The 141,094-nt window shown below is 48.0% G+C and overlaps 6 protein-coding genes, 1 non-coding gene and 1 pseudogene across 7 annotated transcripts; 3 read left to right on the top strand and 5 right to left on the bottom strand.

Moving 5' to 3' along the window:
* Window positions 1–3,225: 3,225 nt before the first annotated feature.
* LOC132571582 (zinc finger protein OZF-like) lies at window positions 3,226–7,450 on the bottom strand. Its single transcript, XM_060238379.1, has 2 exons — window positions 7,408–7,450; window positions 3,226–4,650 (listed from the first exon to the last, which is right to left on the bottom strand). The coding sequence occupies exons 1-2, from the start codon at window positions 7,448–7,450 to the stop codon at window positions 3,329–3,331; spliced, it is 1,365 nt and encodes a 454-aa protein (XP_060094362.1). The 3' UTR covers window positions 3,226–3,328.
* A 4,995-nt stretch (window positions 7,451–12,445) lies between these two features.
* On the bottom strand, window positions 12,446–17,352 carry LOC132572144 (zinc finger protein 232-like). Its single transcript, XM_060238947.1, has 3 exons — window positions 17,286–17,352; window positions 13,151–13,650; window positions 12,446–12,874 (listed from the first exon to the last, which is right to left on the bottom strand). Exons 2-3 carry the CDS (start codon window positions 13,571–13,573, stop codon window positions 12,704–12,706), a joined length of 594 nt encoding a protein of 197 aa, XP_060094930.1. The 5' UTR covers window positions 13,574–13,650; window positions 17,286–17,352; the 3' UTR covers window positions 12,446–12,703.
* A 4,800-nt stretch (window positions 17,353–22,152) lies between these two features.
* On the bottom strand, window positions 22,153–33,640 carry LOC132572121 (zinc finger protein OZF-like; annotated as a pseudogene).
* Window positions 33,641–44,483: 10,843 nt separating this feature from the next.
* Window positions 44,484–61,481, bottom strand: LOC132572110 (oocyte zinc finger protein XlCOF6-like). Its single transcript, XM_060238908.1, has 6 exons — window positions 61,422–61,481; window positions 54,299–54,800; window positions 53,919–54,033; window positions 50,047–50,117; window positions 49,666–49,792; window positions 44,484–46,125 (listed from the first exon to the last, which is right to left on the bottom strand). Exons 2-6 carry the CDS (start codon window positions 54,593–54,595, stop codon window positions 44,537–44,539), a joined length of 2,199 nt encoding a protein of 732 aa, XP_060094891.1. The 5' UTR covers window positions 54,596–54,800; window positions 61,422–61,481; the 3' UTR covers window positions 44,484–44,536.
* A 13,424-nt stretch (window positions 61,482–74,905) lies between these two features.
* LOC132572104 (zinc finger protein 345-like) lies at window positions 74,906–87,804 on the top strand. Its single transcript, XM_060238900.1, has 5 exons — window positions 74,906–75,034; window positions 77,409–77,537; window positions 77,862–78,055; window positions 79,617–79,746; window positions 85,693–87,804. The coding sequence occupies exons 2-5, from the start codon at window positions 77,417–77,419 to the stop codon at window positions 87,570–87,572; spliced, it is 2,325 nt and encodes a 774-aa protein (XP_060094883.1). The 5' UTR covers window positions 74,906–75,034; window positions 77,409–77,416; the 3' UTR covers window positions 87,573–87,804.
* Window positions 87,805–94,020: 6,216 nt separating this feature from the next.
* Window positions 94,021–94,090, bottom strand: TRNAT-GGU (transfer RNA threonine (anticodon GGU)). Its single transcript has one exon. It is a non-coding gene; the product is annotated as a tRNA-Thr (tRNA).
* A 3,975-nt stretch (window positions 94,091–98,065) lies between these two features.
* Window positions 98,066–111,440, top strand: LOC132571581 (zinc finger protein 665-like). The gene is made up of 5 exons (XM_060238378.1): window positions 98,066–98,224; window positions 102,431–102,560; window positions 103,128–103,321; window positions 104,423–104,552; window positions 109,639–111,440. Exons 1-5 carry the CDS (start codon window positions 98,066–98,068, stop codon window positions 111,438–111,440), a joined length of 2,415 nt encoding a protein of 804 aa, XP_060094361.1.
* Window positions 111,441–121,613: 10,173 nt separating this feature from the next.
* LOC132572119 (zinc finger protein 722-like) lies at window positions 121,614–134,122 on the top strand. The gene is made up of 6 exons (XM_060238923.1): window positions 121,614–122,025; window positions 123,041–123,149; window positions 127,147–127,229; window positions 128,248–128,374; window positions 128,477–128,686; window positions 131,684–134,122. The coding sequence occupies exons 1-6, from the start codon at window positions 121,618–121,620 to the stop codon at window positions 132,532–132,534; spliced, it is 1,788 nt and encodes a 595-aa protein (XP_060094906.1). The 5' UTR covers window positions 121,614–121,617; the 3' UTR covers window positions 132,535–134,122.
* The last annotated feature ends 6,972 nt before the right edge of the window (window positions 134,123–141,094 follow it).

Genomic DNA, 141,094 nt, shown 5'->3' with positions numbered 1-141,094 from the left:
AACCCTCAGGAGAAAAGAGAACACTGGACACCAAGTTCACAATTTTATGAACATTTATTAATACAGGATCTTTAACAAAGATTTCCTCTCTTTAGTCACATCCAGACTTCTCAAACCCATCCTTTGCTCCATATTTTTATCCAATCCCCTCTTGAAGCTGGCTATGCTTGTAGCCACCGCCACCTCCTGTAGCAGTGAATTCCACATGTTAATCACCCTTTGGGTGAATAAGTACTTCCTTCTATCCGTTTTGACCTGACTGCTCAGCAATTTCATTGACTTCTCAGCAATTTCATCCTTTTTGAGGTGTGGTGACCAGAACTATACACAGTATTCCAAATGTGACCTCACAATCGATTTATACAGGGGCATTATGATACTGGCTGATTTGTTTTCAATTCCCTTCCTAATAATTCCCAGCATGGCGTTGACCTTTTTTATTGCAATCGCACACTGTCTTGACGTTTTCAGTGAGTTATCTACCATGACCCCAAGAGCTCTCTCTTGGTCAGTCTCTGCCAGTTCACACCCCATCAACTTGTATTTGTAGCTGGGATTTTTGGCCCCAATGTGCATTACTTTGCACTTGGCCACACTGAACCTCATCTGCCACATTGACGCCCACTCACCCAGCCTCAAGAGATCCCTTTGGAGTTCCTCACAATCCTCTCTGGTTCTCACCACCCTGAAAATTTAGTGTCATCTGCAAACTTGGCCACTTCACTGCTCACTCCCAACTCCAAATCATTACTCCCAACTCCAAATCATCTCATCTTGGCTTCCACTGGGTTTCCCCTCTACTTTTAGACACTTTTTGGTGTGTCTGCCCTCCTCTTCTGTCCAACCGGAATCTTTCCAGCCCTCTTGAATTCCTACCAACCTTTTTTTTGGAAAAAAAGTTCATCAATAATTGGGATTTGTGTGAGACCTCCACGCATGTGCCCTGTTCATGCATCTTTGTCAAGGACTCCTTGTCTGGCCATTCTCTTGACTTATTCCAGGAATCTTTTCCAAAACTTGACTTCTCTCAACACCATCTCCTGACATGCATTTTAGATCCAGGCATCCAATGAGTCCACATTAGCTTCTACAGAGCCAGTTTGATGTAGTGGTTAAGTGCATGGACTCTAATCTGGGAAAACCTCCTTCTGCAGCTGGTGGGATGGCCTTGGGTCATCCATAGCTATTGCAGGAGTTGCTCTAGAAAGGGCAGCTGCTGTGAGAGCCCTCTCAGCCCCACCCACCTCACAGGGTGTCTGTTGTGGAGGAGGAAGGGAAAGGAGATTGTGAGCCACTCTGAGTCTCTGATTCAGAGAGAAAGGCAGGGTATAAATCTGCAGTTCTTTTTCTGCCCCACTCCCTAGCTATCTACCATGGCCCAGCCTGTACTATGCAGGCCATAAAAGATGGGGTGGTCTCTAGCTAATGGTTTTCTATCCCCAAAGCACAATAGAGATCTCTCTCATTTCTAGCAGCATAGAATTCACTGAACTGTAAGCGCAGTTCAAAATGTTACTAAACTGCAAGCGTATACTAGAAGCATCAGTATAAAATGGCATTAAATTCTTCAGCCTAGTTCCTATTACTGATAAAATATTTCACTATGAATACCACATGATAAGCCTCCTTTCTAGCAGCAATGTGAGTTCACTGAAATCTAATTGTGCTTCTGTAGGCCTTCACATGTGCTTCTATAGAGCTGATGTCCAGTTGGGTAGATTTTCAAGTTAACAAAAACTCCCTTTCAAAGTTCATTTCTAAAATAAGCCAGGAATAGTCAATTGCCTATTATCCAATCAGGCTCTTCTGGTAGCGCTGATTTCTCTTCCACAGTCCTCTTATATGAGCACCACCTGCCAGGAGTATATAAAAATCTTTTAAGTACATTTTTATATTCCCCAAATTCAGACTTCTCTTCTCAATTAATCTCACCAAAAGATTCTGGCAACAATGCTTGTTTTTTACATATCTGGCAGTGATTACCACAGACAAAGCTGTGATCATTAATTACTAACCACAAAGTTCATATTTCAAGGTCTCGCCAAGAGGTCTTGGATCCTAGAGAAAGTCCCTTACTCCAGGGATGAGAACTGAACCAGGCAACATCTGTCCCAGCTGCATCCAGCTGTTAATTCTGCCAACGTGGAGGGTCACCATGACACAACACTGCTTTCCTCTGTGTTCTTGTCTCAGCACAGAGACAGGCTTTTCTGTCTCTTCAGGTAGAAAAGGCCTAGAGTGAGGCCTCACAATGAAGTCAAAACAATTCAGGCCTTTCAGATGTCTAACACTCCCTTGTGTGGAATTCTCCGAGCTAAAGGAGATGTGAGCTGATCTTAGATCTACTTCAGCTGACAGAGCACTGATTTATTCTTCCTGGGATCTATCTGAGGGCTTCAGACACGTCTAAGGTTCCTTCTGTAGGCTGAGTATTTGCAACATTTTTTCTTGGTTAGGGTAAGATGTCCACGTAGATTAAAGCTTTATACAAGAGTTTATACTGCTTTGATGGTTTTCATAGTCTGTGGTTGTTTTTTACTTGTGAAATAAGTGAAGTGCTCTTTTCCCAGCCTAAGGAGCTACATGGTTTCTCCTCGTGTCAGTTCTCAGGTGTTTTCAAAAAGTGCTACTCCAACTTCATCCCTTTGCACACTCTAAAGACTCAAAAGTTTTCTCCCCAGTGTGGGTTCTCTGATGCCTTTGAAGAGTACCACGGCAACTGAATCTCTTTCCACACTCTGTGCATTCAAAAGGTTTGCCTCCTGTGTGGGTTCTCTGATGCTGTTGAAGACTGACACTCTGACTGAATCTCTTCCACACGCTGAGCATGCAAAAGGTTTCTCTCCTGTGTAGGTTCTCTGATGTTTTTGAAGAGTGCCACTGTGACTGAATCTCTTTCCACACTCTGAGCATGCAAAAGGTTTCTCCCTTATGTGGGTTCTCTGATGCTTTTGAAGATGGCTGCTGCGACTGAATCTCTTTCCACATTCGGATCATGCAAAAGGTTTCTCTCCTGTGTGGGTTCTCTGATGCTTTTGAAGAGTGCTACTGTAACTGAATCTCTTTCCACACTCTGTGCATTCAAAAGGTTTGCCTCCTGTGTGGGTTCTCTGATGCTGTTGAAGACTGACACTCTGACTGAATCTCTTCCACACGCTGAGCATGCAAAAGGTTTCTCTCCTGTGTAGGTTCTCTGATGTTTTTGAAGAGTGCCACTGTGACTTAATCTCTTTCCACACTCTGAGCATGCAAAAGGTTTCTCCCCTATGTGGGTTCTCTGATGCTTTTGAAGATTGCTGCTGCGACTGAATCTCTTTCCACATTCGGATCATTCAAAAGGTTTCTCTCCTGTGTGGGTTCTCTGATGCTTTTGAAGAGTACTACTGTAACTGAATCTCTTTCCACATTCTGAGCATTCAAAAGGTTTCTCTCCTGTGTGGGTCCTCTGATGCAATTCAACGCTGCCAATCCGACTGAATCTCTTTCCACACTCTGTGCATGCAAAAGGTTTCTCCCCTGTGTGGGTTCTCTGATGGGTTTGAAGATTGCTGCTGTGACTGAATCTCTTTCCACATTCTGAGCATTCAAAAGGTTTCTCTCCTGTGTGGGACCTCTGATGCAATTGAAGGCTGCCAATCTGACTGAATCTCTTTCCACACTCTGTGCATACAAAAGGTTTCTCTCCTGTGTGGGTTCTCTGATGGATTTGAAGATTGCTGCTGCGACTGAATCTCTTTCCACATTCTGAGCATTCAAAAGGTTTCTCTCCTGTGTGAGTTCTCTGATGCTTTTGAAGAGCGCTACTGTAACTGAATCTCTTTCCACATTCTGAGCATTCAAAAGGTTTCTCTCCTGTGTGGGTCCTCTGATGCAATTGAACGCTGCCAATCCGACTGAATCTCTTTCCACACTCTGTGCATGCAAAAGGTTTCTCCCCTGTGTGGGTTCTCTGATGGGTTTGAAGATTGCTGCTGTGACTGAATCTCTTTCCACATTCTGAGCATTCAAAAGGTTTCTCTCCTGTGTGGGTTCTCTGATGCTTTTGAAGAGCGCTACTGTAACTGAATCTCTTTCCACATTCTGAGCATTCAAAAGGTTTCTCTCCTGTGTGGGTTCTCTGATGCTTTTGAAGATGGTCACTCTGATTGAATCTCTTTCCACACTCTGTGCATTCAAAAGGTTTCTCCCCTGTGTGGGTTCTCTGATGCTTTTGAAGATGGCCACTCCGACTGAATCTCTTTCCGCACACTGAGCATGCAAAAGGTTTCTCCCCTGTGTGAGTTCTTTGGTGGATTTTAAGACGGCCACTCTGACTGAATCTCTTTCCACATGCTGAGCATGCAAAAGGTTTCTCTCCTGTGTGGGTTCTCTGATGCTGTTGAAAACTGTCACTCCAACTGAATTTCTTTCCACACTCTGTGCATCTGATGTCCTTTCCATACTTAATGAACTGACTCATCTCCATTCTATTGTGCTTGGGAAAATGTTCATTACGCTTTCTTCCATTTCTCTTCTTAACAAAATGGCTGTCCTTCGTTCTCTTGGGTCTGCCTTGATTCCTTACATTTCCTTTCGAGTCTTTATTAATAACTTCATCTGGCAAACGCAGCTGTAGTTCCTCACCCTCCTCATTCATCTGATCATCCTTTGCTGGAAAAAAAATGGAAGCATTAGTACCTGGGAGGGCAGGTAAGGGCCATCTGTGTGACAGACCCTTGGCCTCGTTACGCTTGACTAACCTTAACCAACCCCCACCTTTCTCCAGAAACTTCCGGATGTAAGGATATCTTTCAAGAGCCACAGCTGAGCTCTTTCCCATAAGGAGCTGCTGACCTTTCAAATTCCAGGCCCCAGAAGGCCTCCTTCCCACCTTGTCAAGTGGGGTTTATAATTCTACCAAACTAAGAGTTGTTTAAAAATGACGCAGAAAAGTCCCATGGGCGTTTCTTGCTTGTTGTCTTGAAATAACCATGAAGGATACGGACTTTCTACCAGCTCACTTGAGAAGGGAATGCTCTCTTGAGATCCTCCTGAGGGACAAAAAGATCTATTGTCCATCCCTGGACCAAAGGAGGCTAGATTGCGTTCGATGCGAGCTAGGGCCTTCTCTGTGGCAGCACCAGAATTGTGGAATGCACTCACAGAGGCCATAAGGGCCCTGAGGGATCTCTCTACTTTCCGCAGGGCCTGTAAGACCGAATTGTTCCGACAGGCCTTTGATATCTAACCGGGAGAGAACTGCCACCCGACATCATATAGAGTACTCAGTGATCACAATCAAAAAAGAAGAACTGGCTTATATTGTAGAGATACACCACCACAAAATGGTTTGTAAAATTTTAAATTGTAATTATGCTTTATTGCTTTTTATTGGTTTTAGCTTGTGAATATGAATGTTGTCAGCCGCCCTGAGTCCGCTTGCTGAGAGGGCGGGATAGAAATTTAAAGTAAATAAATAAAACTCTCCAGCCTTTCTTTAGATGTGAGCCTGTTGTCTGTCTCCACCATAGGCTCTGTGGTAGAATTGTGGATTAATGAAGCCTCGGCCATTTATGTATGTTGAATAAATGTCAGCAAAAGGAGAGCCAGTTTGGTGTAGTGGTGAATTGTGCAGACTCTTATCTGGGAGAACCGGGTTTGATCCCCCACTCCTTCACTTGCACCTGCTGGAATGGCCTTGGGTCAGCCATAGTTCTCTTATCTGGGAGAACTGGGTTGTATTCCCCACTCCTCCACCTGCAGCTGCTGGAATGGCCTTTCGTCAGCCATAGCTCTCTTATCTGGGAGAACCGGGTTGGATTCCCCACTCTCCACTTGCAGCTGCTGGAATGGCTTTAGGTCAGCCATAGCTCTCTTATCTGGGAGAACCGGGTTTGATTCCTCACTCCTCCACTTGCACCTGTTGAATAGCTTTGGGTCAGCCAGAGATCTCTTATCTGGGAGAACCGGGTTTGATTCCCCACTCCTTCACTTGCAGCTGCTGGAATGGCCTTGGGTCAGCCATAGATCTCTTATCTGGGAGAACCGGGTTGTATTCCCCACTCCTCCACTTGCAACTGCTGGAATGGCCTTGCGTCAGCCATAGCTCTCTTATCTGGGAGAACTGGGTTTGATTCCCCACTCCTTCACTTGCAGCTGCTGGAATGGCCTTGCGTCAGCCATAGCTTTCTTTGCAAAAGAAAGTATAGCTATTGTCAACGTTCCATTGTACGGTTCTCAAGAGAATTCTCTTTTCTGACTTTGGTTAAGCAGCGGACGCTGCGTTTAAGTTCTATGCTCCGACCTTTTTTGGAGGGACGGTGGCTCAGTGATAGAGCATCTGCTTGGTAAGCAGAAGGTCCCAGTTTCAATCCCCGGCATCTCCATCTCAAAAGGCTCCAGGCAAGTAGGTGTGAAAAACCTCAGCTTGAGACCCTGGAGAGCCGCTGCCAGTCTGAGTAGACAATACTGACTTTGATGGACCGCGGGTCTGATTCAGTATAAGGCAGCTTCATATGTTCATATGTTATTTTGCTGAAAGTTCAATAAAATACATTAGGGCCTGCTTATGTCTTCTTCTCTTCCTACCAAAACTTGGCTCTAGCCAGATCCCATCCAGGAGTAAACTCAAGCGAGGCAGTACTCCAAGTAAAAGCCTGCTGACCTGGTAACAATTTTTTTCTGCAGAGACAGACAATGACCATTCTTATAGGGGAAGGACAGAACCCAAGCAAGAATAAAAGAATAACTTACCCCACATTTCCCCACTTCCCTTCCAAAAAGCTGCCTTCTCAACATACCTGGCTTCCTTCTATCTTTCTCACCCATCCCAGACCCCTCCAAGGCCACAACACACGCAGCAAACTTTTTGCACCCTTTGCATTTCTCCCCACAACGGGCCTTATTCCAAGTAAAAGAATAAAAGGTCAAAATCAAAGCACACAATCCCAACCAGTGTATGGGGGGATCGATCATTTCCAGATCACAGCCAGCGGCTGTTGTTTGCAACCCCATCTGTGGGAAGGGAGTGTTGTAAAAGCAGGCAACAAAGAAATGAGGATCTGGACCAGGGGTCGGGAACGTTGGCTCTCCAGTCGTTTTTTTGCCTACGACTCCCATCAGCCCCAGCCATTGGCCATGCTGGCTGGGGCTGGTGGGAGTTGTATGGAAAAAACATCTGGAGAGCCAACATTCCTGACCCCTGATCTGGACCCTTCTGGAGTCTTTCTGAGGGCCTCTCATCCCACCTTTACCTCAGTCCAGGACCCCTTCTCTAGCTTGGGTGCCAACTACACCACCAGGCAACGTTGCCTTTGGGCAAGGAACGCGACAGGGAGTCAAAACAGCATATTGCTATTCAGTGTTTTGATTCATGCCTCATCACAATGGCAGCAATTCACACCTTTCGCGCCTAGAAAAGACCCTTACCCAGAGACGCCACATTCCTATAGATCTCCAGCATGACTTCCATGTACAGAGCTCTTTGTCCCGGATCCAGCAGGGCCCACTCTGCCTCCGTGAAAGAGACGGACACCTCCTCAAACAAAAAGGGACCCTGGAAGAAAAAGCAGATCCCCTCCTCATCAGAGGTCAGGCCAGGCAGAGATTGCACACTGGACGGGAGTAGCCTGGAAGGGTACAGGATGTAAGGCTGGGGGGAATGGCATGCAGACCCTCTCTTGCCTGGAAACCTTACAGAAACTGCAGGAGCAAAAGCCCCACTGAGAAAAGAGGAGGGATCCAGACTGTCCCCTGTTCAGTTCCCTCACCTGGACTGTAGACGCAGCAGCCGTTTCCACACTTCTGAAAAGACAACGATTCAACAGCATCTCTTCACTGCCTGCGAGACAAAGGAGGAATGAGGAGTGTTTTCAGGGACTTGCTATTCCATGGGCTTGTTTGTAGAAAGAATGGATGTGATTACTAAGAGCCAGCATGGTTTTCTCAAGAACAAGTCATGTCAGACTAACCTGATCTCTTTTTCTGAGAAAGTGACTACCTTGCTGGATCAGGGGAATGCTGTAGACTTCGTTTCTCTTGATTTCACTAAGGCTTTTGATAAAGTTCCACATACTATCTTGTTGACAAGTTGGTAAATGGCTGAGAGGTGATATGATCACCCTCTTAAAGGACTTGAAGGGCTGTCCTATAGAGGATGGTGCGGAATTGTTTTCTGTGGCCCCGGAAGGTAGGACCAGAACCAATGGGTTGAAATTAAATCAAAAGAGTTTCTGGCTCAACATTAGGAAGAACTTCCTGACCATTAGAGCAGTTCCTCAGTGGAACAGGCTTCCTCCTTGAGAGGTGGTGGGCTCTCCTTCCTTGGAGGTTTTTAAACACAGGCTAGATGGCCATCCAACAGCAATGAAGATCCTGTGAATTTAGCGGGGAGGTGTTTGTGAGTTTCCTGCATTGTGCAGGGGTTTGGACTAGATGACCCTAGAGGTCCCTTCCAACTCCAGGATTCTATGATTCTACCTTGCTTTGTGCGACCCCTTCCCAGAGATGTGATGCTCTCTCTACACTCACCTAATTTTTAATGAAAAATGAGCTGTGTTTCTTGAAACTTTATGCTAAAATAAAACCTGTTAGTCTTAACGGTGCTACTGGACTCTTTACACATTTTAAAATACTTTATACTAAATTCTGGGACCTGAAAGCCTCAAGCATTACAAAGGCTGCTGATGCTCTGCCCTGGTAAGACCTCACCTGGAGTATTGTGTTCAGTTTGGGGCACCACATTTTAAGAAGGATATAGACAAGCTGGAACGGGTCCAGAGGAGGGTGACGAAGATGGTGAGGGATCGGAGACCAAGTCCTATGAGGAAAGGCTGAAGGAACTGGGAATGTTTCGCCTGGAGAGGAGGCGGCTGAGAGGTGATAAGATCACCATCTTCAAGGATTTTAAGGGCTGTCCTATAGAGGAGGGTGTGGAATTGTTTTCTGTGGCCCTGGAAGGTAGGACCAGAACTAATGGGTTGAAATTAAATCAAAAGAGTTTCTGTCTCAACACTAGGAAGAACTTCCTGACCATTAGAGCAGTTCCTCAGTGGAACAGGCTTCCTCCTCGGGAGGTGGTGGGCTCTCCTTCCTTGGGGTTTTTGAAACAGAGGCTAGAGGGCCATCTGACAGCAATGAAGATCCTGTGGATTTTAAGGGAGGTATTTGTGAGTTGCTTGCATTGTGCAGGGGGGTGCGTTGCCTTCGCACCATCCTCAACATCCACTGGAGTGTCTTTGTGACCAACACTGAAGTTCTCAAGCGGGCGGAGGTTACCAGCATCGAGGCACTGCTGTTGAAGACGCAGCTGCGCTGGGCAGGGCATATTTCTAGGATGGAAAACACCGCCTTCGCAAGATTGCCCTGTATGGCGAACTCTCCATCGGCCATCGAAATAGAGGGGCACCAAAGAAGAGGTACAAGGACTCCTTGAAGAAATCCCTTGGCACCTGTCGCATCAACCATCACCAGTGGTCTGACCTAGCCTCAGATCGCAAAGCATGGAGGCACACCATCCACCAGGCTGTCTCTTCTTTTGAGAACGCACGCATAGCTGGTCTTGAGGACAAAAGGAGATTGAGGAAGAATCACACTGCTACAGCACCAACCCTAAATCAGACTTTTCCCTGCAGCCACTGTGGCCGGACCTGCCTGTCCCGCATTGGTCTTGTCAGCCACCAGCGAGCCTGCAGCAGACGTGGACTATTGCACCCTTCTTAAATCTTCGTTCGCGAAGCCAAGCTGAGAGAGAGAGAGAGAGAGAGAGAGCAGGGGTTGGACTAGATGACCCTGGAGGTCCCTTCCAACTCTTGGATTATATGTATTTCAGAGGGGGTGAAAATGACGTGGTGTGACACATCACTGTTCCATTGGTCCACAAGTGACTTGAGATAGGAGGGGCTGAGAGAGCTCTGACAGAAACCGCTCTTGAGAGAACAGCTCCTGAGAGGTGCCAGTTCACACCCTGCTATTCCTCTTCCAGCATCCTGTTTCCCACAGCGGCCTACGAGATGCCCCATAAGCACAGGTACAGAAGCCAAATCCTCCCATCCTTATTGGCCCCCCAAAGTGTTTTTCAGAGCTCTGGTGTCCCAGAAGGAGGAGGAGGGTGAGACCGGAATATTTTAATTACTGTAAGAACTGCCTTCCATGAGCGAGGAATAAATGGAACAACTAAGATGCCTGAGTCGTGGAAAGAGGCGTTAATCTCATTATTACATAAAGAAGGGACTGACCCAGTTGACATTAAAAACTATAGACCGATTTTTTTTGTTAAATGCTGACTATAAAATTTTTGCAACTATACTAACGAATAGACTTAAAAAAATTATTCCAAATATTATACATGAAGATCAGTCGGGTTTTATACCTGGAAGAGTAATGAGGCAAAATTTAAGAGTGCTTATGAATATTTTAGAATACTACAAAGAACATCCGGATAAGCAGTTTGCGGCAATCACATTAGATGCGGAAAAAGCCTTCGATAATGTTAATTGGAGTTTCATCTTTAAAACTTTGACATCAATTGGCTGTGGAGAAAATGTTGTAAAATTGGTTAAGTCAATTTATACAAGTCAAAAAGCGAGAATTAACGTCAACGGATCCCTGACAGACTTAATAAAAATCGGGCAAGGTACTAGGCCAGGATGCCCGTTGTCTCCTACTCTCTTTGTGTTAGCATTGGAACCGTTATTACAAATGATTAGAGAAGATCCGGAGATTAAAGGTGTGAAGATCAAGAGAGAAATTTATAAAACACAAGCCTTTGCCGATGATATATTAGTTACTTTGGAAGATCCAAACTGTTCAATCGGAAAGCTGATGAAGTGTTTAAAACAGTAGGGTGAAGTGGCAGGCTTCAAGGTTAATTACCAAAAAACAAAGTTTCTATCCAAAAATATGACGAAAGAACAAATATCTGAACTGGAAGTTAAATCAGGATTTCATTATGAAAAAAAGTAAAATATTTAGGTATAAACGTAACGACAGAATTGAAAACTTTGGGAAGAGATAATTATGAAAAAATACTAAAAGAGATTAAAGCAGACTTAGAACGGTGGGGTGACTTGCAGATCTCCTTATTGGGGAGAATTGCAACAGTTAAAATGAATGTGCTCCCGAGAGTACTGTTCTTGTTTCAAATGATACCGATTATACTTCCTAAAAAAATGTTTAAGCAACTAAATAAAATCGTGGCAAGATTTATTTGGCAAAACAAAAAACCCAGGATCAAGTTGAAAGTTCTACAAGATAATGAAGAGAGGGCTGGGTTTGCCCTACCAGATTGGCAAATCTATCACAAAGCATGTGTCTTGACCTGGGCTAAGGATTGGCTGTTATTAGGAAACAAAAGACTTTTAATACTGGAAGGAGCTGATTTGGTAAAAGGGTGGCACTCATATATGTGGTATGAGGATCCAACAAAAGGAAGTATTTTCTTCAGACACGAAGTAAGAAAATTGTTGTTTAAGACATGGTCTGAAGTTAAAAAACAAGTGTATAGGTATACTCCTAAATGGCTTTCTCCCGTTGAAGCATCGGTACATCCTAATCTTTTTAGCTGGGGAAATAACTATACTTATGAGTGCCTACTAAATGCCAAACATGAATTGAATATTGATGGAAATACCAGTATGGATTGGTGGCTTAAAATGCAAGTTAAATCAAGGTACAAAATGGACAAGGGGATAGGATTCTCTAAAAAATTGAATGAATTCGACCGTATTATATTGGAAACAGATCGGAAACTTATCTCAAAAATTTATAATTGGCTGTTGGATTTGAAAATGCAGGATGAAAGTGTTAAAGAAAATTGGGTTAAATGGATGCAGGATTTTGGCTATACTATTGAACTAAGTGAATGGGAGAAAATATGGAAGGAGAATCTGAAATTGACAAGATCCTCCCAGTTTAAAGAAAATTTATATTAAATGGCCCACCGATGGTATTTTACCCCGGAAAAGCTTTCCAGAGCCTTTCCGAATACTTCTGATAAATGTTGGAAATGTGGCAAAGTGAAAGGTTCTTTATTCCATATGTGGTGGAATTGTGATCTAGCCAAAAAATATTGGGTACAAGTATCGCTTTGGTGCCAAAAGATATTAAAATTGAGAATCCCCCATGTACCAGAACTATATTTATTAAATATATGTAAAGCCTCCTTACCTAAAACAATGAAAAAGTTATTACTCCACATTATTACTATAGCAAGGATTTTATACACTAAATATTGGAAAATGTCCCAAATACCGACTAAAAGGGAATTCATGTTTAAACTGCTCGACGCAGCAGAAATGGATATGCTAACTTACAGGTTGAAAGATGGTAATGTAGAAGAGTGCAAGAAAACTTGGTATCCGATGTATGTATGGGCTAAACAATTGGGATTTGAATGGATAGAATAACGTTATTTGTATTAGTTTCAGTAAATTCGCTCCATTAGATAATGTATATAGGTTTAATAATGTTTCTTTTTCTTTTTGCTGTTTATTTGTTGTTTTTGTTGTTTCTGTTGTTTATTTGTTGTTTATTTGTTCTCTTGTCTTTTGATGTTGTTAATAAAATTTTTAAACCATGAAAAAAAAAAGAACTGCCTTCCATGAACTTGTCTAATCCCCTTTGAGAGGAATCACAATTAATGGACAATGAGTGCCACAGATTCTGTGCTGTATGAAAAGGTGTTTAAATTCAACACACACCCACACACACACCCCGCCACAACTCTCTATGCAACAAATTCACTGAGTGCCCCAATGATATCTAGGCACAAAAAGTCTTTACCACGGGAAAGACCATCTTGGACACGCTCCACAGCCTGCGCCTTCTGCCCTTGCTCCAAAGAAGCTCCTTCCGCCTCAGGGAATGTAGCTTCTTTCTTCCTGTATGGGGCCCACATCTGAAACAGCAGCAAGGGAAGGGGGGTAAGAGATGGAATGGAAAAGCCACCAAGGAATGGATCGTGCCCCACTCCCCCACTCTGCACCCTTCTCTCAGCAGACCTGGAGAGTTACTTGGAGGGATCAGAAGTCCTCTAGAAAAAGAGGCTGCTAAAAGAGGGTATAAACATTCCCATTTGGATGATTAACGCTTGAACAAATATCTCTCAGGGACGTCTTAGGACAAGGCCAGATATAATTCCTTGAATTAGACAAACAGGAGAGAATCCCCTCACCTGTCCTGCCTGCCTCTTCTCCTCTGCCTGACTCAGGAGGAGACCTTCGGCCAGGGCCACCGCCTGGGAACTGGTCTCCGGCCCACATCCTCTGACCCAGCCCTGCATTTCCTGGGGCAGGAGAGTCAGGAACTGCTCCAGGATCACCTGGTCCAGGATCTGCTTCTTGGTGTGCCTCTCCGGCTTCAGCCACTGGCTGCAAAGTCCATGGAGCTGGCTGCAAACCTCTCGAGGCCCATCGGACTCGTGGTAGAGGAACTGCTGGAACTGTTGACAATGCACATCTGAGGTCACGGTGTCTTTAGGTGGAATCTCTGTCCCAGCCCTTTCCCAGAATTCAACACCATTCCCAGCGTGGAGGAGAAAGGGGCCTTTGCTTGCCCTCTTGCCAGTTCCAGGTCCTTCTGGGTCCTGCTCTTCCATCTCCTGCCCCTTCTATTGAGTCGCTTCCATCTGTGAAAAGATCCCTTTGTTCACTTGCCGTGAAGAGAGGCTGCTCTCTGGGGGGAAGGAGAGACACAGATAGCAAGCATGTCATAAGGGGAAAGGAGAAAAAGAATTGCAGATTTATACCCCGCCCTTCTCTCTGAATCACAGAGCGGCTCACAATCTCCATTCAGCACGAAGGAGTCATCCCATCTGGTCTAACCACGAAAAGGTGAGTTTTGTGCCTCAATCAGGGCCCTTGTCAGATTCCCATAGGGTTGCCAATCCCCAGGAGGGGGCAGGGGATCCCCCAGTTTGGAGGCCCTCCCCCCGCTTCAGGGTCATCAGGAATCAGGGGTGGGGGTGGGAAGAGGGAAATATCTGCTGGGAATTCTATTATTCCGTATGGAGACTTATTCCCATAGGAAATAATGGAGAATCGATCTGCAGGTATCTGAGACTCTGGGGGGGGGGCTGTTTTGTGAGGTAGAGGCACCAAATTTTCCGTATAGCATCCAGTGCCTCTTCCCAAAATACCCCCCAAGTTTCAAAATAATTGGACCAGGGGGTCCAATTCTATGAGCCTCAAAAGAAGGTGCCCCTCTCCTTCGTTATTTCCTAGGGAAGGAAGGCGTTTAAAAAGGTGCTCTGTCCCTTTAAATGTAATGGCCAGAACTCCCTTTGGAATTCAGCTGTGCTTGTCACCACCTTGTTTCTGGCTCCACCCCCAATGTCTCCTGGCTCCACCCCCAAAGTCCCCAGATATGTCTTGACTTGGACATGGCAACTCTAGATTCCCACCCTCTCCCAAATGGCCAGGAACTTTACAGGAGTTGGAAGCCCTGCCTGGGAATGATCCTCCCCCCCCCCCCGCCTCCCTCCCACAATCTCAAAGCCCCCAGGCCTTCCTTCTTCTGAGGAGACCTTCCTAAGGGTTTCTCCCTATGCATTGCAGCCCCCCCCAGAAGGAGGAGCCAGAGGGGACCCGCCCCCCAAGCCAGCCGACCAGAGAGCAGGACTGGATCAACATTTTTTTTGAGGGGGGGGGCAAACTTAAAAAATGGTGCCCCCTTTTGGGCCATTCTATCTTATGGTCCCATAGAACACAACGGACTCCATACCCAATTTGAACCCCGCCGGATTCAATTCGGGCTCTACTCGAGAGCAAGAGTCGAGACCTCCAAAGGCGGGGGTGGGGGGACTCTCCTGCCTTGATAGAGGTTTACAAGATTATGCGTGGGATGGAGAAAGTAGAGAAAGAAGTCCTTTTCTCCCTTTCTCACAATACGAAAACGCGTGGGCATTCGATGAAACTGCTGACTAGTTGGGTTAGAACAGATAAAAGGAAGCCCTTCTTCACCCAAAGGCTGATGAACACGTGGAATTCACTGCCACAGGAAGTGGTGGCAGCTACAATCATAGACAGCTTCAAGAGGGGATTGGAAAAGCTTATGGAGCAGAGGTTCATCAGGGAGGGACTGTGACTCAGTGTTAGAGCATCTGCTTGGGAAGCAGAAGGTCCCAGGTTCAATCCCTGGCATCTCCAAAAAAGGGTCCAGGCAAATATGTGTGAAAAACCTCAGCTTGAGACCCTGGAGAGCCGCTGCCAGTCTGAGGAGACAATACTGACATTGATGGACCGAGGGTCTGATTCAGTATAAGGCAGCTTCATATGTTCATATGTGATGCTTTGTATTCTTGGTGTTTTGGGGGGGGGGCAAAGTGGAAGGGCTTTTAGCCCCACTTGTGAACCTCCTGAAGGCACTTGCGATTTTTTTGGCCACTGTTGACAAAGGGTGTTGGACTGGATGGGCCATTGGCCTGATCCAGCATGGCTTCTCTTATGTTCTTATGTGACACAGAGTGTTGGACTGGATGGGCCACTGGCCTGATCCAACAGGGCTTCTCTTATGTTCTTATGTGACACAGAGTGTTGGACTGGATAAGCCACTGGCCTGATCCAACAGGGCTTCTCTTATGTTCTTATGTGACACAGAGTGTTGGACTGGAGGGGCCACTGGCCTGATCCAACAGGGCTTCTCTTATGTTCTTATGTGACACAGAGTGTTGGACGGGATGGGCCACTGGCCTGATCCAACAGGGCTTCTCTTATGTTCTTATGTGACACAGAGTGTTGGACTGAATGGGCCACTGGCCTGATCCAACAGGGCTTCTCTTATGTTCTTATGTGACTCAGAGTGTTGGACTGGATGGGCCACTGTCCTGATCCAACAGGGCTTCTCTTATGTTCTTATGTGACACAGAGTGTTGGACTGGATGGGCCATTGGCCTGATCCAACAGGGCTTCTCTTATGTTCTTATGTGACACAGAGTGTTGGACTGGATGGGCCACTGGCCTGATCCAGCATGGCTTCTCTTATGTTCTTATGTGACACAGAGTGTTGGACTGGATAAGCCACTGGCCTGATCCAACAGGGCTTCTCTTATGTTCTTATGTGACACAGAGTGTTGGACTGGAGGGGCCACTGGCCTGATCCAACAGGGCTTCTCTTATGTTCTTATGTGACACAGAGTGTTGGACTGAATGGGCCACTGGCCTGATCCAACAGGGCTTCTCTTATGTTCTTATGTGACTCAGAGTGTTGGACTGGATGGGCCACTGGCCTGATCCAACAGGGCTTCTCTTATGTTCTTATGTGACTCAGAGTGTTGGACTGGATGGGCCATTGGCCTGATCCAATATGGCTTCTCTTATGTTCTTATGTGACTCAGAGTGTTGGACTGGAGGGGCCACTGGCCTGATCCAACAGGGCTTCTCTTATGTTCTTATGTGACTCAGAGTGTTGGACTGGATGGGCCACTGGCCTGATCCAACAGGGCTTCTCTTATGTTCTTATGTGACTCAGAGTGTTGGACTGGATGGGCCACTGGCCTGATCCAACAGGGCTTCTCTTATGTTCCTATGTGACTCAGAGTGTTGGACTGGATGGGCCACTGGCCTGATCCAACAGGGCTTCTCTTATGTGACTCAGAGTGTTGGACTGGATGGGCCACTGGCCTGACCCAACAGGGCTTCTCTTATGTTCTTATGATTGACCCTTCTGGGCCCAAAGGCCTCTCCAACGAGCCGGAAGGAGCACTGCACCAGGACGACTCCAGCCTTCCCCTCCCCAGTTCATAGCCCAACTGCCCCCCTTCTGATCTCCTTTTGCAGCCTTCCACGCCCGCCCTCCCTCCCCTTCCCCCCCTGCTGCCCCAGAGACCCCCCCCCCCCAAAGCATTTCCAGCTCACCCGGTCCAGTCCTGCGGTGTGTGTGTGTGGGGGGGGGCTGACAGCAGAAGAGGCAGGGAAGGAACTGCGGGAGGGGGCACTGGGGAACCAGGACCGACCTCCCCCCGCTCCCTCTCCCGGCTGCCAGCTCTGTAGATCCACACACCCCCCCCGCCCCGTTTGCAGAAAGTGGACTTGGATTCTGGGTGCAGAAATGCAGCGGGGGGGGGGGGTGTGTGGAAGGGAAAGGCAATCTCAAGGGGGGGGGTCGCCCGGGGCAGCCTGCAAAAAAAAGCAAGAGCCCCCCCGCTCCCGTCCACAGCGAGAGCAGCCAGCTAAGGGGTGGGGGCAACAAAAGAACCCCGCCCGGACCAGAGGGGCCGCCCCTGCACGTGTGCGGAAGAAGCTGAGCCCGGGGAAGCCCCCCTCCCCTTCCCCCCCCCCCCCCGTCTTGCCCCAATCCTCCGCGCTGCTCACCTGTCCTGCTGCTGCACAGGTGCAAAGGCCGGATCCTGCCCCAGCAGCCGGGGAAAGGTGGGGAGAGGGGGGCGCTGCAGGACCCCCCCTTTTCCTCCCCCCGACCCCTGGAGGAGGCGGGGTTGACCTCCCTGGGACTTGCACGGCCTGCTGGGAAATGTAGTCCCCTGCAACCCCCCCCCCCCGCCCTTGGAGGGAGCTTCACTGCCCCAGATAGAGAGGCCCATCAATATGCTGTGGCTAAGAGCCACTGATGGACCTCTGCTCCAGATGTTTCACCGTTCCCACCTGGAAGCTTTCTATACTTGTAGCCACCACCTCCTGTGGCAGGGAATTCCACATGTTAATCACCCTTTGGGGGAAGAAGGGCTTCCTTTTATCCGTTCGAACCCGACTCCTCAGCTATTTCCGAATCCCCACGGGTTCTTGCAATGTGAGAAAGGGAGAAAAGTACCTTTCTCTTTCTAATGTATGGCCCTTTTCTGCACTTTTTCTAATACTACAATCTCTATTTTGAAATGCGGTGACCCGAATTCTACACAGTACTCCAAATGAGGCCGCACCATCGATTTATACCGGGGCATTACGATACTGGCTGATTTGTTTTCAATGCCCTTCCTAATAATCCCCAGCATAGTGTTGGCCTTGTTTGTTGCAGTCGCACACTGACTTGACATTTTCAGCGAGTTCTCTACCAGGACTCCAAGATCTCCCTCTTAGAAGCTCTCTCTCATTAAAAGCAGCAAAAAAAGGACTCTTAGCCTATCCTTTGCCAGTCTGGCTCCAGGGTATTGCATCTTCTTTCCCCCTATGAAGGAGAGCCATGCTTTTCAAGCTGAGGGCCTATTTATGGGGAGGGCTGGTTTTAATTCCCAGGGCTTTTTTGTTGAAGAAAAACCCAGGAGGAACTCATTTGCATATTAGGCCACACTCCTTAGTGGCAATCCTGCCAGAACTGCGTTTCTGTAGGTTCCTGCTTTTTGGAAAAAGCCCTCCTCCTTCACCTGCGGTAAGAGTGTTTGTGTGGCGTCTGCCCCAGTTGCATGTAGCAGGGCAAGTATTGCAGGAACATCCAAGAAACAATACAAGAGAAATTGGGATTATAAAAAATGAGCAGAACATGTGGTTGGGAGAAAGAGCTGGAACCAAGCAAAAGCATCTACATGTCACAGAAGGCTCTTGCTTATGGCAGTACAGACCACACTCCCTGTTCCCTTGACCGAAACAGCTTCCTGAAACATTTCATTGCATGAATTGCAGAGAGCCATGATAAAGGCGGCCTCTCTGGCCTCCTCGTGCAGGCTGTTCATGCAGGCTCCTCCCCCAGGCTTTGGGTACAACAAAGGACGCACATGAAGAGGCAACTGTTGATTTGGCCCATCTGAAGGGGGCCACCTGCAGAAGGCCCTGCTCAGGGGCGCCCCAGCTGTCTTCAGTGTAGCAGAGTGGGAAAGACGGTCTTGCAGGCAAGAGGGATCCAGGCTGTGCTGGGCTTATTATGGGATAGCCAATCATTTCAATTAAGCCTGATCAGAACACCCTGCAGAATTAGCCACTCGGGTTTAACTGAGCAAACTTTCTGAAAGACTGGGTCCTTCCAGTTCAGTGAAACATTCAAGGCCAGATTTCAGATCATGTGTCGAAAGAAGAAAAAGTTAACTTCTTAGAGATGACGATTTCATTTAAACTGAAACATGCTCTTTTATTAATTAAGGATTGGATGAAAAGATGAAAGTTAATCATACAAGTAACAGAAAAATGCGAATAACTAAAATCAGATCTACAAACATTCCTCAGACTAGCTAAATACACAAGCATTACAGTTCTCTAAGATTTATGCAAGTTGGGGGGAGGGTTGTATTGTGTGTTTGTGTGTGTGTGTCTGCCCCAGGAAGTCATGGCAACCTCTGGTGACTGACCTTTACTGGGAGCCTGGAGGATATTCAGAGAGGTGGCTGAATAAAGTCCACCCCCTGTCCTCCCGAGGGCTGGTATTTCAAGGATGTCTCCCGCCCAAGTACTAACTAGAATCGACTCCGCTTAGCTTCCGAGATCTGACTAGATCAGGCTTGTTTCAGGTCAGGGCAGGAAATCAGTTTTTAACGAGGTAGGCACGATGCAAAGGCCAGCACACCTGATATGCTCATCCAATAGAAGGTCTTTTCTGACGGGAAACCACCTGTAGGATGCCTGATTAGACCTCCCTTATGTCGCTTTTGATAAGAGGTTGCAGAGGAAGAGAAATAAAACTTTTGGACTTGAAGATGCAATTGTCTCCAGACCCCTCACCATCTTTGTCACCCTCCTCTGGACCTGTTCCAGCTTGTCTATATCCTTCTTAAAATGTTTTGCCCAAAACTGAACTCAATACTCCAGGTGAGGTCTTACCAGAGCCGAGTAAAGCAATACCATCACATCATGTGACCTGGACACTATACTTCTGTTGATAAGCCCAAAATTGCATTTGCCTTTTTAGCTACTGCATCACATTGTTGACTCATGTTCAGCGCATGATCCACTAAGACCCCTAGATCCTTTTCGCACATATTACTGCTAAGACAAGTCTCCACCAACCTATAACCATGCATTGGATTTTTCCTACCTAAGTGCAGAACTTCACATTCATCTTTGTTAAAATTAAATTTATTGATTTTAGCCCAGTTTCCCAGCCTGTCAAGGTCATCCTGTATCCTATTTCTGTCTTCTTCTGTTTGCAACCCCTCCAAATTTAGTATCATCTGCAAATTTAATAAGCATTTTCTCTATTCCTTCATCCAAATCAATGATACAGATGTTGAACAAAACAGGTCCCAGGACAGATCCTTGAGGCACTCCACTTTTCACTCCTCTCCAAGAGGACGAGGGACCATTCACAAGCACTCTTTGGGTGCAATCTGTCAACCAGTTACAGATCCACCTAACGGTAACAGGATCCAAACCACATTTTACCAACTTGTCAACAAGGATAGTATGTGGAACTTTATCAAAAGCCTTATTAAAATCAAGATGTATACAGCATTCCCATGATTCAGCAAGGTAGTCACTTTCTCAAAAAAAAGAGATCAGGTTAGTCTGACATGACTTGTTCTTGAGAAAACCATGCTGGCTCTTAGTAATCACATTCATTCTTCTAAATGTTCCAGGACCGACTGTTTGATGATTTGTTCTAAAACTTTTCCAGGTATAGACGTCAAGCTGATGGGTCAGTAATTACCCGGAGCATCTTTTTTCCTCTTCTTGAAGATGGGGACAACATTCGCCCACCTCCAGTTTTCCGGCACCTCTCCTGTTCTCCAAGAATTCTCAAAAATAATAGCCAGAGGCTCAGAAATTACATCCGCAAGCTCTTTTAGAACCCTTGGATGCAATTCATCTGGCCCTGAGGACTTAGTTTCATTTAAAGAAACGAGGTATTTATGTACTACCTCATGCTGATCCTAGGTTGGAACTTCATACCCTCCTGACATGTTGTTTTTGCCATGTTGAGTACCGTTTCCCTCAGAAGAGAAGACTGAGGAAAAGTAGGAATTGAGCAGTTCTGCCCTGTTTCATCACCTGTTACAATTTCACTTTCTTGCCCTCTCAATGGGCCTACCGTGTCCTTGCTATTTTTCTTACTCTGAACATAAGAAAAGAACTCCTTTTTGTTGTTTTTAGGATCTTTGGCCAGCCTAAGCTCATACTGAGCTTTAGCTTTCCTAACTTCTTCTCCCCTAAGTGAATTCTTCAATGGGAAGTAAGGATGCTACTGTGACCAAATTTTCCCCACACTCCATGGATTTGTAGTTTCTCCAGTCTGTGAATGCATGTGTGTTCAGTAGCCGCCTTTCCAGTAGTCAGCCTCTCTTTGGCAGACCCTGGGCAAGCGACCCCCCTCCCCCCGGCCCCTGTAAATACAGCCCTGATGGCCAGTAAAATGTGCACACTGAAGCTTTTCCCACCCTCCAAGCATTTATATGGTTTCTCCTCTGTGTGAATTTTCAAAGGGACACTGAGGTGCGTACTCCAGCTGAAGCCATACCCACAATCTAGGCATTTATAGGGTTCCTCCCCTGTGTGACTTCTTCGGTGGGAACTTAGACTGGACCCGTCAGTTATGTTTTTCCACATTCCAGGCATTTCTGTGTTCTTTTCTTCCATGTGAATTTTCTGATGAATACTAAGTGTGACCTGTGACTGAAGCCATTCCTGACATTTGTAAGGTTTCTCCCCTATGTGAATCTTTTAGTGGTAAGCATGGAGATTATTCCAATAGAAGTTTTTTCCTACACTCTGGACATTTTTATTTCTTCCCCACCGTGTGTCTCCTTTGGTGGGAAGTAAACTGTGTATTCTGACTGAATCTTTTCCCACACTGCAAGCATTTGTATGGTTTCTCCCCAGTGTGAATTCTTCCATGGCAAGTAAGAGGAGTTCTGTAACGAAAGCTTTTCCCACAATCCAGGCATTTATATGGTTTCTCCCCAGTGTGAATTCTTTGATGAACACCAAGTTGTGATCTCCGAATGAAGCTTCTCCCACACTCAAGACATTTGTATGGTTCTTCCCCGTGTGAATTCTTTGATGTGAAATAAGACTGTTTTTTACAGAGAAGCTTTCTCCACACTCGAAGCATTTTTATGAATTCTCCCCTGCATGGTTTTTCTTATGGAAGATGAGGCTATCTTTTCTTCCAAATCTTTTCCCACACTCCTGGCATTCATATGGTTTCTCCCCTGTGTGAATTATTTGGTGGGAAATAAGGCGTGCTTTCTGTCTGAAACTTTTCCCACACTCCAGGCATTTATATGGTTTCTCTCCAGTATGAATGTTTTGATGAACACAAAGCTGTGATCTCTGATTGAAGCTTTTCCCACATTCCAGGCAGTTATATGGTTTCTTCCCAGTATGAATGTTTTGATGAATACAAAGCAGTGATTTCCGACTGAAGCTTTTCCCACATTCAACACATTTGTATGGTTTCTCTCCTGTGTGAATTCTTTGATGGCGAGTGAGACTGGTATTTACAGTGAAGCTTTTCCCACATTCCAAGCATTTGTATGGTTTCTCCCCTGTGTGATTTCTTCGATGGTAGATGAGGCCATCTCTTTGTCCAAAACATTTCCCACACTCCTGGCATTCATATGGTTTCTCCCCTGTGTGAATTCTTTGATGGGAAGTAAGGCATACTCTCTGTCTGAAACTTTTCCCACACTCCAGGCATTTATATGGTTTCTCCCCAGTGTGAATTGTTTGATGGTTACAAAGGTATGATCTCCGACTAAAGCTTTTCCCACATTCCAAGCATTTGTATGGTTTCTCCCCTGTGTGAATTCTCTGATGGGAGATGAGGAAATCTTTTCTTCCAAAACTTTTCCCACACTCCTGGCATTCATAAGGTTTATTCCCTGTGTGAATTCTTCGATGGGAGGTAAGAGCAGTTCTGTAACGAAAGCTTTTCCCACACTCCAGGCATTTATATGGTTTCTCCCCAGTGTGAATTCTTTGATGGTGAGTAAGAGCAGTTCTGTAACGAAAGCTTTTCCCACAATCCAGGCATTTATATGGTTTCTCCCCAGTGTGAATTCTTTGATGAACGCCAAGTTGTGATCTCCGACTGAAGCTTCTCCCACACTCAAGACATTTGTATGGTTCCTCCCCTGTGTGAATTCTTTGATGTGAAATAAGACTGGTTTTTACAGAGAAGCTTTCTCCACACTCGAAGCATTTGTATGATTTCTCCCCTGCATGGTTTTTCTTATGGGAGATGAGGCTATCTTTTCTTCCAAATCTTTTCCCACACTCCTGGCATTCATATGGTTTCTCCCCTGTGTGAATTCTTTGGTGGGAAGTAAGGTGTGCTTTCTGTCTGAAACTTTTCCCACACTCCAGGCATTTATATGGTTTCTCCCCTGTGTGAATTCTTTGGTGGGAAGTAAGATGTGCTTTCTTTATGAAACTTTTCCCACACTCCAGGCATTTATATGGTTTCTCCCCTGTGTGAATTCTTTGGTGGGAAGTAAGGCGTGCTCTCTGCCTGACACTTTTTCCACACTCCAGGCATGTATATATTTTCTTTATGTTACACACCCTTTCTTGAATACGAATAACTGATATTTCAGTGAAATTTTCCCTGCTTGCAGTGCACTCCTTTCTGCTGTCTCTTTTACATGGATTTTGCTGTAGAGTGTCACCCCCCTGTAAAAGACCAGGATTATTTCTCCCTTTTGCTGGGTGTTTTTCTTCCTCCTTCCTTCGTGCATCCAAATATTCCAGCTTCTCTGTCACACTGGAATATGTATCCTCTTTTCCCATCCATCGGTGTTCTTCTGCTTCTTTCGCTGACTTCCACACGTCTCCTGCTGAAAGAAATACCTGATGTGATTATATGACATTTCTACAAATACTGAATTTTGAGCCTAGAGACTAACAAGATTTTCCAGGTGTAAGTTTTTTAGAGCCAATGCTCCCTTTGTCCTATTTGATTCAGAATGGAGATCTCTCAGTCTTTAAACCCCAGTAGAGAGTAGGGGTTGGGGGTGCAGCAAAAAAGAACTCAGGATGCAGAGATACCATGCCCATTGTAATTAGCTTGGGGCAGAGTATTAGTATCTGTGAGATAAGAAACCTTTGTCCCTGTTCAGCCCTGGGGGGGGAGGTCCATTGTTCCGAATTTGTGAATACACATTAAAAAAAGTTTAGCAATCATGCGTTTTAACTTCTCCTTGAAGCTTCTCTGTTTAAGGACTGCCCCCCCTACGTCCGTTGGTTTTTTTGTGTAGGGACTGACCTGTTTATCTGATAGAGTGGAAGGCCATCGCTGCTGTTTACTAGGATATCCCACCTTGGAAATAACAAGTGAATGCAACTCAAACGGTACAGCTGGTGTTGCTAGGCAATGTTTCCTGTAAGCTGCAGAGTGCCGTGAGCCAGCCTACCCTTTAGCTTGCAAATTACGTAGTTCCCTTACAAGATTAATACCCTAACCCTGTTAAATCCCAGAATGCATCCCTTTAATGTTTTTATGTATTTTAAATAATTTATTGTAATTAATGTTTAAATTGTTATGTTTTATGAATCACGGGACTCCCATGTCTATTATTGTTTAATGTGAATCATGAGACTCCCGTGTCTGTTAGCCGCCCTGAGCCCGCCTAGCGGGGAGGGCGGGATATAAAAATAAAATATTATTATTATTATTATTATTATTATTATTATTATTATTATTATTATTATTATTATTATTATTATTAAACTATATTTGAAGAATGTTTTAAGTATGAATGAAAACAGGATCGAAAGAAATTTCATTACAGGAAATGTTTTAATTTAACTTCTCTCTTTTCCTTTTCTGCGTTTTTCAGAAATTGTAAACGCCGTTAAATATTATTCCATTTAGGCATATGCAGTTTAATTCTCATTAAATTCTCCAGGTGATCCATATCGATCCAATTTCTAATCTTGGTTTTTAAGGCCATTCATCAAAATGAATCCTCTCTTGCAATCAGCTGTTGAGGGATGAAAATTTCCACAAACTTGAGAGAAGATTTCGTTCACTTGCGAAGTACGCACTCTACAAAGGGAATTCACTTCCCCAAAACAGGATCAGACTAACTGGGTTTGCATTTTGTAACTGAGAATTCTCTTCCAAGATGCAAACATAAAAATATTTTGCACAAAGAACACCTTCCTAAGCTTTTAATAAACGATTACACTTCCTGAAGAGAAGGCCTTCCAGCCCCACCCACCCTTAAACTAGCATATGCACGCACAAAATTTATATTTTGGGGGGTTGGATATGTTGGACCTGAAAAACATTCCTATTTCCCAATGTTCCCAAATCCCAATATCGGTATAGTATTGGGATTCAGAAAATAATTGAGATTGCCAAATTTATTCAGCTCCGTTATACTCTATGGTGAAGGAAAGGTCAACCGTCTGGCAAACCAACCTTGTCCTGAATTCAACTATAGACTTAGAAGGCAGGCTTAAGCCTTTCTGTACTTTGCTCTATGCAAGAATGCTGAGGGCCTTGGAATGTTCTGCCCTTTCCCCTCCTTCCTGGAATACACATTTGGGGCAGACAGCTAAGGTAAACATTTGTTTCCTTACTCTGTATACTTCTAGTAAATGATTGAGTAGAGCAGAATGTATAAAAATAAAGCAACGCAACCACTGTCACACAAACAGAGGCGGACTGATGCGAGATCCTCAACCCTGAGTCGTTTGACATTCCTAAACTATGGGATCAGTGAAACTGGATAGTTTAAATGGGAGGAAGATATTAAACACCTCTGTTTCGACCCCCCCCCCCACTTTGGAGTGGGTGTGGATTTAAACGGAGCACTCCATTTTGCTCCCCTCCCCATGTAGTCCCATTTAAACAAAACTCCCGAAAGGCGGAAACTCCACGCCGATTGGTTTAAACGGGAGGAAGCCATTACACCCCTCTGTTTTGCTCCCACCTGCCTTGGAGTGGGGAAAGCAAAACACTGCAGTTGCGAGGAAAGAAAAGAAGACCTATAATCGCTGTTTCCCCCCCACCCTTGAGCAAGGGGATTTACTGTCTAGGCCTCCCTTGCTAAGACCCCCCTCCTGCACATTTTCTGGGGTATGTAAACCGCTTCCTGGTGGGCAGATCCAGACAACATGCCAATCCTGACTAGGGTTTAAACCAAACCTGGGGAAAAGCCAGAACTTCCTCTGGAAAACGCTGGACTGCCGGAGTGGACAAAACTGGGCTAGACTTGGCATAAGGGCACAAGACTAGGGAGAACTGTGTCTTCTCCTGGGTTGAAGAGCTACAAGCGTCTACAATCCATCCAAGCTCTTTCCTTGGAGGTTCTTCAACAGAGGCTAGATGGCCATCTGACAGCGATGAAGATCCTGTGAATTTAGGGGGGGGCGTTTGTGGGTTTCCTGCGTTGTGCAGGGGGTTGGACTAGATGACCCTGGAGGTCCCTTCCAGTTCTATGATTCTAAGCTCTTTTCAGGGCAGACTGTGGGGTTAAATAAGACCACAGGAATTCACCAGCCTGCGGAAGGAAGCGCAGGCAACACACAGTCCCAAGACAGACCTCTTCAGCCCCTACCTGCTGATCCCTTCTCTTCATCGCAACCCAGGAAAAACAGCCCTTCCTCTTCTTCCAGCCGGGATATGAGGTCAGGTTTGGAGATGAGAGGCCCTGTTGATAAGGAGAGGAAAATCACAAAATTAGACCTCTTCTGTGTGCCCATGCATCCAGCCATTCCAGACTAGCAGAACATGGCACGATTCCAGGAACACCTTAAAGTGCAAACGAAACAATAGGGAAAACTGTGCCCCCAGCCCCCCCCCCCCCTCCCCACACACTGTTTCTTTGGGATTCAACAGCTCTCACTTCTGACTCTACTCAGGAGCATATGGGACAATGCAGGTCACAAAGGCACTAACAAATTCTGCGGCAGGGATAAGGTTTCCAGGGCCGGCTCCCCCACTATGCAAACTAGGTGACTGCCTAGGGTGCTGGCCTTCTGGGGGCACCAAATTGGGCACCCTCATGTGACTCAGTGACGTTATCAGTGCAGGGAAGAGGTGCAAGAAGTTAGCTTTACCTAGAGCTTCTAGTGTCCTGGCCCCACTAGTGGACCTCCTGATGGCACTTGTTTTTTTGGCCATTGTGTGACTCAGAGTGTTGGACTGGATGGGCCATTGGCCTGATCCAACATGGCTTCTCTTATGTTCGTATGTGACTTAAGAGTATTGGACTGGAGGGGCCATTGGCCTGATCCAACATGGCTTCTCTTATGTTCTTATGTGACTCAGAGTGTTGGACTGGATAGGCCATTGGCCTGATCCAACATGGCTTCTCTTATGTTCTTATGTGACTTAAGAGTATTGGACTGGATGGGCCATTGGCCTGATCCAACATGGCTTCTCTTATGTTCTTATGTGACTCAGAGTGTTGGACTGGATGGGCCATTGGCCTGATCCAACATGGCTCCTCTTATGTTCTTATGTGACTTAGAGTATTGGACTAGAGGGGCCATTGGCCTGATCCAACATGGCTTCTCTTATGTGACTCAGAGTGTTGGACTGGATGGGCCATTGGCCTAATCCAACATGGCTTCTCTTATGTTCTTATGTGACACAGAGTGTTGGACTGGATGGGCCATTGGCCTGATCCAACAGGGCTCCTCTTATGTTCTTATGTGACACAGAGTGTTGGACTGGATGGGCCATTGGCCTGATCCAACAGGGCTCCTCTTATGTTCTTATGTGACACAGAGTGTTGGACTGGATGGGCCATTGGCCTGATCCAACATGGCTCCTCTTATGTTCTTATGTGACTTAGAGTATTGGACTAGAGGGGCCATTGGCCTGATCCAACAGGGCTCCTCTTATGTTCTTATGTGACACAGAGTGTTGGACTGGATGGGCCATTGGCCTGATCCAACATGGCTTCTCTTATGTTCGTATGTGACTTAAGAGTATTGGACTGGAGGGGCCATTGGCCTGATCCAACATGGCTTCTCTTATGTTCTTATGTGACTCAGAGTGTTGGACTGGATAGGCCATTGGCCTGATCCAACATGGCTTCTCTTATGTTCTTATGTGACTTAAGAGTATTGGACTGGATGGGCCATTGGCCTGATCCAACATGGCTTCTCTTATGTTCTTATGTGACTCAGAGTGTTGGACTGGATGGGCCATTGGCCTGATCCAACATGGCTCCTCTTATGTTCTTATGTGACTTAGAGTATTGGACTAGAGGGGCCATTGGCCTGATCCAACATGGCTTCTCTTATGTGACTCAGAGTGTTGGACTGGATGGGCCATTGGCCTAATCCAACATGGCTTCTCTTATGTTCTTATGTGACACAGAGTGTTGGACTGGATGGGCCATTGGCCTGATCCAACAGGGCTCCTCTTATGTTCTTATGTGACACAGAGTGTTGGACTGGATGGGCCATTGGCCTGATCCAACATGGCTTCTCTTATGTTCTTATGTGACTCAGAGTGTTGGACTGGATGGGCCATTGGCCTGATCCAACATGGCTCCTCTTATGTTCTTATGTGACTTAGAGTATTGGACTAGAGGGGCCATTGGCCTGATCCAACATGGCTTCTCTTATGTGACTCAGAGTGTTGGACTGGATGGGCCATTGGCCTAATCCAACATGGCTTCTCTTATGTTCTTATGTGACACAGAGTGTTGGACTGGATGGGCCATTGGCCTGATCCAACAGGGCTCCTCTTATGTTCTTATGTGACACAGAGTGTTGGACTGGATGGGCCATTGGCCTGATCCAACAGGGCTCCTCTTATGTTCTTATGTGACACAGAGTGTTGGACTGGATGGGCCATTGGCCTGATCCAACATGGCTCCTCTTATGTTCTTATGTGACTTAGAGTATTGGACTAGAGGGGCCATTGGCCTGATCCAACATGGCTTCTCTTATGTGACTCAGAGTGTTGGACTGGATGGGCCATTGGCCTAATCCAACATGGCTTCTCTTATGTTCTTATGTGACACAGAGTGTTGGACTGGATGGGCCATTGGCCTGATCCAACAGGGCTCCTCTTATGTTCTTATGTGACACAGAGTGTTGGACTGGATGGGCCATTGGCCTGATCCAACAGGGCTCCTCTTATGTTCTTATGTGACACAGAGTGTTGGACTGGATGGGCCATTGGCCTGATCCAACAGGGCTCCTCTTATGTTCTTATGTGACTCAGTCACAGCTCCCACTTATTCCAGAAAGCATCCCAGTGCCTAACAAACTTAAACCCTTCCACCCTACACCATTGTCTCATCCACACATTAAGACTTCTAATTTGTGCCTGTTTCTCCTGCCCTGCACATGGAACAGGTAGCACTTCTGAGAAGGCTACCTTGGAGGTCCTGGCCTTAAGTCTCCCGCCTAGCAGCCTGAATTTTTCCTCCAGGACCTCACGACTGCATTTCCCCACATCGTTGGTGCCAACATGCACCACGACCACAGGCTCCTCCTCAGCACTGTCTATCAGCCTATCTACTACACGCGTAATGTCCGCTACCTTCGCACCAGGCAGGCAAGTCACCATACGGTCAGTACGCGGCTTTGCCACCCAGCTGTCTAGTCTAAGGATCGAATCACCAACTACCAAGACCCCTCCTCACTCCCTGGCCAGGGATGGTTCCTTGGTGCGAAAGGATTCCCGCTCACCAACTGAAGAAGAGGTCTTCTTCAGGGAGGGATAGTGGCTCAGTGGTAGAGCATCTGCTTGGGAAGCAGAGGGTCCCAGGTTCAATCCCTGGCATCTCCAAAAAAGGGTCCAGGCAAATAGGTGTGAAAAACCTCAGCTTGAGACCCTGGAGAGCCACTGCCAGTCTGAGTAGACAATACTGACTTTGATGGACCAAAGGTCTGATTCAGTATAAGGCAGCTTCATATGTCCATGTCCATACGTCCCTTCTGAGGGCGCATTCCCCTTATCCTCAGCACGGTGCCTTGTTCCCCCTCGACCCTCATGCTCCCTGGCAGCAACGGGGCTGCCACGTTCAGAGTAGGGCTCATCTAATACTCCCCCAAGAGTCTTCCCCAAGTGCCTAACTGACTGTCTCTGCTTCTCCATGTCAGTCACCTCTGCCTCAAGGGTGAGAACTCGTTCCCTGAGGACCAGGAGCTCCTTGCATCAAACACACACCCAAGACTTCTGTGCTGTGGGCAGATAGTCATACATGTGACACTCAATGCAAAACACTGGAAAGCCCCCACCCCCCTGCTGGCATTCTACCTTCATGATAGCTTTTAAAAAATATACAGTCCCCTTTGAAATCCTGTTTGTTTATGTGGCCCCCCTTCTGGAGGACAACTTACCTTATTGGGAACACAAGGAAATTAGGCATCTGGGTTTCTGGTCCTTACAGAGCCCCCAGGCAAAGAGCCACAGGCCAAAAGCCCTTTAGCTCTCTGGCAAGGCGCAGCTTAACAATGCAAAGAGGGTGGGGAGCACAGCCACTCTTAATCAATCAGCAACAATCACCTTCGCCTTCAGCCCACTCAACCAAACAAACAGCAGTTCCCCAGCAACCACAAACTCAGAATTTTCAGCAGTCACACAAACTCAGAAATTCTCAGCAACTTCCCCAGCTGCTCACCCTTAAATCAGTTATTCTCTGCTCTTTCCCAGAACTCTCTGAATTCTTAATCGTTTGGATGATTAAAGTGCCCAGTCATGTCTCATTCAATATCATCATCATCATCAAATCAATCGAATATCTACAGGGGTGGCCAATTGGTAGCTCTCCAGATTTTTTTTTGCCTACAACTCCCATCAGCCCCAGCCATTGGCCATGCTGGCTGGGGCTGATGGGAGTTGTAGGGGGAAAAACATCTGGAGAGCTACCATTGGCCACCCCTGCGATATCATCATCACCATGGCCAATCCATGAGAGAGTTGTAGGGTTGTGTGTGTGGGTCTCCCTGAAGAACGTGAGAGAAGGAAAGCTGGACAAGAGAGGGGAAGGGAATAAAACACAGAGGAGACCTGGGGATTCAAGGAGAGGAAGAGTTATGTTGGCCAAAAAGGGGGCAGAGAGGAGCCAGGGAACCAGGAGATACGGAGAGAGAGAGACAGGGAAGCTGCCCAGCAGAAACCAGAAGCCGCATCAGAGTAATGGGGAGAAATACTTTGGTGACCGTGAAATGTGGTGAGACAAAGAGGGAGAGAAGAAGGAAGTGGGAGAAAGCGGATCAGAAAGCAGTCCAAAGCGTGTGTCTTTCTCCTTAGGGGAATAGTAGGCTAGATGGAAGAACTTGACCCGGAATGTATGGCTGATTTCCAGAGCTTAGATGAAGATCCTGTGAATTTAGGGGGAGGTGTTTGTGAGTTTCCTGCATTGTGAAGGGGGTTGGACTAGATGACCCTGGAGGTCCCTTCTAACTCTAGGATTCTATGAGGGAGGTGGTGGGCTCTCCTTCCTTGGAGGTTTTTCAACAGAGGCTGGATGGCCATCCGACAGCGATGAAGATCCTGTGAATTTGTGGTAGGTATTTGTGGGTTTCCTGCATTGTGCAGAGGGTTGGACTAGATGATCTTAGAGGTCCCTTCCAACTCTATGATTCTATGAGGGAGAACTTCCTGACCATTAGAGCGATACCTCAGTGGAACAGGCTTCCTCCTTGGGAGGTGGTGGGTTCTCCTTCCTTGGAGGTTTTTAAAGAGAGGCTAGATGGCCATCTGACAGCAATGAAGATCCTGTGAATTTAGGGGCAGGTGTTTGTGAGTTTCCTGCATTGTGCAGGGGGTTGGACTAGATGACCCTGGAGGTCCCTTCCAACTCTAGGATTCTTTGGGAGGTGGTGGGCTCTCCTTCCTTGGAGGTTTCTCAACAGAGGCTAGATGTATATAACAAATGTTTAGATTTTTAACTGTAAATTATGAAATGTTAATTTTAATGCTTAATCTTAGATTTTAGAAGATGAAGAAGAAGATGATATTGGATTTATATCCCACCCTCCACTCCGAAGAGTCTCAGAGCGGCTCACAATCTCCTTTCCCTTCCTCCCCCACAACAGACACCCTGTGAGGTGGGTGGGGCTGGAGAGGGCTCTCACAGCAACTGCCCTTTCAAGGACAACCTCTGCCAGGGCTATGGCTGACCCAAGGCCATTCCAGCAGGTGCAAGTGGAGGAGTGGGGAATCAAACCCGGTTCTCCCAGATAAGAGTCCGCACACTTAACCACTACACCAAACTGGCTCTCATTTTATGTTAGTTTTATATGTTGTAAGCCGCCCTGAGCCACCTAGTGGGAAGGGCGGTATATAAAACTTAGATAGATAGATAGATAGATAGATAGATAGATAGATAGATAGATAGATAGATAGATAGATAGATAGATAGATAGATAGATAGATAGATAGATAGATAGATAAATAAATAAAATGGCCACCTGACAGCGATGAAGATCCTGTGAACTTTGGGGGAGGTGTTTGTGAGTTACTCCTCACAGTGTGTCTGTTGTGGAGATTTTGAGCCACGCTGGGTTTCAGAGTGAAGGGTGGGATATAAATCCAGTATATTCCTCTTCTACCATCCACAGACCAGGCCTCCCTTGGCCTCTATCCTGATGCCCTCTCACTTGGCCCGGGCCCAGAAGTGCCAGGCAGGGGCTCCCTCTCTGCAAGGAGAGCCCAAAACCCCTCCCCACATCAGAGGAAGGAGAGTGGAGAGAAGCGGAGACCAGCCACTGGGACCAAGGCAGACAGACTGACCATCTCCTTCCGTCTGAAGGGCTGACTTATACTCACTCCTCACTGCAAGAAGGAGCAAAAGATCCTCACCCAGAGAGGCCACGTTCCCATAATTCTCCAGCATGACTTCCTTGTAGAGAGCTCTCTGGGCCGGGCGCAGCAGGGTCCACTCCCCCAGGGTGAAATGTACGGCCACCTCCTCAAAGGACGCCCCCGCCTGCAAGAAGAAGGAGGAAGGTTTTCTTTACACCACTGGAAACAGCAGCACAAAGAGCAGGCAAGAAGAGCCCATGGAGACATTTCCCTCGAGAGCCAGTTTGGTGTAGTGGTTAAGTGCGTGGACTCTTTATCTGGGAGAACCGGGTTTGATTCCCCACTCCTCCACCTGCACCTGCTGGAATGGCCTTGGGTCAGCCATAGCTCTGGCAGAGGTTGTCCTTGAAAGGGCAGCTGCTGTGAGAGCCCTCTCCAGCCCCACCCACCTCACAGGGTGTCTGTTGTGGGGGGAGAAGATATAGGAGATTGTAAACCGCTCTGATTCAGAGAGAAGGGCGGGGTATAAATCTGCAATTCTTCTTTTTCTTCTTCTTTGGGAGCATTTTGGAACTCAAGGGGCTGTCCGAAGCCACCCTGGGAAAGGGGCCAGAGGTGTCCAGGTGATAAAGGACCAGATAGTTTTCTGGGAGGAAATCCAGTATTGGTATGGAAATTCTGTATCGTTAAAGACATTTGGAGGTGTGGTGAATTAGAATTAACAATCCATTTGTCCTGCTCTTCTGCAGAACCCATCCTAGACAGGGGGGTGACCATTTTTCTGCCTCCCCGTGGGGAATGCTAGAATTAATGGGAAGGAGCCCGATCCTCTGTGCATCACTGCAAAGAAGGAAGCACACTTACTGTCTGCCCAACATTTCCCCCGTGATTCTCCTCCCCCCAGTACCTGAGCGGGCTGCATGGCGGCTGTTTTCCCTTCAGCGCACAGAGGAGATGGTGGAGGAGGAATTCAGAGGGTCCTTCCACTCCTATCTGGGAGGGAGAGAAAGAAAGAGGGTGGGAAACCCTTTTTGTTCTCCGCACATTTTCTGCGCCAATTCCTGGAATGAAACTCTCTCCAGATTGGATTCAGGGCACAATTCAAGATCCTGGATTTCATCCACCAAGGCTCAGGAGAGCTTGGCCCCACATCTCTCCCCTTAACTGACCATTCTCTATAGGGGGCTGTCTCACCTTCCCTAAGTCACCCATTCCCCTCCTCTCCTGGAAATGATTCCTCGCAAGCTGTGCCCACCCCTTCCAGGGAGAGAGGAGTCCCTTTTCCTTCCTGAAGCCACACCCCTTCCTCCTGCCTGCCCCCCCCCCCCGCTTTTTAGGAGAATGTGGGGGGAATGAGGCGGGAGGGCTCTAATGGGATGGGATGCTGTGCCTGACAGCAGGGGAGAGGTGCCGGCTTGGAATTCAATTCTCCCCGCACTCAGAAAGCTAGCCCTGCAGGGGAAAGGGTTTCAAGCCCCCTGCCTGAGCTGGCTGTGGAAACGTCTGCTGGCTTTGCAAAATTCAACTTCACCCCCCCAAAACAACTTGGGGCAAGATGGCGGAAAAGGCAGGGGACGCTCTGGGAGGGGTCCAAGCGCTCCAGGGGGGGAAATGAATTCCCAAGAGCATCCAACCCAGAGCAGGTCAGCTGTGGGGAGAAGCGCGGACCCTCCGGCTTGGCTTCCGTTCCCCCAAAAGAAAGGGGCACCGCGTGGATGCTGAGCGAGGAGGAAGATTTTTCTGCAAAACAACAACAAAACAAAACCCTCTGCACTTCTCAGACTGTGTTACTTTTGAGTCTTCTGAGGGTCCAGTGAGTCCCTGTGCCCCCCTTAACACCTCTTTCCAACTCCCCCAGCCTTTCCTTCAACCCCTCCCCCCTGCCTCCCAAACATTTCCCCCTCAGCCCCCCCCACTCCTTCCCCTCCCCTTCATCTGGTTCCCTCCTTCTCCCTCCCCAAATTTTACTTTGCGCCCCCCCCCCCCCACACCTTTCTAAATATGCCTCTGGAAACCACTCCAACTTCCTCCAAACTCCGATGAGGCACTGGATTCAGATTCTGCGCTCAAGTCTCTTGGTTCTACACAAAGGGGACAACAAGCAGCTCTAAATGGGGCAGGAACGGAGGAGAGGGGGGGCAAAGGGGAAGGAAGAGGAAAACCTGGTGGGGCTCTCTTTCACTCCCCCACTACATCCCCCCCCCGCCTTGATCTTTGCTTTGGGTCTTGCATTGCAGCCCCCCACCCCATATACCCCCCATGGCTTCTTGGAGCTCACCAGATTCCCTCCCAAGCCCTTCAAGCAGAAGTCTCCGAGATCCAGAGGCGCTTCCTTGCAAGGGGTGGTGGGGGAGGAGGAGGAAATGGCTCCCCCACCTTGCAGCCCCTCCCCAAGTGCCTCTCTAGGACTGCCAGTCCCCCCCTCTCTCTAACTCTTCCAGAGAGAAGTTGCACCTTTAAGACCAACCAAGTTTTATTCAGAACGTCAGCTTTCGTGTGCTGCTAAAAACGCACTTCTTCAGAGGAGCAAATCAGGTAGGGTGGGCAGAAATAGATGCAAAAAACCAACAAAACAAGACCCCCTGTGCATTTTTCAGACTGTGTTACTTGTGAGACTTCTAAGGGTCCAGTGAGTCCCTGTGTCCCCCTTAACACCCCTTTCCAACTCCCCCAGCCTTTCCTTCAACCCCTCCCCCCTGCCCCCCCAAAGATCTCCCCCCACCCCTTCCCCTCCCCTTCATCGGCTCCTTCCTTCTCCACCGCCCCAAATCTCGCTCTCCGCCCCCCACCCCCTTCCTAAACGTGCCTCTGGAACCCGCTTGCACTTCCTCCAGTCTCCAAAGGTGCTGGATTCAGATTCTGCGCTTCAACCGTCTGCGGGAGGAGTGGCCAACGGTAGCTCTCCAGATGTTTTTTTTTGCCTACAACTCCCATCAGCCCCAGCCATTGGCCATGCTGGCTGGGGCTGATGGGAGCTGTAGGCAAAAACATCTGGAGAGCTACCGTTGGCCACCCCTGCAGTCTGCGAGAAACACCTGGCTCTCTGCACAAAGGCGGCTCTCGTAGGAAAGAGGGGCGGGGAAGGGAACCAAACTGGGGGGGGGGGTGCTGCTTTCTTTCACCCCTTGCAGTATTACTCCCCCCCCCCCTTGCTTTTTGCTTTGGGTTTTGCAACGCAGCCCATATTCCCGCCCTTCTAAAGCCTTTTGGGGCTCACCAGATTCCCGCTGAATCGTTCAAGCAGAAGTCTCCGAGATTCAGAGGCGCTTTCTTGCAAGGGGAGGAGGAGGAGGAGGAAATGGCTTAACCCCCCACCCTCCACACACCTCTCTAGGACTGCTCCTCTCTTTAACCCTTCCTGACACTGCTCGTCTGAAGACGTGTGCATGAACACGAAAGCTGACATTCTGGATTTTGCATTGACCTACTCAAACAAGGGATATTGGCTGTTCATCTCATTACATATACTAAACCCATCTTCCACTATATTTGAATGTATTTCCCCCCCCAATGGCAACCTAGAACGATGTATATATTTATGTTGCATGTTAAAAGGTGAATTGGTTGAACAGGAACAGCTTCTGGGAAAGAAATGCCTTCTTTTTGACCCAGGTTTATTATCAATAGTGTGGTCCCGTGGCACAGAGTGGTAAAGCAGCTCTACTGCAGTACTGTGGTCTGAACTCTCTGCCCACGACCTGAGTTCGATCCCAGCGGAAGCAGAATTCAGGTAGCCGGCCCGAGGTTGACTCAGCCTTCCATCCTTCCGAGGTCGGTAAAACGAGTCCCCAGCTTGCTGGGGAGGAAGTGAAAAAGACTGGGGAAGGCAATGGCAAACCACCCCGTAAAAAAGTCTGCTGTGAAAACGTGAAAGCAACGTCACCCCAGAGTCGGAAACAACTGGTGCTTGTACAGGGGGTTACCTTTACCTTTAAAGGGCCCCATGGCACAGAGTGGTAAAGCTGCAGTATTGCAGTCAGAGCCCTCTGCTCAGGACCTGAGTTCGATCCCGGCAGAAGCTGGGTTCCGGTAGCCAGCTCCAGGTTGACTCAGCCTTCCATCCTTCCGAGGTCGGTAAAATGAGTCCCCAGCTTGCTGGGGGGAAAGTGTAAAAGACTGTGGAAGGCAATGGCAAACCACCCCGTAAAAAAGTCTGCCGTGAAAACGTTGTGAAAGCGATGTCACCCCAGAGTCAGAAACGACTGGTGCTTGCACAGGGGACCTTTCCTTTCCTATTAGCAATAGAATAACTAACAGGCATTCCCACATTCTGACATGTTCCTGTTTAATGGTTTCCCACGCTCATGCAACCCAGATCAAAGGTTTTCTGAATGTTAATTTTACTATTCCGCTATTGGTTTTTAACTTCGTACCCCTTGGCATTCCAAACCCTACCAGCTCTATGTGTCTCTGCTTACTGTACCTCATTCCTCGTCTGAAGAAGTGGGCATGCCCACGAAAGCTTGCATTCTGAATAAAGCGACGTTGGTCTTAAAGGTGCAACTGGACTCCTGGTTTGACCTTCCTGACACTGCTTATTGTGTAAAAGAAAAGAAAAAAAGGAAAGGTGGCAGTACTCATATACAGACCACATTTGGGGCAGGAGCTCACAAGAATGAAACCTCTAAATTTTACTGTGCTCTTTCTTGCTGCCCCCCCTCCCAAAATACTTGCTTCTGGCTCCCATTGCCAAACTCTTAAGACTGGACAAACTTTCTAATATTTTCCCCCACAACAAATGGGAAAATAACCAAAACATATAAAGCAGACAGAAGGAAATCTTCCTTATGCCACTGCCCCCCCCCCCCCCCCCGAATACTTGCTTCTGGGTTCCATTGCTCAAACCCCTGGGAGAATTTTGCTAAACTCTAAGATTTGACAAATTTTCTGATATTTTCCCCCACAAGAAAAAATGGAGAAAGAACCAAAACATATAAAGCAGAGAGATGGAAATCATCATCATGCCATTGTGGCCACATAGGAGAAAGTAATTTTAAAAGTATGACGGGAGTAAGGTTTTATTATGACAATCAAGGTTCATTTCACAGGATAAAGCTCTTTTGTACCTAAGACGAAATGATGGTGATAATAAATAGGATAGCACCGTAGTCTGCAAAGCATGATTATTTATTTTATTTCATTCGATTTATATCCCGCCCTACCCCGCCGAAGCGGGATTATAAAGGGATAGGGAGTTGACTTTACAATGGCGACGTCTGCCAGGGATACAAAAATGTAACTGGAAAACGTAAGGCCTTTTGCAAGAATTTTGCGTTTCAGTTGCTAAGGTAGAAAAATAATTGTGTGTTGTCTAAGCACAACTCACAACTCAAGTTGTTTGGTTTCCCCGCCCATTCAAGAGCCTGTTTGGTGTTGTGGTTCAGTGTAGGGCTTTTTTTGTATAAAAATCCCAGCAGGGACTCGTTTGCATATTAGGCCACCCCCCCTGACATTACCATTGTTTTGCAGGAACTCATTTGCATATTAGGCCACACCACCTGACATCAAGCCAGCCGGGACTGCGTCCCTGTGCATTTCTGCTAAAAAAAAAAAATGCTCTGGAGAGCTCCCTCAGCCCCACCTCCCAACCATGGAGAAATGAGGTAAGCCATTGAAGGGCCACACCACAAACTCCCATGTCAGTTGTCCCCAACCATGGAGAAATGAGGTAAGCCACTGAAGGGCCACTCTACAAACTCCCATGTCAGTTGTCCCCAACCATAGAGAAATGAGGTAAGCCACTGAAGGGCCACTCTACAAACTCCCATGTCAGTTGTCCCCAACCATGGAGAAATGAGGTAAGCCACTGAAGGGCCACTCCACAAATACCCATATCAGTTGTCCCCAGCCATGGAGAAATGAGGTAAGCCACTGAAGGGCAACTCCACAAACTCCCATGTCAGTTGACCTCAACCATGGAGAAATGAGGTAAGCCACTGAAGGGCAACTCCACAAACTCCCATGTCAGTTGACCTCAACCATGGAGAAATGAGGTAAGCCACTGAAGGGCCACTCTACAAACTCCCATGTCAGTTATCCTCAACCATGGAGAAATGAGGTAAGCCACTGAAGGGCAACTCCACAAACTCCCATGTCAGTTGTCCCCAACCATGGAGAAATGAGGTAAGCCACTGAAGGGCCACTCTACAAACTCCCATATCAGTTGTCCCCAGCCATGGAGAAATGAGGTAAGCCACTGAAGGGCAACACAAACTCCCATATCAGTTGTCCCCAACCATGGAGAAATGAGGTAAGCCATTGAAGGACCTCTCCACAAACTCCCATATCAGTTGTCCCCAACCATGGAGAAATGAGGTAAGCCATTGAAGGACCTCTCCACAAACTCCCATATCAGTTGTCCCCAACCATGGAGAAATGAGGTAAACCACTGAAGGGCAACTCCACAAACTCCCATGTCAGTTGTCCCCAAACATGGAGAAATGAGGTAAGCCACTGAAGGGCCACTCTACAAACTCCCATGTCAGTTATCCTCAACCATGGAGAAATGAGGTAAGCCACTGAAGGGCAACTCCACAAACTCCCATGTCAGTTGTCCCCAAACATGGAGAAATGAGGTAAGCCACTGAAGGGCCACTCTACAAACTCCCATATCAGTTGTCCCCAGCCATGGAGAAATGAGGTAAGCCACTGAAGGGCAACACAAACTCCCATATCAGTTGTCCCCAACCATGGAGAAATGAGGTAAGCCATTGAAGGACCTCTCCACAAACTCCCATATCAGTTGTCCCCAACCATGGAGAAATGAGGTAAGCCATTGAAGGACCTCTCCACAAACTCCCATATCAGTTGTCCCCAACCATGGAGAAATGAGGTAAACCACTGAAGGGCAACTCCACAAACTCCCATGTCAGTTGTCCCCAAACATGGAGAAATGAGGTAAGCCACTGAAGGGCAACTCCACAAACTCACATGTCAGTTGTCCCCAACCATGGAGAAATGAGGTAACCCAATGAAGAGCCACTCTACAAACTCTCATAGCAGGTGTCCCCAGCTATGGAGAAATGAGGTAAGCCACTGAAGGGCCACTCTACAAACTCTCATATCAGTTGTCCCCAGCCATGGTGAAATGAGGTAAGCCACTGAAGGGCCACTCTACAAACTCTCATATCAGTTGTCCCCAGCCATGGTGAAATGAGGTAAGCCACTAGAGGGCAACTCCATAAACTCCCATATCAGTTGTCCCCAACCATGGAGAAATGAGGTAACCCAATGAAGGGCCACTCCACAAACACCCATATCAGTTGTCCCCAGCCATGGAGAAATGAGGTAAGCCACTGAAGGGCCACTCTACAAACTCTCATATCAGTTGTCCCCAGCCATGGTGAAATGAGGTAAGCCACTGAAGGGCAACTCCACAAACTCCCATGTCAGTTGTCCCCAACCATGGAGAAATGAGGTAAGCCATTGAAGTGAAAGTGCTGAGCTGTTGGGCTAGATCAGATAAAAGGAAGTCCTTCTTCACCCAAAGGGTGATTAACACGTGGAATTCACTGCCACAGGTGGTGGTGGCGGCTACAAGCATAGACAGCTTCAAGAGGATTGGATAAACATCTGGAGCAGAAATCCATTAGTTGGGTATTAGATACAGTATATAGATAGAACTCTCTGCCTGGGGCAACGATGCTCTGAATTCTTGGTGCTTGGTGGGGGGTGGGGCAACAGTGGGAAGGTTTCTAGTGTCCTGGCTGCACTGGTGGACCTCCTGATGGCACTTGTTTTTTTGGGTTTTTGGCCAGTGTGACAGCCCTGAGAGGCAGAGGTACAATATGGCAGCCCCAAGGACAGACTAAGGGCAAGAGGTATGAGCAGAGATGGATAGCAAGAGTTTGTGAGTACAACATAGGAACCTGCAGGGACACAGATGTGTTTCTCCTTGGAAAAGAGGTTGAGGATAGGTGGGGGAACAACAAAGAACAGAGGAATTATCACCAGATTTTTCTTTCTTTAATGCTGCACAAATGAACAGCTGCACAACGCACTCAGAACTCCATTCAGATGGCCCTCTTTTGAAAGAAAGCCCAGGAGACACCATCTGGCTTTGGTATGCACTGAAAATCGGCACTGTATGTCTCAGTGATGGGAACACAAGAGTCAGTGTGGATCCTTTAAGCCAGGCGTGTCAAACATGCAGTTCGGAGGCCCCCGGAGAGCTCCTATCAGGCCCCCGAGCAACTGGCTGTCATCTGCTTTCTTCTCCCTCTCTCTTGCTTCCTTCTGCATCACAGCGTGCTTTGCCAGGCTCTCAATTGCAAAGCAGAGCTACTGAGACAAGCCTCTCTTCCTTCTATTGGCTAAGGCTCCCCCCGCCCCCCCCCCCCGTCCACTAGGACAGTGGTCCCCATGTCGATTATAATCAAAGCCACTCAGTTTCTATGCACATGCTGGAAAGTGAAAGTAACAGAACTGCCAGGTAGATCATCTAAGTGACAGAAGGTGGCTGGTTGCCAGATTGCATCAGCCTGGACAATGTCGGCATGACTCAGCAGCAAGCTGATTGGTTTCCTGGGTGGATGATGTGTATAAAGGTACAAAGACACTTTACTAGGTGTGGGATATGTATGGTGGAGTTGCAGCGGAGCATTCTGTCGGTTTGGAGAGTGGAGGTGTAAATAAATTGTATATAGTGGTTTTATCACTGTTGTGTGCAAGCCTTCATTCTTTGCGTCACTAAAGACCACCCTCACTAAGCACAGGCGCATCAACACCCCAACCCCCGGGCTGTGGACCAGAACCGGGCCGTGGCCTGTTAGCAACCGGGCTTGTATAATTATTTCATTATATTACAATGCAGTAATACCAATAAGAAGACATTGCATTTTTATCAGAATTTCAGTCTCAGAGCAGCTCACAATCTCCTTTACGTTCCTCTCCCACACTCTATGAGGTCGATGGGGCTGAGAGAGCTCCCACAGAAGCTGCCCTTTAAAGGACAACTCCTATGAGAGCTATGGCTGACCCACGGCCATGCCAGCAGGTGCAAGTGGAGCAGTGGGGAATCAAACCCGATTCTCCCAGATAAGAGAGCTATGGGCTGACCCAAGGCCATTCCAACAGCTGCAAGTGGAGGAGTGGGGAATCCAACTCAGTTCTGCAAGGAAAGAGAGCTATGGCTGACCCAAGGCCATTCCAGCAGATGCAAGTGGAGGAGTGGGAAATCAAACTCGCTCCCCCCAGATAAGAGAGCTCTGGCTGACCCAAGGCCATTCCAGCAGCTACAAGTGGAGGAGTGGGGAATCAAACCGCGTTCTTCTAGATAAGAGTCAGTGCACTTAACCACACCAAACTAATAGAAATAAAGTGCACAATTGTATCATCCCGAAACTATTGCCCCCCCCCCCAAACGGTCCATGGAAAAATTGTTTTCCACAAACTGGTCCTTGGTGCCAAAAAGGTCGGGGAACGCTGCCCTAGGGAAGGAAAGAAAGAGCCAGAGCTTCCTTTGCCAGTTCCCTGGATCCCCTGGGAGAAATACAAAGAAAGCATCTTTAAGACCAACAAGTGCTAACGTTTTAAGCATGTTTTAAGTTTTTAAAATATATATTTTGTGTGTGTGTTCTTTATAAAATTTATCTCTCTGCTAAAGGTAATGGTAGCCCCCTGTGCAAGCACCAGTCGTTTTCGACTCTGGGGTGACGTTGTTTTCGTAACGTTTTCACGGCAGACTTTTTTACGGGGTGGTTTGCCATTGCCTTCCCCAGTCCTCTACGCTTTCCCCCCAGCAAGCTGGGATTCCTTTGACCGATCTCGGAAGGATGGAAGGCTGAGTCAACCTCGAGCCGGGGCAGAACCCAGCTGGAGCTTCGGAACTGATTTTGAGGGAAGACAAGTGTGCAGTGCAGCAACAGTTGGGTCCAGTGGCCCCTTGAAAATTGTTCTATTATGGGTTTAAGCTTAAGTGTGCAAACACACTTCAGAAGTTTGCTTGCACACAAAAGCTTATAACCAGAATAACACTTTGTTGGTCTTAAAGGTGCCACGGGACTCACACGGTGCCCTGCTGCTTCAGACCAGCACAAAAAGGAAGAAGAGCTGGTTTTTTATTCCCTGCTCTTCACAGACTGAAGAGCGGCTTACAATCACCGTCCCTTGCTCTTTCCTGTGGGGTAGGCAGACCTGAGAGAGTTCCGAGAGTACTGTGACTGACCCAAGGTCACCCAGCTGGCTTCATGTGGAGAAATCAAAACCCTTTTTCCAGATTAGAGTCTGCCGCTCTCAACTGTTGCACCAAACTGGCCCTAGAGAGAAGGAAACGTGAAGAGAAGGTGCCGGGAGGTCCTTCAGGAAAGGAAAATATGAAATAGTGGGAGAGGGAGAACGAAGAGAAGAAAAGAAAATATAATCCACCATAGCAGCTTGATAGAGAAAGGATAGAAATAAAGTAAAGCAGAAGCTCCATCAGCAGTGCACTGTCCTCCTGCCTCTGCTGTATCATGCTAGAAACCGGAGCTCTGCCCACTATTGGAACGGAAGCTACAGTCCTTTAAGATTCACTGTAATCGGTTAACTGAATGAAACAGTATAGGACCGGAATAAAAACGAACTAATTGAAATGAAACATAAATAGGGATTAAAAGAGATAAACCAGCAAGGGAGGTAAATAGGAAGATGGAGTTGAGGTTAAAGCGATGCAGATAAGCTTTCGAGAAACACAACCGTGTTATGCGACTATAAAATCTGTTAGTCTTAAAGGCGTTACTGGACTCTCGACCGTTTTACAGCAACAGACTAATATGGCTAACTCCTCTGGATCAGATAAGATTAAAAACTTCCATACCTCAGTAAATGTAAATAGGAACAGCAGAGAAATGAAGCAAAGAAAGAAGATATATCCCCTTCAATAGGAGCGTAAAAGGAAAAAGGATTTTTTAAAAAAAGCCGAGTAGAGCCTTGAGCCACTGGGATCTCACACCAGGAACCAGAACACAACCTACTTGGTGACCAAATTTCTGCCAAATATATGTTCCCTTACTAAATAATGTCTTATTCTTTTAGTCATTGCTCAAGATCACTTGACCCCAGGAGCTCTGGAAAGTAAAGTAAGTAAGCTCTGCTAGCCAGAAAATGTGACAGGCTAAAGGACATCCAAACAGCTTCTAGGCCTACTGTAGATTTCAACCCAAATCCACCACCTCATAACTCAACACTCTTGGACTTAACAGGATCCACCATGAATGGGGGCAAACTGGGCTGGGTTCATTCATGAACATCATGTGTGAGTCTCATATGTTTGGAACAGGGTTTTTTTTAAAAAAAGAACTTTATAGACAATTATTACTATTATTTACTAGATTATAAACCTCAGGGCTCTAGGTGATGCACAACCGCATTAAAGACATCTCCTAATTCAAACAAAGAACAAAATAGAAATACACAATAAAAACAAATGGTGGATAATTATCCCAATTTGCAGACTGCCAGCCACTCCAAGGGCGTGGGAGAAGGGAGTGAAGCAAGCATGAAAAAGCATTGAAAAAGACACGCCACGCCAATCTTCAATGAATTTAATAAAGCTCAACTCACTAAAAACTTCTACAATAAAAACAACAAAACCGCACTGCTTTAACTGAAACAAAGAATGATCTTTCATGTGCTATGACCCCTCTTTTCTCTGGTTGATAAAGAAATCCTTAATTGAGGGTTGCCCAACTGCCGGGGGGGGGGGAGTGTGGTGCCCCTTATAACACCATGTGGGGTGGTGGGATGTATTTGAAGGTTTCAATCATGGCCAAAGATCCTTCAGTAGTCTGAACATGGAACATTTCTTCCTAGTTAGATAAGGTTCCTGTGTAGATTCAAGCTTTCTACAAGAGTTTATATAGCATCGATGCTTTAAATGGTTTGTAGTCGTCTTTTAGATGTGAAATAAAAGAAAAACTATTTTAACAGATTAAGCAGTAACTTGGTTTCACCTTGAGTGTGTTTTTTAGATGCTGCTGAAGATGGCCAATCTCTTTCCACACTGTGAGCATTCAAAAGGTTTCTCCCCTGTGTGGGTTCTTTAGTGCTGTTGAAGAGTGCCACTTTGACTGAATCTCTTTCCACACTCTGAACATTCATGAGGTTTCTCCCCTGTGCGGGTTTTTTGATGCCATTGAAGAGTGCCACTCCGACTGAATCTCTTTCTACACTCAGAGCATTCAAAAGGTTTTTCTCCAGTGTGGGTTCGTTGGTGCCGTTGAAGATTTGCACTCTGACTGAATCTCTTTCCACACTCAGAACATTCAAAAGGTTTTTCCCCGGTATGGGTTCTTTGGTGCCGATGAAGATAGCTACTATGACTGAATCTCTTTCCACACTCAGAGCATTCAAAAGGTTTTTCCCCTGTGTGGGTTCTTTGGTGAATTTGAAGTTTGCCACTCTGACTGAATCTCTTTCCACACTCAGAACATTCAAAAGGTTTCTCCCCTGTGTAGGTTCTTTGGTGCTGCTGAAGATTGTTACGCGTACTGAATCTCTTTCCACACTCAGAGCATTCAAAACGTTTCTTCCCTGTGTGGGTCATTTGGTGCCGTTGAAGATTGCCGCATGTTCTGAATCTCTTTCCACATTCCGAGCATTCAAAAGGCTTCTCCCCTGTGTGGGTTTTTTGATGCTCATGAAGATTGCTGCTGTAACTGAATCTCTTTCCACACTCAGAGCATTCAAAACGTTTCTTCCCTGTGTGGGTCATTTGGTGCCGTTGAAGATTGCTGCATGTTCTGAATCTCTTTCCACACTCAAAGCATTCAAAAGGCTTCTCCCCTGTGTGGGTTTTTTGATGCTCATGAAGATTGCTGCTGTAACTGAATCTCTTTCCACACTCTGAGCATTCAAAAGGTTTCTCCCCTGTGTGAGTTCTATGATGACGTTGAAGACTGCCACTCCCACTGAATCTCTTTCCACACTCTGAGCATTCAAAAGGTTTCTCCCCTGTGTGAGTTCTATGATGACGTCGAAGACTGCCACTCCCACTGAATCTCTTTCCACACTCTGAGCATTCAAAAGGTTTCTCCCCTGTGTGAGTTCTATGATGACGTTGAAGACTGCCACTCCGACTGAATCTCTTTCCACACTCAGAGCATTCAAAAGATTTTCCCCTAGTGCGAGTTCTTTGGTGCCGTTGAAGATCACTACTTTGACTGAATCTCTTTCCACGCTCAGAGCATTCAAAAGATTTTCCCCTAGTGCGAGTTCTTTGGTGCCGTTGAAGATCGCTACTTTGACTGAATCTCTTTCCACGCTCAGAGCATTCAAAAGGGTTTCCCCCAGTGCGGGTTCTTTGGTGCTGTTGAAGATCACTACTTTGACTGAATCTCTTTCCACGCTCAGAGCATTCAAAAGGTTTTCCCCCTGTGTGGGTTCTTTGGTGCCGTTGAAGATCGCTACTTTGACTGAATCTCTTTCCACATACTTGACATTTGAGCAGTTTTGCCCTTCTGTGTATTCTGTGGTGCAGAAGGAGCTGCCATCTATTTTTTAAATACTTTTCACATTGATTGGATGTACTTGCCTGGATCCAGATGTTTTGTTTTAAGTCTTCATTTTTAACTCTACCTGGCAATGGCTGATAAAGTGCTTGTCCCTCATGATTCTTCTGTACATCCTCTGCTGGAATAAAAAGAGAGATCCCATTAACATCTGGGAGGGCAGGTAAAGTCCAAAGCCACGTACATGACTGCAGGAAGAAGATATCGGATTTATATCCCGCCCTCCACTCTGAATCTCAGAGTCTCAGAGCAGCTCACAATCTCCTTTATCTTCCTCCCCCACAACAGACACCCTGTGAGGTGGGTGGGGCTGAGAGAGCTCTGACGGAAGCTGCCCTTTCAAGGACAACTCCTGTGATAGCTATGGCTAACCCAAGGCCATTCCAGCAGGTGCAAGTGGAGGAGTGGGGAATCAAACCCGGTTCTCCCATATAAGAATCCGCACACTTAACCACTACACGAAACTGGAGGAGAGGACATGGCCCTTTGGCCTCTTCCAGCTTGCCTGATCTTAACCACTTCTCTTCCGCCTTTCCCCAGAATATCTCGTATGTAAGGATACCTCATCGCCTTGAGAGCCACAGCTGAGCTCTTATTCAGAAGCTCCTGACCCTCCAATGCCAAATTCCTAGAATACCTAAGTTGCCTGAGAGCCGTGACTTCTTAAAAACCCCCACCCTGAACTCTCTGTAACTCTGGTTAGACCTCACGTAGAGTTGTTTTGGGCACCACAATTTAAGAAGGATATAGACATGCTGGAACTTGTCCAAAGGAGGGCAAGGAAGATGATGAGGGGTCTGGAGACCTATGAGGACAGACTGAAGGAGCTCAGTATGCTTAGCATGGAGAGGAGATGACTGAGAGGTGATAGGATCACCATCTTTAAGTACCTGAGGGGCTGTCATATAGAGCAGGGGTCCCCAACCACCGGGCCGCGGACCAGTACCAGTCCCTGGCCTGCTAGCAATGGGGCCGCGGAGTGGGGCAAAGCAGCCCTGCTGCCCCTTCTGCCCACCTGGGACCTGGGCAGACAAAAGAGGCAGTGCAACCTTGCTCTGAAGCTACGACACTCACTGCCTCTTTCGTCTGCCCGGGTCTCAGGCCGGTGGAAGGGGCAGCACTGCTTTAAATGGGAGGGGGAGGCAGACTGGCCTTCTGCCACCTGGCTACCTAGCGGGGAGGCAGCAGAAACAGCCCCCGTCTCCCCCCTCCATTTAAAGACTCCCATGGGGGGCAGCCTGGGGTGGCAAAAACCCCAGCAGTGGCCCCCCTCCATCGGTCTGTGGTAAAACTGTCTCCCACAAAACTGGTCCCTGCTGCCAAAAAAGGGTGGGAGCCACTGATATAGAGGATGGTAAGGAGTCGTTTTCTGTTCCCCCAAAAGGTCAGACCAGAACCAAGGGGTTAAAATTAAATCAAGAGTGCTCAACTTAACATTAGGGAAAACTTCCTGACAGTCGCAGCGCTTTCTCCGTGGAACAGGCTTCCTCAGGAGGTGGTGGGCTCCTTTTTCAGAGGTGCTTTAAGCAGAGGCTGGATGGCCATCTGACAGCAATGCTGATTCAGAGCATGAGAAGGAAGGCAGGAAGGGCTGCATCCGTGCTTAGTTCTCGTGGCCCCTTCTTGCACACCCAGGGAAATGCTGACCTTGGGGTCAGGGAGTAATTTTTGTCAAGTCCAGTTTGGCAAGGGATCCTGGAGGTTCCCCCTATCTTCTGGGCACGCAGCAGGGCTCACTGGGGATGTGTGGGGAAAGGTATCAGTGAGGTTCCTGCATTGTGCAGAGGGTTGGACCGGATGACCCTGGAGATACCTTAGAATACTTTTCGAGACCATTGGGAAACGGTGTGAAATTTATTCTCATGCTAGGCTAGCGCGCTTTGATATTTTCATGCTCCATTGTGATGAATTGTTCTATGCAGACTAAATTGGGCTGCAGCTGGGACACGTACGTTGCAACATGAGGTGTCCTCTAATACCAAGTAATTCATGTATTAGCCAGAACAGTTAGCTTTTCACGTTTTTCTGCTGCTGAACTGCAGAAGCTGCTGCAGAACTCTCTGTCTGGGGCACTGATGCTCTGTATTCTTGGTGTTGGGGGGGAGGGACACAGTGGGAGGGCTTCGAATGTCCTGGCCCCGCTGATGCACTTCTCGACAACGCCTGGTTTTCTGGGTCGCTGTGTGACACAAAGTTTGGACTGGATGGGCCATTGGCCTGATCCAACATGGCTTCTCTCGTGTTCTTATGTGACACAGAGTGTTGGACTGGATGGGCCTTTGGCCTAATCCAACATGGCTTCTCTCGTGTTCTTATGTGACACAGAGTGTTGGACTGGATGGGCCATTGGCCTGATCCGACATGGGTTCTCTCGTGTTCTTATGTGACACAGAGTGTTGGACTGGATGGGCCATTGGCCTGATCCGACATGGGTTCTCTCGTGTTCTTACGTGACACAGAGTGTTGGACTGGATGGGCCATTGGCCTGATCCAACATGGCTTCTCTTATGTTCTTACGTGACACAGAGTGTTGGACTGGATGGGCCATTGGCCTGATCTGACATGGCTTCTCTCATGTTCTTATGTGACACAGAGTGTTGGACTGGATGGGCCATTGGCCTGATCCGACATGGCTTCTCTCGTGTTCTTATGTGACACAGAGTGTTGGACTGGATGGGCCATTGGCCTGATCCGACATGGCTTCTCTCGTGTTCTTATGTGACACAGTGTGTTGGACTGGATGGGCCATTGGCCTGATCCGACATGGGTTCTCTCGTGTTCTTATGTGACACAGAGTGTTGGACTGGATGGGCCATTGGCCTGATCCGACATGGATTCTCTCGTGTTCTTATGTGACACAGAGTGTTGGACTGGATGGGCCATTGGCCTGATCCGACATGGGTTCTCTCGTGTTCTTACGTGACACAGAGTGTTGGACTGGATGGGCCATTGGCCTGATCCAACATGGCTTCTCTTATGTTCTTATGTGACACAGAGTGTTGGACTGGATGGGCCATTGGCCTGATCCGACATGGCTTCTCTCGTGTTCTTATGTGACACAGAGTGTTGGACTGGATGGGCCATTGGCCTGATCCAACATGGCTTCTCTTATGTCCTTATGTGACTCAGAGTGTTGGGCTGGATGGGCCATTGGCCTGATCCGACATGGCTTCTCTTATGTTCTTATGTGAAACAGAGTGTTGGACTGGATAGGCCATTGGCCCGATCCGACATGGCTTCTCTCATGTTCTTATGTGACACAGAGTGTTGGACTGGATGGGCCATTGGCCTGATCTGACATGGCTTCTCTTATGTTCTTATGAAACACTGGCTTGCCTACATGACAGGATCATTTCCAGACCATTGTTAAAGTGGATGTTTATAATCCCATCCAGGGGGAAGTGTAAGCTGTAAATTTTAGCAACAGAGAAATGAGGATCTGGCCCCTTCCAGAATCTTTTTGAGGGTCTCTCATCCCCACCTTTGCCTCAGGTCAGGACTCCTTCTCAGGCTTGGGTGATGGCCACAACAGTGGCCTCAGTTGCCGCTGCGTAACTCGCCAGAAAGGCCTCAGAAGAGTGCACTGCTGTTCAATAGTTCGATTCATGCATCATCGCATGGGTAGCAATTCACACCTTTGGGACTTGTGAAAGATCCTTACCCAGAGAGATGACATTCTCATAGATCTCCAGCGTGACATCTGTGCAGAGAGTTCTCTGGTCCAGATCCAACAGGGCCCATTCTTCTGCGGTGAAAGAGACAGACACCTCCTCCAAGGAAAAGGGACACTGAAAGAAAAAGCAGATGCCCTCATCAGAGATCATGCCAGGCAGAAACCGCACACTGGGAGGGTGTATTATTATTATTAACAATAAATTGGAGTAGTCTGGGATGGGACAAGATGTATGGCTTGACATGGGTAAAGGGAGCGGTGTTGAGGGCCTATCTCCCCTGGACACTTTGTAGAAACTGCAAGAGCAAAAGCGCCCCCCTTCCAAAAAAAGGAAGGGGACATAGGCTGTCCCCAGTTCATCTCCCCTACCTGGACTGGAGGTAAAGCAGCTGTTTCCACACCTCCGAAAAGACTACGGCTGAACAGCATTTCTTCACTGCCTGTTAGTAAGAGAAGGGAGGGAGGGAGGGCTTATGTTCTTATGAAACACTGGCTTGGCCTACACGGCAGGATCATTTCCAGACCATTGTTAAAGTGGATGTTTATAATCCCACCAAGGGAGAAGTGTAAGCTGTAGGCAAGCCAGTGTTCCATAAGAACATATCATGACTTCCTATTCCATTTGCTTGTTTGCAACACCTTCCCAGGAGTTTGAAAACTTGCCCTGTGTACATCAACACATTCTCCCCGCCCCAACCCGGTACCCATTTCATTGTATAATAATAATGTTAAAAATCAAATAAGAAAAACCACACATTTCTTTCATACTTTTTTGCTAAATTACTGGAGGAGCACTCATGAACCTTGGAGTGATAAATGCTGCCAAAATATTTCCGGCTTCTGTGAGAACTGAAATGTTCCTTGTGAACTCTGGAGCTCCGAAGGTTACAGCATCCCTGGTGGATCAAGCCAAAAGCCCAGAATCCCATTCTCCTGCCAGCTGGGGCCTTGTGGGGGGTTTTTTTTGGGGGGGGGGAGGAGGAAGAAAGCTGTAGAAATGATGCCACGTGACACTTCGTGACTTCCTGTTCCATTTGGGAGCCAGTTTGGTGTTGTGGTTAAGGGCGTGGACCTTCATCTGGGAGAACCAGGGTTCATTCTCCCACTCCTCCACCTGCAGCTGCTGAGTGAGCCTGGGTCAGTCACAGTTCTTGAAAGAGCTGCTTTCTCACAAGCAGTTCTCGAAAGGGCTCTGTCAGCCCCACATACTTCACAGGGTGTCTGTTGTGGGGAGGGGACGGAGACTGTAAGCCACTCTGAGGCTATGAAGAAGAAGATGATGATATTGGATTTATATCCCGCCCTCCACTCCGAAGAGTCACAGAGCGGCCTTCGATCTCCTTTCCCTTCCTCCCCCACGACAGACACCCTGTGAGGTGGGTGGGGCAGAGAGGGCTCTCACAGCAGCTGCCCTTTCGAGGACAGGCTCAGAGTGGCCTACAATCTCCTTTCCCTTCCTCCCCCACGACAGACTCCCTGTGAGGTGGGTGGGGCTGAGAGGGCTCTCACAGCAGCTGCCCTTTCAAGGACAGAATCTCAGAGCAGCCTACAATCTCCTTTCCCTTCCTCCCCCACAACAGACTCCCTGTGAGGTGGGTGGGGCTGAGAGGGCTCTCCCAGCAGCTGCCCTTTTAAGGACAGAGGCTCAGAGTGGCCTACAATCTCCTTTCCCTTCCTCCCCCACGACAGACTCCCTGTGAGGTGGGTGGGGCTGAGAGGGCTCTCACAGCAGCTGCCCTTTCAAGGACAGAATCTCAGAGCGGCCTACAATCTCCTTTCCCTTCCTCCCCGACAACAGATGCCCTGTGCGGTGGGTGGGGCTGAGAGGGCTCTCACAGCAGCTGCTCTTTCAAAAATAACCTCTGCCAGAGCTATGACGGACCCAAGGCCATTCCAGCAAGTGCAAGTGAAGGAGTGGGGACTCAAACCCGGTTCTCCCAGATGAGAGCGCTATGGCTGACCCAAGGCCACTCCAACAGGTGCAAGTGGAGGAGTGGGGACTCAAACCCGGTTCTCCCAGATAAGACAGCTATGGCTGACCCAAGGCCACTCCAGCAGGTGCAAGTGGAGGAGTGGGGACTCAAACCCGGTTCTCCCAGATAAGACAGCTATGGCTGACTCAAGGCCACTCCAGCAGGTGCAAGTGGAGGAGTGGGGACTCAAACCCGGTTCTCCCAGATAAGACAGCTATGGCTGACCCAAGGCCACTCCAACAGGTGCAAGTGGAGGAGTGGGGACTCAAACCCGGTTCTCCCAGATAAGACAGCTATGGCTGACCCAAGGCCACTCCAGCAAGTGCAAGTGAAGGAGTGGGGACTCAAACCCGGTTCTCCCAGATAAGAGAGCTACGGCTGACCCAAGGCCACTCCAACAGGTGCAAGTGGAGGAGTGGAGACTCAAACCCGGTTCTCCCAGATAAGAGAGTTATGGCTGACCCAAGGCCATTCCAGCAGCTGCAAGTGGAGGAGTGGGGAATCAAACCTGGTTCTCCCAGATAAGAGAGCTATGGCTGACCCAAGGCCATTGCAGCAGGTGCAAGTGGAGGAGTGGGGAATGAAACCCGGTTCTCCCAGACAGGAGTCCTCACACTTATCCACTACACGAAACTGGCTCTGAGTGAAGGGCAAGGTATAACTCCAGTCTCATCTTTCTCCTTTTCTTCTTTCTACTAGGCCTTCCTGTCAAGGATATATAAGAGACAAGAATGGGAAAGTCCTGTGTTGGCAGCTCAAAAAACAAAAGAAATCTAAGTCTGGTTGACTCACAGGGCATGGGCACCACACACAAACACCCACTCCAGCACTCCTTTGTACAGCTCATGAATTATCCCTGAATGTCCTTCACACAAAGAGCCTATCACCCATGCATAAACAAACACTGAAAAGTTCAGGACAATCGTCTTGCTCTTTGACCACACTGGCCACAGTGTGCGAAAACAGTATTGCAAGTAAGTCAAAATAGCCTATCAAAACCTTTCCTAACCTCGCCCTGACCTGGATAGCCCAGACAAGCCCAATCTTGTGAGATCTCAGAAGCCAAGCAAGGCTCAACTCGGGCAAGTACTTGGACGGGAGACCTCCTTGGAATACCAGGACCGGAAGGCAGAGGCAGGCTGGCGCGTGGGAGTCGGCGAGGTACGCAGCTGTTTGGGGCACCACTTCACCACAGGGTCGGGAGTGTGCGCCCCCCCTGCCCTGCTCACGCAGAGGGAGTTCACTTCAGAGGGAGCTGGTTGGACGGCAGCCGCCCACGCTCATGGCCACTGTCCAGTCAGCTCCCTCTGAAAAGGCAGAGGGCTGGGTGAGGGGTGGGCTAAGTGATGATGTCACTTTGACGTCATCATGCCACATGCGCAAACTGCGTGCGGTTAGCATCCTGGGGGTGCGTGGGGCAGCAGAACCCCTAGCCCAGGACCTGCACAACACATTATTTCATACTTTTTTATTAAATTCTGGGAGAAGCAGAAGGGAAGCACTCACAAGCCCGGGGGGGGGGGCAGGCCTTTTTCTGTAGAAAGAGCACAGAAGGAAATCATTTGCATATTAGGCCACACCCCCTGATGCCAAGCCAGCCGGAACTGTGTTCCTGTGCATTCCTGCTAAAATAAACAAAAAGCCCTGCCTGGGGGTGATAAATGCTGCCTACATCTTTCAGGCTTCTGTGAGACTTGACATGCCCTGCGAATTCTAGAGCTCTAAAGGTTACATCATCCCTGCTGGATAGGGGAGGGACGGTTGCTCAGTGGTAGAGCATCTGCTTGGTAAGCAGAAGGTTCCAGGTTCAATCCCCGGCATCTCCCACTAAAAAGGGTCCAGGCAAGTAGGCATGAAAAACCTCCGCTTGAGACCCTGGAGAGCCACTGCTGGTCAAGGGAGGGATGATGGCTCAGTGGTAGAGCCTCTGCTTGGTAAGCAGAAAGTTCCAGGTTCAATCCCCGGCATCTCCAACTAAAAAGGGTCCAGGCAAGTAGGTGTGAAAAACCTCAGCTGGACACCCTGGAGAGCTGCTGCCAGTCTGCGTAGACAATACTGACTTTGATGGACCGAGGGTCTGATTCAGTAGAAGGCAGCTTCATATGGTCATATGATCAGACCAAAAGCCCAAAAATCCCATTTTTTAGTTGGCTGGGCTCTTGTATTGGTGGGGAGAGAGAGTTGAAAATGACACCACAAGACACCTACCATCACATTTGGCCCCAAACCCAGACATCCCAATCGTATCCAGGCAAAAGGAGCCCTTACCACCGGAGACGGCATCTTGGGTACTCTCCTGGGCTTGCGCCCTCCATGCCTCCTCCAAGGAAGTCCGTTCAGCCTCAGCGAAGGAAGTCTCTGTCTTCCTGGATGGTGCCCGCATCTGAAACGGCAGTGAAAGAGAAAGGTAAGAGATGGGATGGGAAAGAGGCCAAGGAATGGGTCCTGCCTGATTCCCAGACCCTGAACCCTTCCATCGCTCCCTAGTGAGCTATCTGGAGGGAGAAGAAATTCTCTCGTAGAAGAGGCTGCTGAAGGAGCCTCTCGTTTGGATAATCAACACTTGGATAGATGTCAGGCAGAGAAACTTTAGGATAAGACCAGATATCATGGCTTGAATTAGTCACACCTGAAGGAAACCCCCTCACCTGTTCTGCCTGCCTCTTCTCCTCTGCCTGGCTCAGGAGGAAACCTTCGGCCAGGGCCACCGCCTGGGAACTGGTCTCTGGCTTGCACCCTCTCACCCAGCACTGCATTTCCTGGGGCAGCAGAGTCAGGAACTGCTCCAGGACCACCCGGTCCACGATTTGTTTCTTGGTGCTCCTCTCTGGCTCCAGCCAATGGCTGCAAAGTTGATGTAGCCGGCTGCAAACCTCTCGAGGCCCACCAGCCTCATGGTACTGGAATTGCCGGAAGAGTCGACAATGTGCATCTGAGATCGCCATGACCAGATAATGGATCTCTGGCACTGGGCTACCAGAATTCAACCCCACTCCCACTTTGGGTGGGATGGAGGCCTTTGCTTGCTGTCTTGCCAGTTCCTGGTCTTTCTGGCTCCTTCTCCTCCACTTCCTTCCTCTTCTCTTGGGACACCTCAACTCCGACTGGAAAGACGCTTTTAGTCCCTTGGCTATGAAGAGAGGCTTCTCCCTGGGGGGGGGGGGGAGGAGAGACGGACAGGGACATGTCACAAGGAAAAACCTCCAAAGGAAGTTTAGAGCCAAAGGCTAAAAACATCCACAGTTGTAGACAAAAGTACACATGTCCATTACAATCATATAAAAACCTTGTAAGGGCCCAAATGAAGCCTCATAAAATCCTTGAAGTGACAAATGCACAGGAAAGATACATGTATAACCTGTTGCATTTCAGCCTGCAAAGGCCTTCTTCGGAGGTCAAACAGAACAAAGTCCCAGGTACTCATGCAAGTCAAGAAACAATTAATAGAGTGGGATGTTCCAATATGGAAATGAATGACACCCTTTTTTGAAGTCCCCAAATGTACCCGGTCTTGTGCCAGCAGCAATCCTATGTACAGCAAATAATACTATTGCAAGCATGTTCCTTCCAGTTTAGTCCTAAGAACAAAATCCCTTTATCAGGGGCAGTGTCACTTCAATATGGCACCAGGAAACCAAGCCAGAATTCCCCGGGGGGATCAGAACAAAAGTGCTTTTGGTGGTTTGTAGACCAAGTTTAATATCCATTTGCTGTATTACATACCAAGCTGTTTTGCATCTTGCCTCCTTGGTTCTTTGGGAAAGTGAACTGTCTCTGTTTGGCTCTTTATGGATGTTACAAGCTTAGCCTCTCATTACACTGGTTCAGTCTGTCTGAGGGGCTAATTCAGGGGTGTTGAATTCATCTGTTATGAGGGCCGGATCTAACATAAATGAGACCTTGTTGGGCCGGGCCGTGTTGAGTTGGGCCGAGCTGTGTTGGGCCATGTATGCACCTATTTAAGATTAGGTAGCAGACAGGAGGGCCTGGCGTGACTTTGTCCGTGGGGGTCGCAAAGAGTTGGACTCGACTGTGCGGCTGAACAACAAATATATACATTTTATAAAGAACACAGACAAACATTTTTTTTTAAAATTAAAACATGCTTAAAACATTAGCACTCATTGGTCTTGGCTCAGTAACTCTGCTGTGTGGTTGAGAAAGGCTTGGCTCAGTAACTAGGGTTGCCAAGTCCAATTCAAGAAATATCTGGGAACTTTGGGGGTGGAGCCAGGAGACATTAGGGGTGGAGCCAAGATCAAGGCTGTGACAAGCATAATTGAACTCCAAAGGGAGTTCTGGCCATCACATTTAAAGGGACGGCACACCTTTTCAATTCCTTCCTTCCACAGGAAATAATGGATAGGGGTACCTTCTTTTGGGGCTCATAGAATTGGACTCCCTGGTCCAATCTTTTTGAAACTTGGGGGGTATTTTGGGGAGAGGCACTAGATGCTATACTGAAAATTCGGTGCCTCTACCCCAAAAAACAGCCCCCCCAGGTACCCGTGGATCAATTCTCCGTGATTTTCTATGGGAATAAATCTCCATAGGGAATAATAGAGTTCCCAGCAGACATTTCCCTCCCCTCCCCCCGCTTTCTGACAACCCTGAAGCGGGGGGAGGGCCTCCAAACCGGGGGATCCCCTGCCGCCACCTGGGGATTGGCAACCCTATCAGTAACTCTGCTGTGTGGTTGAGAAAGCCTGGAAAAACTAGCTCTGCCTCCCCCCCCTTCCTCCCCAAGGGAGGAGCCTCAGCCAATGGAGAAAAGAGAGGCTTTGCTCTGTAGCTCCTGTGCAGTTGAGCAAGCCTCGCAAAGCAAACTGTTATGCAGAAGGGAGCAGATGACAACCACTTGCTTGGGGGCCTGATAGGAGCCCTCCGGGGGCCTGACTTGGCCTCCAAAATGCGTGTTTGACACCCCGGTCTAACTCTTAAGGGAAACTGGAGCCCCAAAATGATAAGAGGGTGACCCCTAACCATTGTATGTATCTCTTCAATAGACCTGAAGTGTTAGGCTAGAAAAAAAGGAAAGGTCCCCTGTGCGAGCACCAGTCGTTTCCAACTCTGGGGTGACGTTGCTTTCACAACGTTTTCACGGCAGACTTTTTACGGGGTGGTTTGCCATTGCCTTCCCCAGTCTTTTACACTTTCCCCCCCAGCAAGCTGGGGACTCATTTGACCGACCTTGGAAGGATGGAAGGCTGAGTTAACTTTGGGCCGGCTACCTAAACCCAGCTTCCGCCGGAATCGAACTCAGGTCGTGAGCAGAGAGTTCAGACCACAGTACTGCAGCTTTACCACTCTGTGCCACGGGGCCCCTTTTTTAGGCCACAGCTCTGTTCAAACACCCAGCTGAGGGGAAGGGGCAGGAATGTGTCTGTCTGCAGGAGCAACTGAGATCTAGAGAGAAAGGAATACAGGCTGAGATTTGGATCAAGAACACAGAGGGATAGAAATGCTCCCTCTGGGCTTTTAACTTGCTTTAAGTTTAGGAGATTCCTTAAAGGGAAGAGAAATACTAATACTGATGTCTAAATTAAGAGAACTTGGTATACTGGGGAGTGGGGGGGGGGGGGGAAGATATCAAAATAAATGAACAGAAAACAAAGATGTCATCAAAAATATGAAATTACAAGAGCAGGTACAATTGAGGAATGAAACTGGTCTTGAAGGTTGAAATAAGGCAGAATCCTAGCAGTACGCGCAGGATGGGAGAGTGAGCAGGCTCAGCGGGATTTCGTTCGGAGAAGGGGGGAGGATGTTATAGAAGCGGACATTTTCGATGCGATCCTCAAAAAACCCCACTTCTGCAGAGCGACCCCACTGAGCTGAAGAGGATGTCACAGGCCGCAGCCTGGCTGAAGTCGCGTTTTATTAGCCACGCTAGCGGCTCTTGCATGCATGGAAAGGCGAGGTCGGAATTTTGTAAATGAATATAAATAAACTCTTCCCCCGGCTTCTGTCGATCACAGCAGGCCCTCTGCACTCACCCCAGAGAGGTCTGACTTCCTCTTCTCCTCTGCTAGTCCGCAGCCTGGACAGTGTGGGGTAACCCACCCTATAAACCTTGAGGATCTATGAAGAGCTGAGCTTGGAAACTCACTCAGCTCCCAGCGGGAGAAGAAGGTCTCCCCTCTCCCCCTCCTGTGGGGCCTTATATGCTCTCTCCCCAGACCCCGACCCCTGAGTGGTGATTGGCCCTCCCTTCTCTCCAATTCCACCAACGTCCAATCACAGGGCTCAGGGGATGTCAGGGGACACAGGCCTGCTCTGAACTTTACTCCAGGCCTCACAGGCCTTCTTGAGGCCTTAGTCCTAGGATCTTTGGCCTTATTTTATTTATTTATTTATTTATTTAATTTATTTATTTAGAATTTATATCCCGCCCTTCCCACGAATGGCTCAGGGCGGCTTACAACAATAGATCCCACATAACAATAAGCAATATTTAAACATGTGAGGGAATAGACAATTAAAACAGATAAAACAGATAAAACTCTAAAAATTAATAAAGCCCTAGGATCATGACAGGATCATCTGGGGGCAGGGATGCTCTGTGTTCTTCGTGCTTGGGGGCAACATTGCCGGGAGGCTTCTTGAGTTCTGGCCCCACTGATGGACCTCCTGATGACATGTCAGTTTTGGCCACTTTGTGACACAGAGTGTAGGACTGGATGGGCCAATGGCCTGATCCAACATGGCTTCTCTTATGTGACTCAGAGTGTTGGACTGGATGGCCCATTGGCCTGATCCAACGTGGCTTCTCTTATGTTCTTATGTGACTCAGAGTGTTGGACTGGATGGGCCATTGGCCTGATCCAACATGGCTTCTCTTATGTTCTTATATGACACAGAGTGTTGGACTGGATGGGCCACTGGCCTGATCCAACATGGCTTATGTTCTTATGTGACTCAGAGTGTTGGACTGGATGGGCCACTGGCCTGATCCAACATGGCTTCTCTTATGTTATGTGACACAGAGTGTTGGACTGGATGGGCCACTGGCCTGATCCAACATGGCTTCTCTTATGATCTTATGTGACACAGAGTGTTGGACTGGAGGGGCCATTGGCCTGATCCAACATGGCTTCTCTTATGTTCTTATGTGACACAGAGTGTTGGACTGGATGGGCCATTGGCCTGATCCAACATGGCCTCTCTTATGTTCTTATGTGACTCAGAGTGTTGGACTGGATGGGCCATTGGCCTGATCCAGCATGGCTTCTCTTATGTTCTTATGTGACTCAGAGTGTTGGACTGGATGGGCCATTGGCCAGATCCAACATGGCTTCTCTTATGTGACACGGAGTGTTGGACTGGATGGGCCATTGGCCAGATCCAACATGGCTTCTCTTATGTGACACGGAGTGTTGGACTGGATGGGCCATTGGCCTGATCCAACATGGCTTTCTTATGTGACTCAGAGTGTTGGACTGGATGGCCCATTGGCCTGATCCAACAGGGCTTCTCTTATGTTCTTATGTGACTCAGAGTGTTGGACTGGATGGTCCATTGGCTGATCCAACATGGCTTCTCTTATGTTCTTATGTGACACAGAGTGTTGGACTGGATGGGCCATTGGCCTGATCCAACAGGGCTTCTCTTATGTTCTTATGTGACACAGAGTGTTGGACTGGATGGGCCATTGGCCTGATCCAACATGGCCTCTCTTATATTCTGATGTGACACTGAGTGTTGGACTGGATGGTCCATTGGCTGATCCAACATGGCTTCTCTTATGTTCTTATGTTACACAGAGTGTTGGACTGGATGGGCCATTGGCCTGATCCAACAGGGCTTCTCTTATGTTCTTATATTACACAGAGTGTTGGACTGGATGGGCCATTGGCCTGATCCAACAGGGCTTCTCTTATGTGACACAGAGTGTTTGACTGGAGGGCCACTTGCCTGATCCAACATGGCTTCTCTTATGTCATGTCTGGGGCAGGGATGCTCTGTCTTCTTGTGCTTGGGGGGCAACAGTGGGAGGGGACTTCTGGAGTTCTGGCCCCACTGGTGGACCTCCTGGTGGCATCTGGATTTTGGCTGCAGAGTGTTGGACTGGATGGGTTATGGGCCTGATCCAACATGGCTTCTCTTATGTTTTTATGCTCTGTCTTCCTGGTGCTTGGGGGGGTGCAAACAATCCAGAAAACTTACGATGCACCAGAGTCCTCTACACAAAGCTTAAGCAATAGGGGGGAGGGAGGGGATGAGAAGGTACTTCCTTCACGACGTTCATGAGGATGAACTCTTTACGACTGGTTTGCAAGTCGGTTTTCCAACCATCCAGTCTGCCAAAGTGACCTAGAATGTTTTTCTTAATTGGTGACTACAAGATACCAGGGTGCAGCAAGCAAGGTATTGGATACTGTTCGCCGCTGGGACACCTCCGAATGCCTCTCCTTTTACCTATGAGAATACAGCCAGCATTGCAATTAGGCTCCTTTGTTTGGTTCTCCAAACACAGCCCATCACACAGGAGGTCTTGAACCTGTGCTTGGGCTTGTAGTCTGTGAAATAACTAGGTGCAAAAGAATGCCTCAAGACATGTGCAAAGTGTTTCTCCCCCCTCACCACTGTATTTAGAGAGAAGGGGATGAATCCAACACTGCATTTCTGAGGGCACAAGGACTTCCACCCAGACAGCCTGAAACGTACCCCCAAATCTGGCAGAAGGGGTGGAAGGATCCTCTCCTTCAGGGCCTTCGTATAAACTAGGGGTGGGCAAAATGTGGCTTGGGAGTCTAGGGCTGCCAAGCCCCCGGTCCGGGCGCGGAATCCCCCCTGCATCGCTGGCACCATGACGTCACCCGGAAGTGACATCAAAATGGCACTTCAACACTCCCCCCCCCCCGGGGCACGGCCGCTCTAGGAGTTACCGTGAAAATTCTATGGTTTCCCCCCCGATGCTCTAGCCATTTGGGAGGTAAAACTCTATGGTACAATAGGTGCCGTAGGGTTTTAGCCTCCCAAATAGCTAGAGCGTCTGGGAGAACCATAGAGTTTTCCCGCAAGCACCTAGAGCAGCCCCGCACAGGCGCCACCGTTTTGATGACGTCGCTTCCGGGTGACGTCATTTCATCGCTCATGTGCATCGTGCACACGAATGTTCCCAGCCAGGGGAAGAAGAGGTCTTGGGAGCCACATGTGGCTGTTCCACACATATTGTGTGGCTCTCAAAGCCTCCGCTACCCTGGGTATGGGTATGGAAAAGGCATCCCTCTCTTTAAATCACTTCTCCAAGCCAGTTGGCGGATTGGAAAAAATGCATTTGAAGTTAAAGTTGCTTCCTTTCCACCTCTCTCTCCCTTTCCAATCTATTGTAATGCCTGCCTGCCCTCAAACACCGGATGTCCATGTCGTGCGGCTCTCCAACATTTGACGTTTATTCTATGCGGCTTTTACATTAAGCCAGTTTGGCCACCCCTGGTATGAACACTTCGCTGGGATCCGAATCCCTCAGGTGTAAACGCTTCGCTTGAATCCGAATTCCAGGCGGTTTGCGCTCCCTTTTCACTTCAGACGGCTGCCCCCTAAGACTGGCACGAGGAAGGGCCAATCGGAGAGAGGCCGAGGAGGCAGGCAGCCAATCAGGAAGCGGGCGTCTCTAAGCCACGCCCCCCGTGCACTGAAAAGGCTTGGGCGGGAGGCGGGTCTCCCTTCAGCGCCTTCATACTGAGCAGCACGTGCGTGTTTTCCAAGATGGAGTTATTTGTAAAGATTATAAAACGCTCCGTTTTCACTTCAGGCTTCAAACATTACCTCAGACACCGGACAGACCCGTCCCAAACGAAATCCCCTTCAGCACAAACTCGCACTCGACATCTCGCCCTCCGGCCAGTCCCAACGTCTATGAAAGACGGGCACTGGAGGGAGCCAATGGGGGCTCTTGCTGAGAGTAGCAGGAGCCAATGAGGAGGCAGGACCTTCTAAATCCCGGCCTCTGCACCCTGAGGAGGCGTTTAGAAGGACGAGCCGAACTGAACCGGTACGGAGAACTGGCACTGGCAAGCGCCAATGGGAGAGATGATAAAAGAAGAGAGAACCAATCAGCGCGCAGGAGGCTTTACTACCCGCCCTCCGTGCTTCCAAGACAGATTTAGGCGGGAAAACGGGGGAGGGGGGGGAAATCCCTTCAGAAGGACATATAAGACTCACTAGAGTTTGTTTAGAATTTAAAAACCTTGCTTTAAATGAATCATCCAGGCTGAGGCACCTGGAGGGCAAATACAAGGGAGGGTTTTGAGTCAGATGAAGGGCTGCTGCTGTCCCTTTTCCCTGGACTTTGTGGGGATCTGGGTCTGTGTTCAAATCTACCCCTGTGTGGGACAGAAAGCACATCCCTTCTGTGAGGCTGGAGCTGGCAGGCAGGGAGATGCTGCTGGGTTAGATTAGCTTCAAACGTCACATTTACAGAGAGATCCTGGGGCCACAGGGGAAAAGTCCCCGCCTACTATGGCAAACAACCTGCGGATAGAATCTATATGTGACTCTGCTGATTTTTATTAGTTGGATCTCTAGGACCCTCATAGGGTTGCCAAGTCCAATTCAAGAAATATCTGGGGACTTTAGGGGTGGAGCCAGGAGACTTGGGGGTTGAGCCAGGAGCAAGGGTGTGACAAGGATCATTGAACTCCAAAGGGAGTGCTGGGCCGTCACATTTAAAGGGACTGCACACCTTTTAAATGCCTTCCCTCCATCGGAAATAATGAAGGATAGGGGCACCTTCTTTGGGAGCTCATAGAATTGGACTCCCTGCTCCAATCGTTTTGAAACCAGGAGGGTGTTTTGAGGAGAGGCATTGGATGCTGTGCTGAAAATTTGGTGCTTCTGCCTCAAAAAAACAGCCCCCCTGAGCCCCAGATAACCGTAGATCAATTATCCATTATGCCCTATGGGAATCAGCAGACATTTATCTCTCCTCCCCCACTTTCTGGTGACCCTGAAATGGGGGAAGGCCTCCAAACCGGGGAATCCCCTGCCCCAACCTGGGGATTACACAACAAAAAATGCAAACTAGTGACCAATTTACTAAGAAATATATAGAAACCAGTCCAAATGTCCAAAACATGTACATTCAAGTCCCAAAGCAGTGTGATGGCAAGCCAATCGATTAAGTACTTGTTTCTCTAATTTTCGAAAAGTTTGGACAAGGGGATCCAGTTCTATGAGCCCCCAAAGAAAGTGCCCTATCCTTCATTATTTCCAGTGGAGGGAAGACATTTAAAAGGTGTGCGGTCCCTTTAAATGTGAGGGCCAGAACTCCCTTTGGAATTCAATGATGCTTGTCACAACATAAGAACATAAGAGGAGCCATGTTGGATCAGGCCAATGGCCCATCCAGTCCAACACCCTGTGTCACACAGTGGCCAAATTTTTATATATATATATATATACACACATATATATATACACACTATGGCTAATAGCCACTGATGGACCTCTGCTCCATAGTTTTATTTAACCCCCTCTTGAAGCTGTCTATGCTTGTAGCCGCCACCGCCTCCTGTGGCAGTGAATTCCACATGTTAATCACCCTTTGGGTGAAGAAGGACTTCCTTTTATCCATTTTAACCTGTCTGCTCAGCAATTTCATTAAATGCCCCCAAGTTTTTGTATTGTGAGAAAGGGAGAAAAGGACTTCTTTTTCTACTTTCTCCATCCCATGCATAATCTTGTAAACCTCTGCCATGTCACCCCGCAGTCGATGTATCTCCAAGCTAAAGAGCCCCAAGAGTTTTAACCTTTCTTCATAGCGAAAGTGGTCCAACCCTTTAATCATTCTAGTTGCCCTTTTCTGGACTTTTCCCAGTGCTATAATATCTTTTGAGGTGCGGTGACCAGAACTGCACACAGTATTCCAAATGAGACCGCACCATCGATTTATACAGGGGCATTGTGATACTGGCTGATTTGTTTTCAATTCCCTTCCTAATAATTCCCAGCATGGCGTTGGCCTTTTTTTATTGCAATCGCACACTGTCTTGACATTTTCAGTGAGTTTTCATCTCTACCACGACCCCAAGATCTCTCTCTTGGTCAGAGGCAGGGCGAATCCTAGGGCATCTATTACAGCCCTTCAGTCCTGGGGAAATGAAGTTTAAATCCTCCCTTCCTCATGAACTTTGCGGCTAAGATTGCATCTGCAAATTCGCGCCCAGCCCAATTATTTAGAATAATTCGGAACCTGACTACACTGCCTCAAGGCAACTTAAAAGCTAAGGAATTGGAGATTGGCTGTGAGGCTTTTGCAAAAAATTTTGCGGATAAGGTCCAATCGCTCCGCCATGACTGCCCTGCCAATTTGGAGGCAGTAAGTGAACTCGAAGCCCAATGTGTGTCTTCTGATTTAACTCTGGATTGCTTCGACCCGCTCAGCTTGGAGGAGGTCGACAGAATTCTTGGGCACTGCACGATCCACGACTTGTGACCTGGACCCATGCCCCTCCTGGCTAATTAAGGCCTGCCAGGAGGAATTAAGATATCCTATACGGGATATTATAAATCGATCCCTTTCAGAGGGTGTTTTTCCAACACCCCTGAAAGAGGCATTGGTCCGCCCTCTCTTGAAAAAACCGTCATCAGACCCGGCCGAATTGGCACACTACCGGCCGGTCTCAAATTTGCCCTTTTTGGTGTGCCCCAGGGAGCAGTTCTCTCCCCGATGTTGTTTAACATCTTTATGCGCCCCCTTGCCCAGATTGCACGGAGGTATGGGCTGGGTTGTCATCAATATGCAGATGACACCCAGCTCTATCTATTGATGGACGGCCGGGCTGGTGATGTCCCTATAAATTTGGACCGGGCATTACAAGCCGTGACTGACTGGCTCAGGCTGAGCGGGCTGAAGTTGAATCCGGCGAGGACTTCCGGCAAGATGGCATGGTAACGCGGGTGCCTATCCAAGCGCTCTTGGATGACACTTGGGTTGCAAGCCTTAGGGAGCGACCCCTGGCTGGGTCCCTTCTAAGGAGGTGTCTGGGGACACCCCCGCAGCCAAAGGGAGCTTGCAGAGGATTGAAGGGAGTAGCGGAGGCTTCTCTTTTCAACCTCTGCCTTCCCTGGGCCGAGGCTTACAACTGCTTCATAGCTCAAACTGGGCCGCCGGAGAAAGGAGCGCCTGAAACTACAGCGATTCCAAACTTCAGCCCTGAAAGACTAAGTTAAAAGGTTTGGAGAGAATTTGTATGGAACAGCCTGGATAGGGAATAAGGGGCCAAAATACCTGGTGTTGAGAAGGCAAGTTTCCCTCCGGGCTGAAACGCGAAGAAGCTGAAAACAATCCAAGCGGTAACGGACAGCGGCAAACCGACGAGGTGAGCGAGGAACGGATCCCCCCCCCCCTTCTTATTTTCTTTGAAGAGATCGGACACGCGATAGCTTGTTGATTTCTTACTATTTTTACCCTCTTATCTTGGTGAACTGGCAATAGAGGGGAGGACGGTCAGAAGGCATGGAAGTTAATTAAGACTGAAAAGAAAAAGAGTGGAGACGGGAACAGAGGAAGGGAACGTGAAGAAGGAAGGAGGAGGTTGAAAGGAAGGAGGGGGAAGTGATAAAGATGGACATAAATAAAAAGATGAAAAGAAATGATTGAATGAGAACTTTGGAACTGTAGAGAACGGAGAACGGGGAGAGAGAGAGGGAAGAGCTAGAGGAGTGCGGAGGCTTGAAAGATGGCGGAGGCTGGTAGCGTGTGAAGAGAGGAAACGGAGGACGGAGTGGGAGAAAGGAGGTGGAGGTGGTTCTTAGCGGCTCCCGCCGCGGCTGCCTCCTCCTTGAAGAGTGGGTGATTATCCTGTTCTATCTTGAGACTCTTGACTGTTGCTTTCTTGCTTTGCGCCTGTGCTTGGAGCTACTTGGGCTTTATATGGCGTCACTGAAACATTGACTAGAACTCATTAAAGCCGCAGAGGTTCCTGGGAAGAAGAAGGAAGAGGGAAGAAGGGAGAGAAGACTTCTGGGACTTGTAGTCTGGGACTCCAAGCAAGGATGAAGTATCTACTCAGACTGAACTGACATTACTTTGTTTATTTGTCTTTCTTCTTATTCGACATAAGGCTGAACTAATCTTTCTTTCTCCACCCTGTTGTTTTGATTACTGACATTGCCATAAATTGTTATAATTGAGACTTCACCTTTAAACAAAGGTGAAGCTTTCAGTTAGATAGAATTGTCTCCACTTTGTTTCTCTTGCTTTCCTTGCTGCTTAATGCAATGTAATGAACTATTTGACCTAATAACTTTGATTTATTTGATTATAACTTTGTTGTACCTTTCTGGGTTTTGACCCTCTTGGGTAATTGACTATTACAGCATACTGTTTGTGTTATAGATATATTTAAGTATTGAAAACCTAGTTTGACTTTTGATTTCATATTAATATTGTTTGGATATAGGGGTATTTGACACTGGAGAACATAAAGAGAGATAAAACCAGCATTTAATGGGGATAATATTAATAAATTGAAAATAAAAATAATAGCGGCTTCTGAGGAAGAGAGGAAGAGAAAAATAGACATTTTGTCTAAACCATAAAATGGATCCTAAAATTAAGAAAGCACCCCCAGCCCAAGCTACTCCTCCTGGCCTGGGGAAATCTGCTACTTCAGCATTGAATCAGGATGCTGTTGAAAAATTACATGCCACAATGTTGGCGGGTTTTAAGCAGAACCAGGAGGCTTTGGAAGAGATTCAGGCAGAATTAAAGGAAGATATTAGAAAAACAAATGAAAGGATGGACGAATTTCAAAGGCAAGTCCTAGCAAATGTACAACAAGCACATAAGTTGACAGCCAAGGTTGATGTGCTGGAGGAGCAAGGGAAAACTATGGCTGCTTCGATGAGAGAAGTTAAAAACACCACATCAGATCTAGAAGATAGGCTAGACAAAATGGAAATGGACCAAGCTATGTATAAATTGAGATTTCAAAATGTGCAAGAAGAAAAGGGCGAAGACTTACATAAAAAAATTGAAGAAATTTTGAACCCAGATGGTGAACAGGAGATGAAGGATATAGGCTTAGAAATTGATTGGATAAAAAGAATAGCAACGGCATATACAAAAAAGAACAACCTGCCAAGGGAAATTCACGTAAGACTTATGAGAGTCTCCACATGTGAGAAGATCCTGAGAACTTCAAGAGGAAATGAGATAATGTGGAAAGGAAACAAGATTAAAATCATGAAAGATATTTCCTGGAGGGTAAGACAAAGAAGAGAAGGCTACAGGAAGCTAGTGGCGTGGTTGGTTGACCAATCCATCTCCTTCAAATGGCTGATACCAGAAGGAATTTTTTTCGTGTACCAAGGTAAAAGATTCAACATAACATCCTCGGAGAAAGTGCAAGAGTTCTGGATGGAATATATTGATAATCAAGAGACTGAAACGGAAGAAGAGCAAGAAAGAGAAGAAGCTTCAAGCAGCACCTATAGGCAAAGTACAAAGAAGAGGAAAAATGGGAAAATAATGACAAGATCGCAAGCATCGAAAGAGAAAAGAGAAATATTAGATAGTAATCTAGGACAGAACAATGGATAAGATGGGACTAAAGATAATATCAGTGAACATCAATGGCTTAAATGAACCGCATAAAAGGAGTAAGATATTTCTTCAGCTCAAGAAGACCCAGTCTGATATAATATGTATTAAAGAAACACACATCAAAAAGGAAGATCAAAGATATCTACAAAATAAGAAATTGGGTACCCTCTACCATTCTTCCGATCTTAGGAGAAAAAGAGGAGTAGCTATATATGTGAAAGAATGGATTAACTCTAAGCTACTCTATTGTGATGGTTCTGGCAGAATTGTGTTGGTGGAAGTCGAAGTGGAAGGTAAAAAGATGATTATAGGAAACATCTATGCTCCCCATAACAACCAAGATAAATTTTTTGCTGAATTGTATAAGAAGTTAATTGAATTTGAAAATACAAGTTATTGTATCCTGGGAGACTTCAATGCTGTACATGACGTTCTTAAAGATAAAAAAACTGGGAAGAAAGGGGGGGGGGGAAAGGCTGCGTGGCCTACTTCCCCAAACCTTTTTTAAGATGGCAGACGAACTCAACTTGGTGGATACTTGGAGAATGAAGAACCCCCAGACTTCAGACTTTACCTTCCATTCTCAAGTGCATGATACATGGTCCAGATTGGACATGTGTTGGATGTCAATATCAGTGGCAATAGCAGTGGAACAGGCCGATATACTTCCAAAAGTTTTTGCTGACCACAACCCAATACAGATAACTCTGGGAAAGTCAACCCCCAGGACTCGTTGGACACTAAATACGCAAATCTTAAAAGATAAAGAATTTGTATTGGACTAAAAAAAAAAGATAAAAGTGTTTTTTGAACAAAATCGGGAACATGATACCCCAATCCAAATAATATGGGACGCCTTTAAAGCTTTTTTTAGAGGTTTAGCAATTTCCTACTCAGCTAAAAAAAAGAAACAAAGAACCCAAAAGTATAATGATCTATTGGACAAACTACGTAGACAAGAAAACATCCAAAAAGTAAATAATACAGAACAGATTAAAACAAGGATCCATGCCTTGCAACACCAAATAAATCTACTGCTATCAGAGGAGCTTGAGAGGAAACTAAAATGGACTAGACAAAATTACTTTGAGAACGCGAATAAAACTAGTAGATGGTTAGCCTTCAAGCTGAGAAAAGAAAGAGAAAAAAAAGTTATCAGATCATTGAAGGACGAGAACCAAATAGAAATGGTCAAAGAGGAACAACTGAAAGAAATCGTGAGGAAATTCTATCTGAAGCTATATAAGAACCAGCAAGTATCTGAGCCCCAGCAAGATGAATATTTAAAACAAGCCAAGATGAAACAAATTACAAACCAGCAACGGGAATCTCTGGAAAATCCGATAACAATGCAAGAAATTGTGGAAGCGATTCAAGGCCAGAAAAATAATAAGACTCCTGGCTTAGATGGTTTGCCGATTGAGTTTTATAAGTGTTTTGAAGAGATGCTTTTAATACCATATAAACGTGTTTTGGAAGGAATAAGAGAGACAACTAAAATACCTGAATCATGGCTGGAGGCGTTAATTACATTAATATATAAAGGTGGGACTGAACCTACAGACATTAAAAATTACAGGCCGATCTCATTGCTGAACGTGGATTACAAAATTTATGCGACCATACTAACAAACAGGCTTAAAAAGATTATCCCGAATATTATACACGAAGATCAATCTGGTTTTATTCCCGGAAGAGTAATGAGACAAAACGTTAGAATATTAATGAGTATTCTGGAATACTATAAAGAACATCCAGATAAACAACTTGCGGTAATTTCATTGGATGCAGAGAAAGCCTTCGATAATGTAAATTGGAGCTTTATTTTCAAAACCTTAACATCAATTGGCTGTGGAGAAAACTTTGTAAACTTGATCAGGTCTATTTATGCAAGCCAAAAAGCGAGAATAAATGTTAATGGTTCCCTGACGGACCCAATAAAGATTGAGCAAGGCACAAGGCAAGGCTGCCCGCTGTCCCCTATTCTCTTTGTTCTAGCATTGGAACCGTTACTGCAAATGATCAGAGAAGATTCGGAAATCAAAGGAGTGAGAATTAAAAAGGAAATTTATAAAACGCAGGCTTTTGCTGATGACATATTAATTACGTTGGAAAATCCAAACTCCTCAATTGGAAAGTTGATGTCTGCTTTAAAACTATATGGGGAAGTAGCAGGTTTCAAAGTCAACTATCAAAAAACTAAGTTCTTAGCTAAAAATATGACGAAAGAACAAATATCTGAATTAGAAGTTGAATCAGGATTTGGCTATGAAAAAAAAATTAAATATTTAGGTATAAATCTAACAGCAGAATTGAAAACTCTGGTAAGAGATAATTATGAAAAAATATTAAAAGAAATTAAAACTGACTTAGAAAAATGGAATGAACTGCAAATCTCTTTACTGGGAAGGATTGCAACAGTCAAAATGAATATACTGCCGAGAGTGCTGTTTTTATTTCAGATGATCCCTATCATCCTCCCAAAATCCTTTTTCAAACAACTTAATAAAATAGTGGCAAAATTTGTTTGGCAAAAGAAAAAACCTAGGATTAAACTGAAAGTCCTACAAGATAAGAAGGAAAGAGGTGGGTTTGCCCTACCAGAATGGCAGATCTACCACAAAGCGTGCATCTTGACTTGGATCAAAGACTGGCTGTTATTAGAAAATAAAAGACTTTTAACTCTGGAAGGTGCGGACCTTGTTAAAGGTTGGCACTCGTATATATGGTACGAAGACCCCAAAAAAGGGAGCATCTTTTTTAGACACGAAATAAGAAAGTCTTTGTTCAAGATTTGGGCTGAAATTAAAAAACAAGTATACAGATATACTCCCAGATGGCTCTCCCCAGTGGAAGCTTCAGTGCACCCCAACCTTTTTTGTTGGGGAAACCACCTTACTTATGAATCGCTACTGGATCCTAAACACGAATTGAAAATCGAGGAAAATGCAGATATGGATTGGTGGCTTAAAATGCAAGTTAAATCAAGATATAAAAAGGACAACGAAGTAGGATTCTCCAAAAAGTTAAATGAATTTGATTGCATTATATTAGGAACTGACCGGAAGCTTACTTCAAAAATATATAACTGGCTACTCGATTTGAAAATGCAAGACGAAAATGTGAAGGAAAATTGGATTAAATGGTTACAGGATTTTGGTTATACCATCGAATTAAGCAAATGGGAGAAAATATGGAAAGAGAATTTGAGATTGACAAAATCCGCCCAGCTAAAAGAAAATCTATATAAGATGGCTCATCGATGGTATTTTACCCCAGAAAGGCTTTCCAAAGCCTTCCCAAATGTATCGGATAAATGCTGGAAGTGTGGTAAAGTAAAAGGTTCTTTGTTCCATATATGGTGGAAATGTGACCTTGCAAAAAAATACTGGGTGCAAGTTTCGCTCTGGTGTAAAAAGATGTTAAAGATTAATATTCCTCATGTGCCAGAATTGTACCTATTGAACATATGTAAAATCCCTATATCTAAAACAGCGAAAAAATTATTGTTTTATATTATTACAATAGCGAGGACCTTATTTGCTAAATATTGGAAAACGTCTCAGATACCATCCAAAAGAGAGTTTATGTTAAATCTTTTAAATGCTGCAGAAATGGATATGTTAACATGTAGATTGAATGACGGGAACATGGAAGAGTGTGAGAAAACGTGGTATCCAATGTATGAATGGGCAAAAAAATTGGGATTTGAATGGTCTTGAATAGAGATATTAATATTACAATATTTAGTTTCTTGTATATTCGCTCCAGAAGATAAAATGTATATAGGATTATGAATAACATCTTTTTTGTTGTTGTTATTGTTGTGAATGCTGAATTGTTGTTTAGTTGTTATTTCTTTGGTTGTTTATTGTTGTTGTTTTCTTTTTGTTGTTGTGTAATGTTATAATAAAAATGTTAAACTTGAAGTTGAATCCGGCGAAGACTGAGGTCCTTTGCGTGGGCCGCGGCGGACTGGGAGGGGAGATTACCCTACCGGCTTTTGACGGAGCGCCACTGGTACCAGTGCGCAAAGTCAAGAGCCTGGGAGTGCTACTGGAATCCTCTCTATCAATGGAGGCCCAGATAGCCGCCACTGCTAGATCCGCCTTCTTCCATCTCAAGAGGGCGAGGCAGCTGGCTCCCTTCTTGGAGCGCAGCGACCTAGCAACTGTGATCCACGCAACGGTCACTTCGAGACTAGACTACTGCAATGCCCTCTACATGGGGCTGCCCTTATACCGAACACGGAGACTTCAGGTAGTCCAGAACGCGGCGGCCAGGCTGCTGGAGGGACTACCACGGTGGGAACCTGCGCGGCCTGGGCTGCGGGATCTGCATTGGCTGCCGGTTGTGTACCATGTTCGCTATAAAGTGCTGGTTATTACCTTTAAAGCCCTATATGGCCGAGGACCTGCCTACCTAAGGGACCGCCTCTCCCCATATGTGCCCCAGAGAGCACTGAGATCTAGCTCTCAGAACTTACTAACAATCCCTGGGCCAAGAGATGCCAGGTTGAAGGCTACTAGGGAGCAGGCCTTCTCAGTGATGGCCCCTCGTTGGTGGAACCACCTTCCAGAGATGGTGCGAGCCCTGCGGGACCTGAACCAATTCCGCAGGGCTTGCAAAACATTTCTTTTCCAGCTTGCCTTCGAGATAGAACCCGATTAATCTGACACGTGGACATCTAGCCATCTTGTGGATATTATGATTACAGTATTTAGCACCCATTTTATACATTTTATCTATTTTAAAAATTTATTATGCAATTGATATATTTAAATTGTTTACATTGTTTTATGAATCATGGGATCCCCATGTCTGTTAGCCGCCCTGAGCCCGCTTCGACGGGGGAGGGCGGGATATAAAAATAAAGTTATTATTATATTATTATTATTCCAGCAGCTGCAAGTGGAGGAGTGGGGAATCAAACCTGGTTCTCCTGGATAAGAGCCCGCACACTTAACCACTACACCAAACTGGAAGAAGAAGAAGAAGAAGAAGAAGAAGAAGAAGAAGAAGAAGAAGAAGAAGAAGAAGAAGAAGAAGAAGAAGAAGAAGAAGAAGAAGAAGAAGAAGAAGAAGAAAATATTGGATTTATATCCCACCCTCCACTCCAAAGAGTCTCAGAGCGGCTCGCAATCTCCTTTACCTTCCTCCCCCACAACAGACACCCTGGGAGGTGGGTGGGACTGAGATGGCTCTCACAGCAGCAACCCGGTTCTCCCAGATAAGAGTCCGCACACTTAACCGCTACACCAAACTGGCTCTCCAAATAGCATGCCACCCCCATTTTGCAAATCTCTTGAATTGCATAGCTGAGATAGAAAGAAACACACACCCCGCCGAGCACTCACGGCCAATGTCCTTCATCAAAGAGTCAGAACCCCTGCCCCTCCACAACAAAAAATGCTTCCTCTGGGTCAGCAGCCCGGGCTTGGTGGCCGACCAAATGCAGCAGAAGCACTTGAGTTTCGCTTCCCCACACTTCCCCCCCCCCCCAAGCAGAACTGGCATTTGGAGAAGCAAAAAAGAGAACCTGACTCTGATCTGGAAGAACTGAGACCAGCACCTTGCAGTTGCCAACAGGACTGGAGAAAAATGTCCTGACCCAGGGATGGCGAAACCTGGTTAATGTAAGAGCCACTAGAATAAACACCAGATGTTTGGGAGCTGCAAGACTTGAACGTCAGATGTTTGACAACCGGAAGGAAGGAAGGAAAATAAATGCATATATTGGCCACTGTGTGACACAGAGTGTTGGACTGGATGGGCTATTGGTGTGATCTAACATGGCTTCTCTTATGTTCTTATGTGACACAGAGTGTTGGACTGGATAGGCCATTGGCTTGATCCAACATGGCTTCTCTTATGTTCTTATGTGGCACAGAGTGTTGGACTGGATGGGCCATTGGCTTGATCCAACATGGCTTCTCTTATGTTCTTAGTGGGGAATCAAACCCAGTTCTCCCAGGTAAGAGTCCGCACACTTAACCACTGCACCAAATTGGCTCTTTCTTTACTAAGTAAATTCATTTGCTCTGGGGCTGTAACGAAACGGGTAAATTGCTGGCAGTTCCTAGTCTTGAAATGGCTGCCATTTTGTAGTTTATTGTTCAAAATGTCCTCCTCTGACCTACAAGGCCCAGCAGCCCTTGGGCCTAAAAAGTGCAGGGGTGGGGGGAGAAGAACTTCCCCAAGGGGCGACCTCTATAAAGACTCCTATCCAAGAAGGAAGCAGGCAGTCTTTGATCTACTGAAGAGTAGGAGAGACTGCTGTGGAAGGGCTGTGTAGGGTGAACAGCGGTGGAAAACGCTTGAAGTCCGAGCTGGTACCCCAAGGCATTCAGCTGCAACCAGTTTGGGGTACACTGGAGGTTTCCCTGCCCTCTCTAGAGGGGGAGAGAGAGAGAGGTGAAGGAGAGCTGGAGGCCTGGTGCAGAAGAGATCTGTCCTGCACTGCAACCTCCCAAGGGGAGAGGTAGTTAGGGAAGTGTGTAGGGAGAGAAGACTGCGTTTTCCTTCTGGGTTATTTGTGCCCTGTTGGTCCTCAGGATATGTGTTCCCTGCTTATAATGTAAATAGTTTGAGTAAATATTTTTGAAGTTACTGGAGTCGTGCTCTGACCACTTCGTCTCCCCTGCTCTGCCCGTTACCAAGAAAGCAAAGGAGAGGCCTGTTTTGGGGTTGCCAACTTTCCAGGGCCACCCCAAAGAATTGGAGATTTCACCTCCAAACAAGGAGATTGAGGCAGAGGGGGTCTCGCTTCACTGTTCCTCTAAGATGGCAGTGACAAATTTGGTGAGTGGTGGCAGCAAACTAAGGAAAGGTTACACCCATACATTCTTATGCGGCCATTATGTTCTTAGGTTCCCCTGTACTCAGGGCTTTTTCTGTGGAAAATGCCCAGCAGGAACTCATTTGCATATTAGGCCTCACTAGGGTTGCCAATCCCCAGGTGGGGGCAGGGGATCCTCCGGTTTGGAGGCCCTCCCCCCGCTTCAGGGTTGTCAGAAAGCGGGGGGAGGGGAGGGAAATGTCTGCTGGGAACTCTATTATTCCCTAGGGAGATTTATTCCCATAGAAAATAATGGAGAATTGATCCGCAAGTATCTGGGGCTCTGGGGGGGGCTGTTTTTTTAGCTAGAGGCACCAAATTTTCAGTGCCTCTCCCCAAGATATCCCCCAAGTTTCAAAACGATTGGACCAGGGGGTCCAATTCTATGAGCCCCAAAAGAAGGTGCCCCTATCCTTCATTATTGCCTATGGAAGGAAGCCATTGAAAAGGTGTGCTGTCTCTTTAAATGTGATGGCAGAACTCCCTTTGGAGTTCAATTATGCTTGTCACAGCCTTGATCTTGGCTCCACCCCAATGTCTCCTGGTTCCACCCCCCAAGTCCCCAGATATTTCTTAAATTGGACTCGGCAACCCCCTGATGTCGCCACCGTTTAACATAGGGCTTTTTGGTAGAAAAAGCCCAGCAATAACTTATTTGCATATTAGGCCACGCCCTCTGATGCCAAGCCAGCCGGAACTGCGTTCCTGCGCATTCCTGCTAACCCCCCCCCCTGCAGTCATTTGACAGCGCCTGGGATTCTTCTTCCTCCCCCTGGGGCTGAAGGTTGCCGGGAACTACATTTCCCAGAAGGCCTTGCAAGCAATGGGGAAGTCCGCCCCTCTTTTCAGTGGTCGAAAGTGGGAAGCAGAAAAGATTTGGAGTGGGGGATGGGGGAAGCGTGCAGTCCAGCAGCCGTGCCTCTCCTGTCTCCTTCCCCCAGGCTGGAAGGCGAATTTGGCTTGTGCACCTTTGCTGCTGCAGCAGAAAGACAGGTGAGCCCAGGGATTCTTCAGATCGGTTTGGGGGAAGGGGAGAGGGGGGCAGAAGGTTTGCACGGGAGGGAAAGAGGAAGAGGTGGCCGGAGGGAGCATCCTCCCTCTCCCAGGATTTTTTGCATGGGCATGTGAGGAACGTAGCTGGAGAGTGTGGAGTCTTCATAGGAAACCATCCCGATTGCTTTGCTGCAAAAAGGCTAAGAGAGCTAAGACAGAAAGCCAAGGGCTAGGATAGAAAGCAAGTGTTTCTTCAAGCAAATTCTGATGTTAGCGCTTGCTGGGTGCAAAGGCTCTCCCCCCCCACACACACACACTTCAGGGTCATCAGAAAGCGGGGGGTCGGGGGAGGGAAACGTCTGCTGGGAATTCCATTATTCCCTATGGGACCAATTCCCATCAGGCGTAATGGAGAATTGGTCCACAGGCATCTGGGGGACGGGGGGGGGGGAAGGGTGTTGTTTTTTGAGGTAGAGGCACCAAATTTTCAGCATAGCATTCAGTGCCTCTCCCCAAAGTACCCTCCAAGTTTCAAAAGGATTGGACCAGGGGGACGAATTCTATGAGCCCCCAAAGAAGGTGCCCCGTCCGTCATTATTTCCAACGGAGAGGAGGCATTTAAAAAGCATGCAGGCCATTTAAATGGAATGCCCAGAACTCCCTTTGGAGTTAATTATGCTTGTCACATCCTGACTCCACCCCCAGTGCTTACTGGCTCCGCCCCCAACGTCTCCTGGCTCTACCCCCATAGTCCCCATAGATGTTTCTTGAATTGGACGTGGCAACCCTATTTTGCTAGAGTCCCAATACTTGATTCTAGGCTCCATTGCTCAAACCCCCTGTGAGAATTTTGCTGAAATCTAAGATCTGACAAACTTTCTAATATCTTCCCCCACAAAAAATGGGAAAATAACTAAAACATTTATAGCAGACGTATGGAGATCGGCCCCCTGCCACCGGGGCCAGACAGGAGAAAGTAATGTGGAAAAAAGTATGATGGGAGTAAGGTTTCACAATGACAGTTGTACTTGTACATATGATGGGAGTAAGGTTTCACAATGACAGGTAGATGCTGAGCTGATATAATTTAGTACACCTTCCTGTGATGTCGGGGGGGGTGTGGCTTGCTAAGGAGATGTGCTAATGAGCTCCGGAACCTCTTTTTCTACAAAATGACCCCTACTCAGGGTCCATCTGTTACATGATTCAAAAACCCAAGCGCCAAAACCTACCGATCACCTCTTTTCCCTCCAGACGTCCCCTTCCCCTTTTCAGCTGATGATCCATTTCATACCAGACTACCAATGTCTCTGTGAACTAAATAACCCAGCTTTGGAGATTCCTGATAGCTAGTCCCAGGGCAGGGTGACAAGACCGTGCGAGAACAGCGAGAGAACAGCGAACTAGGCAAAACAGGACCCTCAAAGGTTACAACAGATTAGAGGCCTACCCAAAGTTCCCCCCCCCCCTTAAGACATGAGAAGAGGCACTCATGAAACTGAGGCGCCAAGCTTTCCTCTGATCGTAGATAAATAATCTACAATCGGGGGTTGGTTGGTAGACTTTTTGAGTAACACAGAAAGCCTCTGCAGGAAAAAAAATGCTTAAAGCAGAAACCTTATCTGGAAACACAATGCTGACGTATTTCTGGAGTTCAACGTGCAAGTTAATTTAGTAGATAGTCTTATTACCGCTGAAGGGCCCATGGCACACAGTGGTAAAGCAGCAGTACTGCGTTTGGAGCCCTCTGCTCATGACCTGAGTTCAATTCCAGTGGAAGCTGGATTCAGGTAGCCAGCCCAAGGTTGACTCAGCCTTCCATCCTTCCGAGGTCGGTCAAATGAGTCCCCAGCTTGCTGGGGGGGGGAGTGTAAAAGACTGGGGAAAGCAATAGCAAACCACCCCATAAAAAAGTCTGCCGTGAAATCGTTGTGAAAGCAACGTCACCCCAGAGTTGGAAATGACTGGTGCTTGCACAGGAGACCTTTCCTTTCCTTTCCTTTCCTTTCCTTTCCTTTCCTTTCCTTTCCTTTCCTTTCCTTTCCTTTCCTTTCCTTTCCTTTCCTTTCCTTTCCTTTCCTTTCCTTTCCTTTCCTTTCCTTTCCTTTCCTTTCCTTTCCTTTCCTTTCCTTTCCTTATTACAGCCACTTCCTCCCCCCCCCCCCGCATTTAATTGGATTCAGTCAAGATAACCCCAGTTTGTGCAGTTTTCTGAATTTGTATTTCTTGGCGAACTGGAGGTATATTATAACTGTTGGAGGCTAAAAACAAACCAAAACACAAAGCCTAATCCGGTCTTTCTTGCCATCGCTTTTGTGTCTTGCATTGTTAATCAACTGAGTGGACAACGAGATCCTTTATTTTCCTCTTTCAGAGCCCCCCATGTCCTTTGAGGAGGTGGCCGTGTTCTTCACGGAGGAGGAATGGGCCCTTCTGGATCCAGGCCAAAGAAAACTCTTTTGGAAAGTGATGGAAGAAAATTACGAGACCGTGGCCTCTCTGAGTAAGGATCTTTCCCCTTTTATTATGAACGCAGCAGAGATAGGAGGGTGTGGCGTCTTCCTTTGACTCTCTTGATGTTCCACACCGTTTGCTTTCTTGTGACGGAAGGGTAAAGCTTTTGGGTCACTGCTGTGCGGTCCGTTTTCTGCTGAGCCCGAAGAGGACTGAGATCGCAGAATTAAGAGTTTTTATAAAAATAAAAAAGGGAGATTTATTCACACACACAGAAAGCTCTCCGACAACAGAACAAAGGAGCCACAAGATCTTCTTTCCCCATTCCAAAATGCCACACTTTTAAAATTCTGTTTGGGTGTTGCTGTTGCAGGAGACGACATTTCCCAGAAGGACTTGCGAGTAGCGGAGAGAAGATCCACCCTGCCTTTTCTAGGTGTCCAGGGCACAGTTGAAACTCAAGATGGAGACGGAAATGTATGGAATACGCCGTTCCCTGGAGCCTCCCTTCTTTCGTGTTTCCCCTGGCTGGAGGGAGAATTTGGCCTGTGTTTGTCTGCAGCAAAGGTGAGTTTAGGACTGACCTTGGCCAAGGATCACACAGCCTGGGGTGAATTGGCATTTGGTTTGTTAGGGGGAAAAAAACAGAGGGAAAGCCCTCTTGACTTTAATTAGGACAGTGTATGTTTAAACAGCTGGATGCAGCCTTTACAGTAGGGTGTCAAACTCATTTGTTATGTGGGCTGGGTCTGACATAAAGGAGTCCTTGTCATAAATGTAATGCCAGGCACCAGAGAGATAAACTTTTAAAGGATACAAACACACAACAATTTTAAAAGCTTAAAATAAGACATGCTTAACACATTAGCACTCATTGGTCTTAAAGGTGCTTTCGTTGTATCTCTCCTGCACAATCCAGGGAACTGGGCAAAGGAAGCTCCGGCTCTTTCCTTCCTTCCTTTCCCAGGGGACCAGGAGGGGGAGGAGCCTCAGCCAATAGAAGGAAGAGAGGCTTGGCTCAGTAGTTTTTTTGTGCAATTGAGAGAGCCTGGCAAAGCAATCTATGCCTCCACCCCGTCCTCCCCAAGGGAGCCAATACAGAAAATAGAGCCTTTGACACCCCTGCTTTAGAGTAACACAAAATGCCTCTGCAGACAAAAATGTTCAAAGCACAAATACTTTCTCAAATACTGTTCCTGTTTATTTCTGGGGTTAAGCGTACAGAGTAGTATAATGTCAGCTATACGGTCTATTATCTACCCCCCACACACATGTAACTTGATTCCACCAAGAGAAACCCAGTTCTTTCCAATTCTCTGAGTTGGTGTTTCTTGGAGACATTCAGTGTATAATACCGAGCAAGAGTCTGAAAATGAAATGTGACAGAATTTGGGCTTCGGTGGAGACATGAGAATTTCTGTTCCTCTCAATATACTTTCTAAAGATGCTAGGAAGGAAAGGTCCCCTGTGCAAGCACCAGTCGTTTCCGACTCTTCTTCTAGTTACTGGGTGTTCATAAGAACATAAGAGAAGCCATGTTGGATCAGGCCAATGGCCCATCCAGTCCAACACTCTGTATCACACAGTGGCCAAACTACACACACACACTGTGGCTAATAGCCACTGATGGACCTCTGCTCCATATTTTTATCCAATCCCCTCTTAAAGCTGGCTATGCTTGTAGCCGCCACCACCTCCTGCGGCAGTGAATTCCACATGTTAATCACCCTTTGGGTGAAGAAGGACTTCCTTTTATCCTTTTTAACCTGACTGCTCAGCAATTTCATTGAATGCCCACGAGTTCTTGTATTGTGAGAAAGGGAGAAAAGGTCTTCTTTCTCTACTTTCTCCATCCCATGCATAATCTTGAACAAAGTAGAACAAAGTAAAAGCGTTTCTCTCTCTCTCTCTCTCTCACCCACTGGACTGATGTCTCGTCAATCCGCAACAGGCCCAGGGGCGAGAGTTGAATTTTCCCTGCTGCAAGAAACAAATGCTAATTTCCTTCCCTTTGGTTTGATGTATTGCATTCCTCAATCGGTTGACGGGGCGGTAGGATGCGTCTTTCTTTCCTGAACGATCAGGGACAGGAATAGGTGATCAACTGGACCACGTGTTCCTCTTTCAGAGATTCCGAGTGTCCTTTGAGGGCGTATTCATGTTCTTAACAGAAGAGGAATGGGCCCTTCTCTGCCCAGGCCAAAGAAAACTCTACTGGGATGTTATGGAGGAAACTTTTGAAACCGTGGCCTCTCTGGGTAAGAATGCTTTCCTTTCAATCCTCAATTTTGGGGCACACATTCATTTTAGCTGGGGCTGCGGGGGTCTATTCCTGATTTGGTTGGCCTCCCCGGCCAGTACTGTCACCTGTGCTAGGAAATGGAATAATAACTCCCTTCTCTATGAGATATCATGATGTGAGATGGCTAGGCTGGGCATTATGTGACGACATGATAAGCTTTTCTTAGTGCTGTTGAGTTGTCTGTTTATAAAATGTTTGCATTGTTTGTATTGTTTTATCGTATGTTGTACTCCGCCCCGAGCCCCACGGGGAATGAGCGGAGCAGAAATATACTAAATAATAATAATAATAATAATAAATAAATAACGATGATGATGATGATGTGCTGTTGAGGGCAGAAAGGAGCCCCCACATTTTGGGATCTTGTAGTGCCTGAAAAAGAAAACATAAAATATTTTCCTGCTGTAAAGAAAAACCTGTTGCTGAAGCAGACTCTGGTTGGGAGACACAGACAGTATCCAGTTCGATTCCCACTAGCAAATCCTTCTGACTCCTTTTTTCTTCTTCAGCCCATCTGTTTTGCTGAGAGCCAGTTTGATGTAGTAGATAAGTGTGCAGACTCTTATCTGGGAGAACCGGGTTTGATTCCCCACTCCTCCACTTGCAGCTGCTGGAATGGCCTTAGGTCAGCCATAGCTCTCTTATCTGGGAGAACCGCGTTGGATTCCCCACTCCTCCACTTGCAGCTGCCAGAATGGCCTTGGGTCAGCCAGAGCTCTCTTATCTGGGAGAACCGGGTCCGATTCCCCACTCCTCCACTTGCAGTTGCTGGAATGGTCTTGGGTCAGCCAGAGCTCTCTTGTCTGGGAGAACCGAGTTTGATTCCCCACTCCTCCACTTGCACCTGCTGGAATGGCCTTGGGTCAGCCAGAGCTCTCTTGTCTGGGAGAACTGGGTTTGATTCCCCCCTCCTCCACTTGCACCTGCTGGAGTGGCCTTGGGTCAGCCATAGCTCTCTTATCTGGGAGAACGGGTTTGATTCCCCACTCCTCCACTTGCACCTGCTGGAATGGCCTTGGGTCAGCCATAGCTCTCTTATCTGGGAGAACCGGGTTTGATTCCCCACTCCTCCACTTGCACCTGCTGGAATGGCCTTGGGTCAGCCATAGCTCTCTTATCTGGGAGAACAGGGTTTGATTCCCCACTCCTCCACTTGCACCTGCTGGAAGGGCCTTGGGACAGGCAGAGCTCTCTTATCTGGGAGAAACGGGTTTGATTCCCCACTCCTCCACTTGCACCTGCTGGAATGGCCTTGGGTCAGCCATAGCTCTCTCATCCAGGAGAACCGGGTTTGATTCCCCACTCCTCCACTTGCAGCTGCTGGAATGGCCTTGGGTCAGCCATAGCTCTCTTATCTGCGAGAACCGGGCATGATTCACCACTCCTCCATTTGCACCTGCTGGAATGGCCTTGGGTCAGCCAGAGCTCTCTTATCTGGGAGAATTGGGTTTGATTCCCCACTCCTCCACTTGCAGCTGCTGGAATGGCCTTGGGTCATCCAGAGCTCCCCTATCTGGGAGAACCGGGTTTGATTCCCCACTCCTCCACTTACAGCTGCTGGAATGGCCTTGGGTCAGCCATAGCTCTCTTATCTGGGAGAACTGGGTTTGATTCCCTACTCCTCCCCTTGCAGCTGCTGGAATGGCCTTGGGTCGGCCATAGCTTTCATAGAAGCTATCCTTGAAAGGGCAGCTGCTGTAAAAGCACTTTCAGCCCCACCTATCTCACAGGGTGTTTGTTGTGGGGGGGAAGGTAGAGATGATTGTGACCGCTCTGAGACTGTGAGATTCCGAGTATAGGGCGGGATATAAATCCAAAATCTTCTTCTTATTATTAGAGTGGCTCTTTTTCTCAGAGGCAGTGAGGCTGAGGGGAGGAGGGGAGGAAAGGCCCCACGGATTGGACTAGGCCAGAGAAGGGGCCCTCGCTCAATGGTGAATCCAAGTCTATAATTCAGTCGACAGCATTTGCAAACGGAGTTCAGTGAGGAGACTCTTCATTTGTAGGGCAGAGGAAGGCCTCTCTCTGGGGTCCTCCCGATGCACTACCTCTTGGGGGAATGGTGGAAAATTGTAGGCCAAATTTTGGTGGAGGAGAACGTGAAAGTCGGCGGTGAGGAAGATACTGGGCGGGGGAGGAGACGCCAGGCAAAAGATGCTGGGATGTGAACCTCCAGCTCGCTTGTGCCAGGGTGGTTCCGTTCCCTCCATTTCTGCCCCGGCAAGTCCCACCAGCATCCTGAAATGGGTGACCAATATTGAGGCGTTTCACTTTATTTTCTGGTAGCTACAAGTTTGCACTATCGACCAGAGCTTCTGACAGAGTTGTAGTAGAAGCGCCCACCAAGTAACTCTGGTCAGACCAGTCTCAGTTGCAGTTCTAAGGAAGACACTCACAAAGACAGCCGGTTCTACAAACTGTATTGGGTTCAGGCAGATATCAGAATCAAGAAGCAGTCCAATAGTCATACGCTTACAATCAATGAAGCCACGCAGAAGTACAGATACACCGTCCAAGAGATTAGTCAATACACAGTCCACAGTCATCAATTCCAATTTCCATCCAACGGTACGCCACGCTATATCCGTCCTTTTCTATCCCATGCCGAACAGTAGCTGGCTACTGCATTTCAAGTCGCCTTAGTGTCAAGTCTGTGTATAACTCTGGCTCGGGCAGAGCATTCTGGGAAAGAACCAAAGTGTTTTCAAGTGCTGCTAGCTTAAACTCTGACCGACCCCCTCCCTTTTGTTATGTAGTATTGCTTTGGGAAATGGGAGAGTGTGAAGCGATAATCGGTGCCTTCTCAGGCCAGAGGCAACGTAGGAGTCAGGAGTGTGCCTTGTTCAAGGCCAACGAGCCTGAGAACGAAATTGTAACATCTGTGTGTGAATGTGCCCTGCATAGTGCCCCTCCCTCAGGAATCCTTTTGATGTATCCCTTATAGCTTGGTACCTACTGTATGATCTTCAGTCTTTCAATACCGGCCTTGCCACAAGTACCAGATTTTAATAAACCAGTTACTTTTATCAACAACGACTCGTTATTGAATCTGCCGACTTGACACTTAGCCAATCCCATTCCAAATTGGTTAATGGCTCACACCTGATGACACTATAGCACCTGTACTCAAGGATGACACAATCCTGTGGCAGTTCCAATTCACCTTAAAGTAATAGGACACTGACAGCTTCCACTGCAGAAAGCACATGGGGGTGGTGGGAAGAGTCTGGGGGTGACATGGTCCAGCATTTTCCAATTCCTACAATGTTTGGCACAGATTCTGGGGAGCACCCCAAGTTCCACTATTTCCCCTATCCCACGCTATTCCCTCTTCCTTCTTGGCAACTCCTGTATCCTCCCAATTTTCTGCCTCCTTCCACCTCTCAACCAATCTACCGCCATTCCCCCCATCTTCATTTCTCCCTCTTTCTATTCCCCAACACTTTCTGGCTGAGAAAAATTTGTCCCAGCCCAGCCATTAGGGGATGGTCCAGTTGCCATGTGGGGAACCTGCAAGGGATTGTGGGAAGTCTCTTATTTCCCCCTGTATCCCCCTCCCTGTACTGTTTCCCTCCTCCTGGCAGCCCCTGCATGTTCCACTTCCCATATTTATTTCTCTGGTAAGCTCCCACCAAACAGCCTTGAAGAATGACCAAGAGAGAGATCTTGGGGTCGTGGTAGATAACTCACTGAAAATGTCAAGACAGTGTGCGATTGCAATAAAAAAGGCCAACGCCATGCTGGGAATTATTAGGAAGGGAATTGAAAACAAATCAGCCAGTATCATAATGCCCCTGTATAAATCAATGGTGCTGCCTCATTTGGACCACTGTGTGCATTTCTGGTCACCACACCTCAAAAAAGATGTTCTAGCAGTGCAGAAAAGGGCAGCTCGAATGATTAAAGGGTTGGAACACTTTCCCTATGATGAAGAAAGGTTAAAACTCTTGGGGCTCTTTAGCTTGGAGAAACGTTGACCGAGGGGTGACATGATAGAGGTTTACGAGATTATGCATGGGATAGAGAAGGTGGAGAAAGAAGTGCTTTTCTCCCTTTCTCACAATCCAAGAAGTCGTGGGCACTCTATTAAATTGTTGAGCAGCTGGGTTAGAGCGGATAAAAGGAAGTATTTCTTCACCAAAAGGGTGATTAACACATGGAATTCACTGCCGCAGGAGGTGGCGGCGGCTACAAACATAGACAGCTTCAAGAGGGGATTGGAAATACATATGGAGCAGAGGTCCATCAGTGGCTATTAGTCACAGCGTTTTGTTGGAACTCTCTGTCTGGGGCAGTGATGCTCTGTATTCTTGGTGCTTGGAGGGGCACAGTGGAAGGGCTTCTAGCCCCTCTTGTGGACCTCCTGATGGCACCTGGGGGTGGGAGGCTGGCCACTGTGTGACACAGAGTGTTGGACTGGATGGGCCATTGGCCTGATCCAACAGGGCTTCTCTTCTGTTCTTATGGAACTCTCTGTCTGGGGCAGTGATGCTCTGTATTCTTGGTGCTGGGGGGGCACAGTGGGAGTGCTTCTAGTGTCCTGGCCCACTGATGGGCCTCCTGATGGCACCTGGCTTTTTTTTGGTCACAGTGTGACATAGAGTGTTGGACTAGATGGTCCATTGGCCTGATCCAACATGGCTTCTCTTATGTTCTTATGTGACACAGAGTGTTGAACTGGATGGGCCATTGGCCTGATCCAACATGGCTTCTCTTATGTTCTTATGTGACACAGAGTGTTGGACTGGATGGGCCACTGGCCTGATCCGACAGGGCTTCTCTTATGTTCTTATGTGACACAGAGTGTTGGACTGGATGGGCCACTGGCCTGATCCAACATGGCTTCTCTTATGCTCATTTATCTAATCTTCCATGCTGCATTTCAGCTATTTCTCAGGTGACTGTTTTTCTCTGCTGTTCCATTATATTCCCACAACAACCCTGTGAGGTAGGTTAGGCTGTGTGTCGAAGGGCTGTGGTTCAGTGGTGGAGCATTTGCTTGGCTTGCAGAAGTCCCCAAGTTCAATCCCCAGTAGCATCTCCAGTTGAAGGGATCAGATTGCAGGTGATGGGAAAGACCTCAGCCTGAAACCTTGATGGAAGGGCGGTCTGATTCAGCGTAAGGCAGCTTTATGAATTCATGTGTGCTCTTGCAGTTTCCTTCCAGAGTCAAATGGGGATTCCACACTGAGTCTCCCAGACCCTAGTCTGAAGCTCTAACCACTAGACCACACTTGCTGGTGAATAGGAGGTAGCCAGTACTTGGTGAGTCCTGCGGAGCAGGTGGTGTTCAGGGGAGATGGGCCTCCAAGGCTGGAGCAACCCTCTCAAGGGGACTGTTGCCTGCCCCTGCCTCAGCCAGAGCTTGAAGGCAGACAATACTGCCTGGTGGCTTTGCAGGGGCCACTGGAGGGAGGCCTTTGTTTCTTAGGGGACAGGCACGGCTTCTAGTATTCTTGGGGTGTTGAAACCCCCAGTGTATTCTGCAAGTTTGGATCATTTTCCAGGTTTGTTGAAAGGTGTATCTTGTCTGTCCACGTCTCCAACCTCTGGATATGTGTGCCGTGTCATTTTTTTAAATATATTTACTCAAAATGTTTCAATACATTTCAAGATGTATAAAGCATTCCGTTTCCTATTCTGTTTTATGTGTTTCCAAACCAAACACCAGAAAACTTAATAACCTTAATGTTATCTCAGGAGCAAGCTGAAATTACCTCCTCCTTCCTTCGATCCCACCGTTGCTTCTTTTCCAAGACATCTGGTGGGTGTTTAATTATTGCCGAGCCCTTTTGTCAAGCCCTTGGCTCTGGTCATGCAAAGTACCATTGACTGCTCTGTACCTTAAATTTGGAATTTGTACCTTATGATTCTTCTTATGATTTTCGTCTCTCTGTTGCAGTTGCAGATGCGAGGGAGAAGGGGAGAGAGACGGAACCAGGATGGAGAGTTGTGGGAAAAGACAACGATCTACAGGCGGAAGCAAAATCTGAGGATCAAGCGGTACCAAAGAGACCTTGCAGAAGGAAGAGGGAACAAAAACAGAAGCAAAGGAGAAATAAGCTTGAGGTCTCATCTGAAGAAGATACAAGGAAAAGAAAGAGAAAGCCTAATGGTCCCATGAACCAGAAAGGATTCAATTGCAAATTCAGTGCTAAGATTCACACAGGGGAGAAACTATATAAACGTTTGGAATGTGGAAAGGGGTTCTCCAAGAATAACAACCTAACTGCACATCAAAAGATTCCTGTTGTGGAGAAGTCATATAAATGCTTGGAGTGTGGAAAGTGCTTCTCTCGGAATAGCAACCTAACTTCACATGTAAAAATTCATACTGGGGAGAAGCCATTCAAATGCTGGGAGTGTGGAAAGTCCTTCTCCCATAGTAGCAACCTAACTAAACATCAAAAAGTCCATACCGGGGAGAAGCCATATAAATGTTTACAGTGTGGAAAGTACTTTTCTACTAATGCCTACCTAACTACACATCAAAGGGTTCACACAGGGGAGAAACCATATAAGTGCTTGGAGTGTGGAAAGTGCTTCTCTCAGAGAAGCAGCCTGAGAACACATCAAAAGATTCATACTGGAGAGAAGTCATATAAATGCTTGGAGTGTGGAAAGTGCTTTTCTTGGAACAGCAACCTAACTGAACATGTAAAAATTCATACAGGGGAGAAGCCATTCAAATGCTGGGAGTGTGGGAAGTGCTTCTCTTTCAATTACCACCTAAAAAGGCATCAAAAAGTTCATACTGGTGAGAAGCCATATGAATGCTTGGAGTGTGAAAAGCATTTCTTTGGGAAATCCAGTTTAAAGGCACATGAAAGGATTCATACTGGGGAGAAGCCATACCAATGCTTTCAGTGTGGGAAGTGCTTCTCCCAAAATGGTCAACTAACTACACATCAAAATACTCATACTGGTGGGACGCCGTATAAATGCTTGGAATGTGGGAAATGCTTCTCCCAGAAATGTAACCTAACTTCACATCAAAAGGTTCACACAGGGGAGAAACCATATAGATGCTTGGAGTGTGGAAAGTGCTTCTCTCAGAATAGTACTCTAAAGACACATCAAAAGGTTCATACTGAGGAGAAGCCATATAAATGCTTGGACTGTGGAAAGTGCTTCTCTCATAATTCCAGCTTAAAAGGACATCAAAGGATTCATACTGGGGAGAAGCCATATAAATGTTTGGACTGTGGAAAGTGCTTCTCTCATAATTCCAGCTTAAAAGGACACCAAATAGCTCATACTGGGGAGAAGCCATATAAATGCTTGGAGTGTGGAAAGTGCTTCTCACAAAATGTTAAGCTAACTACACATCAAAAGATTCATACTGGTGAGAAGCCATATCAATGCTTGGAGTGTGGGAAACGCTTCTCCCAGAATTGTAGCCTAACTTCACATCAAAAGATTCACACAGGGGAGAAACCATATAGATGCTTGGAGTGTGGAAAGTGCTTCTCCCTGAATAGCCATCTAAGGGCACATGGAAAGGTTCATGCTGGGGAGAAGCCATATAAATGCTTGGAGTGTGGAAAGTGCTTCTCTGGGATTTCCGGCTTCAAAGGACATCAAAGGAGTCATACTGGGGAGAAGCCATATAAATGCTTGGTGTGTGGAAAGTGCTTTTCTTGGAAAGAAACTGTAAAAATTCACCAAAGGATTCATACTGGGGAGAAGTCATATAAATGCTTGGAGTGTGGAAAGTGCTTCTCTCGGAATGATACGCTAAAAGCACATAAAAAGATTCATAAAAGCCAGGCTTTTAATTGATCCAGTGGGCATCTTCTGAAGTCATTGCTTCCCCAGTACCCTACTATCAAGGTGCTTAAGTTGTGTTGAAAGTTTCCAGCCTATGTGCTGTTGTGTGGTTTGTTGCATGGACCACTGTTTTCTGATTTGATTTGCAGTTAGGATGCTGTTTAATTCTGATGTGGTTTATTTTAATATTGTAAGCCACCCTATGCCCGCTTACGTTATAACTAAAAAAATGTAGTCCCCTGTGCAAGCACAAGTCCTTTTTGACTCTGGGGTGACGTTGCATCACAACGTTTTGACGGCAGACTTTTGACAGTGTGGTTTGCCATTGCCGTGAAAATGTTGTGAAAGCAACGTCACCCCAGAGTCGGAAATGACTGGTGCTTGCACAGGGGACCTTTCCTTTTTTTCCTTGCCATCACCTTCCCCAGTCATCGACACTTTCCCCCCCAACAAGCTGGGTATTCATTTTACTGATCTCGGAAGGATGGAAGGCTGAGTCAGCCTGGAGCCGGCTACCTGAACCCAGCTTCCGCCGGGGATCGAACTCAGGTCGTGAGCAGAGCTTAGGACTGCAGTACTGCAGCTTTAACACTCTGCGCCACGGGGTTCTTTAAGGGTACTTAGGAAAGGAAAGGTCCCCTGTGCAAGCACCAGTCGTTTCTGACTCTGGGGTGACGTTGCTTTCACAACGTTTTCACAGCAGACTTTTTACGGGGTGGTTTGCCATCGCCTTCCCCAGTCATCTACGCTTCCCCCCCAGCAAGCTGGGTACTCATTTTACCAACCTCAGAAGGGTGGAAGGCTGAGTCAACCTGGAGCTGGCTACCTGAACCAGCTTCTGCTGGGATCGAACTCAGGTCGTGATACCACTCTGCGCCACAGGGTATAAATTGAAAAATTATGTTAAATACTGGGGAGAAACCATTTAAATGCTTAGAGTGTGGAAAATGCTTTTCGCTGAATCACTCCCTAACCACCCATCAAAAGGTTCACTCAAGGGAGTAGCTGTATAAATGCACGGAGCGTTGAAAGTGGTCTACGAGGTGAGACTTCCAGGGGAAATGGTGATGTGGAGGGAGTGCTTTTCAATGGCTCCAAACATATCTCGCTGTTGGACTAGCATGTCAGGAAAGGAGAGTTTATTTCACACACACACAACAGCCTTTATTGGCATATATAAAAATATAAAATAGAGGGTCAACCGGGTTACAGATTAAGAGAGTACAGAATCCATACAGAATAAAATTAGGATTGCAAGATAAAAAACAAAGCAGCAACATAGTAAATCCTGATACAAAGTACAATTTATCAGGACGAGTAACCATAGCTCTATAAAGAAAAGCTTTGATACCAATTCACTCATTTCTGGATCAGAATTATCAAGCAAAAAAAGCTTGATAGAGGTCTCTAAAATCTGGGCCAATATGGAGTGTTTGGTGGGATGCCGAATAGAAAGGACACTGCAGAAGAACATGGGCAACAGTCTCTACGCACTCCATCTTAAGAACATAAGAGAAGCCATGTTGAATCAGACTAATGGCCCATCCAGTCCAACACTCTGAGTCACATAAGAACATAAGAGAAGCCCTGTTGGATCAGGCTAATGGCCCATCCAGTCCAACACTCTGAGTCACATAAGAACATAAGAGAAGCCATGCTGGATCAGGCCAATGGCCCCTCCAGTCCAACACTCTATGTCACATAAGAACATAAGAGAAGCCATGTTGGATCAGGCCAGTGGCTCATCCAGTCCAACACTCTGAGTCACATAAGAACATAAGAGAAGCCGTGTTGGATCAGGCCAATGGCCCATCCAGTCCAACACTCTGTGTCACATAAGAATATAAGAGAAGCCATGTTGGATCAGGCTAGGGGCCCATCCAGTCCAACACTCTGTGTCACATAAGAAAATAAGAGAAGCCATGTTGTATCAGGCCAACGGCCCATCCAGTCCAACACTCTGAGTCACATAAGAGAAGCCATGTTGTATCAGGTCAATGGCCCATCCAGTCCAACACTCTGTGTCACATAAGAATATAAGAGAAGCCATGTTGGATCAGGCCAATGGCCCCTCCAGTCCAACACTCTATGTCACATAAGAACATAAGAGAAGCCATGTTGGATCAGGCCAGTGGCCCATCCAGTCCAACACTCTGAGTCACATAAGAACATAAGAGAAGCCATGTTGGATCAGGCCAATGGCCCCTCCAGTCCAACACTCTGTGTCCCATAAGAACATAAGAGAAGCCATGTTGGATCAGGCCAATGGCCCATCCAGTCCAATGCTCTGTGTCACATAGTGGCCAAAAAACCCAAGTGCCATCAGGAGGTCCACTAGTGGGGCCAGGACACTAGAAGCCCTTCCACTGTACCGCCCCCCCCCCATCTTACAGAGACAGCATCTACTTGAATAGGGAGTCCCTTGGAATCTGCCAAACAAAATGGCTGACGGAAGGGCATTGAATCTGGCCAAGGAAAAGGCTCTGTGCAAATTTGGAGCTAGGAGTTGATAGAGGTAAGCAGATGGAAGATTTGCATTTGGAGCAATCCCTACTTTTAGGGAAGAATCGGTTCTGCTGGCAAGACTAGGAAGAGTTTGTAGCTCTGAGCTCAGTAGACTAGATTTTATTTTTTTTAAAAAGCCTGAAACACGGAAAACAAGGATAAGGATTCCAAAGACAGATCCAGGGAACTTATTTCAGCTTCAATGTTAGAGAACCAGCTAGAATGATCAGGTTCAGAAAGTAGCTGGTACAGAAAACTAAACGGACCGGAGCTGGGGTGGAGCCGTAACCAGAATTTAATAGTGTGAACCCATGCCTTAGTAGCCAACAAATTCTGACCGTGCTCCAAACATAAAACAGTATAAGGGACACACGATCTTTTGCAATAAAGTAGAATGGACACTGCAATGTCCATTCAACTGCAATGTCCACTGCGTCGATCCAGAGAGGCACCCCATAATTGTGCTTGGGTTTTAGCATTAAAGGCATTAAGTGCTGCTGGAACATAACAGTTACCTCTGTCAGAGAAATCAAAGCCAGATATTGCTGCAGCACTAACTTTTAGCTACCTAAATAGCAAAGATTTCAGGTTTTCACGGCTGGTAACATCATTAGGGTCTGTAGAATCTTTCGGGCTCAAGTGCCGTGTTCTACTGGAGAAAGTTTTCCTTCCAGACATTTCGTTCTCGGCTGTGGAGAACATCCTCAGTGGCGTTGCAGCCGGAACAGGCGCTCTGACCTTCTTGGCTGCTGTGCATTGAGTGAGGCCAGGGCTGCTGGAGAGCTGCTATTTGTAGGCTGGAGGGGGTGTGGTGAAAGGGCAATTGGTTTGTGGATGTGCCCATTATTTGGTGGGGCTTCCTGGAAGGGTAGTGATAAGGAAACTGGCTGTTGAATTTATTTATTTATTTGGGATTTATATCCCGCCCTTCCCACAAGTGGCTCAGGGCGGCTTCCAGTGATAGATCCAACAAAATTACAGTATTTAAACATATAAAGGGATCAGCATTTAAAACAGATAAAAACAGATAAAACCATGGTTATCAATAAATATTAATAAATATTTCACTATATATAAAAGAAGTCCGGCAAGTTACATTAAAATTCTCAAGCTAGGTATAGGCTAGCCGGAAGAGGGTCGTCTTACAGGCCCTGCGGAACTGTACAAGGTCCCGCAGGGCCCTCACCTCTTCCGGCAGCTGATTCCACCATGTAGGGGCCATAACAGAGAAAGCCCTTTCTCTGGTGGATTTCAAACGGGCTTCCTTCGGCCCAGGGATAGTAAGGAGATTTTGTGTTCCCGACCTCAGTACTCTCTGGGGAACGTGCGGGGAAAGACGGTCCTTCAGGTAGACAGGTCCCAAGCCATATAGGGCTTTAAAGGTGATAACCAGCACCTTGTACCGGACTCGGTATATTACTGGAAGCCAGTGGAGGGTCCGAAGACCCGGCTGAATGTGTTCCCACTTTGGGAGACCCAATAACAGCCGGGCCGCTGTGGCGATTGTTCTGTGTTAATTGCTGGGAGGATTGGAAGGGGTGTGAAGATAAGGAAGATGGTTGTTGACTGTGCTGATTGTTCTGTGGAATGTGTTGGTTGTCTGGAAGAAAAACTTTCTCCAGTAGAACACGGCACTTGAGCCCGAAAGATTCTACAAACCCTAATACCTAAATAGCAGTTCTGCGATGGTAGGTCCAAGTAGCGTCAGATTGAAAATAGATGCCCAGATATTTGAAGTGTTCAACCTGTTCAAGTTTGTTACCGCTAATAATCCACTTGTATGATTTTTTGGGGAAAAGGAAAGACCAGTACCTTTGATTTTGCCTACTTCAGCTCCAATGCGTTAGTCACACAATATTCATGACGGTTCAGTAAGCGTTTTAATCCAGCATGAGAGACAGACGAAAGAACTGTATCGTCCGCATTTAATAACAAGGGAAAGTGAGCAGAACCAAGCCTAGGGGTGTGGTCATCAACTAAAGACAAGAAGGGGGCGAGATTATTTCTAAAAAAGATTGAACAAGTGGGGGGCTAAAATACACCCCTGCTTAACCCGGATAAAACGGATTAAAGGAAGTACTTCTTCACCCAAAGGGTGATTAACATGTGGAATTCACTGCCACAGGAGGTGGTGGCGGCTACAAGCATGGCCACCTTCAAGAGGGGATTGGATAAAAATATGGAGCAGAGGTCCATCAGTGGCTATTAGCCACAGTGTGTGTGTGTGTGTATTTTGGCCACTGTGTGATACAGAGTGTTGGACTGGATGCGCCATTGGCCTGATCCAATGTGGCTTCTCTTATGTTCTTATGTGACTCAGAGTGCTGGACTGGATGGGCCATTGGCCTGATCCAACATGGCCTCTCTTATATTCTTATGTGACTCAGAGTGTTGGACTGGATGGGCCATTGGCCTGATCCAACAGGGCTTCTCTTATGTTCTTATGTGACACAGAGTGTTGGACTGGATGGGCCATTGGCCTGATCCAACATGGCTTCTCTTATGTGACACAGAGTGTTGGACTGGATGGGCCACTGGCCTGATCCAACAGGGCTTCTCTTATGTTCTTATGTGACACAGAGTGTTGGACTGGATGGGCCATTGGCCTGATCCAACATGGCTTCTCTTATATTCTTATGTGACACAGAGTGTTGGACTGGATGGGCCATTGGCCTGATCCAACATGGCTTCTCTTATGTTCTTATGTGACACAGTGTTGGACTGGATGGGCCATTAGTCTGATTCAACATGGCTTCTCTTATGTTAAGATGGAGTGTGTAGAGACTGTTGCCCATGTTCTTCTCCAGTGTCCTTTCTATTCGGCTTCTCTTATGTTCTTAACCCCTTTCCTAATGCAGATCTTGGGGGAGAGTCTCCCAGACAAAGAACACCAGACTTGCAAGAGAGTTTCAGGGGGAGATTGGAGGGGGAGGAGACTGCTGAATTGCAGCTGGTGATGAGGCTGGGAATAATGCATCTGCCAGGACTGGATCAAGATCTAGGTTTCCTGTGTCATGACCAGAGCTGATTTTTCCATGCCATACTCACCTAATCCAATCATCGTCAATTGCTTGCTGATATTATCTGTGAGAGAAAACACCCAACAACCTCTCCGTGTAACAAAAATAATGCTCCTTATTGTTTCTACTTATCCAGTATTTGCTAATAAGAAACACAGGGCTTTCAGTGGTGAACAAACATAATATAAACAAGCATATTTATACATCACAAAATCCCTCCGAAATCAAAAGCACACACTGCTCCTACTGTATGATGGATCAAAGTCGTATGGAAGATACTGGAGCTGTGATACAAGTCGGACAATATCCAAGACCAGTCCGATACCGTTTCGAGTGCAGAGACTCTTCTTTGGGACCATCTTCGCCATCGTTGATTCAGTAGATAAGTGGTGCTTTTTTCTACTTATAAATGGTCTCGCTGTACAGCGGAACAAGACATTTTGTCTCGTGGCTTTATTTTCATTTCTCCTCGGAAAGCCTTGCAGATTATCTTCACATCCTTCTGAAGTGGCGTTACGTAAGGATACGAAGACAATTTGCAAGGTGTTCTGAGGAGAAATGAAAATAAAGCCACGAGACAAGATGACATATGAAGCTGCCTTCTACTGAATCAGACTTTCAGTCCATCAAAGTCAGTATTGTCTACTCAGACTGGCAGTGGCTCTCCAGGGTCTCAAGCTGAGGTTTTTCGAGCGTACTTGCCTGGACCCTTTTTAGTTGGAGATGCCGGGGATTGAACCTGGGACCTTCTGCTTACCAAGCAGATGCTCTACCACTGAGCCACTGTCCCTCCCCATATATATGAACATATGAAGCTGCCTTCTACTGAATCAGACCCCCCTCGCTCCATCAAAAGTCTTGTCTCAGACTGGCACCAGCTCTCCACAGTCTCAAGCGGAGGTTTTCCACACCTACTTGCCTGGACCCTTTTTAGTTGGCGATGCCGGGGATTGAACCCGGGACCTTCTGCTTACCAAGCAGATGCTCTACCACTGAGCCACAGCCCCATTCATGGCTCTCCAGGGTCTCAAACTGAAGTTCTTCATGCCTATTTGCCTGGCCCCTTTTTAGTTGGAGATGCCGGGGATTGAACCGGGACCTTCTGCTTCCCAAGCAGATGCTCTACCACTGAGCCATCATCCCTTCCTTTAGAATTATGAATATATATGAACATGCCTTCTACTGAACCAGACCCTCAGTCCATCAAAGTCAATATTGTCTACTCAGACTGGCAGCGGCTCTCCAGGGTCTCAAACTGAAGTTTTTCACGCCTACTTGCCTGGACCCTTTTTAGTTGGAGATGCCGGGGATTGAACCTTGGACCTTCTGCTTCCCAAGCAGATGCTCTACCACTGAGCCACCGTCCCTCCCCAAATGTCTAGTTCCGCTATACAGCGAGACCATTGTAAGCAGAAAAAAGCACCCCTTACCTACTGAATCAACAACGAAGAAGAGGATCCCAAGAAGAAGCGTGTCTGCGCTCGAAACAGTATCGGACTGGTCTTGGATATTGTCCGACTTGTATCACAGCTCCAGTATCTTCCATAGGACTTTGATCCATCGTACAGCAGGAGCAGAGCGCGCTTTTGATTCCGGAGGGATTTTGTGATGTATAAATATGCTTGTTCATATTATGTTTGCTCACCACTGAAAGCCCTGTGTTTCTTATTAGCAAATACTGGATAAGTAGAAACAATAAGGAGCGTTACTTTATTTTTGTTACACGGAGAGGTTGTTGGGTGTTTTCTCTCGCAGTAAAACCTCCGCGGTCCCGGCTTTGTTTGCCATGCTAATATTATCTGGCATCTGAAACCACTTTCCAGTATATAGGACAGATGGAGTCCCCTTCTAGCTGTCTCTGAAGACGTGACTGCAATGACTCACAGAAGCTTCTCCCCCCTGCCACAAATGTGGTTATCTTTAAGGTGTTGGTGGACTCTGGCTGTGTTCTGCTGCTTAAGACAGACTAACAGGGCCATCCGTCAGCAATGGTGATTCTGCGAATTAGGCAGATTATGTGATTTTCTTGCAATTTGCAGGGGGTTGGACTAGATGACCCTGGAGGTCCCTTCAGGCAGATTATGAGAAGAAGGGCAGGGGAGGTACTAGAGATGTTTCTTCCATTTAAAGGGGGTTGGACTAGATGACCCTGGAGGTCCCTTCAGGCAGGTTATGAGAAGAAGGGCAGGGGAGGTACTAGAGATGTTTCTTCCATTTGCAGGGGGTTGGAGTAGATGACCCTGGAGGTCCCTTCAGGCAGATTATGAGAAGAAGGGCAGGGGAGGTACTAGAGATGTTTCTTCCATTTGCAGGGGGTTGGAGTAGATGACCCTAGAGGTACCTTCAGGCAGATTATGAGAAGAAGGGCAGGGGAGGTACTAGAGGTGTTTCTTCCATTTGCAGGGGGTTGGACGAGATGACCCTGGAGGTCCCTTCAGGCAGGTTATGAGAAGAAGGGCAGGGGAGGTACTAGAGGTGTTTCTTCCATTTGCAGGGGGTTGGACGAGATGACCCTGGAGGTCCCTTCAGGCAGGTTATGAGAAGAAGGGCAGGGGAGGTACTAGAGGTGTTTCTTCCATTTGCAGGGGGTTGGACTAGAAGACCCTGGAGGTCCCTTCAGGCAGATTATGAGAAGGGCAGGGGAGGTACTTGAGATGTTCCTTCCATTTGCAGGGAGTTGGACTAGATGACCCTGGAGGTCCCTTCAGGCAGATTATAAGAAGGGCAGGGGAGGTACTAGAGATGTTTCTTCCATTTGCAGGGGGTTGGATTAGATGACCCTGGAGGTCCCTTCAGGCAGATTATGAGAAGAAGGGCAGGAGAGGTACTAGAGTTTTTTCTTCCATTTGCAGGGAGTTGGACTAGATGACCCTGGAGGTCCCTTCAGGCAGATTATGAGAAGAAGGGCAGGGGAGGTACTAGAGGTGTTTCCTCCATTTGCAGGGGGTTGGACTAGATGACCCTGGAGGTCCCTTCAGGCAGGTTATGAGAAGAAGGGCAGGGGAGGTACTAGAGTTTTTTCTTCCATTTGCAGGGAGTTGGACTAGATGACACTGGAGGTCCCTTCAGGCACATTATGAGAAGAAGGGCAGGGGAGGTACTAGAGATATTCCTTCCATTTGCAGGGGGTTGAACTAGATGACCCTGGAGGTCCCTTCAGGCAGATTATGAGAAGAAGGGCAGGGGAGGTACTAGAGATGTTTCTTCCATTTGCAGGGGGTTGGACTAGATGACCCTGGAGGTCCCTTCAGGCAGATTATGAGAAGAAGGGCAGGGGAGGTACTAGAGATGTTTCTTCCATTTGCAGGGGGTTGGACTAGATGACCCTGGAGGTCCCTTCAGGCAGATTATGAGAAGAAGGGCAGGGGAGGTACTAGAGATATTCCTTCCATTTGCAGGGGGTTGGACTAGATGACCCTGGAGGTCCATTCCAGCTCTATGATTCTATGAGGGAGGTGGAGGTGACAATGATGATTTTGGACTTACATCCCACCCTTAACACTGAATCTCAGAGTGGCTCACAATCTCCTTTACCGTCATCCCCCACAAAAGACAACCTGTGATGTTGGTGTGGCTGAGAGAGCTCTTACAGCAGCTGCCCTTTCAAGGACAATTCCTACAAGAGCTATGGCTGACCCAAGGCCATACTAGCAGCTGCAAGTGGAGGAGTGGGGAATCAAACCCAGTTCTCCCAGATAAGAGTCCATGTAATTAACCACCACACCAAATTGGCTCTCAAGGGATGAAAGGATAAAAATGGTGTTGTGTCGGACACAAAACTAAACGCAGCACTGTTTTCATTTGTTTGGAATTCCATTCTCTGCATTGCTTAACAGAGCATGTCTGACATTTTTTTGCAGTTTTCTAGTTTTGGAAACCAAGTCTTATTGCATTCCTTTTTATGCCTCTCATGCTATTGGATTACATTGTTTCATGCTATGTAATCGAACCCTGAGTCTCAACTAGAAAAACAATAAGTAACTAATAAAGTATAAATACTTCATAAAGCAATTAAGAACATAAGAGAAGCCATGTTGGATTAGGCCAATGGCCCATCCAGTCCAACACTCTGTGTCACACAGTGGCCAAAAAAATTATATATTATATATACACACATATATGCACACACTGTGGCTAATAGCCACTGATGGACCTCTGCTCCATATTTTTATCCAACCCCCTCTTGAAGCTGGCTATGCTTGTAGCCGCCACCACCTCCTGTGGCAGTGAATTCCACATGTTAATCACCCTTTGGGTGAAGAAGTGCATAAATAATGAGGTAAATAATGAAGTGCTTACCCCAAGATTATGCATGGAATTGAGAAGGAAGAGAAAGAAGTCCTTTCCTCCCTTTCTCACAATACAAGAACTCGTGGGCATTCAATGAAATTGCTGAGCAGTCGGGTAAGAACGGATAAAAGGAAGTCCTTCTTCACCCAAAGGGTGATTAACACGTGGAACTTACTGCTGCAGGAGGTGGTGGCAGCTACAAGCATAGCCAGCTTCGAGAGGGACTGGATAAACCTATGGAGCAGAGGTCCATCAGTGGCTATTAGCCATAGGGTATTGTTGGAACTCTCTGTCTGGGGCAGTGATGCTCTGTAGTCTTGGTGTTTGGAGTGGGGGGAGCAGCAGTGGGAGGGCTTACAGTGTCCTGTCCCCACTGGTGGACCTCCTGATGGCACCTGGTTTTTTGTGGCCACTGTGCGACACAGAATGTTGGACTGGATGGGCCATCGGCCTGATCCAACATGGTCCTTACGCACCCCTGTACTCATTTGACACCCCCACCCCACAAAAAGTATTCTGGCTGCAGGCCTGCCCTGTACTTGTGAGAGATGCTGTAGGCTGTTCCTGCAGTGAGCAGGGGATTGGACTAGATAGCCTGCACCGCTTTTTCCAACTCTCTGGGATTCTTCTTCCCCCTGGGGCTGGCGGGTGCGGGGAAACTACATTCCCCAGAAGGCCTTGTAAGCACCGATGAAGCCCAGCACGCCCTTTTCAGTGGTCGAAATTGGGAAGAAGCAAAGTAGATCTGGAGTGGAGAGTGGCGGGCTCATGGAGTCCTGCAGCGCCTCTGCCCTTCCTCCTTCCCCCTGGCTGGAAGATGAATTTGGCTTGTGCACCTTTGCAGGACAGGTGAGCCCAGTATTTCTTCAAATCGGTTTGGGGGAAGAGTAGGGGAGGGAAGGGTCCTCTTGTGGATCAAAAACTGGCTGAGTAATAGGAAGCAGAGAGTGAGTATAAATGGGCAGTCTTCGCAGTGGAGGACGGTAAGCAGTGGGGTGCCGCAGGGCTCGGTACTGGGTCCCATCCTCTTTAACTTGTTCATAAATGATTTAGAGTTGGGAGTGAGCAGTGAAGTGGCCAAATTTGCGGATGACACTAAATTGTTCAGGGTGGTGAGAACCAGAGAGGATTGTGAGGAACTCCAAAGGGATCTGTTGAGGCTGGGTGAGTGGGCGTCAACGTGGCAGATGCGGTTCAATGTGGCCAAGTGCAAAGTAATGCACATTGGGGCCAAGAATCCCAGCTACAAATACAAGTTGATGGGGTGTGAACTGGCAGACACAGACCAAGAGAGAGATCTTGGGGTCATGGTAGATAATTCACTGAAAATGTCAAGACAGTGTGCGTTTGCAATAAAAAAGGCCAACGCCATGCTGGGAATTATTAGGAAGGGAATTGAAAACAAATCAGCCAGTATCATAATGCCCCTGTATAAATCGATGGTGCGGTCTCATTTGGTGTACTGTGTGCAGTTCTGGTCGCCGCACCTCAAAAAGGATATTATAGCATTGGAGAAAGTTCAGAAAAGGGCAACTAAAATGATTAAAGGGCTGGAACACCTTCCCTATGAAGAAAGGTTGAAACGCTTAGGGCTCTTTAGCTTGGAGAAACGTTGACTGAGGGGTGACATGATAGAAGTTTACAAGATAATGCATGGGATGGAGAAAGTAGAGAAAGAAGTACTTTTCTCCCTTTCTCACAATACAAGAAGTACTTTTCTCCCTTTCTCACAATACAAGAATTTCGATGAAATTGCTGAGCAGACAGGTTAAAACGGATAAAAGGAAGTACTTCTTCACCCAAAGGGTGATTAACATGTGGAATTCACTGCCACAGGAGGTGGTGGCGTCCACAAGCATAGCCACCTTCAAGAAGGGGTTAGATAAAAATATGGAGCAGAGGTCCATCAGTGGCTATTAGCCACAGTGTGTGTGTGTATATATATATATATATATATTTGGCCGCTGTGTGACACAGAATGTTGGACTGGATGGGCCATTGGCCTGATCTAACATGGCTTCTCTTATGTTCTTATGTTCTTATGAGGGAGGAGTCTTTCTAATATTTTCCCCCACACAAAAAAATGGGGAAATAACTAAAACATATATAGCTGACTTGTGGAGATCTTTTTTAGGGCATACTTTTCCAGGGCATACTTTTTACAGGGTGGTTTGCCATTGCCTTCCCCAGTCTTCTATACTTTCCCCCCAGCAAGCTGGGGACTCATTTTACCGACCTTGAAGGATGGAAGGCTGAGAACCTTGAGCCACTGAACCACCAGTGTTTCCTCTCAGCTGAGTTAGCGTGAGCGAGCTCACACACTTTTAGCCTCCAGCTCACACCTTTTTGTCTTCGCTCAGGAAAAATGGCCCCAGAGCACACTAATTGATGCAGGAGCTCACCGCTTTCATGCCGGTAGCTCACAAAGTAGAATTTTTGCTCACGAGACTCTGCAGCACAGAGGGAATGTTGGTGGCCCCATACGAGAAGCAAAAAGGTAAAGGTAGTCCCCTGTGCAAGCACCGGTTGTTTCCGACTCTGGGGTGACATTGCTTTCACACCGTTTTCAGGGCATACTTTTTACAGGGTGGTTTGCCATTGCCTTCCCCAGTCTTCTACACTTTCCCCCCAGCAAGCTGGGTACTCATTTTACCGACCTTGAAGGATGGAAGGCTGAGAACCTTGAGCCGACTACCTGAAAACCAAGCTTCCGCCGGGGATTAAACTCAGGTTTTGAGCATAAGAACATAAGAGAAGCCATGTTGGATCAGGCCAATGGCCCATCCAGTCCAACACTCTGTGTCACACAGTGGCCTATATATATATACATATATATATACAAACACACTCTGTGGCTAATAGCCACTGATGGACCTCTGCTCCATATTTTTATCTAAACCCTTCTTGAAGGTGGCTATACTTGTGGCCGCCACCACCTCCTGTGGCAGTGAATTCCACATGTTAATCACCCTTTGGGTGAAGAAGTACTTCCTTTTATCCGTTTTAACCTGTCTGCTCAGCAATTTCATCGAATGCCCACGAGTTCTTGTATTGTGAGAAAGGAAAAGGACTTCTTTCTCTACTTTCTCCATCCCATGCATTATCTTGTAAACCTCTATCATGTCACCCCACAGTCGACGGTTCTCCACGCTAAAGAGCCCCAAGCGTTTTAACCTTTCTTCATAGGGAAAGTGTTCCAAACCTGTAATCATTCCAGTTGCCCTTTTCTGCACATTTTCCAATGCTATAATATCCTTTTTGAGGTGCGGTGACCAGAATTGTACACAGTATTCCAAATCAGACCGCACCATCGATTTATACAGGAGCATTATGATACTAGCAGAGCTTAGGACTGCATACTGCAGATTTAACACCCTGCGCCACGGGGCTCTTCTACACAGGAGAACGTAATGTGTAGAAAGTATGATGGGAGTAAGGTTTTATTACGTCAGTTATACTTCAAGGTAGATGCAAAGCTGAAATAATTTAGTACACCTTCTGGTGATGCCAGGGGTGTGTGGCTTGCTAACGAGTTGTGCTAATGAGCTCCGGAACCTCTTTTTCTACAAAATGACCCCTGCTCAGAGTCCCATCTGTTACATGATTCAAAAGCCCAAGCGCCAAAACCTACCATCACCTCTTTTCCCTCCAGGCGTTCCCTTCCCCCTTTTCAGCTGATGATCCATTCATACCAGACTTCCAGTGTCTCTGTGAATTAGATAATTCGGCCTTGGAGATTCCTGGCAGCTAGTCCCAGGGCTTGCAGGGTGATAAGACCGTGAGAGAACAGCGAACTAGGCAAAACAGGACCCTCAAAGGTTACAGCAGATTAGAGGCCTACCCAAAGCTCCCCCCCACCTTAACACATGAGAAGAGGCACTCATGAAACGAGGCTCCAAGCTTTCCTCTGACCGTAGATAAATAATCTACAATCCGGGGGGGGGGGGGGGGAGGGTTGGTTGGTAGACCATTTGAGTAACACAGAAAGCCGCTGCAGGGGGGAAAAAATGCTTAAAGCAGAAACCTCTTCTAGAAAAACAATGCTGGTGTATTTCTGGGGTTCAGCATGCAAGTTAGTTTAGCAGATTGTCTTATTACAATCAATTCCTCCCCGCCCCCTCCAATTTAATTGGATTCAATCAAGAGAAGCCCCAGTTTGTGCAGTTTCCTGAATTTGTATATTGTAAGTGTTGGAGGCTTAAAACCCCCCAACTCTAATGCAGTTTTTCTTGCCATCTTTTGTTTGTGTCTTGCATTTTTTAATCAACTGAGTGGACAACGAGATGCTTTCTTTTCTTCTTGCGAGCTCGGGGATGGGAGCAGATGATCTAGTGGGCCATATACTGTGTACAATTGTGGTCACCGCACCTCAAAAAGGATATTATACCACTGGGGAAAGTGCAGAAACGGGCAACTAGAATGATTAAAGGTTTGGAACACTTTCCCCATGAACAAAAGGTTAACAGGGTTGGGACTCTTTAGCTTGGAGAGCCGTCGACTGCGGAGTGACATGAGAGAGGTTGACAAGATTATGCATGGGATGGAGAAAATAGAGAAAGAAGTCCTTTTCTCCCTTTCTCACAATACAAGAACTCGTGGGCATTCGATGAAATTGCTGAGCAGTCAAATTAAAACGGATAAAAGGAAGTCCTTCTTCACCCAAAGGGTGATTAACATGTGGAATTCACTGCCACAGGAGCTGGTGGCGGCTGCAAGCATAGCCAGCTTTAAGAGGGGATTGGATAAAAATATGGAGCAGAGATCCATCTGTAGCTATTAGCCACAGTATATATATATGTTTGTGTGTGTATGTATACACACACATATATTGGCCACTGTGTGACACATAGTTTTGGACTGGATGGGCCATTGGCCTGATCCAACATGGCTTCTCTTATGTTCTTATGCGACACAGAGTGTTGGACTGGATGGGCCATTGGCCTGATCCAACAGGGCTTCTCTTATGTTCTTATGCGATACAGAGTGTTGGACTGGATGGGCCATTGGCTTGATCCAACAGGGCTTCTCTTATGTTCTTATATTTTCCTCTTTCAGAAACCCCCCGTGTCCTTTGAGGAGGCAGCCATGTTCTTCACAGAAGAGGAATGGGCCCTGCTGGATGCAGGCCGAAGAAAACTCTTCTGGGAAGTGATGGAAGAAAATTACGAGACCGTGGCCTCTCTGAGTAAGGATCTTTCCCCTTTTTTATTGCCATCTTCCTTTGACTCTCCTGCTGTTCCACCCTGTTTTCTTTCTTATGGTAGAAGCGTAAAGCTTTTGGGTCACTGCCGTGAAGTCAGTTTTCTAATGAGCCTGAAGGGGACAGAGATCACAGAATCAGGGGTCTGATAAAAACAAGAAGAGGGATTTATTTATACACACAGAAAGCTGTCCCAACAAAGGAGCAACGAAACCTTTTTTCTACATTTCAAAATACCAGTTTGGTATAGTGGCTAAGTGCATGGACTCTTATCTGGGTGAACCGGGTTTGATTTGCCGCTCCTTCACTTACACCTCCTGGAATGGCCTTGGGTCAGCCATGGCTCTCGTAGGAGTTGTCCTGGAAAGGGCAGCTTCTGGGAGAGCTCTCTCAGCCCCACCTACCTCACAGGGTGTCTGTTGTGTGGGCGGGGAGGGGGAGGTAAAGGAGACTGTGACCGCTCTGAGGCGCTGCGATTCAGAGTACAGGGCAAGATATAAATCCAATATCTTCTTTTTCTTCTGAAATTCTGTTTGGGTGCTGCTGTTGCAGGAGACTACATTTCCCAGAAGGACTTGCGAGTAGCAGAGAGAAGATCCACCCTGCCTTTTCTAGGTGTCCAGGGCACAGCTGAAACTCAAGATGGAGACAGAAGTGTATGGAATACGCCATTCCCTGGAGCCTCCCTTCTTTTGTGTTTCCCCTGGCTGGAGGGAGAATTTGGCCTGTGTTTGTCTGCAGCAAAGGTGAGTTTAGGACTCCTCTTGGCCAAGGATTACACAGCCTGGGGTCAACTGGCATTTGGTTCGTTAAGGGGAAAACAGAAGGAAAGCCGCCTTGACTTTAATTAAGACAGTGTATGTTTACACATCTGGATGCAGCCTTTACAGGAGGGTGTCAAACTCTTCTGTTATGAGGGCTGGATCTGCCATAAATGAGATCTTGTTGGGCCAGGCTGTGGGTGTCTTAAGATACAATGCCAGGAAGCAGAGATACAAACTTTGTAGAGGACACACACAAACACAAAGGTTTTTTAAAGGCTTAAAATAAAACATGCTTAAAACATTAGCACTCATTGGTCTTAAAGGTGCTTTCTTTGTAGCTCTCCCGTGCAATCCAGGGAACCTGGCAAAGGAAGCTCTGGCTCTTTCCTTCCTTACCCGTGGGACTTGGAGGGGGAGGCTCCTCAGCCAATAGAAGGAAGAGAGGCTTGGCTCAGTAGCTCTGCTGTGCAATTGAGAGAGCCTGGCAAAGCAAGCTGTTCCTCCGCCCCCTTCCTCCCCAAGGGAGGAGCCTCAGCCAATGGAGAAAATAGAGGCTTTGCTCTGTAGCTCCTGTGCGACTCAGCAAGCCTTGCAAAGCAAGCTGTTATGCTGAAGGAAGCAAGAGAAAGGGAGAAGGACGCAGACGACAGCCAGTTGCTCGGGGGCCCAATTCGTCCCCCAAGCTGCCCTCTTTATGTCTCTGCAGACAAACATATTTAAAGCAGAAATCCTTTCTCAAATACTGTTCCTGTTTCTTTCTGGGTTTCTCGATTATTTCCTAATCTGTGCACTGTTAGACATAGGCTCTGAGCGATTTGATATTTAGCAGAATAAAGCAGAGCAAAGGGCAAGCGTTTGTCTCTCTCTCTTGCCCACTGGGCTGATGTCTCGTCAAATCCACATCTGGCCCAGGGATGAGGATGAATTTTTCCTGCTGCAAGAAAGTCATGCTAATTTCCTTCCCTTTGGTTTGATGCATTGCATTCCTCAATCAGTTGACTGGGCGGTAGGATGCGTCTTTCTTTGCTGAGTGATCAGGGTGAGGAACAGGTGATCGACTGGACCATGTTTTTTTTCTTTCAGAGATCTCCGGTGTCCTTTGAGGGAGTCTTCATGTTCTTCACAGAGGAGGAGTGGGCCCTGCTCTGTCCAGGCCAAAGAAAACTCTACTGGGATGTTATAGAGGAAACTTTTGAGACTGTGGCCTCTCTGGGTAAGGATCTTTTCCTTTCCTTAATTCTGGGGCCCGCCTTCATTTGTGGTTGAAGGAAGAACGGAGCAGCTCACTCCGGGATCTTGTAGTGCCTGAAAAAGAAAGCATAAAATATTTTCATGCTGTAAAAAGAAACCTATTGATGAAGCAGGCTCCGGTCAGGAGACGCAAGGACAGTATCCGGTTAGATTCCTGCTAGGAAATCCTTCTGGCTCCTTTTTTTCCCCTTCTTCAGCCCTTCTCTTTTGATGCAGAGTGGCTCTCTTGCTTAGAGTAAGTGAGAGGAGGCAGGTCCGTAGCCAGAAATGTTTAGGTGGGGGGGGAGGGGGGCCCAAGGGAAAAAAAATTAGATGGAAGGGCCTTGGGGCCCAAAATGACATCACACGCTTTAAAAAGATAATGGATTTATATCCCGCCCTCCACTCCGAAGAGTCTCAGAGCGGCTCACAATCTCCTTTCCCTTCCTCCCCCACAACAGACACCCTGTGAGGTAGATGAAGATATTGGATTTATATCCCGCCCTCCACTCCAAAGAGTCTCAGAGCGGCTCACAATCCCCCTTCCCTTCCTCCCCCACAACAGACACCCTGTGAGGTAGATGAAGATATTGGATTTATATCCCACCCTCCACTCCGAAGAGTCTCAGAGCGGCTCACAATCTCCTTTCCCATCCTCCCCCACAACAGACACCCTGTGAGGTAGAGGAAGATATTGGATTTATATCCCGCCCTCCACTCCGAAGAGTCTCAGAGCGGCTCATAATCTCCTTTACCTTCCTCTCCCACAACAGACACCCTGTGAGGTGGGTGGGGCTGGAGAGGGCTCTCACAGCAGTTGCCCTTTCAAGGACAACCTCTGCCAGAGCTCTGGCTGACCCAAGGCCATTCCAGCAGGTGCAAGCGGAGGAGTGGGGAATCAAGCCCGGTTCTCCCAGATAAGAGTCCGCACACTTAACCACTACACCAAACTGGCTCTCCTGCAACGGGGAGAGCAGGGGAGGCAAAAACGGGGCGGCGAGAGCAGCAGGGGAGGAGAAAATGGGGAGGCGAGAGTGGGGGGTGGCGACAACAGCCACAGAGAGAGCGGGGAAGGCAGAAACGGGGCGGCGAGAGCAGCAGGGAGATCTAGGGGAAGCAAAAACCAGCGCCGGGGAGAGCAGGACTGGCAAAAACGGGTGGTGGGGAGAGCAGGGGAGGCAAAAACAGGGGAAGCAAGAGTGTTGGGAGAGAAGTGGCAGCGAGAGCGGTGGGGCAAGGAGGGGCCATACAAGTGGAAGGGGGGCTTGAGTGGAGTGGCCACCCCTCCCTCCCCACCGCCCCCCATAGCTACAGGCCTGGGAGGAGGTGAGGAAAGGCACCACTGATTCGACTAGGCCGGCAAAGGGGTCCTCACTCAACAGCAGAGTTTCTCAGCTGCATCTCTAAAGCCCATCGTTCAGTCAACCAGCATTTGAAAAAGGAGTTCACGAAGGATACTCTGCATTTGTAGGGCACAGGGGGGGCCGCTTCCTGTGGGCCTCCTGAGGCCCCTCCCCTTGGAGGGGAATGGGCTGCACTTGATGGAAATGATGTAGGCAAAATTTTGGCGGAGGAGAACGCGAAAGTTGACCATGGGGAAGGGGATGGGTGGGGGATTATAAACCAGGCAAGGGATGCTGCGGCTGGGCTATCTGAAGAAGATGATGATGAAACGCCCTCCACTTCGAAGAGTCTCAGAGCAGCTCACAATCTCCTTTCCCTTCCTCCCCCACAACAGACACCCTGTGAGGTGGGTGGGGCTGAGAGGGCTCTCCCAGCAGCTGCCCTTTCAAGGACGGAGGCTCAGAGTGGCCCACAATCTCCTTTCCCTTCCTCCCCCACAACAGACACCCTGTGAGGTGGGTGGGGCTGAGAGGGCTCTCACAGCAGCTGCCCTTTCAAAGACAGGCTCAGAGCGGCCTACAATCTCCTTTCCCTTCCTCCCCCACAACAGACACCCTGTGAGGTGGGTGGGGCTGAGAGGGCTCTCACAGCAGCTGCCCTTTCAAAGACAGGCTCAGAGCGGCCTACAATCTCCTTTCCCTTCCTCCCCCACAACAGACACCCTGTGAGGTGGGTGGGGCTGAGAGGGCTCTCACAGCAGCTGCCCTTTCAAGGACAGAGGCTCAGAGCGGCCTACAATCTCCTTTCCCTTCCTCCCCCACAACAGACACCCTGTGAGATGGGTGGGGCTGAGAGGGCTCTCCCAGCAGCTGCCCTTTCAAGGAGAGAGGCTCAGAGTGGCCTACAATCTCCTTTCCCTTCCTTTCCCACAACAGACACCCTGTGAGATGGATGGGGCTGAGAGAACTCTCCCAGAAGCTGCCCCTTCAAGGACAGAGGCTCAGAGGCCTACAATCTCCTTTCCCTTCCTTCCCCACAACAGACACCCTGTGAAGTGGGTGGGGCTGAGAGGGCTCTCCCAGCAGCTGCCCTTTCAAGGACAGTCTCAGAGCGGCCTACAATCTCCTTTCCCTTCCTCCCCAACAACAGACACCCTGTGAGGTGGGTGGGGCTGAGAGGGCTCTCCCAGCAGCTGCCCTTTCAAGGACAGAGGCTCAGAGCGGCCTACAATCTCCTTTCCCTTCTTTCCCCACAACAGACACCCTGTGAAGTGGGTGGGGCTGAGAGGGCTCTCCCAGCAGCTGCCCTTTCAAGGACAGTCTCAGAGCGGCCTACAATCTCCTTTCCCTTCCTCCCCAACAACAGACACCCTGTGAGGTGGGTGGGGCTGAGAGGGCTCTCCCAGCAGCTGCCCTTTCAAGGACAAAGGCTCAGAGCGGCCTACAATCTCCTTTCCTTTCCTCCCCCACAACAGACACCCTGTGAGGTGGGTGGGGCTGAGAGGGCTCCCACAGCAGCTGCCCTTTCAAGAACAGGCTCAGAGCGGCCTACAATCTCCTTTCCTTTCCTCCCCCACAACACACACCCTGTGAGGTGGGTGGGGCTGAGAGGGCTCTCACAGCAGCTGCCCTTTCAAGGACAGAGTCTCAGAGTGGCCTACAATCTCCTTTCCCTTCCTCCCACACAACAGACACCCTGTGAGGTGGGTGGGGCTGAGAGGGCTCTCACAGCAGCTGCCCTTTCAATGACAGGCTCAGAGCGGCCTACAATCTCCTTTCCCTTCCTCCCCCACAACAGACACCCTGTGAGGTGGGTGGGCCTGAGGAGGCTCTCACAGCAGCTGCCCTTACAAGGACAGTCTCAGAGCGGTCTACAATCTCCTTTCCCTTCCTCCTCCACAACAGACACCCTGTGAGTTGCGTGGGGCTGAGAGGGCTCTCACAGTAGCTGCCTTTTCAAGGACAGAGTCTCAGAGCGGCTCACAATCTCCTTTCCCTTCCTCCCCCACAACAGACACCCTGTGAGGTGGGTGGGGCTGGTAGGGCTCTCACAGCAACTGCCCTTTCAAGACCAGGCTCAGAGCGGCCTACAATCAGCTTTCCCTTCCTTCCCCCACAACAGAGCTTGAAGGCAGACAGTACTGTTTGGTGGCCTTGCAGGGGCCACGGAAGGGGACAGTAACGGCTTCTAGTATTCTTAGGGGACAGTAACGGCTTCTAGTATTATTGGGGTGTTGAAACCCCCCCGTGTATTTTTTGTAGAAAGATCTCTCTTTCTCTGTCTATGTCTCCAACCTCTGGATATGCATGCCATGTTTTTTTAAAAAATATATTGAATCAAAATATTTCAATACATTTCAATATTTTTAAACATTTCTTTTCCTGTTTATATGTTTGATATGTCCCCAAACCAAACACCAGAAAACTTAATAACCACAATGTTACCTCAGGAGCAAGTTTCTGTAAGAAAAGGAAGAAATTACCTCCTCCTTCCATTGGTCACGCATTTCTTCTTTTTCAAGTCATCCTGGTGTGTGTTTAATTATTGCTGAGGTGCTCTTGTCAAGCAAGCCCTTGGTTCTCGTGATACAAAATACCATTGACTACTCTGCCTGTACCTTAAATTTGGAATCTGTACCTTATGATCCTTGGAATACTGTGTACAATTCTGGTCACTGCACCTCAGAAAGGATATTATAGCATTGGGAAAAGTCCAGAAAAGGACAACTAGAATGAGTAAAGGGTTGGAATGCTTTCCCTATGAAGAAAAGTTAAAACTCTTGGGGCTCTTTCGCTTGGAGAAACGTCGACTGCGGGGTGACATGATAGAGGTTTACAAGATTATGCATGGGATGGAGAAGGTAGAGAAAGAAGTACCTACTTTTCTCCCTTTCTCACAATACAAGAACTCAGGGGCATTCAATGAAATTGCTGAGCAGTCAGGTTAAAACGGATAAAAAGATGTACTTCTTCACCCAAAGGGTGATTAACATGTGGAATTCACTGCCACAGGAGGTGGTGGCGGCTACAGGCATAGGCAGCTTCAAGAGGGGGTTAGATAAAAATATGGAGCAGAGGTGCATCAGTGGCTATTAGCCACAGTGTGTGTGTGTGTGTATTTGTGTGTGTGTATATTTATATAAATATATTGGCCACTGTGTGACACAGAGTGTTGGACTGGATTGGCCATTGGCCTGATCCAACATGGCTTCTCTTATGTTCTTATGTGACAGAGTGTTGGACTGGATGGGCCACTGGCCTGATCCAGCATGGCTTCTCTTATGTTCTTATGTGACACAGAGTGTTGGACTGGATGGGCCCTTGGCCTGATCCAACAGGGCTTCTCTTATGTTCTTATGTGACACAGAGTGTTGGACTGGATGGGCCCTTGGCCTGATCCAACAGGGCTTCTCTTATATTCTTATGTGACACAAAGTGTTGGACTGGATGGGCTATTGGCCTGATCCAACAGGGCTTCTCTTATGTTCCTATGTGACACAGAGTGTTGGACTGGAGGGGCCCTTGGCCTGATCCAACAGGGCTTCTCTTATGTTCTTATGTGACACAGAGTGTTGGACTGGATGGGCCATTGGCCTGATCCAACAGGGCTTCTCTTATGTTCTTATGTGACACAGAGTGTTGGACTGGAGGGGCCATTGGCCTGATCCAACATGGCTTCTCTTATATTGTTATGTTCTTAATATGATTTTGGTCCCTCTGTTGCAGTTGCAGATGCGAGGGAGAAGGGGAGAGAGAAGGAACCAGGATGGAGAGTTGTGGAAAAAGACAATGATCTACAGACGGAAGCGAAATCTGAGGATCAAGTGGTACCAAAGAGACATTGCAGAAGGAAAAGGGAACAAAAACAGAAGCAAAGGAGAAAGAAGCTTGAGGCCTCAGCCAAAGAAGATACAAGAAAGAGAAAGAGAAGGTCCAATGATCCCATGAACCAGAAAGGGTTCGACTGCAAATTCAGTGCTAAAGTTCACACAGGGGAGAAACTATATAAACATTTGGAATGTGGAAAGGGGTTCTCCAAGAATAGCAACCTAACTGCACATCAACAGATTCCTATTGTGGAGAAGCCATATAGATGCTTAGAGTGTGGAAAGTGCTTTTCTTGGAGGAGCAACCTAACTTCACATTTAAAAGTTCATACTGGGGAGAAGCCATATAAATGCTTGGAGTGTGGAAAGTGCTTTGCTATGAATGCCCACCTAACTACACATCAAAGTGTTCACACAGGGGAGAAACCATATAAGTGCTTGGAGTGTGGAAAATGCTTCTCTCAGAGGAGCAACCAGAGGACACATCAAAAGGTTCATAGTGGGGAGAAGCCCTATAAATGCTTGGAGTGTGGAAAGTGCTTTTCTTGGAATACCAACCTAACTCATCATGTAAAAATCCACACTGGGGAGAAGCCATTCAAATGCTTGGAGTGTGAAAAATACTTCTCCAATAATAGTAAGCTCACTGCACATCAAAAGGTTCATACTGGGGAAAAGCCATATAAATGCTTGGAGTGTGGAAAGTGCTTCTCTCGCAATGACACCCTAAAAGGACACCAAATTATTCATACTGGGGAGAAGCCATATAAATGCTTGACGTGTGGGAAATGCTTCTCCCATAATTGTAGCCTAACTTCACATCAAAAGGTTCACACAGGAGAGAAACCATATAAGTGCTTGGAGTGCGGAAAGTGTTTTTCTCAAAGTAGCCACCTAAGGACACATCAAAAGATTCATACTGGGGAGAAGCCATATAAATGCTTGGAATGTGGAAAGTGCTTCTCTCAGAGAGATTATCTAACTAAACATCAAAGGGTTCACACAGGGGAGAAACCATATAGATGCTTGGAGTGTGGGAAGTGCTTCTCTCTCAAGAACCCCCTAAAGGTGCATCAGAAAGTTCATACTGGTAGGAAGCCATATGAATGCTTGGAGTGCGGAAAGCGATTCTCTGAGAATTGCAGCCTAAAAAGCCATCAAAGGATTCATACTGGGGAGAAGCCATACAAATGCTTGGAGTGTGGAAAGTGCTTCTCTCGGAATGATACTCTAAAAGCACATCTCAAGATTCATACTGGGGAGAAGCCATACAAATGCTTGGAGTGTGGGAAATGCTTCTCGCATAATTGTAGCCTAACTTCACATCAAGTGGTTCACAAACAGGAGAAACCATATAAATGCTTGGAGTGTGGAAAGTGCTTCTCTCACAATAACCGCCTAAGGAAACATCAAAAGGTGCATACTGGGGAGAAGCCATATAAATGCTTGGAGTGTGGAAAGTGCTTCACGCGGAATTCTCACCTAACTGCACATCACAAGGTTCATACTGGGGAGAAGCCATATAGATGTTTGGAGTGTGGAAAGTGCTTCTCTCAGAGTAGCCACCAAAGGACACACCAAAAGATTCATACTGGGGAAAAGCCATATAAATGCCTGGAGTGTGGAAAGTGCTTCTCCCAGAGTGGTAATCTAATGAACCATCAAAGGATTCACACAGTGGATAAACCATATAGATGCTAGGAGTGTGGAAAATGCTTCTCTCTCAATAACTACCTAAAGATGCATCAAAAAGTTCATACTGGTGAGAAGTCAAATGAATGCTTGTAGTATGGAAAGCGATTCTCTGAGAATTCCGCTTTAAAGGGACATAAAAAGATTCTTACTGGGGGAAAACCATATAATTACTTGGTATCATAGAGATGGAAGGGACCTCCAGAATCATCTAGTCCAACACCCTGCACAATGCAGGAAATTCACAAACACCTCCCCCTAAATTCACAGGATCCTCATCGCTGTCAGATGGCCATCTAGCCTCTGTTTAAAAACCTCCAAGGAAGGAGAGCCCACCACCTCCCGAGGAGGAAGCCTGTTCCACTGAGGAATCGCTCTAACGGGTCGGGAAGTTCTTCCTAATGTTGAGCCGGAAACTCTTTTGATTTAATTTCAACCCATTGGTTCTGGTCCTACCTTCCGGAGCCACAGAAAACAATTCCACACCATCCTCCATAGGACAGCCCTTCAAGGACTTGAAGATGGTGATCCTATCACCTCTCAGCCGCCTCCTCTCCAGGCTAAACATCCCCAGCTCCTTCAACCTTTCCTCATAGGACTTGGTCTCCAGACCCCTCACCATCTTCGTCGCCCTCCTCTGGACCCATTCCAGCTTGTCTGTATCCTTCTTAAAATGTGGTGCCCAAAACTGATCACAATACTCCAGGTGAGGTCTTACCAGAGCAGAGTAAGGCGACACCATCACTTCACATGATCTGGACACTATACTTCTGTTGATATAGCCCAACATTGCATCCAATGGAATGTGGAAAGTGCTCCTCCCAAAATGATCAACTAACTACAAATCAAAAGAGCCATACTGGTGAGAAGCCATATAAATGTTCGGAGTGTGGGAAATGCTTCTCAGGGAATTGTAGCCTAACTTCACATCAAAAGGGTCACACAAGGAATAAACCATACAGATGCTTGGAGTGTGGAAAGTGCTCTTTCTCAGAATAGCCACCCAAGAACACATCAAAAGGTTCATACTGGGGAGAAGCCATATAAATGCTTCGAGTGTGGAAAGTGCTTCTCTCGGAATAGCTACCTGCACATCAAAAGATTCATGCTGAGGAGAAACCGTTTAAATGCTCAGTGTGGAAAGTGCTTTTTGCTGAATCACTCCCTAGCTAAACATCACAAGGTTCTCACAAGGCAGTAGCCGTATAAACGTACGGAGCGCTGGAAGTGGTTTACCCAGAATGGCACATCAAAAGACTCATAGAGGGGAGACTTCCAGGGGAAATGGTGACTTTCGAGGAGCGCTTTTCAGTGGCTCCAAACGTATCCCACTGTTGGACTACCACGTCACGAAAATAGTTTATTTCTCCATCCTTACCGCTACTCCACAGGGGAGATCCAATTTTGACATATGCAGCTTCAGTTTCTCATTCCATAAGAACATAATAGAAGCCATGTTGGATCAGGCCAGTGGCCCAGCCTGTCACACAGTGACCAAAAAACCCGAAGTGCCATCAAGAGGTCCACCAGTGGGGATAGAAGTCCTTCCACTGTGTCCACCCCACCAAGCACCAGAATGCAGAACATCACTGCCCCAGACATAGAGTTTCAACAGTAAGCTGTGGTTAATAGCCACTGATGGACCTCTGCTCCATATGTTTATCCATTCCCCTCTTGAAGCTGTAGCCACCGCCACCTCCTGTGGCAGTGAATTCCACATGTTAATCACCCTTTGGGTGAAGAAGGACTTCCTTTTATCCGTTCTAACCCGACTGCTCAGCGATTTCATTGAATGCCCACAAGTTTTCGTATTGTGAGAAAGGGAGAAAAGTACTTCTTTGTCCACCTTCTCTATCCCATGCATAATCTTGTAAACCTCTATCATGTCACCCTGCAGTCAACGTTTCTCCGAGCTAAAGAGGCCCAAGCGTTTTAATCAGGGCTTTTTTTGTAGAAAAAGCCCAGCAGGAACTCATTTGTATATTAGGTCACACCCCCTGATGTCACCACTGTTTTGTTCATAGCATTTTGTTGAAAAAACCCAGCAGGAACACATTTTCGTATTAAGCCACACACCCTGACACCAAGCCAGCCGGAACTGCGTTCCTGCTCAAAAGCCCTGGTTTCAACCTTTCTTCATTGGAAAAGTGTTCCAACCCTTTAATCCTTCTACTTGCCCTTTTCTGCACTTTTTCCAAGGCTATAATATCTTTTTTGAGGTGTGGTGACCAGAATTGTACACAGTACTCCAAATGTGGCCGCACCATCGATTTATACAGGGGCATTATGATACTGGCTGATTTGTTTTCAGTTCCCTTCCAAATAATTCCCAGCATGGCGTTGGCCTTTTTTAATTGCAATCGCACACTGTCTTGACATTTTCAGTGAGTTATCTACCACGACCCCAACATCTCTCTCTTGGTCAGTCTCTGCCAGTTCACACCCCATCAATTTGTATTTGTAGCTGGGATTCTTGGCCCCAATGTGCATTACTTTGCACTTGGCCACATTGAACCTCATCTGCCACGTTGACGCCCACTCACCCAGCCTCAACAGATCCCTTTGGAGTGCCTCACAATCCTCTCTGGTTCTCACCACCCTGAACATTTAGTGTCATCTGCAAACTTGGCCACTTCACTGCTTATTCCCAACTCTAAATCATTAATGAACAAGCTAAAGAGCATGGGACCCAGTATTGAGCCCTGCAGCACCCCACTGTTTACCATCTTCCACTGCGAAGACTGCCCATTTATACTCACTCTCTGCTTCCTATTACTCAGCCAGTTTTTGATCCACAAGAGGACCTGTCCTTTTACTCTATGACTCTCGAGCTTTCTAAGGAGCCTTTCATGAGGAACTTTATCAAAAGCTTTCTGGAAGTCAAGGTAAACAACATCTATCTGGTCTCCTTTAGCCACATGTTTGTTCACCCCCTCAAAGAACTGTAACAGGTTAGGGAGGCAAGATCTTCCCTTGCAGAACCCATGCTGAGTCTTCCTCGATAACTTGTGTTCATCAGCGTGCCTACTCATTCTGTCTTTGATAATGGTTTCTACCAACTTTCCCGGTATTCTACCAACTTTACCCAGTATTCCGGGAGAAGCAGTGGATGAAATTTAGGTTTCTGCTGCTAATGTCGACCTCAGTTTTTTCAATCTTTTTTTTTGTTTCCTACCAAACTTGCAATGTATGCAATTTCTGCCTTGTTTTTACATTTGACCGGATTCAGCCCTAATGCTGAAGACTTGTAGACTGACTACAGTAGCAAGAGCAGTCATCTTGACTGTGGTTTCTAAATCACAGATACGTAACAGCACCAGCGACCTTATTATTTCTCAGGACAAGTGGAGGCCGTATCTTTCACACAGCTCCCTCTTGTTTCAGAAAGCACCCCAGCGCCTAACAAACTTCTCCTGTTCCTCTTGACACCCCCTCATCTCCTCATGCAGAGAAACTCCACATTTGTGCCTGTCTTCCCTTCCCTGCAGATGGAACAGGCAACGCGTCAGTGAAGGCTACCTTGGAGTTCCTGGCCTTGAGTCTCCTGCTTAGCAGCCCAAATTTCCCCTCCCGAGATCACACAGCTGGTGTGAGCATCTACCCCAACCACTGACTCCTACCTAGCACTGTCCACCAACCTACAATGTGGTCCGTATGAGGCTCATCCATCTGCAGGCCTTTGGCTGCCAATACTTTATCGAGTTCGGTACAAGGTGCTGGTCATTACCTTTAAAGCCCTATATGGCCTAGGACCTGCCTACCTGAGGGACCGTCTCTCCCCACATGTTCCCCAGAGAGTACTGAGATCGGAAACTCAAAATCTCCTTGTTGTCCCCGGGCCAAAGGAAGCCCGTTTGAAATCTACGAGGGATAGGGCCTTTTCCATAATGGCCCCTTCCTGGTGAAACCAGCTGCCGGAAGAGGTAAGGGCCCTGCGGGATCTTCCGGCTGGCTTACAACTAGCCGGCACTGAAATTTGAAATCAAGTGTAGTTTTATAAGATTGCTGTATGTTTTAATATTTTAATTATGTAAATCGTATGAACTGTTTAAATTTTAATCATGTAAACTGTACGAATGTTTAAACTTTTATATTTCTTTGTTAGATTTTATATGCTGTAAGCCGCCCTGAGCCACCTGGTGGGAAGGGCGGGATACAAATTACAAATAAAATAAATAAATAAATAAATTTGTATCGAATCACCAACTACCGACAGGCCCCTTCCCTCTCTGCCTGGGGATGGTTCAACACTTGTAGAAGGGAAGATTTCCCCTTTCATTAGCACTGTGCCTTGTTTCACCTTGAGCCTCCCGCTTCCTCACAGAGACAGGTATGCTGTTCTCAGAGCGGGACACGTCTTAAGTCCCCATGGGTCTTATCTGTGTGCCTAACTGACTGTCTCCGCTTCTCCAGGTCATCCACCTCGGCCTCAGGAACTCCTTACACACACCCATGGCCTCTGTCCAGTTGGCACATAGTCATTCAAGTTACACTGAGTGCGATACACTGGAGAGCCCACAACCCCCTGCTGGCATTCTGCCTTCATAATTGCGGGTGTTTTGTTTGTTTGTTTTAAATCCCCCATTTTATAAATTTCCTATTTATGTGGATTTGTGTAAAATCTCCTTTTCTCTTTTCGCCAAGCCAATTCCCCCTCTTTCCCTTTCTGTCTCCCAGGCAATCCCCCTCTCCCCCCAGGTGGTAAATGTTGTCTGTGCATGTACAGACCATATATTTAAAAAAAAAAAATTAGACCCCCCCCCCAATGATTTTTTGTAAAGTTTCAGATTTTTCTGCAAACCTGGGGAATGCCCCCAATTTGCAGAAAGATCTGTTTAGCCTCCACATGCCCCTGATGGGTGGATTTAGATATCCGCACAGAGGGGGCATGTTGGCTATTAGATATATACATGTTGCTCTGCTAATTCTACCTTATGCTGTTCTAAAAACTTGCAGCCATCGCATTATATAGAATTGCCGTTGCTTTGCCTAGTTATGAACGCCTTGATCCTTTCTTGGGCCCTGAACCTCCAAGTTTCAAGGGGGGGAGGGTAAGGCAAAGAACCCCTGACCCCCATCAAGGGATCATTGAATGGTAATAGCCTTGTTCCATCTTGCAGCAGTTATTAATTGTTCTCTCAGCCTGCACAGCCCTTATCATCTTCAAGGCCAGAGCTGAAAGTGTGGTAACGAGCTTCTCCTGAGAACCTGTGGCCTGTAGGAAGAGAGGGGAGGAATTGCGGTGATGAGGTAGTTTTCTAGAAGCTTCTAGCAAGAATGTGCCCTGATTTGATGGCATCATCTGATTCTTCTTGGCCAAAAAAAACCCCTATATTTGAGGTTATAGTCAGGAGAGAGTAGACGAAGTTGGATACTGTTGGAATGAAGGCCTTGGCTATGAGATGCTATGAGCCAGTTTGGTGTAGTGGTTAAGTGTGTGGACTCTTATCTGGGAGAACTGGGTTTGATTCCTCACTCCTTTACTTGCACCTGCTGGAATGGCCTTGGGTCAGCCATAGCTCTAGCAGAGGTTGTCCTTGAATGGGCAGCTGCTGTGAGAGCCCTCTCCAGCCCCACCCACCTCACAGGGTGTCTGTTGTGGGGGAGGAAGGGAAAGGAGATTGTGAGCTGCTCTGAGACTCTTCGGAGTGGAGGGCGGGATATAAATCCAATTTTTTCTTCTTCCTACTGCAGTGGACAGCAAGGCAGAGAATGCCTAAGCCGTGGACAAGATTTCAGCCATCTGATGCAGCTGTTGAGAAACATCTTATAATTAAGCTAGTTTTCTTTTTCCTTTTTTGCCGTGTGACTTTCGGGTGTTGTTTCGCCTCTCCATTAAACCTTCTGTTTCGGCTGAAATCCAATAAAGCTTCGTATTATTCTCAGAAACAAAGGGGTGTTTTGGCCAACGGTAGCTCTCCAGATGTGTTTTTTTTGCCTACAACTCCCAGCAGCCCCAGCCGTTGGCCATGCTGGCTGGGGCTGATGGGAGTTGTAGGCAAAGAAAAACACATCTGGAGAGCTACCGTTGGCCGCCCCTGCACGGTTATTGCGTCTAGGTGTTTTCTTGCTCCCCACCTGGGAGCATGGAGAGAGGCGCAGGTGGGAAGGGGGGGGGGGGTCAGGACTTCCTAGAGGGGTGGGGGCGCGCTCAGGAAAGTGGGGAGGGGGTCCCCAGCACAGGCAGGCTCACAGTCCGACCCTTCCCCCCCCCACTACCAGCGCCATGCAAATCCCCCAAACCCTGCCCGGCTAACCCCACCACTCCCTGGCGCTTCCCGTGCGCCCCAGGCAATTGCATCAGGGCGCCCCCCCACCTGGGGAGCACAGAACTCTGCCCCCCGCCTCCTGTCGTCACATGACTCGCCGTCACGTGCTTGCAGAGCCGTTGCCCCCCCCTCCTTCCCCCCCCCCCCTGGCCGGGGGGACAAGGGCAGGTGGGATCTTCCAGCGGGCGTTAGAGGCTCCCCCAACCCCGACCTCTCCAAAAGTGGTTGCGCCCAGCTCCCTCTGGATTCTCTGGTAGGATTCACATTCACACCCGGAGGGGCTGCAGAGGGGCAGCTCGGAGGGGGCGGGGAAGGGCTGGCTGCGGCTTGCAAGGGTCCCTCCCCCCCCCCCCCGAGGAAAGCCAGCCTCCAGAGGCAGCGGCTCTCCGCCTGCACCCTGCCCTCTGCGTTTTGGGGCCACCGCGGGAGGCTCTGGCGTTTGCATTGCCTGCCCCACTGGTTATCAAGCGGGGGCGCACAGGGCACCCTTGAAGGGGTGGGACCCCCTCCCCGTCGGAGGGGAGCAAAGAGGGCGGGAGTGGAGCGAGCTGGAGGCGGGGGGGGGGGCGGTTCAGTGTGTCCGTGGGGCTTCGGCAGCCCCCGAAAGGCATCTCTTTCACCGCCCCGTCCAAGTTGTGTCGGTTTCTTCCCTCTTTGCAAGCCCAGCAGGTCCGGCCACAAATCCTGGGGGCCGAAAGCGACACTTTCCTCCTTGCGTTTGGGCGCCTGGACTCCGGGCTCAACCTGCCCTCTTTCTCTCTGTGGACTGCGGAGCACTGGCATCCATCCATCCATCCATCCATCCATCCATCCATCCATCCATCCATCTATCTATCTATCTATCTATCTATCTATCTATCTATCTATCTATCTATCTATCTATCTATCTATCTATCTATCTATCTATCTATCTATCTATCTATCTATCTATCTATCTATCTATCTATCTATCTATCTATCCATCCATCCATCCATCCATCCATCCATCCATCCATCCATCCATCCATCCATCCATCCATCCATCCATCCATCTATCTATCTATCTATCTATCTATCTATCTATCTATCTATCTATCTATCTATCTATCTATCTATCTATCTATCTATCTATCTATCTATCTATCTATCCTAATCTATTTCTCCAAGCTAAAGAGTCCCAAGCGTTTCAACCCTATGAAGAAAGGTTGGAAGGCTTGGGACTCTTTAGCTTGGAGAAACGTCGACTGCGGGGTGACATGATAGAGGTTTACAAGATGATGCATGGGATGGAGAAAGTAGAGAAAGAAGTCCTTTTCTCCCTTTCTCACAATACAAGAACTCGTGGGCATTCGATGAAATTGCTGAGCAGACAGGTTAAAACGGATAAAAGGAAGTACTTCTTCACCCAAAGGGTGATTAACATGTGGAATTCACTGCCGCAGGAGGTGGTGGCGGCCACAAGTATAGCCACCTTCAAGAGGGGTTTAGATAAAAATATGGAGCAGAGGTCCATCAGTGGCTATTAGCCACAGTGTGTGTCTGTGTATATATATAAAATGTTGCCACTGTGTGACACAGAGTGTTGGACTGGATGGGCCATTGGCCTGATCTAACATGGCTTCTCTTATGTTCTTATGTTCTTATCTATCATCTATCTGTCTGTCTGTCTGTCTCTCTCTCTCTGTCTGCCTATATCTATCTATCTCTCTGTCTATCTATCTATCTGTCTGTCTGTCTGTCTGAGTGTCTGTCTATCTATCTATGTCTGTATCTATCTCTATCTATCTATCTGTCTGTCTGTCATCTTTTTATCATGTTTATCATCTATCTATCTATCTATCTATCTATCTATCTATCTATCTATCTATCTATCTATCTATCTATCTATCTTTATCTATCTATCTGCCTGTCTGCCTATCTATCTGTATCCGTCTATCTGTCTGTCTGTCTGTCTGCTACCTCTTCCAAGTCCTGTGTGGGTGTGAGTGAGTGTATGTGTGTGTGTGTGCAATGGGGGGGGTGCTAAGGACAGAGCAGCTGAAAAACTTGCTCCTATAGCAACACAGATGTTCCCAAAGTAAAGAAGACGGCCTGCGGAGACCTCTAGCAGTTTTCTTTTTGTAATTGTAATTTCTGGGAAAGGAATGCCTTCTTTTTGACCCAGGTTTATTAGCAATAGAATAGTTAACAGGCATTCCCACATTCTGATCTGTTACTGTTTGATGGTTTCCCACGCTCATGCAACCCAGAATTCTGAATTTGTTAATTTCATGATTCTGCTGTTGGTTTTTAACTTTGTACCACTTGGCATTCTCAGGGAAAGGCCTCGGCCTCTCTGCCCTGTTGTTGACCCTCCAGAGGAACTGGCTGGCCTTTGTGTGAGACAGGAGGCTGGATTAGAGGGACTCTCACTGGTCTGACCCAGGAGGGCTCTCCTGAAATTCTTCTCAGGGGAAGGCCTCAGCCTCTCTGCCCTGTTGTTGGCCCTCCAGAGGAACTGGTGGACTACTGTGTGAGACAGGTCTAGATGGACCCTTACTGATCTGATCCCGCAGGGCTCTTCTGACGCTCTTCTCAGGGGAAGGCCTCAGCCTCTCTGCCCTGTTGTTGGCCCTCCTGGTTGGCCACATTATGAAACAGGATGCTGGACTAGATGGACCCTCACTGGTCTGATCCAGCAGGGTTCTTCTGATGTTCTTCTCTGGCGGAGGTCTCGGCCTCTCTGCCCTGTTGTTGGCCCTTCAATACAACTGGCTGGCCCCTGTGTGAAATAGGATGGACTTGTCTGATCCAACAGGCTCTTCTGATGTTCTTATGAAGGCCTCGGCTTCTCTGTCTTGTAGTTGGCCTTCCAGAGGAAGTGGTTGGCTCCTATGTGAGATAGGAGGCTGGACTAGATAGACCCTACCTGGTCTGATCCAGCAGGGCTCTTCTGATGTTCTTTTCAGGGGAAGGCCTCGGCTTCTCTGCCCTGTTGTGGCCCCTCCAGAGGAACAGGTTGGCCGCTGTGTGAGACAGGAGGCTGGACTAGATAGACCCTTACTGGTGGGATCCAGCAGGGCTCTTCTGATGCTCTTCTCAGGGGAAGGCCTCGGCCTCTCTGCCCTGTTGTTGGCCCTCCAGAGGAACTGGTTGGCCACTGTGTGAGACAGAAGGCTGGACTAGATAGACCCTTACTGGTGGGATCCAGCAAGGCTCTTCTGATGTTCTTCTCAGGGGAAGGCCTCAGCCTCTCTGCCCTGTTGTGGCCCCTCCAGAGGAACTGGTTGGCCGCTGTGTGAGATAGGAGGCTGGACTAGATAGACCCTTACTGGTGGGATCCAGCAGGGCTCTTCTGATGTTCTTCTCAGGGGATGGCCTCGGCCTCTCTGCCCTGTTGTGGCCCCTCCAGAGGAACTGGTTGGCCGCTGTGTGAGATAGGAGGCTGGACTAGATAGACCCTTACTGGTGGGATCCAGCAGGGCTCTTCTGATGTTCTTCTCAGGGGATGGCCTCGGCCTCTCTGCCCTGTTGTTGGTCCTCCAGAGGAACTGGTTGGCCACTGTGTGAGACAGGAGGCTGGACTAGATAGACCCTTACTGAAGAGCCAGTTTGGTGTAGTGGTTAAGTGTGGTGTAGTGGTTAAGTGGTTAAGGACTCTTATATGGGAGAACCGGGTTTGATTCCCCACTCCTCCACTTGCACCTACTAGCATGGCCTTGAGTCAGCCATAGCTCTGGCAGAGGTTGTCCTTGAAAGGGCAGTTGCTGTGAGAGCCCTCTCCAGCCCCACCCACCTCACAGGGTGTCTGTTGTGGGGGAGGAAGGTAAAGGAGATTGTGAGCCGCTCTGAGACTCTTTGGAGTGGAGGGCGGGATATAAATCCAATATCTTCTTCTTCTTCTTACTGGTGGGATCCAGCAGGGCTCTTCTGATGTTCTTCTGTTCTTTTCAGCCCAGATGGAGCTCAGAGTGAAAGCGGAGCCAGATGCAGAAGCAGGGAGCAGACCTGACAGAAACAAGATGGAGAACAGGGAATTCTGGGAAAAAGCCATGCAGACAATCCCTGGGATGGAGGTCCTGTGCTCAGATGGCCAGACCTTCAGGCAGTGTTCCTTCCATGAGGCTGAGGGGCTCCAAGACATCTGCAGCCGACTCCACAGTCTGTGCCAGCAGTGGCTGAAGCCAGAGAGGCATACAAAGGAGCAGATCTTGGACCTGGTGATCCTAGAGCGTTTCTTGGCTGTCCTGCCGTTGGAGGTGCAGAGCTGGGTCAGGGAATGCGAGCCGGAAACCAGCTCTCAGGCGGTCGCCCTGGCTGAAGTCTTCTTCTTGAGCCAGGCAGAGGAGGAGAAGTGGAAAGGGCAGGTGAGAGGGTTTCATCCTGGGATCTACAGAGGGCACAGAAGCCTCAGCTTGCCCTGCCTCTCTTCTGGGAAATTGGCTTCTTTTGTGGACTGGTTGGCCACTGTGTGAGATAGGAGGCTGAACTAGATGGACCCTCCCTGGTCTGATCCAGCAGGGCTCTTCTGGTGTTCTTCTCAGGGGAAGGCCTCAGCCTTTCTGCCCTGTTGTTGGCCCTCCAGAGGAACTGGCTGGCCACTGTGTGAGACAGGAGGCTGGAGTAGATGGACCCTCCCTGGTCTGATCCAGCAGGGCTCTTCTGATGTTTTTCTCAGGGGAAGGCCTCGGCCTCTCTGCCCTGTTGTGGCCCCTCCAGAGAGCCAGTTTGGTGTAGTGGTTAAGTGTGTGGACTCTTATCTGGGAAAACCAGCTTTGATTCCCCACTCGTCCACTTGCATCTGCTGGCATGGCCTTGGGTCAGCCAGAGCTCTGACAGAGGTTGTCCTTGAAAGGGCAGCTGCTGTGAGAGCCCTCTCAGCCCCACCCACCTCACAGGGTGTCTGTTGTGGGGGAGGAAGAGAAAGGGGATTGTAGGCCGCTCTGAGCCTCTGTCCTTGAAAGGGCAGCTTCTGTGAGAGCCCACTCCAGCCTTACCCACCTCACAGGGTGTCTGTTGTGGGGGAGGAAGGTAAAGGAGATTGTAGGCCGCTCTGAGCCTCTGTCCTTGAGAGGGCAGCTTCTGTGAGAGTCCTCTCAGCCCCAGCCACCTCACAGGGTGTCTGTTGCAGGAGAGGGAGATAAAGGAGATTGTGAGCCGCTCTGAGCCTCTGTCCTTGAAAGGGCAGCTTCTGTGAGAGTCCTCTCAGCCCCACCCTCCTCACAGGGTGTCTGTTGCGGGAGAGGGAGATAAAGGAGATTGTGAGCCGCTCTGAGACTCTTGAGTGGAGGGCGGAATATAAATCCAATGTCTTCTTCTTCTTCTTCTTCTTCTTCCCTCGTACTGTTCCTTTCAAAAACGTCATCTTCTCTGCTCTTCCAGGGATCTTCTGAAGGGGCAGCTGTTCTGCCCAAGGACGAGGTGCTGTCAGGCCCTCAACAGAGACGAGAGTGGTTTGCTCAGGGAAGTGACGGAGGAACTACCTCACCAGGTAAGGGTTATCAGGGGCAGGTTTTCATTTGGCCCCCTCCTCCTGAATACACCTGAAATCTGTAGATGCCTTTATATGAACCTATGAAGCTGCCTTATACTGAATCAGACCCTGGGTCCATCGAAGTCAGTATTGTCTACTCAGACTGGCAGCGGCTCTCCAGGGTCTCCAGCTGAGGTTCTTCACGCCTACTTGCCTGGACCCTTTTTAGTTGGAGATGCCGGGGATTGAACCTGGGACCTTCTGCTTCCCAAGCAGATGCTCTACCACTGAGCCACAGCCCCAGCCCCATTCATGGCTCTCCAGGGTCTCCAGCTGAGGTCTTTCACACCTATTTGCCTGGACCCTTTTTAGTTGGAGATGCCGGGGATTGAACCTGGGACCTTCTGCTTCCCAAGCAGATGCTCTACCACTATGCCACAGCCCCAGCCCCATTCATGGCTCTCCAGGGTCTCCAGCTGAGGTTCTTCACGCCTACTTGCCTGGACCCTTTTTAGTTGGAGATGCCGGGGATTGAACCTGGGACCTTCTGCTTCCCAAGCAGATGCTCTACCACTGAGCCACAGCCCCAGCCCCATTCATGGCTCTCCAGGGTCTCCAGCTGAGGTCTTTCACACCTATTTGCCTGGACCCTTTTTAGTTGGAGATGCCGGGGATTGAACCTGGGACCTTCTGCTTACCAAGCAGATGCTCTACCACTGAGCCACCATCCCTCCCCAAGGAGGGAGACAGGAGACATCTCCAGATTCTTCTTTAGAAACCCGATTTCAGCTGACCAAGACTTTATTGACTTGTTTTAGAGCATTTTAGAGTCACTTTTCAGTAAATTTCAGGAAGGCAGCTTTGCTGGTCCGCTGTAGAAAAGCAGGATTCGAATCTGGTGTTGGGCGGAGAGCCAGTTTGGTGTAGTGCAGGGGTAGGGAATGTTGGCTCTCCAGATGTTTTTTTTGCCTACAACTCCCATCAGCCCCAGCCATTGGCCATGCTGGCTGGGGCTGATGGGAGTTGTAGGCAAAAAAAAAAAAATCTAGAGAGCCAACGTTCCCTACCCCTGTGGTTAAGTGTGCGGACTTTTATCTGGGAGAACCGGGTTTGATTCTCCACTCCTCCACTTGTACCTGATGGAATGGCCTTGGGTCAGCCATAGCTCTGGCACAGGTTGTCCTTGAAAGAGCAGCTGCTGTAAGAGCCCTCTCAGCCCCACCCACCTCACAGGGTGTCTGTTGTGCGGGGAGAAGATATAGGAGACTGTGAGCTGCTCTGAGTCTCTGATTCAGAGAGAAGGGCAGGGTATAAATCTGCCCCCACTTCACAGGGTGTCTGTTGTGAGGAAAGAAGATATAGGAGATTGTAAGCTGCTCTGATTCAGAGAGAAGGACGGGGTATAAATCTGCCCCCACTTCACAGGGTGTCTGTTGTGGGGGGAGAAGATATAGGAGATTGTGTGCTGCTCTGAGTCTCTGATTCTGAGAGAAGGGCGGGGTATAAATCTGCCCCCACCTCACAGGGTGTCTGTTGTGGGGGAGAAGATATAGGAGATTGTGAGCTGCTCTGAGTCTCTGATTCTTAGAGAAGGGCGGGGTATAAATCTGCTGTCTTCTTCTCTCAGCCCCACCCACCTCACAGGGTGTCTGTTGTGGGGGGAGAAGATATAGGAAATTGTGAGCTGCTCTGAGTCTGAGAGAAGGGCGGGGTATAAATCTGCCCCCACCTCACAGGGTGTCTGTTGTGGGGGGAAAAGATATAGGAGATTGTAAGCTGCTCTGAGTCTCTGATTCAGAGAGAAGGGTGGGGTATAAATCTGCCCCCACCTCACAGGGTGTCTGTTGTGGGGGGAGAAGATATAGGATATTGTAAGCTGCTCTGAGTCTCTGATTCTGAGAGAAGGGCGGGGTATAAATCTGCCCCCACCTCACAGGGTGTCTGTTGTGGGGGGAGAAGATATAGGATATTGTAAGCTGCTCTGAGTCTCTGATTCTGAGAGAAGGGCGGGGTATAAATCTGCCCCCACCTCACAGGGTGTCTGTTGTGGGGGGAAAAGATATAGGAGATTGTAAGCTGCTCTGAGTCTCTGATTCTGAGAGAAGGGCGGGGTATAAATCTGCCCCCACCTCACAGGGTGTCTGTTGTGGGGGGAGAAGATATAGGATATTGTAAGCTGCTCTGAGTCTCTGATTCAGAGAGAAGGGTGGGATATAAATCTGCAGTCTTCTTCTTAGAGACCAGCAAGATTTCTTGAGTATGAACGTTGGAGAGTCAAAGCAGGTATCTAACAAAGGGAGATTTGGCTCTTAACAGCTTTTGCCCCAGAAAGTTTGATGTTCTTTAAGGTGCAATGAGACAAAGATATTACTTTTTTCAGCCATGTTCTTAAGGCCTGGTACAATAAAAGCAGGAAACATGAGAATCAGTCATACTGGTTAAATAATGCCAACATGCCTGATCAGCAAAACCATCATTAGTTCTTCTTTGGTCACCGGACATAATTCACACTGGTGTGCCAAAAAAAAGAATTTTGTCAGGGACTTCTTAAAGAAGAAGAAGAAGAGATTGGATTTATACCCTGCCTTTCGCTAACCAAAGGAGTCTCAGTTGTTGTTGTTCAAGCCCGGTTCTCCCCGATAAGAGAGCTCTGGCTGACCCAAGGCCATTCCAGCAGGTGCAAGTGGAGGAGTGGGGAATCAAACCCGGTTCTCCCAGATAAGAGAGCTATGGCTGACCCAAGGCCATTCCAGCAGGTGCAAGTGGAGGAGTGGGGAATCAAGCCCGGTTCTCCCAGATAAGAGAGCTATGGCTGACCCAAGGCCATTCCAGCAGGTGCAAGTGGAGGAGTGAGGAATCAAACCCGGTTCTCCCCGATAAGAGAGCTCTGGCTGACCCAAGGCCATTCCAGCAGGTGCAAGTGGAGGAGTGGGGAATCAAACCCGGTTCTCCCAGATAAGAGAGCTATGGCTGACCCAAGGCCATTCCAGCAGGTGCAAGTGGAGGAGTGGGGAATCAAGCCCGGTTCTCCCAGATAAGAGAGCTATGGCTGACCCAAGGCCATTCCAGCAGGTGCAAGTGGAGGAGTGAGGAATCAAACCCGGTTCTCCCAGATAAGAGAGCTATGGCTGACCCAAGGCCATGCCAGCAGGTGCAAGTGGAGGAGTGAGGAATCAAACCCGGTTCTCCCAGATGAGAGAGCTATGGCTGACCCAAGGCCATTCCAGCAGGTGCAAGTGGAGGAGTGAGGAATCAAACCCGGTTCTCCCAGATAAGAGAGCTCTGGCTGACCCAAGGCCATTCCAGCAGGTGCAAGTGGAGGAGTGGGGAATCAAACCCGGTTCTCCCAGATAAGAGAGCTATGGCTGACCCAAGGCCATTCCAGCAGGTGCAAGTGGAGGAGTGAGGAATCAAACCCGGTTCTCCCAGATAAGAGAGCTATGGCTGACCCAAGGCCATGCCAGCAGGTGCAAGCGGAGGACTGGGGAATCAAACCCGGTTCTCCCAGATAAGAGAGCTATGGCTGACCCAAGGCCATTCCAGCAGGTGCAAGTGGAGGAGTGAGGAATCAAACCCGGTTCTCCCAGATAAGAGAGCTCTGGCTGACCCAAGGCCATGCCAGTAGGTGCAAGTGGAGGAGTGAGGAATCAAACCCGGTTCTCACAGATAAGAGAGCTCTGGCTGACCCAAGGCCATTCCAGCAGCTGCAAGGGGAGGAGTGGGGAATCAAACCCGGTTCTCCCAGATAAGAGAGCTATTGCTGACCCAAGGCCATTCCAGCAGGTGCAAGTGGAGGAGTGGGGGAATCAAACCCGGTTCTCCCAGATAAGAGAGCTTTGGCTGACCCAAGGCCATTCCAGCAGGTGCAAGTGGAGGAGTGAGGAATCAAACCCGGTTCTTCCAGATTAGAGTCCACATACTTAACCACTGCACAATGGCCAAAGGCTTCTGAACAATGCCAAACGTTTCTGAAGGGACTATTTGATGCCTCCTGCCATCTTTGTCTCCCTTGCAGATGGTGAAGCGATGCCAGTAGTGGGCATGAAGTCATCCACGCTTCTAAGCGCGGAGGAAGCGGTTGGCATCCAGCTGGATCTGGTATGGGACGGGCTGAGGGGGGGTGGTTGGGTGAGGGACAGATAGGGTGGCTAACAATCTAAAACCTATAGGATAGAACCACATTGTGAAATCATCAGTGCAAACTCCCCTCGCTCCCAAACTCACTTTATTAAAAAGCAGACTTACGATTGATACAAAATGAAGCAGAAGAAACACATCGGTTAGTAAGGAGGGATCATCGATGGAACGTCCAATGGGGAAAAGTCTTCATGCGCTGGTAGAAGATGGGAATGGATGGGGACAGGTGAATCTTCTCAGGTGCACGTCCAAATTCTGCAAAGACCCCTGGCCAATAACGTCTCCTCCTTCCTTCAAAGTCCAGTAACCTTTAAGGACGTGGCCATCTCTTTCTCCGAGGAGGCGTGAGCCCTGCTAGATCTGGACCATTGGGCTGTCTACCACGAAGTCATGTCGGAGAGTCTCCTGAATGTGGCTTCTTTAAGTAAACGCCCTCCAGTAACACCTTAAAGACTAACAAAATATGCGGCTGGGACGGAGCTTTTTTGTGAGTCTCTGAAGAAGCGAGCAGGGACTCACGAAATTCCATATCCTGTCGTATGTTTTGTTAGTCTTTTGGACTCACGATAAAATCACATCGTGGAATCGTTAGAATCGACCCCCTCTCTCTCCCAAGCACACCTCATTAAAACGATTAAAAACAGACTTACAATGGATGCCAAACGTAAAAACAGTTTGGAGGAAAGAGCGATTGCTGAGGAAATGCCATACAGCAGGGGCGGCCAACGGTAGCTCTCCAGATGTTTTTTTTTTTGCCTACAACTCCCATCAGCCCCAGCCATTGGCCATGCTGGCTGGGGCTGACGGGAGTTGTAGGCAAAAAAAAAACATCTGGAGAGCTACCGTTGGCCACCCCTGCCGTACAGGAACAAAAAATCTTCCAGATGATGGCAATGGAAGGGGGCAGCTGAAGCTTCTCGTGTGTGTGCCCAAATTCTGCAAAGATCCCTGGTCAATAACGTCTCCTTCCTTCCTTCAGAGTCTGGTGGGCTTTGAGGACGTGGCCATCTCTTTCTCCGAGGAGGAGTGGGCTCTGCTAGATCTGGACCAACAGGCTGTCTACCGCGAAGTCATGTCGGAGAGTCTCCTGAATGTGGCTTCTTTGAGTAAGCGCCCTCCAGGGCTTTCTTACCCCGGGCAGAAACTGCCCTGCTTGGTCAGCCTCCCCTCCCCAGATCCGCTTCTGATGACCCGGGGTCTCTTCCTAGGCAGGGGAAACCCTCCCCCCTCCAACCTCGGATGCTTCCGGATGCTGCGCCCTCTCCGTGACGGGTCGTGTCTGGGGATTCTCCACGTGCCGTCTTCCTTTCCCGGATTGCCTTCACGCTTTCGAGTCAAGCTGCGCACAGAGAGCCAGACGGACTCTTTGAGGCCCGGGCAGCCCCCCGATGCCCACCAGAGGCCCCAAGACTTTGCAGGTAGTTGGAAAAGGCAGTGGAGGGGGGCGGGGTCTGGGATCAACTTCAGAACTGACAGAGAGAAGCTTCTGGTATTTCTCCATCTCCTGGTGTATGTTTGGGCCTTGACTTTCGATATCTCAGCTGAACATGAATCAACAGGTGTGATGCGGTGGCTAAAAAGGCAAATGCAATTTTGGGCTGTATCAACAGAAGTATAGTGTCCAGATCACGTGATGTGATGGTATCGCTTTACTCTAAGAGAAGCCATGTTGGATCAGGCCAATGGCCCATCCAGTCCAACACTCTGTGTCACACAGTGGCAAAAAATTTTATATATACACACACACTGTGGCTAATAGCCACTGATGGACCTCTGCTCCATATTTTTATCTAAACCCCTCTTGAAGGTGGCTATGCTTGTGGCCGCCACCACCTCCTGTGGCAGTGAATTCCACATGTTAATCACCCTTTGGGTGAAGAAGTACTTCCTTTTATCCGTTTTAACCTGTCTGCTCAGCAATTTCATTGAATGCCCATGAGTTCTTGTATTGTGAGAAAGGGAGAAAAGTACTTCTTTCTCTACTTTCTCCATCCCATGCATTATCTTGTAAACCTCTATCATGTCACCCCGCAGTCGACGTTTCTCCAAGCTAAAGAGTCTCTGCTCTGGTAAGACCTCACCGGGAGTCTTTTGTTCAGTTTTGGGCACCACATTTTAAGAAGGATATAGGCAAGCTGGAACAGGTCCAAAGGAGGGCGAAGAAGATGGTGAGGCGTCTGGACACCAAGTCCTATGAGGAAAGGTTGAAGGAGTTGGGGATGTTTAGCCTAGAGAGGAGGTGGCTGAGAGGTGATATGATCACCATCAAGTACTTGAAGGGCTGCCCTATAGAGGATGGTGCGGAATTGTTTTCTGTGGCCCTGGAAGATAGGACCAGAACCAGTGGGTTGAAATTAAATCAAAAGAGTTTCCGGCTCAACATTAGGAAGGACTTCCTGACCGTTAGAGCGGTTCCTCAGTAGAACAGGCTTCCTCGGGAGGTGGTGGGCTCTCCTTCCTTGGAGGTTTTTAAACAGAGGCTAGATGGCCATCTGACAGCAATGAAGATCCTGTGAATTTAGGGGGAGGTGTTTGTGAGTTTCCTGCATTGTGCAGGGGGTTGGACTAATGACCCTAGAGGTCCCTTCCAACTCTAGGATTCTATAATACTTAATAGGGCTTTTTTTGGAGCAGGGACTCCTTTGCATATTAGGGCACACACCCGTGATGTAGCCAATCCTCCTGGAGCTCACAGTAGGCCCTGTACGAAGAGCCCTGTAAGCTGTTGGAGGATTGGCTACATCAGAGGTGTGTGGCCTAATATGCAGAGAAGTTCTTGTTACAAAAAAAGCCCTGATTACTGTGGAATTCACTGCTGTAGGAAGTGGTGGTGGCTACAATCATATAGGGGATTATTAGGGTTTGTAGAATCTTTCTGGCTCAAGTGCCGTGTTCTACTGGAGATAGTTTTTCTTCCAAACGTTTCGTTCTCGGCTACGGAGAACATCCTCAGGGGATTGGATGAACGTATGGGGCAGAGGTCCATCAGTGGCTATTAGCCACACCGTATTGTTGGAACTCTCTGTCTAGGGCAGTGATGGGGCAATCCAGCACTCTGTCACGCAGTGGCCAAATCTCAGGAGCCATCAGGGGGTCCACTAGTGGGGTCAGGACACTAGAAGGCCTCCTACTGTTGCCCCCCAAGCACCAAGAAGACAACGCATCACTGCCCCAGAAAGAGTGTTCCATTTTTACCTTGTGACTGACAGCCACTGGAGGACCTCCATTCCAGATGTTTCTCCAATCCCCTCTCGGAGCTGTCTGTGCGTCTAGCTGCCACCTCTTCCTGCAGCAGCGAATTCCACATCTTAAGGACTCTTTGGGTGAAGAAGGACTTCTTTTTCATCTGTTCTAAAATTATTGCTCTTCAGTTTCATGGAATGCCCATGAGTTCTCGTACCACGAGAAAGGAAGGAAAATGCTGCTTTCTCTGCCTTCTCTATCCGATGCATAATTTTGTAGACCTCTGTCATGTCACTCACCCCTCAATTGTCTTTGCTTTTCAGTTATTCATAGCGGCGGCAGCCTGGTCTCAGTCTCTGATTTGCAGTTCTGATTTTCAACCAAGCTTGGTATAGCCAGTTTGGTGTGGTGGTTAAGTGTGCGGATTCTTATCTGGGAGAAGCGGGTTTGATTCCCCACTCCTCCACTTGCAGCTGCTGGGATGGCCTCGGGTCAGCCAGAGCTCTCTTATCTGGGAGAACCAGATTTGATTCCCCACTCCTCCACTTGCAGCTGCTGGCATGGCCTTGGGCCAGCCATAGCCCTCTTATCTGGGGGAACCAGGTTTGATTCCCCACTCCTCCACTTGCAGCTGCTGGAATGGCCTTGGGTCAGCCATAGCTCTCTTATCTGGGAGAACCGGGTTTCATTCCCCACTCCTCCACTTGCACCTGCTGGAATGGCCTTGGGTCAGTCATAGCTCTCTTATCTGGGAGAACCGGGTTTGATTCCCCACTCCTCCACTTGCACCTTCTGAGATGGCCTTGGGTCAGCCATAACTCTCGCAGAGCTGTCCTTGAAAAGGCAGCTTCTGTCAGAGCTCTCTCAGCCCCACCCACCTCACAGGGTGTGTCTGTCATGGGGGAGGAAGGAAAAGGAGATTGTAGGCCGCTCTGACCCTCTGTCCTTGAAAGGGCAACTGCTGTGAGAGCCCTCTCAGCCCCACCCACCTCACAGGGTGTCTGTTGTGGGGGGGGGAGGGAAAGGAGATTGTATGCTGCTCTGAGACTCTGTCCTTGAAAGGGCAGCTTCTGTCAGAGCTCTCTCAGCCCCACCCACCTCACAGGGTGTATCTGTCGTGGGAGAGGAAAATAAAGGAGATTGTGAACCGCTCTGAGACTCTGAGATTGGGAGTGGAGGGTGGGATATAATTCCAATATCTTCTCTAAACTGCAATTGTGTCTTTGTTCCAGTTCCTGCCTGCCGAAAGAGCATAAAAGCAGAAGAGCCCCCTGAAGGGTCTCTGGGAAGAAGTAGAACTACAGATCTGGAGGGGCAGAGAAAGCAAACAGAAGGAAGACCATACTTCAATACTAAGTGGAGTGGCAGGCAGAATGAAAATCTGACTTCCCCGCAAAGCGACCCATGCTGGTACTCAGAATCTGCAGAATGCGTCACTCAGAGACCGACCTTTTTAGAGCATCGGGGCGTTCACGCAGAGGAGGAAGAGGAGTATGGGGAAAGCTTGAGGCTTAGTGAGTATCTCACGGAGCTCCAGGGAAGTCACGAAGAACAGAAGCGGTACAAATGCAGAGCGTGCGGAGAGAGTTTCTTGAATCGGTCGGTCCTCGCCGTACACCGCCGAAGCCATGCTCGGAGGAACCCGTACAAGTGTTCCGTGTGCGGAAAGGGCTTCAGCCAGAGAGGAAACCTGATGGCCCACCTACGAATCCACACAGGAGAGAAACCCTTCCAATGCCCGGAGTGCGGGAAGCGCTTCCGTCAGCGCGGAACCCTAGCTTCCCATCGCAGAATCCACACGGGGGAGAAACCTTACAAGTGCTCAGAGTGCGGAAAGCGCTTCGGCGACAGCTCCACCCTGACGGCCCACCAAAGAACCCACACGGGGGAGAAGCCGTTCGAATGCCCACAGTGCGGGAAGAAGTTCGGCCACAAAGGGAACCTGAATTGCCATCAGAGAATCCACACGGGCGACAAGCCGTTCGCGTGCTTGCAGTGCGGGAAGAGTTTCAGTCAGAGAGTTAACTTTCTGAGCCATTACATAAGAATCCACGCCGCAGGGAAACTCTTTGAATGCTTCTAGGGTGGAAACGGCTCCGTTGTTCTTCAAGCCTTACTTTCCACCAAAGAATATACCGGGGGGGGGGGCACATGCACAAATGCGGAGTATGTAGGAAGAGCTTCGGTCACGAAGAGGAAGACACTGTGAAACCTGCAAAGACTCCTTCTGGAAGGAGGTTTTGAGACGGTTAACAGAGTTTTTCTCAGCTCCTTTTATGACCGCCGGAGAATCTGATTTAAGGACCAAAGAACGCAGATGAGCACACAAACTGTATGTTTCACTAGACAGCTTGCAAGATGGTGCTTACTTAGAACAAAACTCAACTTGCGGTGCTGGGACTGAATCTCACATTTCCCAAGCGACGAATCCAAGCACGTAGTTGCCTGGGGGGGGGGGGGGAATCTTCGCGCCTGACCTGTTTTTGGCTGTTTCCGACCTATAATGTTCCTTTGTCCGGTGCTGTTTTTGTCAGGGTGTCAATCTGCCATTGCGCAAAGACGACTTCCGCACTTGCCCGAAGATTTGAGGAGCTCCCAGGGCCCCCTTTTAAGGGCTCAGTTTCCTTTGGGGCGTGAGATTCTGGGAGGCTTCTCATATTTTTGCAGTGGAACAGAGTTTGAGCAGTGGTGCCTTTATGACCAACACGTTTAATTCTGGGTATAAGCTTTTGCGTGCATGCACACGGCAGCTTATACCCAGAATTAAACTCCTTGGTCTTAAAGGTGCCACCGGGCTCAAACTTCATCGCTTTAGGCCAACACAGCTTCTCACCCAAATATATTTTCACAGGGTCGGCTTTCTTACAAAGAGACCCACAGCACTGCCAGGGAAAAGCCAGTAAAGAGCGCTAATTAAAATGAGGAAGATCTCCCCCCACCACACACACACACACAAACATTGTGTGACACACACACACTCTTCTCTGTTGCCGGCAGTGCTGCATCGCCCCAAAACCCTGTGCAGCCCCGGACACACCTGTAGCCACCACCTGTAGCCATCCAGTAGCCAGCAAGTAGAATAATGGTTGTTTAATGGCTGAAGAGGGTGGGTTTATGAATAGTGGGAGAAACGGGTATTTGCCTATCAGGCTCAGAGGGGATAAAATTACTCGTAATATCAGAGGGCAACCAGAGAAGTTGGGGGTTCTGCATTTGGGGACCTCCTTGTTCTGTCCAGCTGGTAAAAATAAATGGTACTTCTGAGGAGGAGACTAAAAGTTAGCATTTCTTTAGAATTGCTAGGTTAAAGAGCCAGGATTTAACTTCGCTCGAAGGTCAGCGAAAGAAACGCAAGCTGAGCACATGCCGGCAAGACGTTCTGCTTATCAAAACTGTTTCTGTTCCTTTAACTTCAGAGGCAGCGAGTGAAGGTCAAACCGTGTGAGGTCCCCGCTGGGTTTAGTTCATTACCACGAAACATAAAATCTGCCATTGTTAAATGGAACGTTATTTGACGTTGACGGAAGAGAAAGTTGCATTTTAGATATTTGGTATGTAGGGTAGAGCACTGTTGAAGACTGTGAAGTTGAAATGCATTTGGTCTCGAGTCTGGTTTCACGTGTTGTGATTATTTAGGGATATTTTCTGCATATTCATTAAAAGACGTTTGGTTTGGTTCTTACAAGTTTTTTGGGGGGGGGTTCGTATTTCTGTAATTATGTGTGTGTGTGTGTGTGTGTGTGTGGCTGAAAAGAATCATAGTAGAGTTGGAAGGGACCTCCAGGGTCTAAAAACCTCCAAGGAAGGAGAGCCCACCACCTCCCGAGGAAGCCTGTTCCACTGAGGAATCGCTCTAACAGTCAGGAATCATAGAGTTGGAAGGGACCTCCAGGGTCATCTAGTCCAACCCCCGGCACAACGCAGGAAACTCACAAACACCTCCCCCTAAATTCACTAGATCTTCATTGCTGTCAGATGGCCATCTAGCCTCTGTCTAAAAACCTCCAAGGAAGGAGAGCCCACCACCTCCCGAGGAAGCCTGTTCCACTGAGGAATCGCTCTAACGGTCAGGAATCATAGAGTTGGAAGGGACCTCCAGGGTCATCTAGTCCAACCCCGTGCACAATGCAGGAAACTCACAAACACCTCCCCCTAAATTCACAGGATCCTCATTGCTGTCAATAAATAAATAAATGCATAAAAGCCTGCCCCTGTCTTCCCAGTTTAGTATTTCAAGGAGGTCTCCCATCCAAGTACTAACCAAAGTCAACCCTGCTTAGAGTCTGAGATCTGACAAGATCCGGCTTGCCTGGTCAAAGTGGTTCTTAAAAAGGGAAAGGTAGTCCCCTGTGCAAGCAGCAGTCGTTCCCGACTCTGGGGTGGCGTTGCTTTCACAACATTTTCAACAATTTATTGATAACATATGGTTACAAAACTTAATTATAAAATTTTCTATACTAACCCATATGGTAATTCAATCCCCCCTCCCTCCAATGTTGACTTCTCCGAAGTTATAGATTTAAGTTCAATACTAAAGGTACTACTAACCGATCAAAATTCAATATTTTTTCCTCATTAATACTAAAAAATTGTCCAATGTCTTTTTACATTCCACTCTTTCTCCATATAGCCTTTAAATTTCTTCCACTCCTTTTTGAATATGTCTAAATCATAGTCTCTTAGAGTTCTAGTTAGTTTGTCCATCTCACTCCACGATAAAACTTTCATAATCCAGTCCCATTTCTCTGGTATTTTTTCTTGTTTCCACAGCTGCGCATACAATGTCCTAGCAGCTGAGAGCAAGTACCAAATTAAAGTCCTGTCTTCCCTTGGAAATTTTTCTAGTTCCATGATGAATTGTGAATATAGTTGAGAAAGCCAGGAGCAATGAGACACAGTGAATTACAGCGCTTGATTTTCGGCCTTTAATTCTAATAATACAAAAAAGTAAGGGGGGGGAGAGTTCTGTTCTTTACACTTCCCTTTTTTGGCATGCAGACAACCTGTGGGGCTCAACCAGCTCCTCACCCGTAGAGATAGACTACCTGGCATACACTCTGGAAGCAAGATCTGCAAGAAACCAAGATGCCAGCTTTGCTAGCAACACTTCCAGTGGGCCCAGCAAAATCAGCCATCCCGTCTCAGGTTCCTACTCCTGCTCATCCTCTAATATGATTTACGCCAGGGGTCCTCAAACTATGGCCCGCGGGCCAGATGCGGCCCGCTGAGGACGTTTATGCGGCCCGCCGGGTTATGGCAAAATCAGACCGGAAGTGACGTTCGACCTAAACTAGCGTTAGCAACACACACTTCCGGCACTGGGCTGAGGCGGCGGAGACAGAGTGTGAGGTGATACCGAGGTGAGGTGAGTTCCCAGGCTGGGGTGTGTGGTGTGGGGAAGGGAGAGAGATGCAGAGGACGGAGAACTGACGGCCCGCGGCCTTGTACAGTAACGGCAGTTCGGCCCTCCAACAGTCTGAGGGACAGTGAACTGGCCCCCTATTTAAAAAGTTTGAGGACCCCTGATTTACACCATCATGTGCCAGCAATGCCCTTCCACCCTCTACATGGGACAAGCAGACCAGTCCCTTTGAGAAAGAATAATTAGACATAGGGTCTGACGTTGGAGGCTACAGTATTCGATGGTCCGTAGGGGAACATTATGACCTTTTCCCGGGCATTTAGTTGCTGATCTGAAAGCAGAAGTTCTCTTGCAAGGGAGTTTCAGGGGGAGATTGGAGGGAGGGGGCTGCTGTATTGCAGCTGGCGATGAGGCTTGGGACAATGCATCCACCTGGACTGAATCGAGATCTAGGTTTCCCGTCTCATGACCAGTGCTGATTTCTCCATGCCTGCTACCCCTCTGCATATCACACCTCAACCCAATCGCACCTGCTATTGTCATTTGACGTCTCAAATCACTCCAAGATATTAGGACAGATGGAGTCACGTTCTACCCGTATCTGAAGAAGTGAGCCGTGACTCACAAAGCATCTCCCCTGCCACAAACGTGGTTGTCTTTGAGGTACTCCTGGACACTGGCTCTGCGCTGCTGCTGCAGAGAGACTAACAGGGTGACCCAGCTAAACCCAAGTTGGGAAACTCCTAGAGATTTGGGGGCGGGAAGCAGATGGACCTCAGTGAGGTATAGCGCCACGGAGTCCACCCTCCAAAGTCTCCATTTTCTCCAGGGGGACTGTGATCTCCATAGTTTGGAGAGGAGATGTCATTCCAGAGCCAGTTTGGTGTAGTGGTAAAGTGCACGGACTCTTATCTGGGTGAACCAGGTCTGATTCCCCACTCCTCCACTTGCAGCTACTGGAGTGGCCTTGGGTTAGCCATAGCTCTAGCTCAAGTTGTCCTTGAAAGGGCAGCTGCTGGAAGAGCTCTCTCAGCCCCACCCACCTCACAGGGTGTCTATTGTGGGGGAGGAAGGGAAAGGAGATTGTAGGCCGCTCTGAGCCTCTGTCCTTGAAAGGGCAGCTGCTGGGAGAGCCCTCTCAGCCCCACCCACCTCACAGGGTGTCTATTGTGGGGGAGGAAGGGAAAGGAGATTGTAGGCTGCTCTGAGACTCTGTCCTTGAAAGAGCAGCTGCTGTAAGAGCCCTCTCAGCCCCACCCACCTCACAGGGTGTCTATTGTGGGGGAAGAAAGGAAAGGAGATTGTAGGCCGCTCTGAGACTGTCCTTGAAAGGGCAGCTGCTGTGAGAGCCCTCTCAGCCCCACCCACCTCACAGGGTGTCTGTTGTGGGGGAGGAAGGTAAAGGAGATTGTGGGCAACTCTGAGACTGTGTCCTTGAAAGGGCAGCTGCTGTGAGAGCCCTCTCAGCCCCACCCACCTCACAGGGTGTCTATTGTAGGGGAGGAAGGGAAAGGAGATTGTAGGCCGCTCTGAGCCTCTGTCCTTGAAAGGGCAGCTGCTGTGAGAGCCCTCTCAGCCCCACCCACCTCACAGGGTGTCTGTTGTGGGGGAGGAAGGTAAAGGAGATTGTGGGCAACTCTGAGACTGCATCCTTGAAAGGGCAGCTGCTGTGAGAGCCCTCTCAGCCCCACCCACCTCACAGGGTGTCTGTTGTGGGGGGAAGAAGATATATAGCCGATTGTAAGCTGCTCTGAGTCTCTGATTCGGAGAGAAGGAATGGAAAGGTCCCCTGTGCAAGCACCAGTCGTTTTCGACTCTGGGCTGACGTTGCTTTCACAACGTTTCCACGGCAGGCTTTTTACGGGGTGGTTTGCCATTGCCTTCTTTTACACTTCCCCCCAGCAAGCTGGGTACTCATTTTACCGACCTCGGAAGGATGGAAGGCTGAGTCAACCTTGGGCCGGCTACCTGAACCCAGCTTCTGCGGAATCGTGAGCAGAGAGTTCAGACCACAGTAGTGCAGTTTTACCACTCTGCGCCATGGGGCTGCTAGAGAAGGGCAGGGTATGAATCCGCAGTCGTCGTCTTCTTTTTCTTCGGATCCCCAGGTCCCACCTGGAGGCTGGCATCTCTCGGAGACAATCCCCCTGTGATTATCAGAGGTTTTCTTTTTTAATCTTCATCCATTTAAAATAGGCCTGAGCCCTTTCCTGAGGGATCTCATGGTTTATTTCATTTATTTGCCCTTTTCTCAGACTCTCTATTTGTGTTTCCCCTCCTGGCTCCCTTGGAGAGCCGATATGCACTCCTCCAGGCAGGCCGCAGCATTATTCACCAGTGCTTGGGACTACGCATCCCCCAGGACTGAATCGAGATCTAGGGGGGCTTTTTTTTGGAGGGGGTCGCGCGTGGCGTAGTGTTAAAGCTGCAGTCTTGCAGTCCTAAGCTCTGCTTCACAACCCGAGTTCGATCCCCGGCGGAAGCAGCGTCTGCTGGGCACTCCATTATCCCCCATGGAGAACTATTCCCATAATAGAGAATAGATCTGCTGGTATCTGGGGATCGGGAGGGGGGAGGCTGTTGGATCAGGTCAATGGCCCATCCAGTCCAACACTGTATCACACAGTGACCGAAAAACCCAGCTGCCATCAAGAGGTCCATCCGTGGGGCTAGGACACTAGAAGCCCTCCCACTGTTCCCCCCGCAAGAACCAAGAACACAGAGCATCACTGCCCCAGACAGAGAGTTCCAACAATACGCTGTGGCTAATAGCCACTGATGGACCTCTGCTCCAGAGTTTGGGGGGGGCGAAGGTGGAGGGGCTGAAAGGCAGAAGGAGCTGGGAAAGGGGGCACAGGGGCTGTGTCATTGGACCCTCAGAAAACCCACAGGAAATGGAATCTGAAGAGTGCAAAGAGGGATTTTTTTTGTGGGGGGAGGAATCTTCCTTCTCCGCCTCGACGCTTTGCTCCTTTGCCTTGGGGAAATGGAAGGGGACGGGGTAAAAGACGCAACAGGCATGAAACAACCTGTGGCACCCCAAAAACAAACACTGGGATGCGTTCCAGAACAGAGCTTTTTTTTGTAGCAGCATCCCTTGCATATTAAGTAGGGTTGCCAACTCCAGTTCCAGAAATGTCTGGGGACTTTGGGGGTGGAGCCAGGAGACATTGGGGGGTGGAGCCAGGAGCAAGGGTGTGGCAAGCACAATTGAGCTCCAAAGGGAGTTCTGGCCGTCACATTGAAAGGGACCGCACACCTTTTCAATGCCTTCCTTCCTTCAGAAATAATGAAGGATAGGGGCACCTTTTGGGGGGCTCATAGAATTGAACCCACTCATCAAAACTTTTTTAAAACCTGGAGGGTGTTTTGAGGAGAGACAATGGATGGTACGCTGAAAATTTTGGTGTCCCTACCTCAAAAAGCAGCCTTCCCAGAGCCCCCGATACACACCGATCAATCCCCCATTATACACTATGGAAATCGGTTTTCCCCTCCTGGCTCCCTTGGAGGAGCACTCCTCCAGGCAGGCCTGCTTGAGGTGGAGGGGGCCGCAGCATTATTCACCAGTGCTTGGGACTATGCATCCCCCTGGACTGAATCGAGATCTAAGCTCTGCTTTACGACCCGAGTTCGATCCCCGGCGGAAGCTGGGTTTTTCAGGTAGCCGGCGCGAGGTTGACTCAGCCTTCCGAGGTCGGTCAAATGAGTCCCCAGCTTGCTGGGGTGTGGGGGGGGGGAGTGTAGAATGACTCGGGAACGACTGGTCCTTGCACAGGGGACCTTTCCCTTTTGGGGGGAGGGAGTGAGGGCACCTTTCCTTTTGCCTTTTGCAAAATAAGCCCTGCCCGGGCCGGAAGGGTTAAAGAGAGAGAGCGCCGCAATCCTAGAGAGGCACGGGGGGGGGGGTGCAAAGCGGGGGGGGGGGAGCCAATTCCTCCTCCTCCTTCTCCCCTTGCAAGAAGCGCCTCTGAGTTTTGCAAGCTTCTGCTGGAACCGCGTGCTGGGATTCCGGTGAGCTTTGGAGGAGGGGGGTGGCTTAAAAAGGGGTTGGGGGCTGCAGTGCAAGGAAAAAAGGAGGGCGGGAGGGAGGGAGCAAGGGGGGAGGTTGGAAGAGAGCACCCACAGGGGTTCCAGTTCTCACGTGGGTGCAGGGATCCCCCTGTGTGGAGGCCCTCTCCCCGATTCAGGGTCATAAGAAAGGGTGGGTGTTAAAGGCAACGTCTGCTGGGCACTCCATTATCCCCCATGGAGAACTATTCCCATAATAGAGAATAGATTTGCTGGTATCTCGGGATGGGGTGTGTGTGTGTGTGTTTTGTTTAAATAGAGGCACCAAATTTTCAGCATAGCATCCAGTGCCTCTCCCCGAAATGCCCTCCAAGTTTCAAAAAGATTGAGCCAGGGGGTCCAGTGCTATGAGCCCCCAAAGAAGGTGCCCCTGTTTGTTCCATTCTTTCCAGCGGAGGGAAGGCATTTAAAAGGCGTGCGGTCCCTTTAGATGTGATGGCCAGAACTCCCTTTGGAGCCCAGTTATGCTAGTCCCACCCTTGTTCCTGGCTCCACCCCCAAAGCCCCCAGATATTCATTGAATTGGATCTGGCAACCCTAACACCCACCCCCAATTTCTTCCTTCCCTCATAAGAGAAGCCATGTTGGATCAGGCCAATGGCACATCCAGTCCAACACTCTGAGTCACATAAGAACAGAAGAGAAGCCATGTTGGTTCAGGCCAATGGCCCATCCAGTCCAACACTCTGAGTCACATAAGAACATAAGAGAAGCCATGTTGGATCAGGCCAATGGCCCATCCAGTCCAACACTCTGTGTCACATAAGAACATAAGAGAAGCTCTGTTGGATCAGGCCAATTGCCCATCCAGTCCAACACTCTGTGTCACATAAGAACATAAGAGAAGCCATGTTCGATCAGGCCAATGGCCCATCCAGTCCAACACTCTGTGTCACATAAGAACATAAGAGAAGCCATGTTCGATCAGGCCAATGGCCCATCCAGTCCAACACTCTGTGTCACATAAGAACATAAGAGAAGCCCTGTTGGATCAGGCCAATGGCCCACCCAGTCCAACACTCTGTGTCACATAAGAACATAAGAGAAGCCATGTTGGATCAGGCCAGTGGCCCATCCAGTCTGGGGACTTTGGGGGTGGAGCCAGGAGACTTTGGGGGTGGAGCTAGGAACAAGGTTGTGACAAGCACAATTGAACTCCAAAGGGAGTTCTGGCCATCACATTTAAAGGGACAGCACACCTTTTCAATGC

This window comes from Heteronotia binoei, chromosome 5 (assembly GCF_032191835.1).
Source record: "Heteronotia binoei isolate CCM8104 ecotype False Entrance Well chromosome 5, APGP_CSIRO_Hbin_v1, whole genome shotgun sequence".
Lineage (NCBI taxonomy): Eukaryota > Metazoa > Chordata > Lepidosauria > Squamata > Gekkonidae > Heteronotia > Heteronotia binoei.
The sequence above is the reverse complement of the archived record's forward strand: the minus strand, read 5'-3'. Positions and strand labels throughout refer to the sequence as shown.

Coding starts and splice junctions, on each gene's coding strand:
- LOC132571582 (XM_060238379.1), bottom strand. CDS start 7,450: ATGGAAGTCATGCTGGAGATCTATAGGAATGTGGCGTCTCTGG. Junction 4,651..7,407: donor TAGGAATGTGGCGTCTCTGG/GTAAGGGTCTTT, acceptor TTTTTTTTCCAG/CAAAGGATGATCAGATGAAT.
- LOC132572144 (XM_060238947.1), bottom strand. CDS start 13,573: ATGGAAGAGCAGGACCCAGAAGGACCTGGAACTGGCAAGAGGGCAAGC. Junction 12,875..13,150: donor AGAAGAGGCAGGCAGGACAG/GTGAGGGGATTC, acceptor CTGCTGTTTCAG/ATGTGGGCCCCATACAGGAA.
- LOC132572110 (XM_060238908.1), bottom strand. CDS start 54,595: ATGGCGATCTCAGATGCACATTGTCGACTCTTCCGGCAATTCCAGTAC. Junction 49,793..50,046: donor CTGCTTTACCTCCAGTCCAG/GTAGGGGAGATG, acceptor TTTTTCTTTCAG/TGTCCCTTTTCCTTGGAGGA. Junction 46,126..49,665: donor TGAGAATGTCATCTCTCTGG/GTAAGGATCTTT, acceptor TTTTTATTCCAG/CAGAGGATGTACAGAAGAAT.
- LOC132572104 (XM_060238900.1), top strand. CDS start 77,417: ATGTCCTTTGAGGAGGTGGCCGTGTTCTTCACGGAGGAGGAATGGGCC. Junction 77,538..77,861: donor CGAGACCGTGGCCTCTCTGA/GTAAGGATCTTT, acceptor TTGCTGTTGCAG/GAGACGACATTTCCCAGAAG. Junction 79,747..85,692: donor TGAAACCGTGGCCTCTCTGG/GTAAGAATGCTT, acceptor TCTCTGTTGCAG/TTGCAGATGCGAGGGAGAAG.
- LOC132571581 (XM_060238378.1), top strand. CDS start 98,066: ATGAAGCCCAGCACGCCCTTTTCAGTGGTCGAAATTGGGAAGAAGCAA. Junction 98,225..102,430: donor TGTGCACCTTTGCAGGACAG/GTGAGCCCAGTA, acceptor TTCCTCTTTCAG/AAACCCCCCGTGTCCTTTGA. Junction 102,561..103,127: donor CGAGACCGTGGCCTCTCTGA/GTAAGGATCTTT, acceptor CTGCTGTTGCAG/GAGACTACATTTCCCAGAAG.
- LOC132572119 (XM_060238923.1), top strand. CDS start 121,618: ATGGAGCTCAGAGTGAAAGCGGAGCCAGATGCAGAAGCAGGGAGCAGA. Junction 123,150..127,146: donor CGGAGGAACTACCTCACCAG/GTAAGGGTTATC, acceptor TCTCCCTTGCAG/ATGGTGAAGCGATGCCAGTA. Junction 127,230..128,247: donor TTGGCATCCAGCTGGATCTG/GTATGGGACGGG, acceptor TCCTTCCTTCAG/AGTCTGGTGGGCTTTGAGGA.